The sequence below is a fragment of the Hoplias malabaricus genome, chromosome 2 (genome assembly GCF_029633855.1).
Source record: "Hoplias malabaricus isolate fHopMal1 chromosome 2, fHopMal1.hap1, whole genome shotgun sequence".
NCBI classification, from domain to species: domain Eukaryota; kingdom Metazoa; phylum Chordata; class Actinopteri; order Characiformes; family Erythrinidae; genus Hoplias; species Hoplias malabaricus.
The window spans coordinates 42,177,069-42,321,247 of record NC_089801.1 but is presented as its reverse complement, the minus strand read 5'-3'; the positions used below and the strand labels follow the sequence as shown (position 1 = coordinate 42,321,247).

Here is a 144,179-nt window from a genome sequence, read left to right as displayed (position 1 = left end):
ATAACAACTGGTTCAACTGTTTTATTTATTTATTTTTAAATCTGGCTTGAAACTCACTCATTCATTGACATTCAAATGTATTCACTCGCATTTATACTCACTCATTCATTCATATTCTCACACATACTTACTCAGTCAGACATAAATACCGATCTGATACTTGAATCGGGTATTGGAAAAATGATGCAAATCCATGGAACCAAGCAGTGTACACAACAAAGGGCTTTTAATTTGAAACGATAGGCACAGGAAATAGAGACGTGATGACACCAAACTAAGGTGGCCCTCTGAGTCACATGTACATTTCTAGTTGTAAAGCTGACCAAATGCATTGTAGCTACATCACACTTCATTGTATGTAGGCTGTTGTAATACAGTGTTAGACAGTTTTTGGCTATTTTTCAGGATTTTTATGTTAACAAGGCTGAATACAGGTGGAGAGGAGCACTGCCTTTATTGATAGACACATTTATAAAAAGCAAATATCCAAATCTCAAAATTTAAAAAAACAAATATCTAAACAACAAATGAGTAGCCGAATTTTCGGAACCAGCCCTAATTTTCAGAATAAATAGTGATTTTTTCCCTCACAGGTTTGATCAAATTGCTCACACAAGAGAAACTATGGGCAGTGATGGCATCAACTCACTGAGCTACAGAGTGGTAAAGATCGAGAAGGACAAGCTCTTCACCAGAATCATTGTGGACATTGGCAAGCCTTGAATTTCTGACACATTGCTTTAAAAACACTCCTCAGTTTAGGAACCTGCTCCTGAAGATGTGATTTTTTTTTTTAAAGAAATTTACACTGGAACGCTGATCATTATAAAGTCGCTCCCTGGGCAAACCCTTTCTAAAGAGAACAAAATTGAATCTCACAAGACACTCGCTTTCCAAAGACAAAAATCCAGTTGCCGAACACCTGAGCACTGCACAAAAAATTTCATTCATATTTGAATGAGCTAAATATAGAACAGCTTTAACATATTAGCTCATAAGATTAGTGTTATCTATCTATCTATCTTAGCTATGGAACTGTGTATGACTGTAATTTACCTGTAGTTTACTTGAATATTGCAATAAATTCATATTTGGCTAGTCAAAAACCTGCATACATGGATATATACATGACAGCATTAGACACAGCATTTCAGAAACATCAAAAGCATGGATTAAAATGCAGAACTAGCTGCTGTTTTGGCACTTTGACAGGTTCTGTGTTGTTTCATAACTTTTTATTTGAGGTACAACATTTTTGCTTGCTAACGTAACACAGCATAATGTAGCTAGTTGTCCTCGAAGGTTTCTGGTGCTGTTGACCTGACGTCTTGACAAACAGATTCAGACTGAACTGACCAAAGAAAAAAACATTTTAGGAAAGACTGAATAAGTACATTAAAAAAGAAGTAAAAATGTGCTGCCACGTTCAGGCTAATCAAGTTCCTATTACTTGCCTGAGAAGGTGGAGGGAGTACTGCCAATCCTTCAAATTTAAGTACTCTACTATTTTTGTTTGTCTTCTACGATTTTTTTTTGTATCAGGATATCAGAGAACACTTTATAGTGCAATGACCTTCTGAAATTCTCAGGAATCAACAACTCAGACTTGAGCGTTTTTAGTTAAATGAAGTGACCATGGAGAAGAAGACCAGTCTTCCTGACAAAGCAAAAAGGAAAAATCTGGCTAAGGGCTAAAAGTCAATCAAAAATTGGAACATAAATGTGTATCTGAAACAGTAAGGACAGGAAGAACTTGTGGTCAGGGATGAAATACATCTTTAAAACAAACTGGAACTGAACTAACCATTGTTTCAGGGTCAGAAATAGATTTCTGCTCATATTCATGCAACAAAAGATATGTATTTGGCTTTTCCCCCCAAAGAAATCAAAACATAGATATGCATAAATTATGTACAATAATGAGAAATGACAGGAAAAAAAACTATTGAACACATGAAGAAAGAGAGGTACAGTAAGCCATGGAAAGTCAATACACCAACTGAAATCTATCAGTAATTAGCATTCCTGCCACTTAATGCAAGTTAATATCAGCAGGTTCATCTGTTGGTCTATTAAAAAGTGTTTCATTACCAAGTTGCCATACAAGGAACATCTCATGACTGGTAAAACCAGTGAGCTCTCTCAGGACATTTTGCAACCTTATTGTTGCAAAACAAACTGATGGCTTTGGTTACTGAAGAATTTCTAAACTACTAAAGGTTCCAGTGAGCACTGGTGGGGCCATAATCCAGAAGTGGAAATAACATCATTTCACCATAAACCAGCCACAACCAGGAGCACAAGCAGGTGCAAGATTTCAGAAAAATTGTCTAAGAGTCAAGCACCACTTGCGGAGAGTTAGAGAAAGACCTGGAATCATCAAATACAGTTGTTTCAAAGAAAACAATAAGTAATGCACTCAACCGCCATGACCAGTATGCACGAGGGTAGACATTTCAGCAGGACAATGATCGTAAACACATAGCCAAGAAAATTTTCAGTTGGTTTCAGAGAAACAAAATAAAGCTGCTAGAATGGCCCAGCCTGACCTGAATCCAATTGAAAATCTATGGAAGGACCTAAAGCTCAGAGTTCATAGAAAGAGCCCACAGAACCTTAAGTATTTAAAGACTGTGTGTGGAAGAATGGGCCAAAATCACACCTGAGTAATGCATGTGACTAGTTTCTCCATATAGGAGGCGTCTTGAAGCTGTCATCACCAACAAAGACTTAAAGTCCTCCTCCATTGTGTACTTCTCCTTAGCTCTCACTTCATGCTCCTCCTCCATCTTCACCTCCTTCACTTCCACCTCCTCCATCCTCTTGTCCCTCTCCTCTACATTTCTCCACCACCACCTCTTCTTATTCTTCCTCTTCTCCTTCTTAGAGCTCTTCGTTTTAAGGTGGGGCTCGTGGTTGGACTCGTCCTCGATTTCTGTTCGAAAACAGCAGAGCAACATTTTTGCAGCTGGTCACTGTAAGTGGTAAGCAGCGAATGGCCAAATCTTCGGAATTTTGTCGATGTCATAGCATGTTGTTTACGTGTTGCCGTGACGATTGGCTTTTCTGGCACGTGGTTATTGTTGCAGTGTTCTAACAGTTGACTGTCTGTGAGGAGTTTGGTGTGTTCTCCCCGAGTCTGTGTGGGTTTCCTCCCACAGTCCAAAAACACACGCTCACTGTAAACCCGAATAAGTTAGCAGAACTTAAAAAAATTAAGGCAATCTGTCAGAAGTCAGAAGTATGCTTAATTTTGTTGTTTGAGTCACGTACACACATTAAATTTAAGTCACTGCTACTTCAATTAAAGCATGAAACAACTCAAAAATATTCATTTCTATTACGTAAAAGAATTAACTACTAATAATTAATTTATTTGAAGTATTTTAATTATATTTTGAATGTTGACTTAAATTATTGTATACAATTTCAACTAACTTTAAATGAATGGTTATGTAATTAAATATTTAAAATACTCACAACACAAAGAAAAACACTTACAATAAGCAAAATTACACCCGTGACTACTTAAAAAATTTGTGGCAACAGATTGCCTTAAATTAACTAAGTTCTACTAACTCAAAATATTGACATATGTCACGCCCTCGTCCTGTCTGGTCTGTTTTCCCCGCCATGTGCTCTCTAAGCACATGGCTCTGTTTGGTATTGTCCTTGTCTCCGCCTTTGTTCCGCCTCCTTGTCCGTCATCCTCGTTATCTGTTTCAGGTGTGTCTCGTCTGTTCGTGTATTTAAGTTCCCTGGTGTCACTTGCTTGTATCGGTCATTCCTAGCTCTATTCATGTTGTTTCATGTTCTCGTTCCTAGTCATGTTCTTTCCTCGCTTCGTGTTTGCCCTCAAGTTCGTTTGTGTTTGTTTTGTTATTTTCTTGTAAATAAAAGTCTGCGTTATTAGCGTGTGCGTCCGCCTCCGTCAGTCTGACTCAGCATCTCTGACAACATACACAAAACATAGGTTCAAACGGAAATTTATTTATGAACTAAAGAGCAGGTATTCTGAGCCACATAGATAGTTTTCCAAAGATAAATTGCACCATTAGATAATTGCATGAGCTTACTAGAGCAAACAACTCAAAATCAATGCAATAACAAACCACAAAATTGTATTCAAATAATCATGATAATAATAAAACAAAGAAAATCAACCAACTGATTAAAAACTCAAAACATTCAATAGTGTCCTTTGTGGCCTATGTAAATTTGTGGCTAAACATCAATAACAAACTGCAAGTCCCTCAACAGGACTAACTGGGGGGAAATAAGAAATAACTATTGCTGATACAATAAAGAGAGGAAAAAGTTGTTCTTCTACATTTACAACTTCTAAGTGCATAGACCATCAGATCATTCTTTATGGTCTTTAACCTAGGTGACAGTTTCCCATCCTCCAGTCCAAGTAAAAATTTTTGGCAAATTCAAAGGTGCTGGTCAGTCCCTTGGGATAACTGAGATGAAGAGCATAAATTAGGCCAAACAATACCAGAAAAGCATCTGCAAGCCTGCAGAAGTGGGTTACCACATCACTCTCCAGGACAATGGAAATTTTCACAGAGTGGTAGTGAACAGGATCATTGACATTTTCACTAACAGTGATAAGTAGAGCAACTGCAACATCTCCAAGGTCTACCTCATTGGGATCATCCTGATGGAAATGAGAAAGAGAGAGAAAGACAAAGGAACATATAATACCACTTTAAAAGTCATTTTAAAAGTTATTTCTGACACACACTTCCAGAGAGCAGGGGTTCCTCATATAGCCACGGAATGCAACATATTGGTAGCTCCCCTGCTGACTCTCTTCAAGATCAACTCATACAATGACAAGAGGTTAGACTTACCAATAGCAGTAAATCGCTGTCTGTCATTTTGTGTTTGATTTTGATTCAAGTGTTATTGCAAAGAGAAACGATTTAACATTCTTCCCATCATGCGTCATATAACAAGTGCTCTGTGTTGTAATGTTTTTTGCTTGCAGGCACCTGTCATGTTTTGATAAAATGATAATACAATGCAGTTTTACAGTTCATCATCATCATCATTTTCTTCTCCGCTTCTCCATTTCAGGGTCGCGGTGGCAACAGGGCGAGCAAAGAAGCCCAGACGTCTCTGTCCCTTGCAACATCCACCAATTCCTCCTGGGGGATCCCAAGGCGTTCCCAGGACAGCCGGGAGATATAATCCCTCCAGCGTGTCCTGGGTTTACCCCGGGGCCTCCTTCCAGTTGGACGTGCCTGGTATACCTCCAGTGGGAGGCGTCCAGGAGGCATCCTGATCAAATGCCCAAACCACCTCAACTGACTTCTCTCAATGCGAAGGAGCAGCGACTCTACTCCGAGCTCCTCCCTAGTCACTGAGCTCCTCACCCGATCACGGAGAGTACGCCCAGCGACCCGTCGGAGAAAGCTCATTTCGGCCGCTTGTATCCGCGATCTTGTTCTTTCGGTCATTACCCAGAGCTCATGACCATAGGTGAGAGTGGGAACGTAGACTGACCGGTAAATTGAGAGCTTTGCTTTATGGCTCAGCTCTCTCTTCACCACAACGGTGCGGTACAGTGACCGCATAACTGCAGACGCTGCACCTATCCTACGGTCAATCTCACCATCCCTCTTCCCATCACTCGTGAACAAGAACCCGAGATACTTGAACTCCTTCACTTGGGGCAGGTTCTCACCCCTTACCTGAAGGGAGGATGCCATCTGTTTCCGGGAGATAACCATGGCCTCAGATTTGGAGGTGCTGATCCGCATACCGACCGCTTCACACTCGGCTGCAAACTGCTCAAGTGAACGCTGGAGGCCTCCGTGCGAAGAAGCCAGAAGAACAACATCATCCGCAAAAAGCAGAGATGCCACCTCCTGAGCTCCTCAACGGAAGCCCTCCTGTCCCAGGCTACGCCGCGCCACCCTGTCCATGAATATCAGGAACAGGAGTGGAGATAAGGCACAGCCCTGACGGAGTCCAATGCCCACACTGAACAAGCCTGACTTACTACCAAGGATGCGAACACAACTCAAACTCTGAGAGTACAAGGACCGTACGGCTCGCCGGAGCGACCCTGGCACCCCATACTCCTGGAGCACCTCCCACAGAATCTCTCGGGGAACACGGTCATATGCCTTCTCCAAATCCACAAAGCATGTGTAGAGTGGAGTAGCAAATTCCCACGCCCCCTCAATCATCTGTGCAAAAGTAAAGAGTTGGTCCATAGTTCCACGGCCAGGACGAAATCCGCATTGTTCCTCCAAAATCCTAGGTTCGACTATCGGACGGATTCTCCTTTCCAGCACCTTGGCATAGACTTTCCCCGGGAGGCTGAGAAGTGTAATGCCACGATAATTGGCACACTTTCTCCGGTCCCCTTTTTTGAAAATAGGAACCACCACCCCGGTTTGCCAATCCAAAGGCACTGTTCCCGAGGTCCATGCGATATTGTATAGACGTGTCATCCAAGACAGCCCCACAGTATCGAGTGCCTTCAGTAACTCTGGGCGAATCTCATCCACTCCTGGAGCTTTGCCACTGCGAAGCTTTTTCACCACCTCAGTGACTTCAGCCAAGGAAATGGAATCTGACCCCCCAGACACTTCTGGCCCTACCTCCTGTACAGGAGGCATGTCTCTCGGGTTAAGGAGTTCCTCAAAGTGCTCCTTCCAACGCCCAACAATACGCTCAGTCTAGTTCAGAGTTTCACCATCCTTGCTGAGCACAGCTTGGACAGTGTCCCCCCTCCCCCTCCTGAGCTGTCGGAGTGTTTTCCAGAACCTCTTGAGGCCGCCCGGAAGTCATTCTCCATGGCCTCTCCAAACTCCTCCCATGCTCTGGATTTTGCTTCAGCAACTGCCACAGCTGCAGCCTTTTTCGCCTGCCGATACCCATCCGCAGAATCGGAAGTTCCCCGAGCTAGCCAATCTCGAAAAGCCTCCTTCTTCCGCTTGACAGCTTCCCTCACCCCCGGTGTCCACCAACGGGTTCTTGGGTTGCCGCCATAACAGGCACCGACAAGCTTTTGACCACAGCTACATGCAGCCGCTTCCACGATGGAGGTCCGGAACAGTGTCCATTCAGACTCCATTCCCCCTACCTCCTCCGGAACATGTGAGAAGTTCTCTCGGAGGTGAGAGTTGAAATCCATCCGGACAGAGTCATCTGCCAGCTTTTCCCAGCACACCCTCACTATACGTTTGGGTTTACCAGGTCTGTCCGGCAGCTTTCCCCGCCATCGGATCCAACTCACCACCAGATGGTGATCGGTTGACAGCTCAGCCCCTCTCTTTACCCGAGTGTCCAAAACATACGGCCTCAGGTCAGAAGACACAACCACAAAGTCGATCATTGACCTTTGGCCCAGAGTGCTCTTGTACCAAGTACACTTATGAGCAATCTTATGTTCGAACATGGTGTTCGTTATGGACAAACCATGGCTAGCACAGAAGTCCAACAACATCACACCACTCGGGTTTAGATCAGGCAGTCCGTTCCTCCCAATCACTCCTCTCCAGGTTTCCCAGTCATTGCCAACGTGAGCATTGAAGTCCCCCAGCAAAACAACAGAGTCAGTGCATGGAATCCCCTCTAGAACTCCAGTCACTGCCTCCAAGAAGGCCGAATACTCTGAGCTGCTGTTCGGTGCATACGCACACACAACAGTCAAAGTTTTCCTCTCTGCAAGCCGGAGCCGCATTGAGGCGACCCTCTCGTTTACTGGGACAAACTCCAGCTGTACAGGCGCCAGCCGGGGACTTGTGAGTATCCCCACACCCGCCCGGCGCCTCTCACCCTGTGCAACTCCTGAGTAAGAGAGAGACCAACCCCTATTGAGGAGTTTGGTTCCAGAGCCTACACTGTGTGTAGAGGTGAGCCCAACTATATCTAGCTGGTATCTCTCAACCTCACGCACCAGCTCTGGCTCTTTCCCCCCCAGTGAGGTTATGTTCCACGTACCAAGAACCAGTTTCCGCTGACAAGTTCCACGACGCCAGGGGCCCCCTTGCCCCCGCTCTGTGCCCGATGGGCATTGCACCGCACCCCTACTCTGGATCTTGCGGGTGGTGAGCCTACATGATCCTCCCACGTTGCCATTTCGGGCTGAGCCCGGCCGGGTTACGTGGGCTGCCCAGCCACCAGACGCTCGCCGTCGGACACTACCCCCAGGCCTGGCTCCAGGGGTAGGTCCCGGTAACCCTTTCCCGGGCAGGGTACACTGAATTTTAATGTGTGTACTCATAGGAATGCTTTTGGATCATGTTTGTCTGGATCTTCACTCCAGACCTGTTCGCCATGGGAGACCCTACTGGGAGCTAACAGCTCCCGACGACATAGCCCTGGAGGTCATGAGACCAGACAAGCCCTTCCGCCACGACAAGGCCCTGATCCAGGAAGGGAGTTTTACAGTTTACCTTCTAAATTGCACTTAATGCTAGGAAATATGGCAAATAAATACATTTCATGGAGTACAGATTTTTCATATGTTGTCACTTTTTTTCTGACATCTTGTAAATTGTAACAGAAACAATGTGTATGAAATTATGTTTAAATAATACATTTAATAATAACCACGTTTTATTACAGAGAGCATAACTAGTCCTGTTTAATTATATGTGGTGAAGCATTTGAAACACAGAATAAAAAACATTGTTTTGACAGTTTGATTGCACCATTTTCTAAATGTAAATATTGGGACTATTTAAGGAGAAATGGAAACAGTCTAACAAGAAGCTGATGAATAAGAAGTTCACTTTTTATGCTGTATTTAGTTAAACATAGCACAGTTCATCTGGACTGAATGTGACAGTACAAGACTTACCGTGGATGTCTTGTAAAAACCTAAGACGTCCTCACGCAGCAAGACCAGCAGAGCACGAAGAACTGTAGTTCGCCTTGTGTGGACATGTAATTCCTAACCAATAATGAAAAACCATGATACAGTTATCAGGTCAGTTAATCACACTTGTTAAACAGTGTATATCACACAAAATTCCCCCATAAACAAAAAACTCCTAACCTGTTCATCAAGCACCTTCAAAATGTCACCAAGAGCATCTGAAACTCGCCCTGTCTTGGAAGCCTTTTGCCAGAACATGGTCATCAAACGAGATGTGTGGTGATCCAGTTGTGCATAGAATTTGTTGGGCAAGTTTTGGTTTGTGATCCTCTGAAACTCTGCATACACCTTTAGTTGACAAAAACATTCCAATGATATATAAATATATATATATAAACATATATTTTACAGTGTATATATCACTGGACAAAATAAATACCTCAGCCTCCATCCGCAGGGCAGGCCAGGAAGGAATTGTTTAACTTATGGGCTGGTGGTGACAATGATCTGAGGGTTTCAAGGGTTACTTGGTTGTGTCCCTGCAGAACGTTTGGTAAGAAGTTGACTTCTGCACGCTTTGGTCTCTTTATGTTTGAGTGTGATGGTTCATTTTCAGGATTCGTCCGACTTCTTTTACCAGCATTAATATAATTTATATTACAATATTTTTTATCATTTATTAATTCATAATTTGATTCAGTACACAATATACTTTGATTCGGTCCTTATATTGGACTGAGGTCTGATCAAATATGTTAAATGCGACCTGAACTGAAAGTGTTCTTGATTTTGTAAGAACAACAGTTGAACACATCTCTACTTTTTTATCTTAGATTATTCATACCTTTTTAATACTACATTTCAAGACACAAAACTACTATGATTTAAAATCCACTAAGTCTGTCCTAATGGAATGTGTGTACAATACAGGTAATAATTAAGAATAATGTCATAATACTTTATTTAATAACGTCAGTATTCTTTTAATTATGAGGCTACATTATCTTGAACATAACTGTGAAAAGAACTTCCAAAGATCTTAATTCATGAAAAAAATCATGCTTGGAAACAATCAAAAGTAGAGGACAATAGGAATCATGGACAAAATGTACAAGTCATAACAAGGCTGTATTTGAAAAGTTGAACAAACCAAACTTTTATCTTTGATTTTGCCTTCCCTCCTCTCTCTCTCTCTCTCTCTCTCTCTCTCTCTCTCTCTCTCTCTCTCTCTCCCTCACTCTCGGTCACTCTCACTTCCTCACACGCTCTCTCCCACCCTCTCCTTTTCTATCTCCCTACCCCTCAGCTGGTCTCTCTCTCCCTCCCTTGCTGCTCACTCTCTCACCCCCTCCATCGAAACACAACTCTGTCTCAATTGCAGCGGTCGTAGCTATCTTTTTTTTAAATATATAAACATATCACGCATGCCTAGAGAGGAAGGCTGTCTATTCAACCAGTCTGAACCAAGTATACATTGCAAACAAATAACATAAAAATATTGCTGTGCCTTACCTTTTTTGGGTGCAGCGTTGCTCCGAAGAAATTGTGGTTTAAAGTTAACAGTCCTGTTTTGTTTGGTGCTCTCCCAACGGTCCGACTCAGCACAGAAAAGTCCCGATGTAAGCTTAATGACTTAACATTTCAACATTAGAATGTTAGATATGCAACTCATGCTGTCTATTCCAATTAAAATATGAACTTTAAACAATTCCCTTCAAAAACTGTAGTATTTTTGTAATAGTTTCAAATACCTTTGTGACACATTTGGCTCAACTTTGTTTAACGGAGCTACAAAACACGTTATTTTGTTAACTGTATAACGGAACACTATTCTTCCAAATTCCACACTTTAGCAAAGACTGACGCAAAGAAATTCACTGAAATCCATTAACCCAGACCATCCACCATCTTGATTGAAAATTACACGCAGTGATTCTACGCCTATGACGTCAGACGTCACGGTGCATAAACCTTTAACATTTATATTCAGGTAAATCCATCATATAAAGTTAATTTTACTTAAAACCACAAACAGAACTCTGCTAAATGAAAACATCACAGTTTCACAACCTCAAAAAGAAGAAATCGTTTAATATAATTGATTTGTTGAAGTGAATAAAACCTTTTGAAATATCTAAGTTAGAATCACTCAATCCAGTTAATGAATTTGAACGTTAGGGTTTACAGTGCTGGTAGGTGGTTTGGAGACTCAAAAGTGTCTGTAGGTGTGAATGTGTGAGTGAATGTGTGAGTGCGTGCCTCCAGGGCGCCACCTTGCACCCAGTGATCCCAGGTAGACTCCGGACCCACCGCGACCCTAAAATGGATTAGCGGTTTCAGACAATAAATGAATTAATGTATTTCCATCCTGACCATCACCATTCATTTAGAAGTCATCATTGTGGATAAAGTGACTCTGAGTTTGAGGTTAAATAAAACACAGAATAGATTTTTAGAGATCTAAATATTTTAGCGTGTCATTTACAACGTCTACTTTAAAAAATTATGGCAGAAATCAAGAGTCATGAAGAATGACTTGAAGAGAAGAGGCAGATCAATGGAAGAAGAAAAGTAGTGAAAGTTCTGAGCACTGCTTCATTACAAATAAAACATGAAAACCACGAGGTTTTAGTGGATTACAGCATTTATTAATAACACAATAATCAATAACAACAATACGATAATTAACATCAATGAAACTAATATTTACAGATTACAGAATTTAATCGATTACATCAATAACATCAATAAAATCAATATTTACAGCTTCAGAAATTCAGAAATAATTTAAAAAAGAAAGGGTAAAGTCAGGGATAGTTTTTTTTTTTCTAAACTTAGTAACACAATAAATAAATACAATAAAATTAAAGAAATCAATATTTACAGATTTCAAATTAAGAAAAAATCTAAAAAGGAAGGGGAAAGAGTCAGGGATTTTTTTTTTTTTTGTAGGACTAGCAACACAATCAATGGCTACAATAAAGGCAATTAAGTCAATATTTACTGATTGAAAAAGCAGGGAATGAAGAGTAAAGGGTCAGGGAAATGTTATTTTTTTGGTTCTTTTTTTGCTGTAATTTTTCCTTCAGTAGAAAGTGGAGGTCATCATGGAGGAGGAGGCTGTGAGTGTCAGAGCCTGGATCACAACTAAACAATAAAATAGCAGCAGAGTAAAAATGACACACTGACCACAAACACAAGCAGCGGTCAGTTCACTTTGATCACATGACATTTTTATAAGAATGAAGAAACATCCCTGTGTGGTCATGACATACCGTTCCTATCGGTGAGCCTCCTGGCCTGCCTTCGTTCTCAATCGAGAGTCAAGCGCTACTTAACCCTGACCATAAGGTCACCAGAAGGTCTAGGAGAAGAAAACCCCACATGAACACACTCTTCATGTCCGACACCACTGTGTCCAATTTGTGAATTCTGCATCCTCGGTTTAGTAGCTGTGTTAAAGCCTGGGTCTCAAGACGCTGAAGGACTCACCACTTGGTTAGCTTGGTAGACGGTCACCTGCTGGTCACTCTGGAGGTGTGAGGACAGAGGGTGGGACGGAGGCTGAGATGGAGCTACAACACAACAACAGCAGAGGGTTCAACAACCAGGAGCTTTTCATCTACTGTGAGTAATGAAATAGTAATTACAATGTAATAACATGATTAATAACATACCATTCTGTGAGTGTGACCTCCTCCATCACCTCCTTCACTTTCTCCTCCTCCACCTATTCCTCTATCACCTTGTCCTCCTCCTTCTCTCCACACTGTTAAACAAAGTTTGCAGTAGATGGTTGTGGAATGAGGGCAATGATATTAGCACATTTTAATTAAATTCAGCTAATGTAATTATAAAGAAAATCTCACCTCCTCCTCCTCCACCTTCAGCAACATCTGCTCCTCCTTCTCTTCTCTCATAACATCCACCACCTCCTCCTCCTCCACTTTAGACTCATCCTCCTTCTCTTCCTCTTTGAAGGCCTCCTGTTCCTCCTCCACCCTGTGTCATGGGTTGGATGGGTTGTTACCAATATCTGGTGAGAATTTCATGTCAATAGCACCTTTAGAAATGTATTTACTTAGAAAAATGGTGTCGTGTTCAATTCTTATTTCACACGCTATATTTGGAGCTGCGTTCGGCCGTCATTAAGCCTGTTTCCCCCACCGCTCCAAGGTACGCAGCCCATATGCTCCTGGCTTCTCCATCTCCTGCTGCGACTGGTGTCGACAGTGAGCCCCCACCCCCCTCATTTCACCCTTTTTTTTAGCACATTCCCGTCTTTCCTGGTGCAGATCCACGTGTTGCCTCTTCTCTCTCCTGCTTCTCCTCCTCCCACTGGAACTAGCCTCCTGACTGCTCTGCCTGCTACAAGCTTTGCAGCGCATCTGCTCCTGCACAGACATGTCTCCTGACATTAATGACTCCTTGAAATGAATGACTTTTATATTGAATGACAATATTTCTGCACATTACAAGGGCTCTATTTTGCCTACTCCTTGCACATTTTGTCTCTACTCATCATCCCAACCCCTCCCTTTATCATCCCACCCTCTTCCCTCATCCTACCCACTCCTCTGCAGCTGCCGCTCCTTGCCTCAAGCTTTCCATCTCTGATTTTTCAACACATCCTCTTTGCTACCGTGGACTTTTAGCCTAATTCCCTCACTTTGCAACTGTCCCGCACCCTGCCTCTTACTTTACAGCCCATCCTGTCTTGTGCTGCAGACTTTGTCCCTACCATTCGCTATGGGGCCTCTTTGCAGCTTGCCTTCTCTCCTCGGAAGCTGCGGTTGACCTTTGTCCTTCTGCCCTCCCCTTCACAATCACACAGCAGCCTGCGTCTACTCTACAGTTCATGCTCTCTCCTGGGGTTGCTGGGGATCTTTGTTCCTGCCTCACCGCTTTGCATCTACGCTGCTCCCAGCTAGAGTTGTGTAGTTTGCACCTTCTCCTACAACAGACGTTCACCCAACCTCTACTATTTCCTACGGAACTGCACCTTCTCAGAATACCTGCCAACTGAGGACATCTTAGTTTCATCAATGCTGCCCCCTTTTGTAGTATTCTCTGACGTTCATTGCATCTACTAATCCATTTCCCCTGGTCCAATGATCTTGGCCATCTTGAGATCAACTCTGATGACTGTTGTGTTTTGCAACTGCTACTCCTTTGTCACGCTGCACTTTGAGGACTCAAATTACAAGTCACTCCATCCTTATTCACTCTAATATTTCTGCCATCATCATAATCTATACACTGTGAAGGACTGGTGCCCCCTCCAAGGTGTGTTCCCGCGTTGCACCCAATGATTCAGGGTAAGCTCTGGAACCACCGTGACCCTGAACTGGATAAGCAATTACAGATAATGAATGAATGAATAAATGTTTAAAGTATGTTCAATTTACTCAACCTAAAGTTATTCTTCTACCATCTTGGCTCCAGCTGAAAACCAATGACAGGTTACTAATGTGTCCATTTTAGGTTTCTGTTAAAACTAACCGTTGACATTGTAGCAGCATTAGCTGAAGAGCATACTGAAAGGTACAATGGCCTCCTGAGTTACATCATAACAATATTTATAACGCTTACAAATATTTACAAAAAACTCAGAACACAACAGCATTAAGGAGAACTGTTAAGTAGTGAAAGAACCGTTCCCACGGGACTGAGTGGAAGGACAGGAAACTGGGTCCGCCAATCAAGGATCACTCCAAACTCCAAAATTATTTTCACCCCAAGCACTTAACTTTATTTGATGAGGCAGGCCTTCACCTCATCACACCCCCCCCCCCCCTTAACATGTCACTTCTCAGAGTGACGTGAGAGGAAGTCCGCAATTATATTCTGAGGACCTTTTCGGTACCGGATCTGAAATTTAAAAGGTTGTAATGACAAATACCAGCGAGTAATTCTAGCATTACTGTCCTTCATACGTTGCATCCATTGTAAAGCTCTATGATCCGTCTCTGAAATAAAGTCTGTGCCCAACAGATTGAACGAGTCCAATGCCCACTTCACAGCAAATGCTTCCTTCTCTATTGTAGAGTAATTAATCTCTCATGGAAATAACTTTCTGCTAATGTACAGAACCGGTTTCCAGTCCCCTTCATCTTCTTGGAGAAGCACTGCTCCTAATCCATGCCCGGATGCATCTGTCTGCACCACGAATGGCTTATCAAAGTCTGGGCTAGTAAGTATGGGTTCTGAACCTAAGCATGCCTTCAGATCGTTGAAGGCTGCATCGCACTCATCCGTCCATTTTACCCTTTGTGGTTTGTCTTTCTTCACCAAGTCTGTCAATATTGCTGCTCTATCTGCAAAGTTTGGGATGAAACGCCTATACCAGTCCACCATTCCCAAGAAGGATCTCACCCTCCTCTTTGTTGTTGGTGCTGGACATCTTTCGACTGCCTCCACTTTGTCCACCTGGGGGCGAATAACTCCTCCTCCCAGGACATAGCCTAGGTATGACACTGTGTTTCTTGCCAAATTCCATTTACCTGGGTTGATCGTCAGCCCAGCATCTGCAATTTTTCTCAAGACTGTGGTTACATGCTGTAGGTGTTCTTCCCAGGTTGTGCTATATATGATGACATCATCTATATAAGCAGCTGCAAATCCCTCTGTTCCCTTTAATACTCCATCCATCAACCTTTGAAAGGTCGCAGCTCCTCCATGGAGACCAAAGGGCATCATTTTAAAATGATATAATCCACTAGGCACCCTGAACGCTGTCAACTCTCTAGCTGAAGTACTTAATGGCACCTGCCAGTACCCTTTACATAGGTCTAGTGTTGTCAAAAACTTTGCTTTTCCCAATCTTTCAATCAACTCATCTGCTCTAGGCATTGGGTAAGGGTCAAAAGCCGATACTGAGTTTAATTTGGAGAAGTCAACACAAAATAGCAGACCCCCGTCCTTCTTCGGGACCAGAACAACTGGACTGCACCATTCACTCTTTGAGGGTTCAATTACCCCCAACTTTAACATCATCTCCACCTCTTTTTTTTAGTTCCGGAATCAGACGTGCTGGCACCCTGCAGTTTGTCTGTCGGATTGGATCCTGTTTCAGCAGCCGTATATTATGATATATGATGTTTGTTCTCCCTGGCTCTTCTCTAAACAGATTAGGTGGAAGGACGTTCTCCAGTTCTGTCTGCTGTTCTGGGCTAAGGTGTGATAAGTTGAGTGATGGACAGCCCTCTCTTCTTGTAGGGAAGTACTGCACTGTATTTTCTTCTTCTTCTCCCACTGCCCTTACCCATAACTGTTCTGTGCTGTTCTTGTTGTCATCTCTCCATGCCCTCAGCATATTAATATGAAAGACTTGTTTTGTTTTCTTTCTGTCTGGGAGAAGTAGTTTATATGATGTCTGCCCGATCCGTTCGAGTACTTCATATGGTCCATGCCACTTGGCTAGTATGCTGGTATCTGACATTGGCAGTAAAACAAGGGCTTTCTCCCCTGGTTTTAGCTCTCTGTCTCTTGTTGCTTTATAATACTGTCCCTCCCATGCTTCTTTCAATACATCTAATAGCCCTCTCACTTCTCTTCCGTACAGTAGCTGGAATGGTGAGAACCCTGTGGATGCTTTGCTAATCCTTTGCTAGATTACCATTTTTGCATTTTGTAAACAATGGTATAAGTGACTCATCCTGCCTTTGTAACTGCTCTATATTATCTGGGTAATATTTATCTTTGGTAAACATTTAACTGACATGAGAGTCTGACTTGCTCCTGTATCAATTAAAGCTTTAAACTCCTTATTATTAACTTTTACTAATATGACATTTTCTTCACTGTCATCCCACAATTCTAGACTATTCTCTTTTCTGGGTATATAACACATTTGACTCTTACTGTTATCAAATTTAGGACATGCACTAATTTTATGTCCAACTTGATTACAATTAAAGCATTTTAATACTTTCTCTTGTGGACGTTTAATACTGCTTTGAAAGGTTCCCTCCCTTGCATTGCTGTTACTCCAACGCCCTTGTGCAGCTATTTTACTATACTGTGTCATAGGACCATAACCCCTCCCACTCCCAAACTTACCGGGCTCATTGAGGTGACGCGGTTTGTTTAACTTTTCTAACCGGAACTCTTCCTCTGCTCTTCTAGCGGCAACAAATGCTTCTGATAATTCTACTGCCTTCTCCGCTGAGGGTAGGCTACGTTCAGTAATCCAACTTCTGAGCGCCGGGCTCACCATACTCAGGTATTGTTCCAGGATTATTGTGTCCCCGATTTGTTCCTTTGTTTTTTCTTTTGGTGTCATCCACCTTTCGTATAAACCCTTCAGCCTGGTGTAGAGTTCTCTCGGTGTCTCGTCCTCTTTTACCATTTTGCTTCTAAAGCCAGGTTTCTTTATTTATCTCATATTTCTTTAAAACGGCGTCTTTGATCTTCGGATAATTACCAATCTCCTCGATATCCATAGATACATACGCCGCTCTGGCTTTTCCTTCTAAAAGTGGAACCAGATGTAACGACCAGCTTTCTTCAGGCCATTTCGCTGCTTGAGCTATGCGTTCGAACATGGTTAAAAAGTGTTCGATGTCATCAGTTTCTTTTAATGTTGGCATTCTTGGTGTTGGCAAAGTATTGTAAACTGGACTTTGCGCTGTTTGTTGGAAATCTTCGTTCCGTCGTTGCTCTACATTTGGAAGCTGAGTATTTCTTATTATCTGCCTTTGTAGATGTTCGGTCCTTTCTTCCTCACCTTGTTTGCGTGTTCTATCCGCTTGGCTTTTTTGCATTTCTTCCTGCAATAGTCCGAATTGGTGCTGTAAAGAGCGCCATCTCTGCTCTTGCCTTGTGGCTTCTCTTTGTCGCAGATCATCTTTTCCCCGTTGTTCTGTAATGAAGTTCTGCAGCATACTGCACATTTGTTCCATGGTCGCTGCGGTGCTGCTAGACGCTGTGTCTGGGGGGGGGGGGACACGCCTCTCCTTCATCATCATTTTCAAATTCCTCTTCTCTATGCGTGCTCTGCCCTGCTGGTGTCTTTTTAGGAGACATGTAGTAGTCCTTTGGCTTGTCTTGTGATGAATCCTCGCTGTTTCTTTCAGCTTTGTCTTCTAGTCCTCAGCTTCGATTCCCATCAACAGGATGCACTGCCACCATATGTTAAGTAGTGAAAGAACCGTTCCCACGGGACTGAGTGGAAGAACAGGAAATTGGGTCCGCCAATCAAGGATCACTCCAAACTCCAAAATTATTTTCACCCCAAGCGCTTAACTTTATTTTATTTACTCCAAACACAAAAATAACAAAAGAAAAATAAGTAAAAAGGATCATACAAAAATGAAACAATAGGCCTATTTTCTTAGAGTACCACACACTGACTTCACAGCAATCAGTAAATTAAGGTTTGCCTAATCCTCTAGGATAGCTCTTTCCAGCTCTCCCTAATGACTCTCCTTCTCTCCCCTTTATAGGTTTCGGCCCCGCCCCCTAATTAACTTGAGCCAACCCATTCTCCACATTCAGGTAGTACCTCTTTAAAACTAATTTCCATTATCCTCATACCTAAGATCTAATCCCTAAAAATAAACATACGTATGACATATATTTCATCTTACCGGTAAGTATACTCAATCTCATTCACACTTTTCCCTTCTTTCCTCTACAGGTGCCATGTTAGATCACCTACCCCCCTTCACCTCATCACAAGAACACAAATACATTTAAAAAATGCTACATTAAAAGAATGCTGCATAAACTCAAAACACAACAGCATTCATTCATTCATTCATTCATTTATTCATTGTCTGTAACCCAGTTCAGGGTCGCGGTGAGTCCAGAGCTTACCCGGAATCATTGAGCGCAAGGCAAGAACACACCCCAGTCCTTCACAGGGCGACATATACACACACATTCACTCACACAATCACACCTTTGGACACTTTTTGAGTGACCAATCCACCTACAAACGTGCTTTGGGACCATGGGAGAAATCCGGAGAACCCTGAGGAAACCCATGGGGAGAACACATCAATCTCCTCACACACAGTCACCCAGAGTGGGACTTGAACCCACAGCCTCCAGGTCCCTGGAGCTGTGTGACAACAGCATTAAGGAGAACACAGATACCAGTGGTGGACAAAGTACACAAACCATGTACTTGAGTAAAAGTACAGATACTCAAGGTAAAATATTACTCCAGTAAAAGTAGAAGTCCTTGTTGTAGATCTTTACTTCAGTAATAGTACAAAAGTATTTAAGTACTTAAGTATCAAAAGTAATAGTACTATGGCTCTAATGTCCTATTATCTGATCTGGCAACCCGTTTGGCTGTTCCTGTACCCGTTTAGAAGAAGATGTTTTGATCGCTCGGGTTTTCCTGTTTACTCGTTTCTACTGTATTTCTGTATTTATATCTGTTTTTATAACCTACTAACCATCCATAGATCTATCTTTTCGATTGTCTCCGCAGGAATATTTATTAAAGAGGCACTAAAACTGCCACCGGACCCTGGAGTAACGTTCTTGGTGTAAGTTACTAAAATCAACTAAAAGCGGTAAGTACCTGCAATTCCTGCAAATACTACTGGCTGTTTTGCCTGCTCAGAGTGTGGCATGTTTAGTTTAACCCCCTTTTCCACCTCTAGCGACAAAGATAGTGGTTGTGTTTGTACTAAGTGTCAGCTAGTTAGCTCTCTGGTGGATAAAGTGGACCAGCTAGAAGTGCGCATCCAGAGCTTATTATTGTCAAGGGATAAACAGCGAGATTCAGTGTTAGCAACTCCGGGTGCCTTAGGGAGAGTTAGCACCCCCACGACTCCGGCATTAGAGCCCTCACAGCGGGGTGAATGGGTGACGTCTCGGCGTCATAGCTGGAAAGCTAAGGCTGATGCTAACGCTGAGGCCAAAGCTAGCCCACCGGGACACCACGCTCCTCCGATTTGCGTGTCAAACAGGTTTGCCCCGCTCAGCGAAGCACCCGCTGAGGAGCCTGTTAAGAGTGCTCTGGTTATAGGAGACTCTATTGTTCGACATGTGAAATTAGCTACTCCTTTAGGGGCACCGGCAGTAACAGTTAGCTGTTTATCGGGAGCCAGAGCACCGTATATTAGTGGCAACCTTAGACTGTTAGCTAATAGGAGATATTCGAGGGTAGTCATTCATGTAGGGGCCAATGATATTCGTCTGCGGCAGTCTGAGGTAACTAAGGGTAATATTACAGAGGTGATTAAACTGGCCCAGACGATGTCCGATGCCGTAATCTGCTCTGGTCCCATACCAATGCGGCGTGGCGACGAAGCTTACAGCAGACTTTTGGCGTTAAACTGCTGGATGTCCAAGTGGTGTTCCAAAAATCAAGTGGGCTTTATAGACAATTGGTTACGTTTCGAGGGCAAGCCTGGTCTTATAGGTAGGGATGGTATCCACCCCACGCGGGAGGGTGCTGCCTTACTTTCTTGCAGCATAGCACATAGTATTTTAGTTAGTCAGCAGAGTAGTGTAGACAGCTGCTGACAATCCAGAGCTGGGACCAGGCCGCAGACAGACAGGCTAAACCGACCGTCTGCGAACTGTCTTGAGGCGTCATCCAGGTTCAACTGTATTGAGACTGTGTCTTTCCCCTGAACTAAATGTAAAAGTAGAAAAACAAAATCAGCCTGTTTCAGCAACCTAATCAATATTAAATCATACACAACACCAAGCAGCAACACCTCAGAACTAAAATTTGGGTTACTCAACATAAGATCACTAAACTCAAAAGCACTCATCGTAAATGATATTATAAGTGATCATAAATTCAATGTTTTCTGTCTCACGGAAACGTGGGTTAGACCAAATGAATATCTTACCACAATCCTCAGCAATCTCCGACCATTACTTAATTTCATATGAGCTACGTCTTAGCCATAATATATGTAAGAACCCTCGTTATTCTACAAGGCGTATAATAAAACCATCTACTGCCCTACAATTTATAGAAAACCTCCCAGTTCCAACTCCATTAGACCCAATGGACCTAGATGTACGAACTGACTACTTAGAAAATACCTGTCGATCTACTTTAGAAAAGGTAGCACCACTTAAACATAAAAGTATAAGACAGAAAAAGCTCACACCATGGTATAATGATAAGACCCGTACTTTAAAACAAACATTACGAAAACTAGAGCGGAAATGGCGATCAACCAAGCTTGAAGTGTTCCATTCTGCCTGGAAGGACAGCCTTATAGAGTATAGAAATGCCCTCACTAAAGCTCGCTCAGCATATCTGGCCTCGCTGATCTCCAATAATAAAAATAATCCGAGAGCACTGTTTAGTGTGTTTTCTAGAATTACAAAAAATCAAGCAGGTTCCGAACAACTAATTCCAGCAACTCTTACCAGTAAAGATTTTATGGACTTTTTTAATAATAAAACTGAGAATATTAGACAACAAACTCAAGCCACAGGATTAAATCCATCCTGGCTGCCACCCGATGTAAATGATATAAAATATAATGTAACTGTAAAAGAAAGACTTGAAACCTTTTACCCACTCCCACAATTAGAACTAGAGAAGATTATCACTTCCGCAAACTGTACAACTTGCACACTTGATGCAATTCCCACAAAATTGCTCAAAGAAGTACTACCAGCTATTATCGATCCTTTTTTAACTATAGTAAACTCATCCCATAGCCTGGGCCATGTACCCAAAGCTTTTAAACTAGCAGTTATTAAACCTATGATCAAGAAACCAAATCTTGATGCTAGTACACTGTCTAATTACAGGCCTATTTCAAATTTGCCATTTCTGTCCAAGATCTTAGAAAAAGCCATGGCCCAACAACTTAGTTCATATCTACATAAGAATCATATATATATGAAAAATTCCAATCTGGATTCAGAAAATTTTTTCAGAATCTTGAAAATTCACGAGTTCAATTCAAGAGCAATTATATTCAGATGCAAAATTGCGAAGCGAACTATTCAGAGGTGGAAATCTGAAGCCTTAAATTCAAAAGCAACAAAATTCAGATGCATAATTTCAGTGCAAAAAAAAATCAGTGCTACAAATTCAAAGGTGGTAATATTTTAAAGTCTGATGAGACAGATTTGCTTCTATAGTGTTTCTCTGCCTAAAGCCAATAAAACCAAAGGCAGACTTTGTTTTAACCAACTGTTGTGTAAATTTGAGACTGTAAGTAATCACGTTCAGTTCTTAGAACTGTTAAAAAAAAAAAAAAAAAAAGATTTGTACAGTTTAGTGTTTGGCTGTTTTTGAGACATCAGTAATTACTATTCAATCATATACACAGTTTACAGATCTAGATTAGATGTCACAAATCACTCACCGAGAGCTAGTTGGAGATCTATTAAAAGCAAACGAGGTCAAAACCAGAAGAAATATTCCAAAAAACAACAATCAATACAGTACATGTTCAAAAGACAAAAACACCTGTAGAAATTAGTTCCTTGTCTTCTGAGTCAATTATCAGACAGTTTTGGAATAAAAGGCAAGTTTTATTCAGGAACCTAAAAGTGAAACAACAAGGCATGTTACTCGCAGGGTCCACTCACAGGGATAGACGTAACATAATTAAAACCTGAGCACACAGATGCCACTAAACACATGCAGGTACGGTGGCCCATAGTAAACAAACATGACGATTATTTAGTCAAGTGATCTACAATGGGTATCAGGCAAAAAGTCAGAAAATCAAAACTGTAGTCTGCTTAAGAAACAGTTGTGTCAGAATTGGAGAAATCATTCAAACTATACTCTGTCTGCAACTGTGCAGGCAAAACAGAGAGCTTAAAGGAACACTGTAATATTTTTTCCTTGAAATTACAGCTTCAAAATCATTGTGATGCTTCACTGACCTGTAATATGGAGAATATATCCTCTGTCGTTGCTATTCTCAGCTCAGCACTGCAGAAACTGCACTATGAAACTTTTGGAAGAGGGTAGGAAACCACCCCTTCCCTCCTCCCTACCAATTTTAGTACAGTGCTGTAAAAGTTAATTGCACTAGGGCAGTGGTTCTCAAACTTTTTCTCGGCCTAGTAATTAAACTGTGCTTCAGTTTCTCACTTTATAATCTGTGCAAAAATGAGAAAGGCAGGTGCAAGGGCGTAGGAGTGAGTTTGATATTGGGGGGACATATTTGCTGAGTCAAAGCCCACCCCATTCCCTAAATATTAGATCACTATAAGCTGATTCCTGTAGATAAGGCAGTAAAATACTGCATTTATAATGATGTGGAACAGCATTTGTTTAACATTCATGTTAGAGAGAGTGAGACTGTTTTCCACACAACACGCTATGGAACTTTACATACTACACCACAGAAACAATGATAATAGTGGTGTATACGATGTGGTGCAGCAGTGTGCAGACTGAGACACGGCCAGATGGCCATAATTAACCTTCATCGTTATCTGTTGTGCTGTTGTTTCTGATCTCAAACCCACAGCTGCTAAAACTAACTTTATGAACCAGACTCTGACAGTGAATAGGGGGCCAGTAAAACTGATGGTTGGAGCAGTATTATATTTGCCTTAACGAAGGATGAAAGAAGACCCACGGTGTCTGACTCGCTGCCAAATCGCGTTACTAGGGGAGCCCCATGAGCAGAAAAAAAACAACAACCAAATCTTACCTTGTGTTTGAGTAAAAAACTATGTTATGCAAATGTCCTAAGCTATTGTGAATGCTTATACTTGTGTGTTGGCATCTGCATCACTCTCCAATTACAGCTCCAAACCACTAGAGATGTATTTCAAACATCTTTTTTGTTAACATTTAAGAGTTAATATTTCGGGACTTTTGAACCATGTTCATCCGACTGCAGACCAATCACAGTCGTTGTGGTAGACGTTACAAGTTACATTTCTGGAGAAGTACACATCAGGCTGTGCTGCCTACCGCATAGGTTCTGCACAAGCAATTATGACATCAATAGGTTCTACACGAGCAAAGTGTTATAATTTAAAATGAGCAAGATTTATTGATCATTATAGAGGGATTGAATTTAGGGAAAAAAATATGGGCAACGGATTTGGAATGGGGAAGTGTTAATTTATTTGAATAAACCTTGGCTGAGTCAGTACATTAATAAGGAACATAAAATATTTTTACAAGGGCGTATAATGGGAGTATATCTCAGACAAATAACAAAATAATGAAAAGTGATTTATTAATAGAGACAAAAGGAATACATACACATATTTGGTTAGAAAGATCCTATTTAAATAGGGTAGGAATTGAGAAATGACAATCGGCAGAATTAATTAATTATAAATTGTAGTTACTAACAGTAGTTACTTACATAATTTACGGGATGCTGAAATTATTTTTCCCCATTTGAAAATAAAAGATGGAATAAAACGAATTTGGAAAAAAATAATTATTGGGACCTGTACTGGACTTATTATTAAATAGTCAAGAGTTAATAAAAGCAGAGCTTGGCATGGAACAACTTCCCATGGGGGGGATAGCCTTATTGAATTGTATGCCACTTGATTGTGGTTTGATTTCTTTAATTATTTAGATAGTTTGCTGTAAATAAGCTATTAATGCTATATAAGCTTTTAGTGCTATACTAATGCCACCCAGTAAAAATGTATACGCTGAAAATCATCTTTGAATAATGAACAAATGATGTGTGCGGAGCACGAATGATGAAAAACACAAAAATGCAAATATGAATATTAGAAATAAAATGAAATTAATTGGAAAATAGTAAAAATTAACAAAGTACATTTATATTAATAATATCTCTAATAATATCTAATAATATAATAATATTTTGCCCAAGGAGAGAAGTGAGCAGAAAGAGAGGTGACTCCTGAAGAAAACTGACAGAAAACTGGGACATGAGCCAGAAATTACACACACACACACACACACACACACACACACACACAGAACCCCTTTATAGTTGTGAGAATATATATATATATTAGTAAAGAATTATGGGGAATATGCTGCACAAACAAACAAACAGACACCTTTAGATTTAATGATAACAAAGTTAGTGAGAAAGAATGAGAAAACCATATTTAGTGCATTCTGTTGATAACTTTTTAAATATTTGCAAAGTTTGCATACAATATAACTTTAGAAAATCTATAACTACTCCATTAGGACACATTCCAACACCAGATGGACCATTTAGACACATAATTAATGATTACATGGATATGGGCAAACCAATTGGGAAACACAGATACGTGTTAGTTGCAACTGATGCTTTCAGCAGATGGGTGGAAGCGCATGCAACAACTAAAGAAGATGCAGAATCTGCAGCCAGATTCCTGCTAAGGGAAATTATTCCCAGATTTGGTATACAAAATGAACGTAGCTCTGACAATGATCCACATTTTGTAAACCAAGTTATTAATATTATTACACAAGCCTTATATTATGTGTAAAATGCATGCAAGGCTGTGTGTATCATCCCCAATCACAAGGCCTGGTAGAAAGACAAAATGGAACTTTAAAAGCTAAAACTGCTCAAATATGTGCAAACAGTGGGCAAAGAGTTAATTGGCTCAATGCTTTGCCTTTGGCATTGATGAGTATGAGGATGTCAACAAATCGTGACACATGAAATGGCGTCTGATAGACCAATGCCTTGGACATATCTTAAAGCCCCAAACAAAGGACCCAATTTGGCCTTGTTGAAAAAAGAAATGCATGCTTAACAGAAATCCATAGAAAACTGTTTACTCATGTGAAAGGTGCCACAGTGGAACGCAATGCCGAAACAACAGCTGAAGGCCTGAAAGACATCCTGCCCTGTGATTATAAGCCTGCCTGTCTACATAAGGGTCTTCAGAAGGTGTTGGCAAGAGCTAAGGTGGGAAGGACCATTTAAAGTGATCCTCACCACATCCACAGTAGTCAGAGTTGAAGGCAAGAGTGTGTGGATTCACCTAAACTACTACTCCAGAGTTCCACCTTTACTGGCACCACAGACACCACCACCAGAAGAACAACAAGTTCAAAATCAGCAAACACAGAGTCAAGCCCAACAAGACTCTGCAACAGACGCCAGATCAAGTGGCATTTCCAGGCCACAAACCAGAAGTGTCACAAGACACCTAGAGACTCAGACAGCGATTCAGCTCCTGCTGAGGATGATGATCAGCAGTTCAGTGAACACGACGAAAGACAGCCGAGTGAGGACGAGGACCATGGACCAGCTCAACAGCCTGGTTCAGATTAAGTGTCAATGAGAGTCAAAATGCTATGACTGGTGAACAGTCACCCTGACTCCAACTATTAAACTATCTCAGTTTGAGATGTGAGCCTAGCGCTGTCTCAACTGCAGTTATTCAAAAAGATCATGGAAGTCACACTGCGAGTAATTGAAGGTATAAACTGTGAAGAAGTATATCGCAGTCCCATAACATTTACACATTGGGCAGATGGTGTAAGAGCTTTCAGTGACATTTCTACTGACTTTGTTTTTATTCCAGACTTGACCATTATTACTGCAAATGATTGCTGAACGATATACCATCTTAGAGGAATCAGACATGATTTCTTCTTACAAGGTCCTTGTCACCTGTCGTGTTGGCCCATTACTCCAAGAAAAGGAACCAGATGGGTGTGTTCTCCCCGTGTCCGCGTGGGTTTCCTCCGGGTGCTCCGGTTTCCTCCCACAGTCCAAAAACACACGTTGGTAGGTGGATTGGCGACTCGAAAGTGTCCGTAGGTGTGAGTGTGTGAGTGAATGTGTGTGTGTCTGTGTTGCCCTGTGAAGGACTGGCGTCCCCTCCAGGGTGTATTCCCGCCTTGCGCCCGATGATTCCAGGTAGGCTCTGGACCCCCCGCGACCCTAAAATTGGATAAGCGGTTACAGATAATGGATGGATGGAAGGAACCAGATGAAGTGAAGTGCCCCTCTCCTTGATCTGCAACTTGCCTCTATATAATCCATGAGGCAGAGATGTATTTCACATATACATTTAATTACATATTACTTAGTTACATTAGTTACACATTATTTACCAGCATGTGTCAGTCTATGTCATTAGACGCTCAATAGTTAAATTTACAAATATGATTTCGTATGGTAGCTAAGGTATGCTCTCCTGTGATTATTTTTATATTGACATAGGGCCAACTGCACTCATAAGTTGAGGCTTGGCAAATTAGTTTTTTTGACTGAGATGAAGGTTACAAAAGCTTAATTATTTTTGTTGTTGTTTCTTTTGACCTAGTTGCTCTGGACAGTGCTGACTTCTTCATCAGCCTCAGCCTGTGAATGATGCCCATGTCTAGAAGTGTTAAGGCTGAGCAACCTTAAAAGGAATACAGTGTAAAAATTGCCTCCTGAGCACCCCCTACCTGCTGCTGAATGTAATTCACTTTTACAATACTGTTGTGAAATCAAGTCTCACACAAAAGGCCATTTTTTACCACTTTGTGGCATCCCCCCTTCTTCTTACAGCACTCAGCAGACGTGTGGGGACAGAGGAGACCAGTTTCTCAAGTTTAGAAATAGGAATGCTCTCCCATTCATGTCTAATACAGGCCTCTAACTGTTCAATCATCTTGGGCCTTCTTTGTCGCACCTTCCTCTTTATGATGCGCCAAATGTTCTCTATCGGTGAAAGACATGGACTGCAGGCTGGCCATTTCAGTACCCGGATCCTTCTCCTATGTAGCCATGATGTTGTGATTGCTGCAGAATGTGGTCTGGCATTATTTTGTTGAAAAATGCAGGGTCTTCCCTGAAAGAGATGACGTCTAGATGGGAGCATATGTTGTTCTAGAACCTGAACATAGTTCTCTGCATTAATGGTGCCTTTCCAGACATGCAAGCTGCCCACAAAACAGTTTTCCATTTTGCCACACTCCATTTTAAAAGACCCCTGGCCCAGTGCAAACGTCTGAGCTTGTGGAGCTTGCTTAGAAATGGCTTCCTCTTTGCACTGTAGAGTTTCAGCTGGCAACAGCGGATGGCACGGTGGATTGTGTTCACTGACAATGAAAAAGCAATTGTTCCAGATTCTCTGAATCTTTTGATGATGTTATGCACGGTTGATGATGATAACTTAAAACTCTTTGCTATTTTATGCTGGGTAACACCATTCTGGTATTGCTGCACTATCTTTCTGTGCAACAATGGTGGAATTGGTGATCCTTTTACCATCTTGGCTTCAGAGAGACACTGACACTCTGAGAAGCTCTTTTTATACCCAATCATGTTGTCAATTGACCTAATTAATGTTAATTGGTCTTCCAGCTGTTCGTTATATGCTCAATTTCCTTTTTCCAGCCACTTAATGCTACTTGTCCAAACTTTTTTGGGATTTGTTGACACTGTGAAATTATGAATCAACATATTTTTCCTTTAAAATGTTACATTTACTCACATTAAACTTTTGATCTGTCATCTATGTTCTATTACGAATTAAATATTGACATTTGCCATCTCCACATCATTGCATTCAGTTTTTATTCACAATTTGTTTAGTGTCCCAACTTTTTGGAATCCGGTTTGTATGTGTAATCGAATAGAATAATATTGACTACATGATAAAACCCATATATCGCTCATACTACACAATGGACCATGTTAATACAACCATAACGTTTAACTCGTTATACTCGTTTAACGTTTAATTTTGCAATTTCTGGGTCCAATCGTGCCTTTGGTCCCATCTTATACATTCATAAAGCATGTTTATGGTTTGAATAAAGCTGAAAATCTCAGTCAATTATGTAATCTTGGATCAGGGGTTCATTAAAAGGAATAAATTAAAAGTGAAAAGAAGCAAGTATGTATGTCTCATTTTATGCTTATGTGCAATAAAAAAATATTAATGAGTTGAGACAAAAAGGAGACAAGAGACACTACACGCCCCGCTGTGCTTTTCTCACACACATACACCCATACATTTTTACACACACTCCACCCCTCAAAACTACATCCCGTGCACGAAAGCCTGAAGGGCCTCTCGCGCTGTACTCGTGCAGTCGCGCGAGATGGAGCTCCACTTACTTCCACTCGCTACGCGCTTTCTGAACTCATACCCAGACTAACTTTCCGCGTGTTTTCCTTTTGTTTTTGTTTTCTCTGAGGTGACCTCGCGCACAGATGGATCCTCGCTCAAGCTGCTCCCTGCTCTATAGGACGTGCTCCCTCGTAGTGGTCCTGTGCGCGCTCCACATTTCCATTATGCTGGTGTTCTGCCTGAGGGACACGGGGACCGAGAGTGATCACGCGCACCGTCACAGGCACGTGCACAGGATACCGCAACCCCGGGGCGCAAGCGTTAGAATGAATACACGTATAGCTACTACTGTCGCTACTACTACTGATCAGCAGGAACTCGAGAGATGTCCAGAGGTGTCCCCACTTTTAGGTGAGTAAGTGCACTTCATTTCAAGTGGATTTCAGTGGTCCAATGGTGGATCAGCAGAGGCCTACACTCAGACAAAGACAAAGAAAGAGAGAGAGGAAGTATGCACTGCTGCAGATTTAATTTCAGACACACAAACTCAAACACTTCCTGTCATACTCCGGTAAAGTTGGTTTCATATTCGCATATTCAGATTTCTGTCTTCAATAGCTCTCAAACGGTGCATGCAAATGACTTAAAACTTGCAAAGTATTGTTTTTGGGATCCAAGACAAGCAACTACAACTCAGTTTATGTCAGAAATGTTTGCCATTTAAAAAACACGAAATATATTGTTTTCTATGGGCTGCCGCCATCTCCGCGAGAGCTAAGGGACCGTTTACAAACTACATTACACAGTAAAAACGAAGGTGACGAACCTCACACATGATGTATGCTACATCTCCTACCTTGATAAATTTAACCCTTACTGGCCTGTGGTGATACATTTTTCATTACAAATTTCAATAGATTTTGAACTTTTGATGATATTGTTTTTAAACAAATTGTATGTGATCAAGTGCCACCCACATGACATACTACACCTCTTATTTTGGCAAATTTAACCCTTACTGGCCCGTGGTGATAAATTTTTCATGATAAATTTCAATAGCTTTTGAGCCTTTGATGATATGGTTTTAAAACAAACTGTAATTGATCAAGTGCCACCCACATGACGTACTACACCTGTTATTTTGGTAAATTTAACCCTTACTGGCCCGTGGTGATACATTTTTCATTATAAATTTCAATAGCTTTTGAGCCTTTGATGATATGGTTTTAAAACAAACTGTATTTGATCAAGTGCCACCCACATGACGTACTACACCTGTTATTTTGGTAAATTTAACCCTTGCTGGCCTGTGGTGATACATTTTTCATTACAAATTTCAATAGCTTTTGAATCTTTGGTGATATTGTTTCAAAACATGTTGTATTTGATAAAGTGCAACCCACATGACATACTACACCTTTTATTTTGGTCAATTTAACCATTGCTGGGCAGTGGTGATGGGTTTTTGAAAATAAATTTCAATAGCTTTTTAACCTTTTATGATATTGTTTCTAAACAAGTTTTATTTGAACAAGTGCCACCCACATGACATACTACACCTCTTATTTTGGTCAATTTAACAATTAATGGCCCATGATGATGCATTTTTGAGAATACATTTCAATAGCTTTTGAATGTTTATTGAAATTGCTCAGAAAGAACATGTAGCTGTTTGAATGAAGTAATGGTGGGGTAGGCAATAATTTGAGCAGCTTTTTTAACAGGTTTTAAAATATTTTTATTGACCAACTGTCAATATTTTGCAGAATGTAAGTATATACACACAAAACAACAGCAATAGTTATAATCCAAAAAAATTACTTTCAATGTAAAAATTAAGTTGTCTGACTCATGAGAGACATAACTTTTGCCAGAGGTGTACATACAGTAGGTGTATGCAAAATGTTGGTGTATCCACAGGATACATTTAAAGAAAGCTGGAGCAGACATTCCCAGAAACAGAGACTGTTTGTCTGTAAAGGGCCATTGTGGATCTAGGACATTGTCCAAGACAAGTAGCAACACATCTCATGTTATGCATTACATAAGGTAGTCTCTGTTTCTGGGAATGTCTGCTCCAGCTTTCTTTAAATGAATCCTGTGGAAACACCAACATTTTGCATACACCTACTGTATGTACACCTCTGGCAAAAGTTATGTCTCTCATGAGTCAGACAACTTAATTTTTACATTGAAAGTAATTTTTTTGGATTATAACTATTGCTGTTGTTTTGTGTGTATATACTTACATTCTGCAAAATATTGACAGTTGGTCAATAAAAATATTTTAAAACCTGTTAAAAAAGCTGCTCAAATTATTGCCTACCCCACCATTACTTCATTCAAACAGCTACATGTTCTTTCTGAGCAATTTCAATAAACATTCAAAAGCTATTGAAATGTATTCTCAAAAATGCATCATCATGGGCCATTAATTGTTAAATTGACCAAAATAAGAGGTGTAGTATGTCATGTGGGTGGCACTTGTTCAAATAAAACTTGTTTAGAAACAATATCATAAAAGGTTAAAAAGCTATTGAAATTTATTTTCAAAAACCCATCACCACTGCCCAGCAATGGTTAAATTGACCAAAATAAAAGGTGTAGTATGTCATGTGGGTTGCACTTTATCAAATACAACTTGCTTTGAAACAATTTCATAAAAGGTTCAAAAGCTATTGAAATTTGTAATGATAAATGTATCACCACGGGCCAGAAATAGTTAAATTTGCCAAAATAAGACGTGTAGTATGTCATGTGGGTGGCACTTGATCAAATAAAATTTGTTTTGAAACCATATCATCAAAGGTTCAAAAGCTATTGAAATTTGTAATGAAAAATGTATCACCACGGGCCAGTAAGGGTTAAATTTACCAAAATAACAGGTGTAGTACGTCATGTGGGTGGCATTTTATCAAATACAACTTGTTTTGAAACAATATCATCAAAGGTTCAAAAGCTATTGAAATTTATAATGAAAAATTTATCACCACGGGCCAGTAAGGGTTAAATTTACCAAAATAACAGGTGTAGTATGTCATGTGGGTGGCATTTTATCAAATACAACTTGTTTTGAAACAATATCATCAAAGGTTCAAAAGCTATTGAAATGTATAATGAAAAATGTATCACCACGGGCCAGCAAGGGTTAAATTTGCCAAAATAAGAGGTGTAGTATGTCATGTGGTTGGCACTTGATCACATACAGTTTGTTTTAAAACCATATCATCAAAGGCTCAAAAGCTATTGAAATTTATAATGAAAAATGTATCACCACGGGCCAGTAAGGGTTAAATTTACCAAAATAACAGGTGTAGTATGTCATGTGGGTGGCATTTTATCAAATACAACTTGTTTTGAAACAATATCATCAAAGGTTCAAAAGCTATTGAAATGTATAATGAAAAATGTATCACCACGGGCCAGCAAGGGTTAAATTTACCAAAATAACAGGTGTAGTACGTCATGTGGGTGGCACTTGATCAAATACAGTTTGTTTTAAAACCATATCATCAAAGGCTCAAAAGCTATTGAAATTTATAATGAAAAATTTATCACCACGGGCCAGTAAGGGTTAAATTTACCAAAATAACAGGTGTAGTACGTCATGTGGGTGGCATTTTATCAAATACAACTTGTTTTGAAACAATATCATCAAAGGTTCAAAAGCTATTGAAATTTATAATGAAAAATGTATCACCACGGGCCAGCAAGGGTTAAATTTACCAAAATAACAGGTGTAGTACGTCATGTGGTTGGCACTTGATCAAATACAGTTTGTTTTAAAACCATATCATCAAAGGCTCAAAAGCTATTGAAATTTATAATGAAAAATTTATCACCACGGGCCAGTAAGGGTTAAATTTACCAAAATAACAGGTGTAGTACGTCATGTGGGTGGCATTTTATCAAATACAACTTGTTTTGAAACAATATCATCAAAGGTTCAAAAGCTATTGAAATTTATAATGAAAAATGTATCACCACGGGCCAGCAATGGTTAAATTTACCAAAATAAGAGGTGTAGTACGTCATGTGGGTGGCACTTGATCACATACAATTTGTTTAAAAACAATATCATCAAAGGTTCAAAATCTATTGAAATTTGTAATGAAAAATGTATCACCACGGGCCAGTAAGGGTTAAATTTATCAAGGTAGGAGATGTAGCATACATCATGTGTGAGGTTCGTCACCTTCGTTTTTACTGTGTAGTGTAGTTTGTAAACGGTCCCTTAGCTCTCGCGGAGATGGCGGCAGCCCATAGAAAACAATATATTTCGTATGACACTCCGGTAAAGTTGGTTTCATATTCGCATATTCAGATTTCTGTCTTCAATAGCTCTCAAACGGTGCATGAAAATGACTTAATACTTGCAAAGTATTGTTTTTGGTATCCAAGACAAGCAACTACAACTCAGTTTATGTCAGAAATGTTTGCCATTTAAAAAACACGAAATTTTTTGTTTTCTAAGGGCTGCCGCCATCTCCGCGAGAGCTAAGGGACCGTTTACAAACTACACTACACAGTAAAAACGAAGCTGACGAACCACGCACATGACATACACTACATCTCTTACGTTATTAAATTTAACCATTACTGGCCCGTAGAGATGTGTTTTTGTGAATAAATTTCAATAGTATTTGAACCTTTCATAATTTTGTTTCTAAAAAGGTGTATTTGATCAAGTGCAACCCACATGACATACTACACCTCTTATTTTGGTCAATTTAACCATTACTGGCTCATGGTGATAGATTTTTCATTAAAAAGTTCAATAGCTTTTCAACCTTTTATGATATTGTTTCAAAACAAGAAAGCTGTAGCAGACATTCCCAGAAACAGAGACTGTTTGTCTGTAAAGGGCCATTGTGAATCTAGGACATTGTCCAAGACAGGTAGCAACACATCTCATCTTAGGCATTACATAAGGTAGTCTCTGTTTCTGGGAATGTCTGCCCCAGCTTTCTTTAAATGTATCCTGTGGATACACCAACCTTTTGCATACAAAAAGGGTTATGGCCCTTTGCATCCAAACAAGAATACATCTACATCTAATAGCTGAAGTCTCAGTAGTTAGCTGTAAATTTCCAAAAACATTCCACCTTAATGGTGAAACAGGTACAACCTAGCTTCTGAAACTGCTGCATATTTAATGTGGAACTGGAAGTTTCAAACTAAATCTGCAGAATAAGAACATCAATTTAGCTGAATATCAGCTTTCTGTCTGTTTACAGCTTTCTTCCTATCTCTTTTAACCCAAACTCAGCACTAAACTTACAACTGTGGTGGGCTACTGGGCTTGTGTTTTTCTCCACCTGTTTTCAGCCTGCAGTCTCCCTGTGGCTCTCTTAAATGAACATGAACATTTTAGCCAACTTTTAAATACACAGAACAGAAATTCGATATCACACAGACGTCATAAATACAGCCCTCATTTTAAGATATCATCCACATTTTTAAATACCACGGTATATGTTATTATCGTTATACCGCCCAACCCTACTTTCACTGAAATTTAATTTTGGAGGTAAACATTTTTCTTTGGACAGCAATGTCATATATTATTGTGTGTTTTCTGCCTTTAGTGGGTGCAGTAAGAGTGGACTTTTCCCAGAAGGTGAATCTGACCGAGGTAAAGCATAACCCACAGCTCTCAGATGGCGGGCGATACAAACCTCGTGAATGTGTGTCCCTCCACAAGGTGGCGATCATCATCCCCTTCAGAAACAGAGAGCAGCTTCTGGAATATTGGCTCTATAACCTTCACCCTGTACTGCAGAGACAGCAGCTGGAATACACAGTGTATGTCATCCAGCAGGTAACACACACACACACAGAACCAACTGTTAGTGTTCTCAGAGGAGCGTGTTGAGCTGATGAAGAGCAGTTAGTGTTGTCTGTTGTGTGTGTTTGTTAGGTTGAGTTGGAGGGAGTTAAACTCTCAGACATTCCAATGCTACACTCTTATGATAGCAAAAGCAATGTTTACACGACCGGCACAGATCCTCCCTCTTCTTTCTTTATCACTCTTTCCCTTCCTTGCTTTCACACTCTTACTCCCTCATTTATAATCTGCCCTGGTTCCATCTTTTTCCTGTGAATGCACAAATTCATTCAGCAGACAGTAAGTGTGGAAACAATGAGGCAGTAGTTATGATATTTGTAAAGTATTTAGAAAGATGATTATGAGATAATTTATCATAACATCTGAACATCTGTGTTTGAAAGACAGGTGTTTGTTTCGTGTGGTTCTGTGTGCATGTGTGAGAGAGATGTTTTTCTTGTTCAAGTGTGTCCTTAAGGAAAATGAGCATGCAAATGCATCAATTTCACTGCTAAACACACCAACCTGGAGGGTTTTTATATTCCTCTAGCTGTCACATTGGAATTGCAAGCTATGCTTACACTCATGGGCAGCTGCTCTGTTGATGTTTTTCTATAGAGATAACACATCTGTGCATCTTTAAATAGTTGGTATCACTAATTAAAGGGGTGTCTACAGAGTACTGCTGTTGTGTGGAAGAGAGGCCCTAAGTTCATGGAGCTTATATCATTATAACCACTCATGGTTATGCAATACTGAGCTAGACTCCAGGTGTTTCTTAGAGGAACTACACCACAGACGTCGATTTACGCTTGAATAACTGTAACTGACAAAACCTGTTAAGAATCATATTGTGTTTATGCATGATATACTCAGTGAAGAGTTTCTATATGAAGAGTGGGGTAAACCAATCTTAAAAACACAGTAATTGGGTTCTTAATGCATGGGATCAAAATGATAATTCACTTATTCATGTTTAAAAGAACCTGCATAAAGAAATGTGCTTTAAATCAGTAAACAACTCCATGCAATTTGAGAATATTGTGTATGTAATAAGCACCATCTTGTTTATTACTTTTTATTGCTTGTTAGTGACATTAGCCTCAGTCCAAAATCGAAATTGTTTTGCATTGAAATGTTCTTTTATGTAAAACACAAACACACAGCAACAAGGTTTTTTCCTTGCATGCTGGTGGGGCCATTACAAAGACTTTTCATTTTGTGGACAATTACCTTATCCATACGCACTACTGACCTAAACCTCTTACTCTTATCCTAAACCAGAACCCTGGCTTGTTCACAGAGATAGGGAGAGATCACAATGAAGCCTCTTGATCGTCTGCACTCTTGTTGATTAGATTATCTCCAGCTGTGAGGAGGGCCATGTGTTGTGTTTTGTGTCATTTTGTTGGGTGATTGGGTCATCCCCTAATCTACCTTGATCCTTAGGGAAAGCAGAAGGGTGGTCTATTCTGTGGCCTCGAATAAACAAGAGATTTTAACTTGGGGCATCTAATTAACTAGAGAGTGATTTAATTTGAATTTCTGAGTTCAAACCAACAGTATAACTGTATATTTTTAAAAAGTACTTCCAACATTGAGTGTGTTTATGTGTGTTTGTGTGTGTGTGTGTGTGTGTGTAGGATGGTGAGGACACCTTTAATCGAGCAAAGCTGCTGAATGTGGGCTACATTGAGGCTCTGAAAAATTATGATTATGAGTGCTTTGTGTTCAGTGACGTGTACCTCATTCCTCTGGATGACAGAAACCTTTATCACTGCTTCAAGCAGCCGCGCCACCTTGCCGTGTCTATGGACAAGTTTGGCTACCGGTAAGACACACACAAAAAAGACACTATTGGATTAACTCTTCACAGTGTGAGTGTGTGAGTGAAAGGGTGAGTGTGGTAACTTTCCACAGGTGTGTGTGAGTGACTGGGTGGGTGTATGAAATTGTCCACAGGTCTGAGTGTGTGAGTGAGTGTGTGAAACTGTGCAGATGTTTGAATGTTTGAGTGACTGGGTTAGTGTGTGCTGCTCTATCCAGTGTGTGTTCCTGCTGTGTACCCAATGATTCCAGGTAGGCTCCAGACTAACTGTAGCCTTGATCTCTATGAAATACATATAAAAGAAGAATGAATGATAAAATGAATGCATAAATGTTGTTTTGAGGTGATATTTGTTCTGTATTGTTTTTGTGAACACAGACTGCCCTATAACCAGTATTTTGGTGATGCGTGTGCAATGAGTAAAGAGCAGTTTCTGAAAATCAATGGTTTTCCCAACAACTACTGGGGCTGGGGTGGCGAAGACGATGACATCTACAACAGGCAAGAAAACAGCAGATTAATATAATATCCATGAGAAATAATCTGATTTATATAGATGTCGTTCTTTAACACAGATGTAGTGAGTCAGGTCAGTCATGTTTTGAAGTTGTGCAACATTTTCTTTCTTAGTTTTACACTGTGGCTGTCAAAAACATCCTGAATGTTTCTCCTCATTTAGTCCTTGGCAGCTCAGCAACGCATCACACAGAGACACACAGGTGTCCTGCATAGTCTCAGAAATGTTAAAGGGAATTAAATTTTATTTTAATGAGGTGTATTAAATGATGAAATGTTTACTTACATTTGTTTGTCTTATGAAGGCTGTCATTTCGAGGAATGAGTATTTCTCGTCCTGATGCTGTAATTGGACGCTGTAAAGTGATTCGACATGAAAGAGACAGACTGAATGAACCAAACCCCAGGAGGTAAACCTCACAAATACACACTTCCAACATTTTATCAGTTGCTGCTTTGAACCACCTAAAATTAACTTAACCTAATTGTATACAAATTATATTTACATTAGATTTATATTCTATAACAACTGGTTCAACTGTTCACACTTCATTGTATGTAGGCTGTTTTTGGCTATTTTTCTGGATTTTTATGTTAACAAGGCTGAATACAGGTGGAGAGGGGCACTGCCTTTATCGATAAACACATTTATAAAAAAAAGCAAATATCCAAATCTCAAAATTTAAAAAACAAATACCTAAACAACAAATGAGTAGCCGAATATTTGGGACCAGCCCTAGTTCTCAGAATAAATAGTGATTTTTTCCCTCACAGGTTTGATCAAATTGCTCACACAAGAGAAACTATGGACAGTGATGGCATCAACTCACTGAGCTACAGAGTGGTAAAGATCGAGAAGGACAAGCTCTTCACCAGAATCATTGTGGACATTGGCAAGCCTTGAATTTCTGACACACTCCTCAGTTTAGGAACCTGCTCCTGAAGATGTGATTTTTTTTTATTTTTTAATGCAATTTACACTGGGACACTGATCATTATAAAGTCGCTCCCTCTGGACCTAAAAGTTCATTAAATTGTGCAAACCCTTTCATTCCTAAAGAGAACAAAACTGAATCTCACAAGACACTCGCTTTCCAAAGACAAAAATCCAGTTGCGGAACACCTGAGCACTGCACAAAAAATTTAATTCATACTTGAATGAGCTAAATATAGAACATATTAGCTCATAAGATTAGTGTTATCTATCTAGATATCTTAGCTATGGAGCTGTGTATGACTGTAATTTACCTATAGTGTAGTGGAGGATGGATCCAGATCAAGAAATGAAAAATCAAGACTCTGACTCTCCATTCTCTTTTATATAAAATGAGAAAACAGGACCTGCATTCCACAGAGTGTGCGTGCTGAAAGACTACGCACCCCCACCCACACACACACACACACACACAAACTCACGCACAGACCTATACCTGATAGCGAAGGCTAAGCAGAACACTTTTCAGTGACCCCCAGGATGACACTGAGTGGTCCTCTTCAAACTTTATGATGACCAGATGACTAAAACCCACTTCTTCTTCTGAACACTAAGTGGTACCCCCAATATTATGACTCCATTAAGCCTAAAAGTTCAATCATAGCCTTGGAGACCTGGAATAAAAAACCCCAGCGTTTATTACCTCCAGCGTTGACTGTCGACCTTATCTTATCCACCAGATGGCCCCAGGACTGCCTATTGGTGACCTCGCAATGCCAGTTCAAACCAGACAAACAGTGTTGACCAACAGTGCCCCCAAGTGGACATTTGCGAAATCATTTTTCGCCCTCTCTCCCTCTAACAAAGAATCATCTCGGATGCATATGTTTCTGCTGAAACTAAGCATGTATTATGCAATGTGCTATTAACGTTGTCCTCTGTTACTCTCGGGTGACTGTCTACTAACTAACCGAGTGATGTGAATTACTGTTTTAATCACGAGGAAAAATTCCTGTCTCAATTTAGAAAAAATTATTTAATCTCTAACATCTAGAATAGTTGATAATATACTCGATATATATATTTGATAAAAATACTCCAGTATACTCATTATGCAATATTCAAGTATGTATGAAATATTTTTATTAATTGAGGTTATATACTCGCCCAGAAGAAGTGATCTTTTTCTTTCTCTGGAACTTGAGACGGTCACGTGGACTCCCCAAACCCAGGAACCAATCAGAGGACGGAGACCTCCCAAGTGGGCGTGACCGCGCCACCTATGAAAAAGGGAGTCACTCTCCCTTGCTCCCTCTCTCCTTTACTTCTTTTTATGCTCCCTTGCTCTCTGCTTACGCCCTTGTTTTTCTTGACACTCTCATCTTTTGTTTTTCTGTTTTCTCTCTATGCTGACGAAGCAGACTTTTCAAAAGACTCTTAAAAGAAGACAGACCTTCATTGCGAACTAGCAAGGGACGCCTTGTCAGTTAGCATTGCAATACAGAAACTAAAAGAGTAAACAGGTTAATTGTTCATTGTTTATAGCCCAATCCAAGATTAATTTTACGACTGATCAAAGCAGGTAAAACTTATTTTGGCCAGAATAAGAGCCACAGCTGAAATTAAGTGAAATTAGTATTAGTATTTACGTAAATTTACGTAAATTAGTATTTACGCCAGGCCAGCATTTCTCTGTGAAGGGAATCCCCGACTGACGTCACGTCGTCTAAGGACGCCGAAAGTGGCTGACTCATCCTGGAGGGAATCTACTCACTAACCAGCCTACCTTCAGCCGTGACAAATCAAGCACTGGAAGAACGGAGATTGAAAATCTGCTGGACCCATCAGCTTGGTGATAATAACGACAAAGAGTAAGAAAGCAAGTAAATTCCTCATTTTCAGAAGCTGATGCCGAATTAAGTCTCTTGATAAATTTATACACTAATTAGATAATTTAGCAACACATCATTCACAAGTCATATAGCCTAGCTAATTATTAAATTCGAACTGGTTTCACCTGCGTTGATTCCGTGAGATTTTGATGATTGTGCTATGTTTATCAACTTATTATCATTCCTCTTAATAAAGTATTTCCATTATTTGAAAAAATACAGTGTGTGGAGTTTGTTCCTTAAGAGTCTGAAAATCCTGAGAACTCATCTCTAGGGTTGAGAGTATTTCAATCTCTGATAAATTATTAATATCTTTGTCATCTCAATTCAGTAATAATAATAATTATTATTATTATAAGTGATAATCACCATTAAACATAACCAACCCAAATACTGTTACTACGCTACAATAGTTTACTTGAATATTGCAATAAATTAATATTTGGCTAGTTAAAAAACCTGCATACATGGATATATACATGACAGCATTAGACACAGCATTTCAGAAACATCAAAAGCATGGATTAAAATGCAGAACTAGCTGCTGTTTTGGCACTTTGGCAGGTTCTGTGTTGTTTGATAACTTTTTATTTGAGGTACAACATTTTTGCTTGCTAACGTAACACAGCATAATAGAAAATGTAGCTAGTTGTTCTCGAAGGTTTCTGGTGCTGTTGACCTGATGTCTTGACAAACAGATTCAGACTGAACTGACCAAAGACAAAAACATTTTAGGAAAGACTGAATAAGTACATTAAAAAAGAAGTAAAAATGTGGTGCCACGTTCAGGCTAATCAAGTTCCTATTACTTGCTGGAGAAGGTGGAGGGAGTACTGCCAATCCTTCAAATTTAAGTACTCTACTATTTTTGTTTGTCTTCTACGATTTTTTTGTATCAGGATATCAGAGAATACTTTATAGTGCAATGACCTTCTGAAATTCTCAGGAATCAACAACTCAGACTTGAGCGTTTTTAGTTAAATGAAGTGACCATGGAGAAGAAGACCAGTCTTCCTGACAAAGAAAAGAGGAAAAATCTGGTTAAGGGCTAAAAGTCAATCAAAAATTGGAACATAAATGTGTATCTGAAACAGTAAGAACAGGAAGAACTTGTGGTCAGTGATGAAATACATCTTTTAAACAAACTGGAACTGAACTAACCATTGTTTCAGGGTCAGAAAAAGATTTCTGCTCATATTCATGCAACAAAAGATATGTATCTGGCTTTTTTCCCCCAAAGAAATCAAAACATAAATATGCATAAATTATGTACAATAATGAGAAATGACAGGAAAAAAAACTATTGAACACATGAAGAAAGAAGTACAGTAAGCCATGAAAGTCAATACACCAACTGAAATCTATCAGTAATTAGCATTCCTGCCACTTAATGCAAGTTAATATCAGCGGGTTCATCTGTTGGTCTATTAAAAAGTGTTTCATTACCAAGTTGCCACACAAGGAACATCTCATGACTGGTAAAACCAGTGAGCACTCTCAGGACATTTTGCAACCTTATTGTTGCAAAACATACTGATGGCTTTGGTTACTGAAGAAGGAGCACAAGCAGGTGCAAGATTTCAGAAAAATTGTCTAAGAGTCAAGGACCACTTGTGGAGAGTTAGAGAAAGACCTGGAATCATCAAATACAGTTGTTTCAAAGAAAACAATAAGTAATGCTCTCAACCACCATGACCTGTATGCATGCTCACCACACAAGACTCCACATTAGACTAAACACAAGTGTCAGGACAGAACAGAAAGCTGACAATCGCGGAACACAGTAAACAGTTTTTTAATGACATTATCCAAAAGAGTAATCACAAGGCAAGCAAGGTTCAAAACAGGGAGCAAACAGTACCTCAGAGGATAAGCGAAAACCGTAGTCGAAAATCAGGCAGAGTTAAAAAAACGAAGAATACAGACAGTACCAAAAGGGACAAGGCAGGAGACGTAAACCGGGAAAACAGGCAGGAAGTAGGCAACAAGAAATCGTCAGACTGATAACAAGAGAATGCGTTGTAAGCTGGGATAAACCACTGCAATACTCGGCAGAGAACAGTTCAGTGATAGGAGTATAAATAGGGAAACAAACAGGTGTGTGTAATTAGAATTCAGGCGAGGGAGACCGGTGGGTAGTCATGTGACTGACGGGTGCATTCTGGGAATTGGAGTCCTGGGATGTAGGCGTGACAGTACCCCCCCCGAAGGCACCGGAGGAGGCCTGGAACGAGGACGGCCACGACGACGACCACCCAGCGGAACAGAGTTACCGGAGCTAGGGACGACTGCACATGCGGAGGGCTGAGATTGACGTGGGTTTCTGGATGGAGACGTAGAAAGGGACGGAGCGGGATTGGAGACTGATCCTCTAGGGCGACCTCTGGGACGGGGAGCCGGCTTCTCAGGATAGCGAGAGTGAAACGCCAACACGAGACCCGGGTCGTAGACGTCCTTTGCAGGTACCCACGAACGCCCCTCTGGACCGTACCCTTCCCAATCAATAAGATACTGAAGAATTCCTCCACGTCTACGTGAATCCAGCACCTCGCGCACGGCATATGTAGAAGAGTCCCCAAAGTCCACAGCCGTGGGCGGAACGTCGTCGGGCAGCAACTCATTCAAAGGACCTGGAACCACAGGTTTGAGGAGAGACACATGAAAGGAATTAGAAATACGATATTGTGCAGGTAACTCCAACTTATAGGTAACTTCATTAATTTTACCAGAAACACGAAAAGGACCAATGTACTTGGGCAGGAGCTTCCTGCACCTCCCCTCAAACCTGATATCCTTAGTAGCCAACCACACCCTTTCCCCAATCTGGAATGAAAGAAAAATTCGATCTGTTCTTATCAGCCTGTTCCTTATATCGGGAAAGGGCCTCTGAGATGTGTTGATTAGTTTCTTCCCACACCTCCTCACTGCGTCTCATCCACGAGTCAACTGATGGAATTCCTGATGTTGCTGCAGTCCAGGGTGCCAACGGGGGTTGATGACCTAAAATACACTGAAAGGGGGTGAGGCCTGTAGTAGAGTTCACCAAGGAGTTTTGTGCTATTTCAGCCCACACCAAGTACTGGGACCAGTCTTGTGGATTCTCATGGCAATACATACGTAAGAATTTACCCAGTTCTTGATTGACCCGCTCACACTGACCATTGCTCTGGGTATAATATCCAGAGGTGAGATTAACATTTACTCCTAAATGTTCAAAGAAGGCTTTCCAAACATGTGAAGTAAACTGAGGACCTCGATCATATAAAATATCTTCGGGAATTCCATATTGACGAAAAATATGTGTATAAATAGCCTTAGCTGTATCCAGGGCCGTGGGTAATGATGGAAACGGTATGAACTTAACCCCCCTAGAGAACCGATCAATTACCTTGAGTACTGTAGTACTTCCTTCAGATAGAGGTAAGTCCGTGACAAAATCAAGTGCTAAGTGCGACCAGGGACGTTCTGGAATCGGTAGAGGCATTAATTTACCTGCCGGAAGGGTTTTGGGTGTCTTAGACTGGGCACAAACTGAACAAGATGCAACAAACTCATGCACATCAGCTCTTAATGTCCCCCACCAATAACGTGCTAGAATAAGCTGTGTAGTGCGTCTCTCTCCGGGGTGACCAGATGACAGGAACGAATGGGCCCAGGTAATCAACCTATTTCTAAATTCAGGTGGTACATACGTTTTACCTTCAGGACAAACTTCAGGCACCCCTTTAGACCTATTTTCTTGTGCAATAAGTTCATCTAATTCCCATCTGATGGCAGACACTGAAACGGAAGGAGGTAGTATAAAATCAGTGGATTTTTCACCGTTCTCCCTTAATTCATTCTGATTTATACGAGAGAGCGCATCAGCCTTAAGGTTACGACTACCTGGACGAAACGTGATGGAGAACCGAAACCGAGAGAAAAACAGTGACCACCTGGCTTGTCGAGAATTCATTCGTTTTGCAGTACGGAGATATTCTAGATTTTTGTGGTCTGTTAGAACTGTGAAAGGATGTAGAGAACCCTCTAGCCAGTGCCTCCATTCCTCCAGAGCTAATTTTACCGCTAGAAGTTCTCTATCTCCGATGCCATAGTTTCGTTCTGCAGGTGATAATTTGTGTGAAAAAAAAGCAATAGGGTGTAACTTAGGAAGTTCTCCACTACGTTGAGATAGTACCGCCCCTACACCCGTCTCCGATACGTCGACCTCAACAACGAAGGGAAGTTCGGGATCTGTATGTTTCAATATGGGAGCAGTAGTGAAAGCAGTCTTGAGACGGTCAAAAGCACCTTGTGCCTGAGAAGACCAACACAACCGATGGGGACTACCCTTCAGTAAAGCAGTAAGTGGGGCTGCAATAGAACTAAAGTTCCTAATAAATCGTCTGTAAAAATTTGCAAATCCTAAAAAGCGTTGAAGATCTTTAACATTATTCGGGACTGGCCAGTTCACAACCGCCTCAACTTTCCGGTCTTCCATGACTATACCAGACACACTGATGACATATCCCAAAAACGAAATGGTTTGCTGGTGGAATTCACATTTTTCTCCCTTAACATAAAGGTTATTCTCCTTTAAACGCTGAAGCACCTGACTGACTTGTATTATGTGTGTTTTGACATCTGGGGAGTAAATCAAGATGTCATCAATATATGCGATTACAAATTTTCCCAACATATCTCTGAAAATATCATTAATAAACTCCTGGAACACTGATGGAGCGTTTGCCAGCCCATAGCTCATCACTAAATACTCATAGTGACCTTTGGTAGTACTAAAAGCAGTTTTCCATTCGTCACCTTCCTTAATTCGAACGAGGTTGTAAGCACTACGAAGGTCTAACTGGGAGAAAATTGTAGCACCTCTAAGTTGCTCTAATGCGACCGGAATAAGGGGTAGGGGGTATGCAAATTTTTTAGTTATATCGTTCAGGGCACGATAGTCTATACAAGGCCTTAATCCACCATCTTTTTTCTTGACAAAGAAGAACCCTGATGCTATCGGAGACTTTGATGGTCGTATAAACCCTTGTGTTAGAGCTTCTTCAACATACTCCTCCATGACTCTCTCCTCTTCCAAATTCAAAGGATAAATACGTGATTTTGGTAAGGTAGCACCTTCTACGAGTTCTATAGCACAGTCATATGGCCTATGTGGAGGTAATTTTGTAGCTTTGGTTTTACTGAACACTTCTGAGTATTGGGAATATACGGGAGGAATTTGTACTGATATAGTTTAATCTGGGCTCTCCACAGAAGTGGAATGGATAGAAATGTGATTAAGGGCTAAACAATTTGTTTGACAGAAGGTGGACCAGGACGTGATTTCGCGTTGACTCCAAGAGATAACTGGGTTATGAGTTTCTAACCATGGTAATCCTAAAATAATCTGAAAATCCGCCTTGGGTAATACCAGAAACGAAAGCCACTCATGATGCAGGAAACTTGTTTGGAACCAAACAGGAACTGTCTCTTGTGAGATAGAATCTCCTCCAATGGGAAGGCCATCAAAAGCTCGGACTTGGATTTGTTTGCACAACAGTTTCGTCTTGATTTTCAGCCGGGTAATGAGGGATTGTTGAATGAAGTTTCCTTCGGCTCCAGAATCAATTAGTGCTGGAACAACAAGAGAAGTTTCTTGGCAGTACACTTTAACAGGTATGAGAAAGGATTTTGAAATTAACCCTTTTGTGGGGACACTCACCAACTTAGCATGTGAAGTCCTCTCCGGATTTTGAGTCGGGACTCGCTGAGGACGTCGTGTACAATCACGTCGAATATGATCAGATCCTCCGCAGTATAAACATAATCCACCGTGGAGACGACGAAGGCGTTCCTCTTGAGAAAGCCGCATAGTGTCGCACTACATAGGATCCGAAGGGAGACTAGGACAGGGAGCTTGACTGGAACTTTGTACCGGGCGGAAAGAAAAGCCAGGAACAGATTGACGCTTGACAACGTTTTGTCTTTGACACGGCATCTGGAGCCGTTTCTGCAGGAGCTGGTCTAGGCGGATGGATAAAGAGATTGACTGATCCAAGGATAATCCGTCATCTCGACAAGCCAGTTCTGTAAGTATCTCTGGATTGAGACCATTTCGAAAAACATTAATTAGTGCAGGTTAATTCCAACCACTTCTAGCCGCAATAGTCCGAAACTCTAACGCATAAGCGGCTGCTGTTCGAGCTCCTTGCTTAAGTGTGAGAAGAATCTCACCACAAGAACGTCCCTCAGTAGCATGATCAAATACCTCACGGAATGTAGTGACAAATTCGGGGTATGTGTTATTGACAATATTGTTCCAAATAGCGGTGGCCCACTCAAGTGCTTTACCAGACAGACGGGAGACCAGAAAAGCGATTTTTGCCTGATCGTTACTAGGAGGTGAATTCTCAATAAATATGGAACATTGTAATAAAAATCCGCTACATTTAGCCGGATCACCCTCAAAAATCTCCGGTTTACTGACAGGATAACGTGAAGTCGAACTAACAGACACTGTAGGAGGACTGGGGTTAGGGCTAGGAGCAGGAATACGGGCTATAAGGGCGTTCACACTCTCCAACACTTGTTTCAGTTGGAGCTGTTGACTCTGTTGTTGTTGAGCAAGAGAGTCGACAGATTGGGTCACACTAGCTAACATTTGCTGGTGTTGACCAAGCATATGGCCCTGACTAGTAATAGCCGTTCTAACGGCATCTGTGTCCGCTGTCTGCATGGTGGCCGAGTATTCTGTCAGGACAGAACAGAAAGCTGACAATCGCGGAACACAGTAAACAGTTTTTTAATGACGTTATCCAAAAGAGTAATCACAAGGCAAGCAAGGTTCAAAACAGGGAGCAAACAGTACCTCATAGGATAAGCGAAAACCGTAGTCGAAAATCAGGCAGAGTTAAAAAACCGAAGAATACAGACAGTACCAAAAGGGACAAGGCAGGAGACGTAAACCGGGAAAACAGGCAGGAAGTAGGCAACAAGAAATCGTCAGACTGATAACAAGAGAATGCGTTGTAAGCTGGGATAAACCACTGCAATACTCGGCAGAGAACAGTTCAGTGATAGGAGTATAAATAGGGAAACAAACAGGTGTGTGTAATTAGAATTCAGGCGAGGGAGACCGGTGGGTAGTCATGTGACTGACGGGTGCATTCTGGGAATTGGAGTCCTGGGATGTAGGTGTGACAACAAGACTACACTTAGACAAGCCTGTGAAATGCTCAGAGAATATAGTCTGGACAGATGGGATCAAAATTTTACTCTTTGGATGCCATAAAACACACTATGTTTGGAGGTCAAAAGGCACTGCATATCACCCCAAAAAAAAAAAACAAATACCAACAGTGAAATTTGGAGGTGGGAACATCATGGTGTGGGGCTATTTTTCAGCATACAACACTGGCACGCTTCATATAAGTGAAGGAAGGATGAATGGACAAATGTACAGAGACGTTCTTGATTAAAATCTGCTGCCATCTAAAAGGATGATGAAGATGAAATGAGGGTGGACATTTCAGCAGGACAATGATCATAAACACATAGCCAAGGAAACTTTCAGTTGGTTTCAGAGAAACAAAATAAAGCTGCTAGAATGGCCCAGCCTGACCTGAATCCAATTGAAAATCTGTGGAAGGACCTAAAGCTCAGAGTTCATAGAAAGAGCCCACAGAACCTTCAGTATTTAAAGACTGTGTGGAAGAATGGGCCAAAATCACACCTGAGTAATGCATGTGACTAGTTTCTCCATATAGGAGGGGTCTTGAAGCTGTCATCACCCACAAAGGCTTAAAGTACCCACAAGTATTAAAAAAATGTCAGTAAACATGTTCGATACTTTTTCACGTGTCATGGGTTGGATGGGTTGTTACCAACATCTGGTGAGAATTTCATGTCAATAGTACCTTTAGAAATGTATTTACTTAGAAAATTGGTGTCGTGTTCAATTCTTATTTCACACGCTATATTTGGAGCTGCGTTCTGCCGTCATTAAGCCTGTTTCCCCCACTGCTCCAAGGTACGCAGCCCATATGCTCCTGTGCAGTCTTGGCTTCTCCATCTCCATCTGCGACTGGTGTTGACAGTGAGCTCCCACCCCCCTGCTTGCTACAAGCTTTGCAGCGCACCTGCTCCTGCACAGACATGTCTCCTGACATTAATGACTCCTTGAAATGAATTACTTATATATTGAATGACAATATTTCTGCACATTACAAGGGCTCTATTTTGCCTACTTTTTGCACATTTTGTCTCTAATCATCATCCTACCCTCTTCCCTCATCCTACCCACTCCCCTGCAGCTGCCACTCCTTGCCTCAAGCTTTCCATCTCTGATTTTCCAACTCATTCTCTTTGCTATCGTGGACTTTTAGCCTAATTCCCTCACTTTGCAACTGTCCTGCACCCTGCCTCTTACTTTACAGCCCATTCTGTCTTGTACTGCAGACTTTGTCCCTACCATTCGCTATGTGGCTTCTTTGCAGCTTGCCCTCTCTTCTCAGAAGCTGCGGTGGACCTTTGTCCTTCTGCCCTCCCCTTCACAATCACACAGCAGCCTGCGTCTACTCTACAGTTCATGCTCTCTCCTGGGGATGCTGGGGATCTTTGTTCCTGCCTCACCGCTTCCTGACGTTCACCCAACCTCTACTCTTTGCTACGGAACTGCACCTTCTCAGAATACCTGCCAACTGAGGACATCTCAGTTTCATCAATGCTGCCCCCTTTTGTAGTATTCTATGACTTTCATTGCATCAACTAATCCATTTCCCCTGGCCCAATGATCTTGGCCATCTTGAGATCAACTCTGATGACTGTTGTGTTTTGCAACTGCTACCCCTTTGTCACGCTGCACCTTGAGGACTCAAATTACAAGTCACTCCATCCTTATTCACTCTAATATTTCTACCATCATCATAATCTATACACTGTGAAGGACTGGAGCCCCCTCCTAGGTGTGTTCCCGCCTTGCACCCAATGATTCAGGGTAAGCTCTGGAACCACCGTGACCCTGAACTGGATAAGCAGTTACAGATAATGAATGAATGAATAAATGAATCATAATGTATAAAGTATGTTCAATTTACTCAATCTGAAGTTATTCTTCTACCATCTTACACGGCACTCAGTCACGCACGAGTTTATTAAAAGCAGTTCATTCATGAACACACTAACCCCCTTTTCACTCACCTACTCATGATCCAGGACACCAACCAAACCCTCGAACAAAGTACCTCTCAACCTGACTGTTGTTTAGCACTTAATGCCTTGCATTCCTGTAATTTTTGACTTCATACACATTTCAAATCCACCCTGAACGCCTCCCCAAAAACAATCAGGGAGTTCACCTCCCCATTTCAGCTTTTACTGGCATGGTCCATACTAGCAAATGAACCCTTAATGGTGGTAGTTATTACAGTCCATAATATATAACAGTTCATTTTAGAAGCTCTGGGACTTTATTATATTTTAAACTTGGTAATATGTGTACTGTAGTGTTGTCACAAAACGAAAATTATGAATTTTGATACAGTACCTGCTTAAATATCTCAATACCGATACTGAAAAGATTGGCCATGGCCAACACCTAAAGCATCCGGAAAAGAAATGTATTTCCTCTACAAACTGAGGGCGGTAAGCAAAATCAATGGCATATGATAGTTAAGTGTGACACCACATGTGATGTTTCACCATTTCTGGGACCAGTCATGCCTTCAGCCTGTGTCATAAATTCATAAGACCTTATTTTACTGTTTGAATAAAGCTGAATGCCTCAATCAATTATGTAATATTAGTTCAGGAATTCAGAAAAAGGCAGCACATTTCTTTGGCAGTACTTTTTTACACTTTGAAGCTCATTCGGATCCATGTGAGCTGGCGTGCGGACTGACTGTGCTACTCTGGAGTACTCTGGAGCAGAGGAGCCACTTGAGGAGCCACTTGAGGAAGCTATGTCTCCTGCAGCTCCACCTCTGGGAACAGAATAACCACAGAGAGAGCTGTGTCTCCTGCTCACAGTCAGTCCCAGTGTTCTGCTGGCACTTCTCTTCTTTAAAGAGTAGCTAGGATTTGTACAAATAGTCACTGGTGCTAGTCATGATTTTTATTTTTTAAATAGCTAGCTGGAAGGTCTGAAAACTAGTGGCAAAATCATTTTTGAAGGGAAAGGATGGAAATCCCCCCTGTGGCGCACATTGGAAATACAGTTCTTATTTTAAAATACACTCATGAAGTACCCGTACAAATTATATGGGGTATTGTATTTTTTTAAAGACAAAGTATTGAAATATTTTTCTAATATTGATATATCATGCAACATATACATCCTGTTTATCCATAACAGTAGTATAATGTATATTTATATGATATAATATGTAATATGCATATAAATCTACTGTAAATGTAAATCATTACAGATTTAATTATGCAATAATTATATATGTTTACATGAAGACGGGTTATATTCTAAGATAAAGAAATAATGTTCAAACTGTTGAATGCTGTTTGCTGATGTCATAAATAATCACTTTCAAATATGAGGAACATTAATTTAATGGTAAAATTAAATATCCTAGATCTTTTGGCACTTTAACAAGTATATATATTTTTAAAAGAATATTTAAAATATTAAGGCATTTAGGATGGCTTCTTTTGAGATATAAAGTCATTATGTATAATATATCTAATATGAAAATTGTTTTTCTGAGAAAGCTGAAGAGAAATGTTTTGTAAATGTTGATGTGGATGCATAATTAAATATATCCTTTGGATGGAAACCTAGCTGTGTAGTGTTTGTCTTGTTTGAGTGGATTATCATGTGACAGCAGTTTGAACCTAAAGAAAGACAGGTATTGTATTCTGGAGAATATTTACCCAGCATTCAGTGGAAGAGGTGTAGGTTAGACTCCCTAGACCTCTCTAAAAAACAGAACCTCCCTGGTATGTGTCGTTTTTCAGCGTCCTTTTCCTGTTTGATTACAGTCTGTTCTTTTCACTTCTGGACTCTGGAGGAAAAAACCCTCACATCCGACCCTGTGTTCTGTTGTTGTTACTCACTGCGACTTCAGGAAATCACTCCTGGGTTTTTTCTCACAGTGCCTGCACAGGGCAAAATAATGAGCAGGGGCTTCATAAAGGAGGAGGATATAGGTTAGAATTGTGTTCTCCAGAGAAGTGTTCAAGAGCAGTGAACTTGCATGAGCAGATTTGTGATGCAGATGCATCCTCGTTATTTTAGGGGGAATGAGAAAAATTTTTCGGGTACCTTAATCATTCTTGGTGTTTGTGTTCTTGAGTATTGGAAGATAACTTTGGCAACAGAAGACGACGACAGTCAGAACACAAGAATGTAAGGACACACACTGAGAAATGGCCATGGTCTCTGTTTACAGAGTACAGATCCTGATAAGGAGAGAGAATTGAAAAGCCTGCCCTCATCTTCCATCACTAGATATTAACAGTACTAAGCTCTAGTTTTTTTTTTTAAATTTGATTAAAAAAAAAGTTTTTTGAAACTTTCCTGTGGCCTTTCATTTAAAATATTCATTCAGAAGATAGGGGGCGGCACGGTGGCGCAGCAGGTAGTGTCGCAGTCACACAGCTCCAGGGGCCTGGAGGTTGTGGGTTCGATTCCCGCTCCGGGTGACTGTCTGTGAGGAGTTGGTGTGTTCTCCCCGTGTCCGCGTGGGTTTCCTCCGGGTGCTCCGGTTTCCTCCCACAGTCCAAAAACACACGTTGCAGGTGGATTGGTGACTCGAAAGTGTCCGTAGGTGTGAGTGAATGTGTGTGTGTCTGTGTTGCCCTGTGAAGGACTGGCGTCCCCTCCAGGGTGTATTCCCGCCTTGCGCCCAATGATTCCAGGTAGGCTCTGGACCCCCCGCAACCCTAAATTGGATAAGCGGTTACAGATAATGGATGGATGGATGGATGGATTCAGAAGATAGGAGTCTGGTCTTAAAGCAACACAAGATTTGGTATTTTTTGCTACTGGGCTTCCCCTGCAGTTGCAAAAGTTACATAGTGCAGTTTCTGCACTGCTGAGCCTAGATTAGAAACTGCAGAAGATCTTTCTTCCCATTACGGCACAATAGAGCATCAAAATGATTTTGAAGCTTAAATTTTAAGGTACAAATGCTACCTAGCATTTCTTAAAGCTGCAACATAAGCATTGACCTCTACGCTTATGGTGTAAGAATGAGAGATGTGGAAAAAGTGAATGAACTGTTGAGAATGTGTTGTAATTTAAATGCTTTTGTTTTATTTAATCTTTATTGTACTCAGGAAGCACAGGAAGAGAATCAGCAGCTGCTGTCCTTCATGACTAGTATTTCCATTTTGATTTTCCTACAAAAGAGCAGAGAAAAAGAGTCCTATTAAGAGGCCTTTGCTGTTTTATTCTGAGAAAAAATAATAGCATTTTCCTAATTACCACTATTACAGGCAAATGCAAATATAGATTTTATTTCAAGTAACACATAGTTTTTTCCACAGGCTGCAACTGTGAATGGCTTTGGAAGTATATTTTCTCTTAGAAAAGTTTGATAAGACTAGGATTTCCTTATATGGGCACTAGCATAACTGCAGCTTGAGGCTAATGTCAGTGACGCTATAAATAATCTGGCTCCTTCACATTATGAAACAGCCATTATGTTGTCTCCTAATGGTCTGGATGTATCAGAGATTCTGTCCCAAACATGTTCTAAACATGGCCACCCTATTGTGGGGGACCCTGCTATGGAGTACAAAGTGATACACTCAGGGATAACAAAGCAATTTAACTCACAGGCTTTGCACACACAATGCACATTCATTAGCATATGTGTTTCCGTCTGAACCACACACAGGAGCCATGTTCAGGGGACATGCCAAAATCTCAGCCATGCCACTACATGAGGCCTGTACAACACACAAACAGAGAGAGAGAGAGATCTGAAATATTTCATTCTAGAGAAGCTGACAAGTCAATCCGTGTTGTTGACAGTGGAGGTGAGTGGAACCTGACGTCCTCCTGTAAAAGCCCCTCACTGAAATTGGGGACAATAAATGGTGGGGGGCAGCGGACAGTGGAGGTGAATGGAACCAGATGTCCTCCTCTAAAAGCCCCTTACAGAAAGAGGACAAAACGGTGGGGGACAGTGGACAGTGTTGAATGGAACGAAACGTCCTCCTTCTGCTTTTTAGGTTTTTTAGAGTAATGTTCCAATCAATCATTTTCTCCACTGATTTTTTTTCACGATGCATACTAGTCATTATACTGACACCTATAGTCCTGGATGTGTTAGGGATTCTGCTCTAAACAAACTTTTAAAATGGCTGTCACATGGTGGGTGACACACTTTATTTGTTGTTGTTGTTTTTTTTAAGTAAGATGAAGCAGTTTGTTAAAAAAGTGTAACAAATGCTGAATGAAATAAAAATACATTTTCACTTTCATAAATATTGTTTGTAATATTGAGTTTCTGTGATCAAAATGACTGATTGCAACTTTAATGCTTGTTATATCATTTGAATACAGTCAAGCTTGTTGTTAATATCCAAGCAAAACCTTGTATCTCCGTTTTGGTTGTTTTCCATTTGAAAAATGAAGTGTAAAAATTCACAATGAACTGACCAATAGAAATGTTCCAAAGTGGCTAGAAAAAAAATGACGTTTTCCATTAAGTTCTGCTATATTCAAGATGGTATTTGCCTCCTGTTACATTACAGATTTGAAGCTATTTAACACTGCACATGAAACAAAAAACAGCCTCAGATACTCACCTTCCTCCCAGAAAGTCCCGACCCCTCAGACCCTGAAGACAGGTTGAGTGTATTATTATATAATTTAAGCTTTTTGCAATAGTTTTAATATAAACTTAATTAAAATTTGTGAAACAATAACAATTACCTGCAACGAGGAGGATCAACACACACAACACAATCCTGGACATTCTGACATAGTGACGCAGCTGATACAGTAGGATTTATAGCAGGTGGGTGGGAACTCACACACCTGAGTACACGTACACACACACAAACATAAAACAGCAACATACTCTTTAACCTTCATTGATAAGAACGTTTATTACCAGCACTTGACTCTAAATACACAGGGTTATTCACCATAGCAATTCACTGTATTAAAGTATTTAAATGTAATTTAACAGCAACTGCAAATTATATTATTTATTATAATAATAATTACAATACAATAATATTGTAATAATTCAATAGCTGTACAAAGGAATAACTTTATTGCTTCAGTTTACAGGAAAAAACCTACAAATACTGCCACCTCGTGGAGGCTCAATAACACAAGTCACTCGCTCCGCAGCAATCACTCTAGAGTCTTCCCCTCTCTCTCTCTTTCAATTTCTCTCATTTTCTCTCTTTCTTTCTGTCTCATATTCATCAGACACAGAACAAAGGAAAACTCCAGGTGAAGTGACAGACTCCTAGAAACTGTGGGGATGTAAGGGATTGTGTTGTGATAATGGTGACCTTTGATTTGCTGGTGTCAACAGTTTAAGTCCTTAAACTCAGGGGCTGTACGTCACTTCCTGTGTATTCCACTAAAACAATATAACATTTATTGTAGTTACCAAAACTAGGAATGTTTTTGAATAAATCTGAATAATTATTGAATTATTTTTGGAATCAGTTTCATTCAATCAAACAACCTAAAACATATTTATCACAACTTTCAGAACTTATGACCCCGCCCACATATATTCCATATAAATACAGAAAGATTGTTTGCTCCACACATTCAAGTAGTGTTTAAAAAAAAAAACTCCTTTCTGAAAACAGAGCTCTAAGTAAGCATGTTGCTATATGAGTTTGGAAAATTATTTACCATTACTTCTGTGGACTGGAAACTTTATTAAACATTTACTCCTTTTTCATTTATTACTGTGTATGGACTAGATTTACATTCATAAGGTAAGGACTTCTGTAAAATTTCACCCAAGACTGTATATCTGCTCTCACTGTGGATTTGGTCAGTAATCTCATTTCCTCTGAAGAACTGTATTCAAATGTAGAGAGTAGTGAAATAATTAATAGCTTTAGCAGATTTCTCCTTTTGTCATAGGAATAGTGGTTATGATCAGTGAAATAAAATTTGTGCATTTTCTATATTGTTTACTGCTGAGTTAGAGGGCTTGGTCTGAACCAAAACAGCAGGTGTGGAACGTGCCACAGACAAAGGAGGTGGTCTTGGTCGGGATCAAAATGTATTTACTACAACTTGCCACAATAAATCTCTACAAAACCCAGACATGTATACCATGTAAACGGTTTGTCTGAGACCTGTCCTTATATCAATATGGTTTGCAGTGCTGCGTGGGGATGCTATAATCACTTGAAGAAAGGAGATTGTATGTACAGTTTCCCCACCAACGAGGAGGAATAATTGTTGGTTGAATTTAGTAGATGCAACCTACTTAATAATACAAAAACAAATATGTGAAGTAATCGTGTTAAACACTATATTTGAATGTTTCACACAAACAGCAAACCACTGGAAGGCTTGGTTTGCTGGAAAACACTTTAAATTAGAGCCCACTAATTACTGGGTATGTATGGAGTACGTAAGCCATAAGATAAAATAAGTACTGAGTAAAGTGTATGATACTAGAAATATGTGGTTATTACTAGGTAACTTACAAACATTTTACACATAAGGCACGTAACTATGCTCCGAATCCATTGTACGTCTCAGCATAATTATAGATTACAAAATTGAATTAAAAGTATGACAGTTTATGCAAGTTACTATTACTGTCATTCTTTATAAATAAGGAATGCAGCTTCTATTTTGAATTGACTGTAGTTGTGAATGTACTTATAGATCCTTTAAAATTATTTACAGTGCACCTACAGAGAAGGACATGGTCAGCTACTTTTATTACTGGCACTAACAGAGTTTCATGGTGCTTTGTACTCATTAGGTTCAGGACATGTGATTTACCACAATAATCATCAACACATACTTCTGAGATATTTTACCCTGTTTAGCCTATATGTATTGGGGTATTATATGTACATAGCTGAAACTCTGCTAGTGCCTGTAATGAAAGTAACTGTCCATGCCCTTCTCTGTATGTGCACTGCAAATAATTTTAAAGGATCTATAATTACATTCAGAAACACAGTGAATTCAGAATAGTAGCCAAAAAAAAAAATACTTTTAATTCATTTTTGTAATCTTTAATTATGCTTAGAAGTACAATGGATAGTTATGTACCTTATTTGTAAAATGTTTGTACGTTACCCAGTAATGACCACATATTTTTAGTATCATGCACATTAATTACTCAGTACTTCCTGTACTTACCCAGTAATTAGCGGGCTGTAATTTAAAGTGTTACCCTGTTTAATAATCTCAGATACACACTACTTCCTATTCTACATGATCACAAAAACAGTTATGTTCCTTATGATTGTGGACATTTAGCCTAGTTTGTATTAGAATATAAATCCTCATTTCACCTTCTCCACTCACAAAATTGAACAAAAACTCATTGACACGACTTTCTTCTGTACATGGCTCTGGTCCAGACTTTCATGTGTGAAAATGTAACTTTAGTTAGCATCCTTAAAAATGAACAAAATAATTTAGATTCAGGTTTTAAAATGGCCACAACAATTTTAACGGTGTTCATGTTAGAATCTTAAAACCTCCATGAACATGTGTAACACTGTCCTGAAAACCTGTATGAATCTTTTTGTGTTACAAGATGCATATAAACCTGATCAGTGTGTTTTGGCTTATGAATTAGACTTAAGTGACTCATGGATTCCCACGTCTCTGAGTGATGTAACTCTATCCTTTTCACTTGCACAGGAATCAGTTCATTGATTAATTGTGCGAGAGCATTATGGGATTAAAGGTCAACAGGACCCAACCTGATGACATTATAATGGTCATAAAATATTCAGGTGCCAACCTGGCACCTTCAGACAATGATTCATGGGTAAACTGTACTTAGGGGGACAAACACTTCTGCTAAATGTCTTTCTTTTCCTGCTGCTGTGTACAGAGATTCATTCATAAAACAACGAAATATATAGTCTTTGCCTCTGTATCTGTATTATTTATACTAAGGATGCACATTACTTCATTTATTCATTCATTCATTGTCTGTAACCATAACCGCCTATCCAGTTCAGAGTTGCAGTGGGTCTACCAGGAATCGCTGGGTACAAGGCAGGAATGCAAACTGGAGGGGGCTAGGGACGTAAAATTATATCAGAATTACATCTGTAACCATGTATAAATTTCAAACCTGATTTTTATAACAGTATTATAACACGTTATTTATGGTTTATTTTTTCCAGATGCTAATCTACTAACAATTCCGAGAAAGTTTAGAAATGGTTACCTTTGGAACAATAGCTCATATCTCTGTGATGTAGTTATCTCAGTACTGGATGGAAGTTAACGGAACAAGTCTTTTTTCAGCTGGTCTTTTTGCATTCTGGAGCTGTTTTCCTGGTAGCTCTCTGTCATCAATGGATTTTTAGATAACTTTAGATAATAAATCATACTAATAGCTATTCTCATGTAAATAATTTTACAAAGCCATATTCCAAGGCAGATGTCTATTTCCATTTTCCAACACTTTATACAGTTCACATCAGTCCACTCTAAAGGACTGTTAATGTTTTAAACTTATAATCACATCAGAATTCTCCAAAAATTGATGGTAGTCTTCTTCAAGGCCTGCAGTGTCAAGGCCAATCTGTACGATGTTGTTTGTTTATTTTCAATTTGAAAAGGATTTGGGAAGTGCTAACAGCTATAGCTAAGACCTCTTTAATCAGAGACTCGGGGAAGAGGGATTTGATCAAATGCTGATTGATGGGCCTTATGAAGGCTGTATAAATGCTTTATATCATGGCCATGGTGAAGACCAGCACATCCAAATGCTCCCTTTGGGTTTTTAGTTAATGATTACTGTAGCACGTACTTAGAACTGGAGCGTGGAGTTTGGAGTCTGCCCTCGGTTTAGATAAACATCAAGCTACAAACGCCTGCCCCCTGCTCTGTTTCTCCCCCTCTCTCTCTCCTTCTATCTTTCTTTTTCTCTCTGTTCCCGGCGTTAGCCTCTCTTCTGACTCTGAAAGCGCACAATGCAGAGGCTGCTGGCCTTCTTCCTCTGTTCCGCTGCATTTTTAAATGTCTCCTCTGAAGGTATGTGACTGATTTCTGGTTATGTTTTAGTTTTTCTAAAAATGCTTTTGTTAAATTAAATACAACCGAAATTAGCTGTAGATGTAAATGCAAAACTTTTTTAAGGAAAATTTTTATGATGTTATTATTGTTTCTATTGTTAGTGCTAGCTGACCATGCTCGATTCATTCAGAGCAGTGATTTCATTCATTCTCCCTCATTCATTCATTTTAATTGATTCCCATTTAAAGTCTGTAAATAGTAAGTGCCCAGCAAATTAAATTAAAGAGCACCTATGGCTTATTTGGCTGACAACTTAAAAATAAAATCAAGTATCTCAATTTTTCATAAAATTTTTCATTTTATGACATAGTTTGGAAGTGTCATCCAATCTTTACACTGTATCCGAAATGGACCAATAAAAATGCTCCAAAGTGGCTTGGACCTATGACTTGTTCCAATGATTTCCACTCTGTTATTTACAGTTAAAGTTTTGGAAATACTATTACCCATGATAATTATATATTATAATATAGAAAAAGTAATCTTTACATTATATAAATAAAGGCAGAAATGTGATATGAATTGAAAAATAGTGATTTGTGGATGTGATGAAATTGTAGAATGCCACGTCAGTATTGACAAGGTTGGACTGTACTGATAGTAATAGAGAGATACACACACAGAGAGAGAGAGAGAGAGAGAGAGAGAGAGAGAGAGAGAGAGAGAGAGAGAGAAAGAGAGAGAGAGAGAGAGAGAGAGAGAGAGACAGAGAGAGAGAGACAAAGAGAGAGAGAGAGAGAGAGAGAGAGAGAGAGAGAGAAAGAGAGAATAAAAATATCCATAGCTAAATATATTTACAGATTATTTCAGTAATAAAAAATGGAGTGGGATTATCTTTAAAATGGCTAAAATGACTTTATGGATGTGTTTATCGTGTCCTTCAATAATCACAGTCAAACCTGCTTAAAATCATAGCACTGACCTGTGCAGAGGCAGTATACCACACACTAATTATAATAAAAAATAAAGAAGAAAAATGTAGGTTTTCCACAACATGGGCCCTTTAGAACTCAAAGATGAAAACAGCAATCAGTGTTTAAGTGCATCAAGGGCCCATTATCTAGTACCCACCCACTGCTGCAGATATGAGCACATTACATTGCTGATTAGCATGCTTAAATGCTTAATCACTAAAACAACAGCTATTTACCCAAGCTAGCCTCAAACTCTTCACAGAGTCTGTGAGTAATTGTTACTGATTTATTGCAAATGAGTCAGAAATAGACATTAAAAAAGTTTGCTCTAATTTTTACATTTCAGAATAATACGGTTTATTTTCATGGTAAAAAATTACATTAGCTCAAAGTTGATATTATTACCCGGAAGCAAAGAAGTGTTCCAATATTACATTAAATAAAACAGGTTCTTTTTAAAAAAGGGTTTGAATGCTCTCTCTCTCTCTCTCTCTCTCTGTCTCTCTCTTTCTCTCTCTTTCTCTCTCCCTCTCTCCTGCTATTGCCTCATTTCTTTCCCTCCCTCCCTAAACCTAAACCATCTTGAGTAAACATCACCCAGCATCTCCTACTGAGTGTATAGCGTGTGCAGCCTCAGCATGGGGTGTGTGTGCATGTGTGTGTGGGTGTGTGTGTTGTTACAGGTGTGAGTCTAGGGCCGAGACTGGATGATGGACGAATGTACAGGTTCCACTATGAAGCAGAGGTTGGGCTTAACCGACTCAAAGGAGCATCCAGAGGAACTGTAGGGTTTCGTTTCACCAGCCAAGTGGACATCAGTCTGATCTGGAGGAATCCGGAGAACCAGGATGACCAGCTGCTCCAAGTCCAGGTCAGGACATACACATCACAAAACAACCACATCTATGTCTAAGGTCACTACCATGTTGAACGCCAACAATCGGCTAAAGGGGTGTCAAAACCCACTGTACATTTGGCTACAAGGCAAGCCTGAGCAAAAATATAATGCACACAAGCCTACACTAAAAAAAATTACTCTGTGAAATAACTTATTTAGTTTCATCAATGGGCTTAATTAAATGGACCAATTAAAGAAACATTAGGTAAGATTTGAGGTAAGATTTACCCCTGACAGCAACGACAGAGGCTTTATTCTCTCTATAACAGCTCAGTGGAGCATCACAATGACTTTGAAGCTGTTACTTTAATGTAAGAATATCATGTAATGTTCCTTTAAATCATCTACATCCAGAGATAAAATTTGAGAAGGGGTACATGTTACACAAATCATATCTGGATGAAGATTATTTAATTTCATTCAGCCATTTGATGTAAAATTAAGTAAATTCAAAAACTGTATCTATTGCTGTCTATCTCTCTCTCTTTCACCCTGTCTCTGTCAGATCTCCAATGTCCAGATCCAAAATGTGGCCCAGCGTTCACAGAAGAACAACATCTTCCATGGCTCAACGGCAGAGAGCATTCTGGGTAGAGTGAAGTTTGATGCTCTGCAGAGGCCCTTTGTGCTGCTCTGGAGAATGGGCAAGGTAAACACAAAGAGACAAACAAACATATCACATATCTATAAACATCAGTCTTCCAGTATCTATTGATGAGACACTGTTGCTAACTGTGTAGTGTGGGGTCATCATGGCGACCTGTTCCCATCTCCCAGGTGAGGAGCCTCTATACCCACAAGGCAGAGCCTATGACCATCAAGAATCTGAAGAGGGGCATGGCCAGTATGTTAATGATGCAGCTTAAATCTGGAAAGATTTTGGAGGTGACTGATAGCTGTTACTAAATCATTTTAATAATTGGATAATTTTCATAACTTTAATAATTCTTAGGTAATTCATTATCTGTGAATTAAAAGTTCAAACGTACTTATTATTATCATATTTTGAATGATTTATGTTTAGTATGGAATTCTATGTTGTAGATACTGATACTGTTAACTGAATAATATAAAACTGTTCGTAGTAGATAACAAGTCTACACTAAATAATTTTAATTAAAAGCAATTACTGAATGTTTTAAAGTGGTTACTGAATAATGCTGAATAAATACTGAATAATTAGCAATGGCTCCTGAATAATTAATAATAAAATCATATCTAAATGGAAAATAAGCCTTTTTTTGGACCACAATTAAGCAGATATTTATGTTGCTTTGTAAATTGGTATTTGCTATAAATACTGACTGAAATTAATTTATACAATAATAAATATAATAATACTTATATCATTGATAATGAATGCTGTATTTATTATATATTATAGGCCGATGCCTCAGGGAAGTGTTTGGTTGAGTATAAAGTCACTAAGGACATGGTGATTCGCACCAAACACGTGGACAGCTGCAAATCCCAGGAGCCAGGCTTCACCACCCACAGCCAGGTGTGGTTCAGTCACACCACGTGAAAGTATGTTGTAAATAAATATGATGGTTTTTGGCTTATTCTAATCATTATTATTTTCACAATTATTATTGTAAGGTCTTGGGAGTGAGTGGGAAATCCTCCTCTGTGACGGTCATCACTCTTCAAGATGGCTTCATCAAATCCGCTGTTGCAGAGGAATCACACACACTGTCAATGAACGCTAGGCACACCACTGCTGTGAACATACAGTCCAGGTGAGATAGATAGATAGATAGATAGATAGATAGATAGATAGATAGATAGATAGATAGATAGATAGATAGATAGATCATATTACCATATGAAAATCGACGTAGCTTAACTTGCTGAATGTTGCTGAAGTGTAGTGTGAACAAAGAAAATGGTTTAATGTAACAGACAAAGTGGGTGTGTTGTACCCTTTGAAATAAGCCTAGCATTGCTAAGGACATTACCTGGGATGTTACCATGGAAACAAGTGGAGTGTAAACATGGAAATGGCTGGGTTTTGTACTTTTATGGTACAGTTATTTCCATGATAGACTCAAGCACAGTTGCTCTGGCCACAAGTTGACGGAAAGTCTAATAATTTAAGCATGTTAATTTGTCAGAATTCTGCCAGTTGCATTCTAATTGGTATCTGCCTCCTCCTACATGTCATGCCAAAATAGAAGGTTTGTGCAGTTCTGGTGAAAGGTACCAAATTTGCCCCAGATGCTCACAGCCATTTCCACAGTTACATCACCGTCATGGAAAGGCTGGGTTGTAACCATGGATAGAGTAGTATTCCTCTGAAACATATTTCTGTAACACAGTACTCCTTAAGACAGATTTAACACTGTCCATATTACAGCTGTGCCTAATCAGAATTAGACAATACAATCCTCAACTGTTTCCAGATTTAAAATTTGATTTAAATATGGGAGAGATACAGAGGCTAATGTTAATATTAAAACGTCAACCTGTATCCTTCTGTCTCTCAGACAGTCTCTGTCTCTGCTGAAGCTGGACTCGGGTCCATCTGAAATCGCAGGTAAAGATGTTGGAAACGTGGTTAAGAGCCTGGACCCCAAACTTCTCTCAGTCGGTGTCATCATAGAGAAGAGCAAGAGCCACTGTAAAGCATGTCCTAGTGTAAGTCTTAAGTTACAGTCAATAATAATACATGTTATTTAAATATATAAAAATGTTATTCATGTTGCTTTACAAAAAGAATATTATTCAATTAAAGGCTAAATTGAAGGTGTATTTTTAGACAATGTGTATACTGAGTAGCTGCATGGCCTTGGCAGTTAGTTTGTGTTTAAAATGGTTTTGGCATATCTAATTTACCTACATTTTCTTTAGGGATGCACCAATTTTTTTTATTTTTTGGGCTGATACGATACCAGTCCATGCTATGTTCTGGCCAAATTTCAGCCAATTTCAGCCAAGATGGTAGCTACTACTGCTTTTAGTTCAGAAGAGATTTGTAGTTAGCATGTTATGCTTATTGGCCATTATTTGATCCTAAGATGTAGCTACATTAGCTGTGTAGTTTCATTAATTAAACAGAAAACTAGGCAAATTTAAATTAATAGATTTCTTTAATTCTGGATGTGTGTTTACAGCTGATGGACACATGGAAATCTGTCCGTGGTCAGTTGGAGCCAAACTCTTTGTCCAAAGCCACCGCTCCTCGCAGTTTTCTGACACTAATCCAGAGCCTACGCTTGGCCAACAAGGCAGAGATCCTGAAAACACTAAAAAACTGCAGCAAAACAGCTCTGTAAGAGTCTTTAACTCATACTTTCATTATCATTATTATTCCATTTTACCTTTCCATGTTCCAATAATTTTACTGTTTATTCTCTACTGTCCTCATAAACCATGTTATTTTTCTATTTTCTTCCATATTATATTTATTATATTTACTTCATGGCCTTAAAAAGTGATAAATTGACCCAAGCCCAGCCCACAACTGTGCTCTTTCATAGCTATTGTTGTTAGGTCAGAAACACTTTAGAGAAAAGTCTCTTTCATCGTATTGACAAACTACAGAACTCAGTATATACCATGAGGTGTTGTTTAAAATAGGTTTAGTGCAGACACTCTGAGTATATCCAGGTCTCCAGGTGTCAGTACAATCACAAATACATAATAGAGAAAATTACTTATTTTGTGGGTTGTTTTTTTTTGTGTGTATAGCCCTCAGCTGGTGGATGCAGTGACCTCCGCTCAGACGTCCTCATCCCTCTCAGCCATCTTGGAGTTCCTGGACTTCAGTAAGGCTGAGGGAATGACGCTCCAGGAGCGATTCCTCTATGCCTGTGGCTTTGCTTCCCACCCAACAGAGTCAATGCTCCAGGCCCTGCTGGTAAACAAAAACAAAAATATAAACACAATCACAAAACCCAACAAAGAGCTCCAGATCTTACTGGTTAATACATACATATAAGTATGAGGAGCAGCTGCCCATGAGCCGAAGGTTGCCATGCCCAATGCCAAATGTGGGCTAGAGGGGATATAAAGCCCTGCGGTACTGGGCTGTGGAGTATTCCATCTATGTTCTCTGGAATGATGGAGCTCCATCCCATTTGGGAACTCTTTCAAGATCAACCTCTGAACTCACTCATGTTTATGTTTCTGAATGCCTTAAAATCCTAACAAGATTTTGTTACTGCAACAACATGATTAAAACTCTTAATTTCAGAAGAAACATTGATTATTAATTAACATTATTAATCACAAGTGTTAAGTGTTTCATGTAGCATAGGATTCTGAAATTTAAATGATGTGTTTATTTTTGTAGGACATCTCTAAGGGCGAGATTGGCAGCATGGAAATTAAAGAGTCAGTTGTGATCATCATGGGAGCTTTGGTGCAAAAGCTCTGTCAGAAGGGAGGATGTGATCTACTAGTGAGTCTCTCTCTCTCTCTCTCTCTCTCTCTCTCTCTCTCTCTCTCTCTCTCTCTCTCTCTCTCTCCCTAACACACACACAAACGCACACACACAAACTCTCATTCTGATGAGATTCAGATTCATATGATTCAGAGATGTCTTCCTACAGTTTGCAATTAACTGATTCCTTCACATTAATGGGTCAGGATTATAGTCAAAATTGAAATTAATATGAGTTCAATCAGAATTAAATTGTATGCCCAGAACAACTAACCCAAATGTGAACAGATTCAGAACGTATTGATTCAGTCTGAAACAAATCCAATCTTTAGTGAATCAGGCTGAAATTAATCTGATTAATTAGTTCGAATAAACCTGAAACAAAATAAACCAAATCTCTAAATATAATATAATATAATATAATATAATATAATATAGTCCCCTCCAGGGTGTATTCCTGCCTTGCGCCCGATGATTCCAGGTAGGCTCTGGACCCCCCGCGACCCTAAATTGGATAAGCGGTTACAGATAATGGATGGATGGACGGATAATATAATATAATATAATATAATATAATATAACATAATATAATATAATATATTTTAAGTGAATATTTAAATTAAATGTGTTGCAGACTGCAATTAACCCGACACAAAGGAATCATATGAATCATGATAACAAACTAAATCAGGCAAGAATAAATTCAATCAAATGAGACATACCTCAATAAACTGGATGTAATATAAACAAAGGCCAATGTTCTGACTGTGTGTGTGTGTGTGTGTGTGTGTGTGTGTGTGCAGACAGTAAAGAAGGTGAAGCAGCAGCTCTTGTCGGGTCCGAACAGCACTAAGGATGAGGCTGAGGTTCAGATGTATCTTCTGGCCCTAAAGAACTCCCTCCTTCCTGAAGCGATTCCTTTACTGACGCGATACACTGAGTCAGAAACAGGAGCCTTCAGCACCATTGCCATTACAGCTCTGCAGAGATATGAGCCTCATCTCATCACTCATGAGGTTCGAATAAATATACAGCTCTCACAACATAAAAACATTCACATATCTCATTAAACCACACAAATACATTCACTTCTTTCATTAAACATCACAATCGTAACTCTCACTAAACAGCACACACTCACAACTCTCACTAAAAAACACAAAAACATCCATATTCTTCAGTCTTATTAAACATCACAAACACACTCACAACTCATTAAACAACACATAAATACAACTAATGAACTGAGCTAAAGAGTAGTATGTTTTGTTTCGTAGTTCCTGAATTAACCAATTTAAGCTCCATCGGATGGGTCCCCCTAGCATGGATGGCCATTTTTAAAATATACATTCTGAAATCAGCCATATTTTATTTAAATGGTACAATGTTAATTATAGTTTTCTTTCCATATTAGCAACATTAGCCTTGTAACTCCTCTAATCAGCCACATTTGGACTGTATATCTGACTTAATCTTGCCTAAGGCTGATTAGTTCTGGTAAACGGAGACCTGCACTGGAATGCAAAGCCAGGGGGACACAGTCTTAAATTATCCAGCTAACTAAGTAATCCCCCTTCCAGAAATATGCCCTGGATCAGAGAGATGGAAGCACCATCTCACTGTCTTTCATCCTTATTTCTGCTTTTGTGTTTAGCACAAACATCCTGGTACTTCACATACAGAACCAAATTAAGGACACAAGCTAATAACTCAGTATACATAGATCTCACTACCTGATAATTCAAATGTAGTCCATAAGCAAAGAAATATGCTTTTTTCATTTTAGCACTTAGGCTAATAATTTAGCCAGAGTGACTTACAGGATCATGTTACAGATTTAGGCCCATATGGTTAGGAGTGTTCCCCAAGGACTTGTTGTGAGGTTACCTGGGCTTGGAGTTAGGGTGACCAGATGTGAGATAGTAAAAAAGAGGACTAGTGTCCTGGAGGGGCGGGCTCTTGCCCCTCGCTGTTGTATGTTTAGTTGAACCTATGTGTGCTTTTAGGTCCTTTACACCTTTATTTGCTACACATGGGAAAACATGGGAATTTCTTTTTTAATTCATCCTTACATTTACGTTTCGGCATAGCTGCTCGAGATGAGGGTAGGTACATGAGCTTTGTCTGACGTACACAAAGACTACTGACGTGCAGACTGACCAATTAAATGTTTACAGAGAAGGTTATTGACCAATAGCTCGGTAGCTCTACAGTCAGGCCGTCCAATCCGAGGATTTTAGGCTACTTCATCACGCCCCCTTCTCACTCAAGCAAAACCAATCGGAGTAGGGGAGGACGGGACTAGTTTGTGAACGAAACGCTTCTCGAAATTCTATGTAAGCTCTAGAAAAACAAAATCCTGGACGTTTGTGAAATTCCACCCTGACGGTTTTTTAAGTCTAAAAAAGATGGGAGAACCCTAGTCTTCTGCATACATGGAAGCATTAGTGCCAAACTAATAGTGTCATACAAAACAAGCAAACATCAGACTTCTTCAGACAGCGCAGACTTCTTGGCTGATCACCTTTGACACAGAATATGCATTTTAATAAACACAATTTCTCCATCTCTTTCTTGTGCAGGTGAAGCAGGCGCTTAACCGAGTTTATCATCAGAACCGTCGCGTTTATGAGAAAAATGTTCGTGCAGCAGCGGCCGATGTGATCCTGAGCAGTGAGCCATCGTACATAGAGGTAAAAAACCTGCTGCTCTCAATCGGACACCTGCCCCACGAGATGAACAAGTACATGCTCTCTAAAATACAGGACATCCTGCAGTTCAACATGCCTGCGAGGTGAGTCTACTGATAGTGAGTACACTATACAGACTCAGGCTCTACATGCAGTACACTATATTAAATCAATCTGACTTAGTACAGGTGAGTCTGCACAGGTACCTTACTTACTCAGGACAGGTGAGTCTTACATGAACAGGTGTGCTATATACAGAGAGTTCCCTCATTAGTGGTGAGTCTTTAGGGCTGTTATTGACATAATATTGACATAATAAGAAGCTGTATGAGGTGAGATTGACTAGGCCTTTTTCCTTCTCTCTGTGTCTTGTAGTAAACTGGTACAAGAAGCCATGAATGACATAATCACTCACAACTATGACCGCTTCGCCAAGATGGGCTCGTCCTCTGCCTTCTCCGGCTTCATGGCCCGTAAGTTACCCCTGCACTCAGGACACTTAAGTGCTTTACATTACCTTGCACTTTTGTTAATACACACATTGTCCTGCAGGTGGCACAGATATGACTTCCACATACAGCTTGGACATTCTCTATTCTGGCTCCGGGATCATGAGGAGAAGCAATATGAACATTTACGGCCAGAGCAATGGCGCCCTCCTGCATTCACTACAGGTACTACTCCATCACTCAACTCACTGAGCACCGGCTCTCCAAGTCCTTATTGGACAGTCAGTCTACTTTTGGCTCCACCCCTGGGCAGTTACATCCAGAGATTTATAGCTTTGTATGGAGAGATATCTAAGAAGAATCTCGACCCTCTAACTAAACGAGTCCATATTTAGTCACATATCCTTTAATTGTCCACACTGTGACCTGTCTCCTCCTCATTTGTGAGATCTCTGGCCACTAAGCTCCAATCAGAGCCAAAGAAACTCAATCACAGTGTCAAAGGAACACTCTACACCTCGCTGCTGATTCCATCAGATATAAAATCCAACCCATCAGCTCCTCAGGGTCTAATAAGAATTCACATTACAGTTTTTTTAAGACCCCAGCTGCTGTGATATAAGATTAGACCCGGGGGATGTGTTTATGAGGCTAATAAATACGCTATTAGGATAAATGCCAGCTCTGATCTGCGTTCTACTCTTGCTGTCTGTAAATTCAAACAGGACATGTACTCACTGCTGTAATGTGGAGGTCAAATTGCATACTGTCTGCTCTAATATAACTTTTAATCTCAAGAAAAGTAAATAATTATCACAGATGCTTGAAGCATTCAAAGTGTCCAGTGAGCCTTTAAAATTCTTAAATGTGTTTATCTAAAAAAAGTCAAAATGCCATAGACATTCATTCATTGTCTGTAACCAATTTTCTAGTGGAGCTCACCCAGAATCATTGGGTGCAAGGCAGAAACATACCCTGGAGGGGGCGCCAGTCCTTCACAGGGCGACACACACACACCCTGAGCGGTACCCTGGAGCCTACTGTGCCACCGTGCCTCCCTTAGAAGATACCATTTTGTTTTTATTTTATTTTTGCACATTGCATTTTGAAGTTTTTGTGTGCAAGTTAGCTTAAGGTTTTAATGGCAGCATGAACTAAGCTGAACCAAAGACACTATATATTGTTCCGATGGGAGCTTTTATTCCCCTACATTCACCTCTTGCTATTAGCCAGTGGAAAGGGTACTGTAGGGATAGGGAAGTATAAATTTAACAAAAATTGTTTGGGTAACAAGTTTGCACAATGAATGAAGTTTCATGCCAATCATTATGAAGTGCAGTTATTAGAAATATTGGTGCTATTGCGAAAGTGGTCTTAATTTTTTCTCTAAAGGGGTATGAAAAAGGTCTTCAAAATTTTTACGTATTTTACAAATACCTGCACATACCCTGAACATTTGATACATACTGTACTTGTCTCCCCAGGTTGCCATCGAGGCCCAGGGTTTAGAGTCTCTAATAGCTGCCACGCCTGACGAAGGTGAAGAGGACCTGGAGTCCTTCGCAGGGATGTCAGCTCTCCTCTTAGATGTGCAGCTTCGCCCTGTGACTTTCTTCAAGGGTTACAGTGACCTCATGTCCAAAATGTTCTCCATGTCTGGAGACCCCATTAATGTGGTGAAGGGGCTCATCCTGCTTACTGACCATTCGCAGGTAAGAAACATAAGTGTCTGTGTGAGGATTTAAGCATTAGCTACATTAGCCTTAAGAACCACTAGGTAAGATTTGGTATTTTTGCTCCTGCGCTCCCTCTACAGTTGCAGAGTGTAATTCACATGTCAAACATGTCAATGTCGGTCTAACTTATCTTAGCCAAGTGACTACATCTGAGGTATGGGTGAAAGTTTTTATTGTCATGCCCATAGTGACTTATGATTAATGTTAATAAAATGTGTTTTTCTTTTCCTCCAAATTTAATGGGAATTCTAAGATAAATGCTAATGCTAAAATGAAATAATAAATATAGATTATTAGCTTGAATAGAGTAGAAGATATATGTATAGATATCAGTATGTGTGTGTGTCTGTGTGCATGTGTCAATTTATTATTTTGTTGTTAAACATTGTTTGTCCTTAATACTCTGTTATCAACATTTTTGACATTTTTGGCTTGTTTGTCATCACATTTGTCTGTCTTGTGTACTGACTCTTTATCCTGCTTGATTTGCTTTTCAGTCATTCATTCATTGTCTGAAACCGCTTATCCATTTTAGGGTCTTGGTGGGTCCAGAGCAATCAAGAATCACTGGCCTTAAGGCTTTTAAAATAAATACATTTTACAAAAAATGAAAAGAGATAAGGAATAGTTTGGATACATGTTTCTTATGTTGCGAAATCATTGCTAGTATTTTTTTGTATTAGCATAATGTAGATAGACACAGGTATTGCTACATTGCAGAGCTTTGCTAAGTGAAAATCTCTTTCAGGTGATCCCCCTTCAGTCTGGTCTTCGGGCTGCTGTTGAATTCCAAGGTGGCTTGGGCATCGATATCTCCGGAGGAATGGAGTTTAGCCTTTGGTACCGAGAGTCTAAGACTAGCGTCAACAACAGGTACAAAGCTAAGCCCCAAGTATTTGGAGCTCCTTTAATTTTGGGACCAGTCCAAACATTGACAGGCTTCTATCCTCACCTCCCTTTTGATGGCAGCTGTTGATATAAGTCTGTGGAGCTTATCATTTAGTCATAAATTCTCTGGAGGGGCTAGTAGTGCTCCTATGATCTTGTTAGCAGCCTCTGCGTTACTCCTTTAGCTTCTGGCCACTAGCCTGGGAATATTAGCTAGCTAAGCTGGCTAAGGGTTCGCCAGGAAACAAATGCACTGGCCAGCAGGTGAGAGAGCTGTTTTTTTCTGGATAAATATAGGTTGCCCTTCAGTAATGGAGGACAGGAGATTTAGGTTTTTGATAGAAAATATCATGAGGTTTGCTTGTTTCTCTTTGTTGGACGCAAGCACTTGGAATTGTATAATGTGGTTTGATGTAGATGGAACTACGGGCTGGATTTACAGTGAATAAGAGGTGAGGGGTTAATCCTTTGTTATGTGGATGGTATTTCTAAGGGCCGTCTGTTGTTTTTTTCCTGCTACTGCCAGTGCCCTGGATCGGCAGGAACAGGTGTACGATGCAGGGAAATGAGTGCTACCTCATTCACTAAGGCACTTGCTCTCGGACAGACAGACAGACAGGCAGAGGGAAGTGCTATGTATAGATCGAAATAAACTGCAACTCTCTAAGGTCCACAAGCTCAGCATGCCACCAACAAACCAACTTATTGCTTTGGACATTAACAGTGAAGCAATGAAAACAGACAAGTAAGAGATTAGCCAGAATTCTACATAAGACCTCTAAATATAATACAATACAGACATATAGATAGGTACTTCATTAAATGCATAGTTCACGAATTAAATCATAAAACACTTTTTATAAAATTCAGAAGATGTTTTCTCGCAATTTGCTAGCTCTCCAGTCTCTTTGTGTACTTGAAACCGGTCTAATGTGTTTACAAAGCCCCAGTGTCTGTAAATTAATGAAAAAAGAAGTGGTCTCTGTCCGGTATACTCTCTCTCTGCGCTCATGGCAGAGGCATCTGGAGTTTTTAAGACAAAGGACAAAACTCCAAACATTTAAAACCATGAACCAAAATGAAGCTCTATTCCTGCTCCATAAGTGGGTAATATTGACTTTTCTTTGCATTTTCGGATAACTTAACGTGGACATGTCTCCAAACTCGGGAGATGGCTAACTGCATTATTGAAAGTGCTACAAATCTAAATCTAAACAAATCTAAAGCTGGAGTTACAAATGAGTTTCTGTGGTAAATCAAACAGTGAATTAAAACTTACCTTCTTCAGGTTTAACAGACAAGTCAGCCATGTACAAACAACAGTCGTTATTTTCCCTCAAACATACTTTTCCACCTTAGAAGATGCAGAATTTAGAGCTGTATTTCCTGACATTCATAGACTTTCCCTTTATGGCCAATTTAGGTTTCTACGTTAAATCTATGCTGCAAGCAAAGTGTAGGTCCCACGTAGACGGAAACCTACAGTGTAACCTGACGTCACCCCTGCAGAAATGTAACTGTGTGTTGCGTAAACACAGACCTCAACAATTGTGATTGGTCGGATGAAAATGGGTCAAGTTGAACCAAGGAGTCTCCAAACAGAGACACAGACCGCAGCACTTTCACTGCCAGAGATTTGCTCAGATGTTAGTTTGGACGCCACAGGGCGAATACAAAGGTTAAACACAGAAAGAATTTGAATGTCTACTTTGTATTTGTTTCTTTCCTGGTACCACATGTAAACTACGCTCTATTACAATTAGCGCTCTACTCCCTAAAAAGTACACTTCAAAGATTTTTAAACAAATTCTACTACACCTCTACATCGTGTACTACATAGGCTGGAGATTCAACCCTAGTGTTGTGATAGAGTAATTGCAGAGACAACAACAGACAAGTACAAACACTCACAAAAGCACTTGCGCAGAGTACAGTGTTACAATTATACAATTATACATTGATAATGATGTTTGCCTAAAAACAAAACACTCTGCAATACCCTGTAATGCTTATAGACTCCACAGAGTCATTCTGACAAACTGTAATACACTAAAGGGGGGTGATGGCTTTCATTATTTCTATGCATTATTAAATATACAGGCCCTAAGACAGGCTCATTTTTCAGCACCCCATCATTTGTCTAGTCTACTCTCTATAAAAACCTCCTTACTTTCTGAAGAAATGCCCAATCAGTTTTAGGCATGTTGAGTAATCACAATGTGGAACTCTAAGGGTTCTATAGATTGTATTGGTTGTGTACTGTGGTGTATTACATGTCTGATATGTCTGATCCTAGGGGAGCCCTGGTGGTTGTGGGTAATGTGACAGTGGATGCTGACTTCCTGAGTGTTGGAATGGAGGTGAGCTTTGATATGGAGGCAGTGCTAGACTTCATCACCACCGTCCAGTTCTCCAAGTATCCCTTTCTCGTGTGTATGCAGATGGACAAAACCACATTCCCTTTCAGGTACTCACCACAAACATACACTATATACCACACACACTGTGACACACACACTCAAACCTATACTGTATTACATACAATGAAATACACATTGCACCATACACTCAAACATATACTGTCACGCACTGAAATATACACTACAGCACACACATTCATTTACACAGTTAAATACACAATGTACAACACACTAAAACATACTGGAACACAGTGTACCATACTCATTCAAACATACATTATGAAACCTATACATTCCATACAATAAATATTTGCATTAAGTGCTATCATGGACCTGGAAATGGTGTAGGCTTAGTCTTGGACTGAGATTGCATTCTGCTGTGGTGTGCTAAACGACTAGTGCCTGTAAGCTGCCCAACTATGCGCCTAAACAGTGTATTCTTATTTGGCTTATTTTTTCAAACGTTTCTGTTCCACCAAAACCAGTGACTGAAATTTGCTCTCTCAAAAACCAGTTTTTCTCTTCAACACGTGTGCACTGTTGGGCTGTGCTGAACTAAACTGTAATACTGTATAGGTGTTAATATTTTCAAATGGTTTTACAGTATGAAAAATATGGATACTGCCCATCCCTAGTCTCAGTGGTGAACTGCTATTGGAAATTCAGATTTACTCTATGTTAGCCTTAATCTGGGTCTGGGAGACTAGACTTGAGAGCAAATTAAACTTAAAAATCACCAGTGACACTGTATCACTCAGTGCATGGCATTTGAGACAAGGCTTAACCCAACCCTGAAAGTCAGTACTTGGTCCCCACTTCAATTTACTTGCTACTAATGACTTGCTTATAGGCTATTGTAGATAACAAGTTAAAAAAAAGCTTACTCAATTATAGTCCTAGCACCATTTTGCCCAAGAGGAAAATTATGCATATTTTTGTTATCCTAAGTACAAGTTTCTCTTTATTTGCAGAGAGTCTGTGTCCAGAGTGGAGAAGCTAGCATCTGGAACCCCCTTCTCCTGGCGAAGGAGCAGAGAGAAGCTGATTCCAGGTTCAGAGTTCCCACTGCATCAGGAAAATTCCAACATGTGCAAGCAAGTGTTTGAGAACAGCTGGTAGACACTAAATTAACTAGTTTGATGTTCTAAAGGATTGGATTAAACTGGATAAATTCCTTTAGTGTGTGAGAAAATGTTTGTTTGTTTTTTTTTTTTTTTGCACAAGCATTAACTGTACTTTAATATTTTACAGAAAACTAACATTTGTTTTTTTTATGCTAAGACTCAAAGTAGACTCCTAAGCCCTTTTTAAGCCAAATGTCCCAATGTATTATATTACAATTTCCTAATAACTCTAAGCAATAATAATGCTAAGAATGATAAGGGTGAGTAAAAAGTGCTGTGCCAGGAAAGGTAGGAGTTAGCAGCAGAGAGAGTTAGCAGTAATGCTAACACCATCTTCTAGCATTTGTTACAGTTAGCCATGTTAACAAAAGCGCTATGATAGCTGTGTACTAGCTTATAATTTTAGTCACATAAGCAGAAACCTATCGAAGCAAATATGTCTCATCCGACTTATTACATCAGAAATATTACCATCTTTGAATTTGTAGCACTGAATTTTTTTGCACTGAAATTATGCATCTGAATTTTGTTGCTTTTGAATTTAAGTCTTCAGATTTACACCTCTGAATATTTTGCTTCGCAATATATTATGTGGATATATAATATGTGGAAACATGAATTTTGGGATATATGTCCTATGGCATTTTTATTTTTTAGTTGTCAGATTCTCAAGAATCTGAAATTGATATTACAGAAGGTGTAGTACAAATATAATATCCCAAAGTGTAGAGTTTAATTCATAAAGTTGTGTTTGTTTAAACACTGAATGTCTTTGTGTATATTCACAATGTCTGGTTATTTCTAATATTATAATTATTTATATAGAAATTTGTGATTGGTAGATTATTTATTTGTTGTAACAATGCTTTTTGGCAATAAATCTTATACCATTGAAAAGCCTGTTAATTTCCCTTTTCAATGGTGCCACATTTGTAAGGAACATGCATTTGTGGGATGAGCAGTAGAGCTGAGTATTTGGGTTGCACCCATGAAAAATTTGTCAAATCCTCTCTGCCAATGCCAATTACATCATACAACCTTTGTTTATAAGTAATTTCTTCAGTTTTATTTGTATAAGCTCCATCTCTCAGTGCTGTTCAAATGAAAGTCAAATGTCCATATGTTTAAATATGTTCAAAAAGAGAAAGGCTTTCATGGGGCGTTCTAACTTTTTCACATGACTGTATCCCCACAGTTCATGTTTCCACATTCTGTCATATCACATTTTATGTCCACAGGGCCATTACAAAAAAAATTTCCACAGTAAAATTTTTTCATCTTCAGGATATCAATAGTCTGTTATATTGTGTCTTTAGTGAGCCTTTCAGATTTTTGAGACAATTTGAAAATAAAGAGATAATGCCCAATGAATTAACCAAATGCATAATTTCCTCACACATTCTATCATGTCCAATGCTATTTTTATAGGGCAATTATATAAAAATTCATTTGTCGAATTTGAGCAACTTCGAAATATATTGTTTGATTTTTTTAAGCTTGAATTTTTTAATCTGAATTTATTAACCTTGAATGATAACTGTGAAAATGTGTTCTTGAAAATTCACGAGTTCAATTCAAGAGCAATTATATTCAGATGCAAATTTGCGAAGCGAAATATTCAGAGGTGGACATCTGAAGACTTAAATTCAAAAGCAACACAATTCAGATGCATAACTTCAGTACAAAAAAATGTAGTGCTACACATTCAAAGGTGGTAATATTTCAAAGACTGATGAGACAGATTTGCTTCCATAGAAACCCTCTGCTGGCTGGATGCTAGCATTTTTACATTTGTATCATGCTAATGAAACACTCTTAGCCAGTTTAGCCAATATTTGTGCTGAAGAATAACCATTAAAACATTCATATGCAGGCATTATTTATGAATAAATATATTTTACCAGGGAAAATTTTTTTTGTATATTTTAAGCTTCCCATAACCCAAAAAGTTGTAACTGCTGTTATTTGTTTATGATGTTATATCAGGTTTTACAGATGCTCCTAAGTTATTTATTTGGTCTGAGCCAGTTCTAACACAGATCAAACAAGAAAAAAAAACTCACTGTATGTTTACAAGCGCTGTATGATTAAGCACAATCTTAGTTTTTGAAAAATGGGGGAAATAATTTGAATTTTATCAGACAGCGGTGCCTTAAATTATGTTTTTTTTTTAATGTGTGTATTGGTGTAAATATTCTTGAGGGGCAAATTTTTAAGCATGTTAACATGAAATAAATAAATATTTAAAGACATTTTACATGTTTGGACACATTGTCTGATTCCTATGTCTTATTCCATAGTTTTTAAAAGGTTTCCTTCTCATATACCTTGATGATAACAGTAGAAAAAAATATATAATTTTCACTTAGGATAAATGTCAAAAGATTACAGGATTTTTTTTTCCTTAAAATTATTTTGAACAATTTCTTTTGGGCCATTAATCATAAAAAAGTAATAATAACAAAAAATGGAGATTTAATGTTTTGTTCCATCAACAACAATATTTTTAATGTAAATCTATAGCATGTTTTTTAAAGCAGGTGTTAAGTTGAAAAGTTGCAAAAAAATTGGTGTTGCATGGTGCCGCTAACACACACAGCCAAAAAAATATATATAAAACTGTCCTGTTTACAGTTTTACGTTAATGTTTGTTATAAATAAAATGTATTATTATCAAATGTATTAACAGCTTTACACAGTTTGAGGCATGCAGATAACACCTTGCTAATTTTGTGCACAAGCAGATTTCCTATTCTTGTTAGCAACATTAGCCATGTAGCTTAAAGCAACAGTGCCAAGCACCAAAAAAGCTATATGTCTGTTAGTTTCTTAATACACTGCTCTATACAGTTAATAAACAAATGATCTATGCATACATGATGCTAGTAGCCCTGTAAATACATGTCTTGACTGATTCTATATTCAAAATAAACAATGTTTTTAGACTGTAATAACACTCTTAAAGAGATACAGAACCTATATGTCACATTTGACCCATAGAGGGGGGTATTTGCCTTAGTACTAGGCTTAAACAGACACTTTTGCATTGATTTAAAAATATATTAAGCTATGAACATATATCAGTAAAAACCCTTGAGAACTGGACATATATATATATATATATACACAGTACTGTGCAAAAGTTTTAGGCAACAGAGATTATGAGATTTAAAAAGCTATTTATCTGAGCAGTAAGTGTTTATTTGCTAAAAACAAACAAACAAATAACAAATAACGCCCAACATTAGAATAAAAACAAAGAACAGTAAGTCCAGTAAGTGTGATATTATATATATATATATATATATATATATATATATATATATATATATATATATATATACACCTTTTCCTACTCGTGGTCTGAATATTTTGTTCACAACCTCAGAGATATATATTTTTTATTAAAATATAAATAAACACATGTGACCAACTATCCCTTGGTTTTGGGAAAAGTTCTTGAAAATATATTTTTGGCCAAAATAAAAAATACACAAAGTACAACAGTGAAATACATTTTAATCTATGACTTTGCCCTTAAATAAACGGTCAAGGTGTTTTGGAAATAAATAACATTTGTATAAACTTCTTTCACATGATTTTAAATATTCACACCTCACTGTATATTTAGAAAATGTATTCAAACATCATAATGTAAAATATTATATTTATTATTTTCACATTCATTCGCAATATTTACTGTCTTTTTATGGCTGTATAAAATGCTTTCTCGTGATCTCTTTTCTCGTCCTCTCCCATCACCCCATGCTGAGAGTGCGCGCTCCACATTCCGGTCGAACAGCTGAGCGCGCGTAAACGTCTGTCACTCGCGCCGTTGCAATAGCGACCGCATCAACAAACGGTAGGGGGCTCAGGTTACGGCACACGGACTCACTGGGCATCTTCCTCCAAGCCCAGGATTTATGGCCTTTAATGGCTTCACATACAATGATCAGTCCCAAACACATATTACACATTATACATTCAAATTATATTACTCCGAAAACTGTTTCCTAGACAAATATTGAAATTAGCTATTTACCTCTGTGGGGAAATAACGAACTCTTTTCTTGGACTGATCCACAGAGCTCCTTACAATGAGATTGGTAACATTTTTACCTTATTCGTGGATGAGTACCATCAAATCCTAACAGTCATATTTCCCAGCATTTTAAAACCTTACCAGAAAATTATAACAAGATTATCCTCTGGTTTAATCAACACAGTCATAATGTTCAAGATAATATGCAGTGGACAATGAGTCAGTTTTAGCATGTCGGTTTAATCCAAAATTTTCTCCCGATTCCACTGTAATTTTCCTACAAAATTCCATCAATCCAGTCTTCTGTCTTCTCTCTACCAACTAACCAATACATTCCTAGGGACTTCCACTACCTATTAAGTTGTCCATTTTGGGTTTCATCATCAAACCAGGAAGGTAAACTTTCAAAATAGCCTCCATCATCTTCCAGAACTGTGCACTGACCTTCTTCACATTTCTGTGACAAGCGAACATTAGCAAGCTAATCATCTCCTGATTGCTACAGCCAACATTCATTCAAATTAATGTTGTTACAGTGGCAAAGTAGACCTTCCAAATCTTATATTTACTAGCAACAAGGCTAATTAATTTATTCAAGAATAAACACATTTGCAGCTCAGGGGCACCAACTCTCAATCAACAATAAAGTTAGCATTATGCTAACTGATTTCTACTAGCTTTAAGTCATTATTTGGTTTACCAATGACAGAATATAGTTCAATTTAGGATTGCTTTCCATCATGCTATATCTGGACCATGGCTGATAGCTTTGTTCTCTATTTACAAAAGCTTTTTATGAAGCTTGCTTATGAACATGGAAATTTCTCTTTAAAGTGCACTGTTATTGTTGTTCTGCAGCCTGGTATTTTAACTACATGGTTTGAGAATAATTTCTGGGAAAACTGTAGCATGCTAATGCTGCTCAAGGAATCAAAGCATAAGGCCATTTAGTGTTATGCTGACTGCCCAATATTTAGCATTATCCTGCCTGCTTTGATTCAGTGCTAGCTGAATTAGCATTTTCAGTTCATGCATTTATAAACATTTGGATAATTTAGTGGTGGCACAGTTTAACATGAATTATAGAATAAACTACATAACAATAAATTAAATCTATGACAATACAGATGAAAATAATACAAAAGATAAAATAATATATTTGCAGATAAAATCTAAGCTACATTTAGAGGGAGTTAAATTTGTGGAATCTTTAAATGCCAGTTCTTGCAGCAACGATTTTTAGTGTTGTGTTATTCGAATAATTCTTACATTAATATAAGCTGCCTTTATTGATCAAACTGATTTGCAGTTTTGAAAAAATATATGCTTTTAAAATGAATTATATTACTATTATACTGTCAATTTCCCTAAAAAGTGAACCTTCAATAAATGATTAAATTGCTGAATCCAATATGCCTTGGTAAAAAATGTATAATTCTTCATAAACTCTACACAAGTGCTTTTTAACAAATTGAATGCTCTCAGAAGGCAAAATGTTGATTATGTACAAGTAAATATAATGTTCAAACTAATTTAACAGACACTTTAAATGTTTGTTTTACTCAAATAATTTCCTAAAGATTTCAAATGATTTCTCAAGCTAGTTAAGCCATTCATGTAAATGTAGTATACATCAGACATGTACAGATCAGATTATTTAACGTATAATAAAGCAGACACAGATTTTATGAATGATTTAAAGCTTAGATCACATAAATTTGTTCACTCTCTGCTGAAGATTCCTTTCTGGTTAATGATCACTCAGAAATGCAGACTGATGAATGTCTGTAGTTGATGATGGATGACTGAATTAGACATGTGGTGGGGTAATGTTTAATTACCTCCCTCTAAATGACATGGAAAATAACAGTGAAATATAATGTGTAAAAGAAAAAAAAAATAGTTGCATTCAACTTAAGCTTGTAAATCAGACTTTATGAACTTCGACTAAGAAAACAAATAAAAAAATAAGGGAATTTATTATTGGAAAGTTGCTCTACACAGGTTAGCATAAGATGCCATGTTGCCACAGATAACAGTAATACATTTTTTCTTCTCAACATTTAAATAAAATTAAAAAAAAAATTGTTTAGCTAATTTAAGTTTGAAAGAAATATCATATTTCCCTAAATATTGCTGTTTTGAATACTTTCACTAATGTTATGTTTAGCTGGCTAATATTGTTATTTGAGGGCATGTTGTTTTCCACCTTGTAGCTTGAAAAATGATGTAGATCAGTGTTAAGTTGAATGCAACAACATGACAAACAAACATTTTTTAGGTTTTGGAACAAAAAGCACATTTCAAACTGAGTTAGTTTGTGTTGGTAACATTTACATTACTATGAATTTTTTTTGTCACAAAATTTTAAATATTCTTTACAGACTGGCCTGCAGATCCATATATTTTAATGTATGTTCACATAATAAATGAAACAAAATGAAGAGCCAAATACAGAAGAAAACAAAAGCAACGGTAAGGATGCTAGGATGCTTAACATGGCTTTTCAGAGCTAGCAGTGGAAATGACAGAAAAAAAGACTTTAAAATAAGAGCAGTGGTTTACCATACAGTGTAAGATTTTAACAGTGTTTGACAGTTTTTTTAAAATAATCTGTGGTTAAAGAACTGTGGTAAAAACGCAGCAGTTGTTTCTTTATGAAAAACAAATGTCATGGTAAATCATTGAATCAGGTCCAAACTCAGGTACAATCCTCTTGTAAATATTGTTCCAGAGTAGCACCAAGTTGAAAAACTCATTCAACACCAGACCTAATACCTAAGATAGAGTTTTAGGGTCCTAGCATTGGAAAAACAAACAAACAAAAAGAATAATCTCAGAATAATTCTGAGGAAAATCTTGGAATAATTCTAAGAAAAATCTCAAAAATTCTGGGAAAAAAAGGTCAGTATTATTCAGATAATAAAATCTGAATATTGATAAAAACTGTGTTTTGGGTTATTATTTATTATAATATGTAGACAGCCATATAGTGAGTTATTAAAGAAGCAGTCAGTGAAGTGAACAGAATTATTTATTAAATGCATCCACACGAAATGACGACTAAACCCATCAGTGCAGCCCCTGACTACGACTCAAACAGCTTTAGTTTATTGCACAAGTCCATGAGCCATAATCAATCGTTTTTTGTGATCATTAATCCTCCATTAATCATTCATCCTGTGAAACTATATGCCCTCTTCTGAATAAACAGGTTCTTGTACCGATTCAGGGTTCAAAATCTGGTCCTGGTGTGGCAGGGGATGTGGGATGTGGACTGAGTATTTATTTATACCATAGTTTGACTTCAGCAACACACTGCATTCTTCAATTACACTGTGGCTGTATCTGCCCCATTATAGTGCAGTGAATTATTCTGAGATTATTCTCAGAATTTTTCTGATATTTTTCTCAGAATTCTTATTTTATCCTCTGAATCTTTTTTTTTTCAGTGCGGTGGCCCTAAAACTCTGTCATAAATACCTGATGAGCCCAGTCTCTCCTTACATCAAGAGAAAAATTTGGCTAGATCAAAATGGCCAAATATTGTAGAAGCTCATTTCTGCCAGGTAAAAACGTTCAAAAGACTTCAAATTTAATAAATAATTTACATATAAACAAAAGAAAAAAGTTTTAAAATATTTACCCAACCCAGGATCCTGACAGTAGTGTTTCTCCTAAAATGAATGTTAATTGTGTTAATTTAATATTTAATTATGTTAAAATAAAGAGAAATATTTGACATACTAAATATATTGTGAGAAAATAGGTTTTAAAAATAATATTTGGCAAAAAAAAAATTAAAATATTATGATTTTACTTGAAAAAAATCAAATTAGAGAAATAATATTTTGAGATTTTATAAAAAACATCAATACTTTGAGAAGTGATCTTTATCTTAATACTTTATCTTAATATCTTAATACTTTGAGAAGAAAAGTGATCAGACTGACAGAATGTCACAATTGTAAGCATTGTAACAAAAGATTAACATTTTGAGGGAATTAGTGAAGATTTGAACACTTTAAGTACATTTGTATCACATGATTGTTTCAAGACAATTCAGAATTTAGGAGAAAATAAGTCCCTACTTTGAACATGTGATAACTAAAGCAAAATCTGAGGAAGTTCAGCTATAATTTGAGCAGAGTTCATGATCTAAATGATTCCTTTCTCCACCTGGTGGCTATGGGCTTCCAATGAGAGCAAAAAGTGATTTGGGTAAAAAAAATAAAAATAAAAATAAAAAAGAAAGGAAATGTTTCTCAATTATTTTCCACATTTGCTAACACACATACACACACACACACACACACAAAATGAGCAAAAAAAAAACAGAGCAAACAGGAAGCTAGAGCACAGGAAATGATGTCAATGATTTCCGGTGTGGGAGTATGTTCACACGACGCAGTGGAAACAGGTTTCTGGAATCACACACACAAAATCAATCTCTCTCTCTCTCTCTCTCTCTCTCTCTCACACACACACACACACATACACACACACACCCCTGAGAAAGAGAGAGACAGAAACAAAAAATTAATTAAAAATATCTGTTAGCTGTTATGTAACTGTATATTAGGTTTACACTAATATGTTATGAATAAATTACTGAAGTAAATATATTATTAAAATTGTTATTGTTAATTTTAATTCAATAAAAAGATCAGGAAACTATCTCATAATGTGGTTTTGTGCACTATTACAGATAGTAATTAATACGTTGTTGCATAAGGACTGAACTGATAACTTGCAATCTCTCCAGATGTGGTCGCAAAGCTGACAGTGTGGTGGATAATACATTAAACACAAAGGCAGAGTCAACTCTCCAAGGACAGACAGAGCTGTGACTGCTAGATGAGGAATGCAAATCAGTGGAACTGGGTTTCCTGGAGTAGCATAACTCCATTCAGTACTTTTGGGGTTAGTTTTAGTGCCACAACTAATCACCCAAAAGCAGTACCTGACGTCAGTCAGGTTTACAAAGCTGAATGCAATCAAATCCATGATTTTTCCATCAATGCAGTGCTGGAAAGCGGGCATGGTGAGGGTTAGAATGAACTTCCTCGAAAACTTGAGGAGCTCTACTTTTTGCTCAGTTCAGTTCTGTCCTCTAATTTAATTAGCTATTGGCCCATTGATGAATCATAAATTCAGAAATAAATGGCAAACCATTTTTAACAAACTGAAGTATAACTGAAACTTGTATAGTGTAACAGCATATGAACAGAACTCAGATATAACAAACAGATACACACAACTCCCACATAAACCTGATTCAAAGAGAGAGAGAGAGAGAGAGAGAGAGAGAGAGAGCATTCAAACCCTTTTTTAAAAAATGTGTGCGAGAATGTGTGCGAGAGACAATACCATTGACTATCTGAAGTACAGAGAAGCAAGAGCAAGTTAAACCAGTTTCTCTCTCTCCCCCGACCCGCCTTCACACACATTTCTCCTTGCTCTCTCTCTCTCTCTCTCTCTCTCACTCTGTATCTCTATAAAAAGGTCTGACCCTGCTGATGATGGTTCTCGGCAGCTGTCATTCTCCTGCCTCAGCACAACAATCTACTGACCTTTATGCACGCACACACACACACACACACACACACACATGCTATGCTGTCTTTATCCTTCTCACACACCGACACGTGTCCCATTCAAACACATAAACACTCACATGCATGCACACTAGTGCAGAGTCTTACAAATCCAGATCCTGATTCAGATTCTGGTCATGGGTTTTGTGGTCAATACAGAATGTGGTCACCATGCCCAATGCCATGTCTGGACTAGAGGGGTATAAATCCAAACGAGCCCAACACTGGGCCGTGGAACAGTGGAACTGTGTTCTCCTGAGCCCAATATGTTTGACACGAGGTGGAGCTGTGTTTGTAATCTGCCGTAACTGATTTGTTGCTATCAAATCCACAAAGAAGTGTTCAAAATGTAGTGGGAAGCCTTCCTGGAGAAAACTTACGTACCACTTACTGTAAAAATCTAGGCTTGGAAACTGTATCAAAATTTCAGATATATAGAAAAATTAACACATCACCAATGCTTTGACTTCACTCATATGTCTGTACTCTACTCCAGTGATCACCAACTACTAGCTACATCAGATATTTACAGTTTATCCTTAAAACTGTCTGGCAAATTATTGATGTAAACTCTATAATATCAGTCAGAATAGTTCACAGTAGTAGTAATGGAATCAGACATCTTTAAGATCTTAACAGAGAGTTATTAATACGACTATTTGTTTTAAGCTTTAAACATAAAATAATAATTAAAATAAGGGAGTAATACATCCATCATTGTCATCATGCCGATGACAATAAAATAAATAAAATGCTGGATGTTATTTGTTTGTTTGTTTGACATCTATTGGAATCAGACATTTATTTTCATTCACCACCACTGGAAAGACAAGTTTCTGTATCATACATATAATAAAACCTTTTAATGATTTAATGATTTAAACACCAGAGATCGAGTACCCTGCTGTTTTTAGATGCAGGGATCCACTGCAAAAATCACTCCATCTTATTTTCCTACACTTTTTTCTTCAGCAAAACCATATAACCACAGCACTACAGAGAGGAACCTCTTTTGTGCTCTGCTTCTTTCTGTAGCACACACACACATAGACACACTTGCACAAAAGCTATTTTCTTGCTTTCTATCACCCCCACACAACATGCTCTCACTCACTTACTCAATCTTAGATCTACCTACATACTCTCTGGGTCTCTCTTATGGCCTCTTTCTCTCAGAATAACATTGTTGTACTTTAAGGGACCAATTTGTGCATCATAGAATCTCACTGTTTACTACTACATCAACAGGTCATTTAACTACAGTGAATACAAAACACAGGACCATAAAGTGGCATTAAGATCCAGATCTGTAGACTTTGTACTGGATATAGACAATAAAGTAATGCACCAAGATATTGTTTTATTGAAAGCAGGACCACATTTATTTTTGTTTTGTGCCAAAAAATAAAATGTTTTTAAATATTACGTTTAATAAGAATATTTTTCATTCCTAACCCAGTGGTTTTCAACTGTAAATCTGGAGAGCAGAGGAAGGGCTAGGGTACTCTGTGGGTATTTTATTTTTATAGCACTAGCTAGAATCTATTTTGAAAAACACTGATTATATTTTGATGGACAAAGTGTAACACTGCCCTTGAATTTCCACAAAAATATATTTTGGTACTTCAACCATACAATACATATTTTGTTTTTTTTCCTGCTCAAAAAGACTCACTTTCCTTCAGAAAATATTTGCTAATAGGCTGACTGGTTGGTTACTCTTTTTCTTTTAAAAGGTTTGAGTGGACAAGGGGTACTCCAAGGTTAGGCTCACTCACCCTCAGTTATCTGTGCTCTACCACAAAGCTCATGGTCGTTCCATCAAAAGAAGGTGGAGCGATGATTCGAGGCCCTTGCTGTGATGATATGCTAATGACCTGCTTAGCTCCAGACGTTGGTGCACCTGGTGGAGCAAGGTACAAGCTTCTTGCTCCAGATTCCAGAGCGTCACCCTCCAAGCAAGTAGATGACTGGGTGTGTGAATGTAGGGGCAGTAGAGGGGGTCGGTAGACGAAGTAAGTTGGAGGTGGGTAGGCTGGACTCAAGGTAAGGGGTGAGATGGGCACTGGTGTTACAGACATTGGTACATCCAGGTATCGTCCACTTTCTGGGTAAAAAATTCTCTGTGTTGCTGGCTGCAGGGGGACAGGGTTGTCTACCAGGTAGTACTGACCAGTGCTGGGATCCAACAGAAGCTTGCGCTGAGTGTTTGGAGCAGGTATGTCCAAAGGTGGGGTGATGCAGACAAGTTGTGGGTGAGCTGTGTGGTGATACATTATTGTTGCTGTTGGACTCTCAGGCGCCCAGGAGTCTGTGACGACTGGTGATCTCTGTAGGGTTTGGTGGGTTTGCTGGGGACAAGGCTGCAAAGCAATTTTGTGGTCAGTGGGGGAAGATTTAACAGGGATGGTTAGATAGTTTTGAGAATCAGGCATAGGTGGATGGAAATGCTGAGATTTACTGACAGTCTCTGAAGCAGGGGTGCCAACCCTCCCTCTGTCTTCCAGCCTAGCTTTAGATTGAGAAAACTTGAGACACAAAGGACCTTTACTGGACTTCTCACCTGTGGAAAATGGTCTGTTCTGATGTGCTCCAACACTAACAGAAGTTCTCTTTCCTAGACAACCTTCTGGACCCATCATACACCTACTGTCACACAAATCATGCTTAGTGGTTTTAGATATGCCTGTCTGTACAACGGGTTTCATGTGCATCCTTTCTGTGTGAGACTCAAGGTTTGACATTTTTACCTGTTTGTCTTCAGAATTCGTTTTACCTGCCACTCTGTGTTCCTCACTGGTGATAAGCGAGAGAATATGACTGTCTGTTACCACCCTGGGTGCCTCTGCTTTGCGCTTCCACTCATTCCTGTCAAAGACGTAGAGTTGCTCCATCGTTTTAACTGCTGCCTTCAACTTTTCAAGAGCTGCCTGGTTTGTGAGCTTGCATTCCATTTTCTGTCTGACCAGTTTTGGATCCATCTGTTTGGTACATGTCACCCTGCGCATTCTCTCATTTCTGGAGCATGGTGAGACTTCTCTTGCAGTTTCTGTTTCTTGTGAGCTCTTGCTGCTCACTTTTGCGCTTTGTTGTGTGCTGCTTGTGTTCACAGATTGGAATTTGATCACCATGGGGCTTGGAAAGTGGGATTTGTCTGGTTCTTTTTTCACATCCTGGATTTCCTCATATGACACAGAAGGTCCAGATTTATGTGCTGGCTTCTCCAGTGACACAAATCTGTAAGAGCTTTTCACCAGTTTGCGCACATCTCGCACCTGATGGATTGGGGTGTGCAGCTTCCATTTGTTGTCCCGGAAATCCCTCACCATGAAGTGTGGTGCTTTGTCGCTAACCGAGAGTATGTGACTTTTAACCGGGTTGTGTCCAATGCTGGGCGTCAGGAGGCTGGCAATACTGACCTGGTTGCTGTTGTTTTCCTTCATGTTCTGCAGGCAGATTGTGATCTCTTTTGCTTTACCTTGACTGCAGTCAGAACCAGCACTTGTTTCTCCTTGCCCTCCTTCCCCTGCACTTTTTACCAGATCTCGCTCTTTGGGCAAGGGATGTGAGCTGGGCACATACAAGTGAGACACCTTGGTCTTCCTCTCATTACCACGTTCAGTGGATACTGTTACATCTGTAGGTTTGGTGTCACTTCCAGGGATCATATGCTCACTATCTTTCCAGGTTTTGAAGGCACTGCTTTGAAGGCATGGCAGTTTACCCTTACAGCTTTCACATGGCTCTGCTTTGGAAGTGGATGCTGATGGGCCAGGTGACTCCAAACAAGCTTCCCCTGTGGCTCCATGTGAATTTGCCTCCTCTTCAGAAAGGTGAGAAACACTGTGCATTATGTCCCCAAGCTCTTCCAGGGAGATTGTAGATTCCCCAGACCCTGTTTCTGATGCCTGCCTCTGGACATTCTTGGTATCTGTGTTGTCATTTTGAGAGTTTGTATACTGGGGGCAGGGTGAAAATTGCTGCACCTGAAACCTCTCCATACACACTTGCTCAAATTGCATTTTCTTGGAGATGACATTTTGCAAGAGACTTGAAGCAACAACTGCTTTCTGGTATGTGTCTTTGGAACCATCAGTCACCTCAGATGGCTGGTTACCTGTTTCATACCCTGACCTTGCTGGCTTGGTAATTTCAACATTGGCGGTGGAACATGAGCCAGAAATACTGTGTGTGCTTTTTGAGGCCAATGCTGTTTCCATGTTGCAACTGATGCTCAACATCTCAGTCAAGTTGACTGCCTTGGCCTCGTCCCTCTCAGACTGAAACTTGCTTGTCACTTCCAATTTTTTAGCTGATTCGGAAGATCTGTTCTTAGATGTGATTATGTTACCATTTTTATTCTCTGTGTGCTTGGTGGTCTCTAGTGTGCCATGTTCATGATCGATGCTGCCATAATTCCAGTCAACAACTGCAGACCACCTGTTGAAACTCAGACCATGTTCAGATACAGAAGACTCGCTGGAGGTCCTTAGGTCAATGGCATCAAAGTAAGGGCATGCAAGGCTGCGGAATGACTTGGCTGTTAAGTTGCGTACCTCTTTATCTGCATCGTCTAACTCACTGACAGAACTGGATGCCCCACTTGAATACTCGTTGATGTCTTTCCCTCTCAACTTGCTGGCTAGGTGCTGTCGTCCTGGGGCTGGGATGAAACAGTGAGCCTGCTCCTGAAGTGCCTCGTCCTTGCGGACAGAGTTTATAAAATGTCCAGTGGAGTTCTGTGCTGTCCGGAAATAGAAGTTTTCTTCTTCTGGACCACTTAGGGGCTGAGAAGTTTTAACAGCCATGTGAACTTGTCCACTGGAACAAAGTCTGTCATCAGGAACCTTATAGGGACTCTCATCTGAACTTGTACCTTCACATGGCTCACTTTCAGTGCTAACTGGTGCTTCAGTCGCTGCCAGTTTGGGTGGCCGTGGAGTCTGCCCATCTGATCGTTGGATGCTTTTGGCCCCTATTCCATCTTCGTTGACACTCTCAAAGGATGCATAATCCACAAACGAGTACACAAGGTTATCATCGTCATAACCCCAGCGTGATCCACGTCCAAAGTCGAAGTCAACGTCATGGTCAAGTTCTGTGAGCTGGATCTCATGGGTTGTGATGTAGTGAGATTCTGCATCCACTGTCGGCGTGGCACTGTCATCCTCTGAGTGAAGACTGTTTCCCAAACGCATTTCTGTATAGCTCAGCTCCTCTTGCTCCTCCTCGCCCTCTGTAAATTCGGATTTGACAGAGGAGGAAGAGTCTTTGGCATCTCCGGGGTCCTTCCATCGGAACACGGCCAACTGGTTTCCCTCCCCTGTGAACGTGACCTTCACAGTTTTGGTGCCGTTTGTCTTCGTGCCAGAGGAGAGGCTCGTGTTGGTTTCCCTGAGATCTGCGTAGTTTGACTCTGGTTCTTCTTCTGAGACTTTAAGCTGCTGTTGCTGCTTCTGCTTCAAATGAGCCGCAAGCTCACCAAGAGTTAGAGCTGCATGAAGAGTCTCCATGGGTGAGAGGGAGAGCACAGGGAGTTATTAGGGAAGAGAGGAGGGAGGAGGGGTAAAGGGAGAGAAAGAGAGAGAGGGTGAATCAGAGAAAAGGGAATGAGTAAGAAACAGAAAGAGGCATGAGAGGGAAGGAAAGGGACGGTAAGTAAAGCAGGACAGAGAGGAGAGAAGTGAGGGAAAGAGAAAGAAAGTAAAAGAATGAAAGAAAGAAAAAGAGAGGGAAAGAGAGATAGGGAAGAACTGATCTGGTCTCACAGCTTGCTCAGAGTTCTGCTCTTGGACTGTTTACGCATGAGTCCCCCCTCCCACCTTCTGGAGCTCAAATAACTAAACTCCCACAGACAGCGAGGACACGAACTCCACGCTCACCAACAGAGGACACTCAGTACTGCAAAGTTATTTGATAAATAATTTTTTAGCAAAATACAAATAGATTAATGAAAAAACAGTGTCTAAGCAACTAAGTACAATATCAAAAAATCTTTCAGTATTGTCTCTGCCTCCAACATATCTGCAACAACTCTTCCAACATTAGTATCTGAACTAACTAACTGGTTATGCATTGTTTTTAAATTTCTTCTTTTGTTTCTATTTCCTTTTCTCAGTCAGGATGAAATGAAGCGAGACAGTGCAGCTTGGTTTTCTCCTCTTTTTCAAAGATGAGCACAGATATGTCAGTGCATACATACACACGCACACACACATATACATACATTATATATATATATATATATATACTCCCAATTAACATTATTCTATCAAACATAAAGCAACTTGACCTTTATATAATAGAAGTAATGGAAACTTTATATTATTAGATGGGCGACAACGTCAGCTCAGCACACTTCAACTCACACAACGTCAGTTACGTGGGGAATGACTTTTATTGTTATTATTATTGGGGCTTACATCATTCACCAGCACTAATAGCAAAATACAGAGAATCGCATTACGGCTAGAGACGTTAGCATTCAGACATTTGCTGTCGAGTGTTAGCGCGACAGCTGCCCTCCACTATTAGAGCCACCAGTCAAAGTAGTGGGCCAGTTGGCCCCAGACGAGACAAATTTCCACACAAAGAAACGCTGGAGGGAACAACACACACGCACACACACACACACACACACACACACACACACAGGCATATCTGTAGAGGTGTGACAGATATTGAGCCACTGAGCATGTTGCCACTGTCCAGTCCAAGTCCCAGCTGTGTCTGCAACAACACAAATGTCCTTTACATCCTCATAGACAAATTCCAGATAAATTCTATGTGGACAGAGTTGACAACATGTAATTTTTGTACAGAATGGAGTGTATAGTGCAGGGGTGGGCAATCTTATCCACAAAGGGCCGGTGTGGCTGCTGGTTTTTGTTCCAACCAACAAGGAGATCACATGATCAGTTGTTTTACTGAGACCAACTAATTAAAGGAGTGAAATCGGGTTTGATTTGGCGTGAATGGACTAAAATCCAACAGCGACACTGGCCCTTTGCAGATGAGATTATCCACCCCTGATACAGTGTTTACCCACTCACAGAATCCAACCTCAGAAATCTTATCTACTGCACTATACAAATCACATCACATTTTTTTGATCACCTCCCAGTCAGCAAGCATGTGGCTTAAAATATCTGTATTGTTTGTATTGATTGATTGTAGACCACTGCTAGTCCACCACTAGATCACTTGGATTACTGTCCTATGGACAACATCTAAGTAGTTTAAATTCACAGAGACTTTTATTCTGGAAAATAAACTAATACAATTACCCAGAAGAAAATTTTGTTGCTTATAGGGTGCTCAGTACTGGCTCAGGAGACTTAATGTAGATTCTCCTAAAATGTCTTATTTTACATAAGCGAGCTATAAAAAAATAATAATAATAAAGCAGGGATAATGCAGAGAGTAGGGCTTAGTTTATTTGGCAAATCTGAGCAGAATTTGTGATTTTACTGAGATCTCCACTAAAATTCCAGAGGATAAATGTGTGAGATTACTGAGGTCTTAATCTCAGGAGACACATTTGAGCAGCAAGTGATTTTTTGTGTAAATCTCCACCAGTGTTTTGCCAAGAAAGCACTGAGCAAATCCCCAATGAACTTCCTGCTTCGCCCTCAGTGGATCTGCTGTCTTCTTGCTAACTGGGCTGCCAGAGGAACTGTGTCCCAACCTGGTCACCACAGTGAACATTTAGCTCTTAATTCATATTTTTATTAATAATGTCTGTGAGATGTGTAAATGAAAGTAGCTTTATTAGCAGTGGACTTAGCATCTAAGGTATACTTCCAATGAAAGTAGTCTGAAGTATTGGCAGCTATGGAATTAGCATGTTAAGCAAAAAGTCCTAGCTGTGAAACAACTTAAAGTATACATTATATAAAATTAACCTAGCTAACCTGCTTCTTTAGAAATTAATCTGTGATATATTTTGTAGCTTTTGGAGATTTTAGCAATGAACTGAATTTTAATTCTAATATTAGCCTAGTCTGGGTTTTTGTTTTAATCCATAAACAGAAACATTTCTAATTATGACACGGGTCTTTTTATTCCAGAACTGAATCAGAGTCACTTCAGTCAGTAGTTTTGTGATTTCTCTCAGTAATAGAAAAGTAGCCATAAAATAAGAAATTAACCACAGAAGAAAGGGCCCTGTGGGCCCTGTTCAGTGGGCCCTGTTCATTGCCCCCTGCAGACAGAACGGCGCTCCCTCCCTCTGATACTGTTAATTCCAGAAAATCAAATAGTTTTATGTTGTGAATGGTCTGAACTAAGGCTAAGACTAAGTTCCTGGACTGGACCTTCACAAAGGGGTTAAATTTAGGATACTCACGCATGCAAGAGCCCAGATATCAGTTTCAAGCTGCAGTGTCCTATAAAACAGCAGGTGGGAAATCAGAAGAACCATTAATCACACTCCTCCAGGGCCAGATCACAGAGCAGAATGCATTACCACATGTTTTCTTGCAGAGAAAACTTAGATTATTGCCAAATATCGTGGAAACATAAATCAAACACAATTTATCATTAAAGGATCAAATAATTTTTGACAATAATATAAATATATATGTCATGAAGTCTAATTCACACTGGATGAAGAAACACACTGCTTTGTTTTTTCTGAATGAATCAGTTTTATGCTCCATAGAGTGTGTCCCCCAAATGGGGGCAGCAATGTTTAAAATAGGTTTACTACAGAACCTCCTACACATCGAGGCCACAAGGTGTCAGTGTAATGAATGTTTAAACACATGAAGAATCACCAGAGAAAAAAAGGCTTGTTCGACTTCACCTGATGCTGTGGAGCTCGCTGTTGTTTTCGGTATGGTACATGCCTACTTGGGTCTGCGCCTGTTATACGTCATAATGACACATGGTATTATAATCTCACAAGTGCGAGTAGGATGTGGGCTCCAGAGCCAGCTACTGCAGCTGCTTCCCAGGAGTGGCGTGGGACGAGAGACAGCCAGATGACAACAGAGCTTAATCCTTATTGGCTGGAAGCTCCGCTGAAAGCAGAGCCATATAGAGATAGACCAGAGAAGGACAAGCAATGGTGGATAATGGCATTAATACTGTTCAGAGTTCAGCTCTGACTTATCCACTGGAGCTCTCTTAAACTCTCACTCTATTTCTCACAAGGCATCACTTATAAATCACTTAATCATTAAGAAGAGCCTGGTCATGCTCCTTCTCACTGAAACATGGCAACAAGCTGGGGATTCCCTGAACATTAATTTATTAGCGTCTCCAAGCTTTACTTATACAGTATAACCAAACCTCGTCTCGTGGTGGTTGCTTGGCTGCTGTATTCCACTCGGACATGAATGTTTAACAGTTGGACTTCCATGATGTCACTACCTTTGAATACTTAGCTCTTAAAGATTTCTCATTTATTTCACTGCTCTCTGCTTTCTCTGATTTGAGCAAACCACTCACTTTATCTATGTCGTCTGTTATTTTGTTGGGTGATTTCAATATTCATGTTGATTCTACACTGAACGTTACAATATTTTTGAATGTTTTGGATTGACTCAGCATGTTGATTCCTACACATGCTCTTGAACATACACTTGACTAGCTTTGAACTCATGGTCTAAATAATGTTTCAGTGTCTGGTTCTGTTGTCGGTTTTTCCGACCATAAACTCATTGAGTGTGGTCTAGGTTTAACCTTTCCTAAAACCTATGTAAAATCTCTGTTTTCCTTTCGAAATCTTTCCTCTGTTTCCACCCAAACTTTTCTAATCTTCTCCAGACTTCTGCTTTGTTTGATCCTTCTAATTTGTCCTCTCCTGAAGACTTGGTCATACAGTACAATAGCACTGTTTCTGAAACACTTAACACTCTTGCCCCTCTCAGGACTAGATGTGTCCCTGCCATTCATACTTCACCATGGTTCATGACTCACCTTCTTTACCTACCCCGAGCTCCTCTGCCCAATGTCAAGTATTTATGGATTACTTTCAGGACAAAATCGATAAAATCTATCTACACTTCCCTGTAGCATCTTGTTTTTCCTTTCCTGAGGCCACCTCGCTCTCATCAGACAAACTTCACTCTGTTTTTTTCCCCTCCACTGTTACTGAGGTCATCTTTAAATCAACTTCCCGCACCTCACATTTAGACCCAACCCCTACAGCTATTCTAAAATCTTCTGCCTCTGATATCTCTCAATTTATAACTTATTTGATAAATCTGTGCTTTATATGTTCCTCCTTCACTTAAAACAGCTGCTATCACCCCTATAGTGAAGAAACCTGGGTTAGACCATCTGTGTTTAACTATTTCTAATCTCCTCTTTCTGTCCAAAGTCATGGAAAGAATTGTAGCCACTAAGCTGCATGATTTTCTATCCTCAAATAACCTATATAAACCCTTTCACTCTGGTTTTTGCACATTACACAGTACAGAGTCTGCTCTGGTTAAAGTTTGAATAGCTTACTGCTGTCTCTAGATGCCGGATTCCTTAATATCCTGATTCTCTTGGATTTAAAATCAGCTTTTAATACGGTCAATCACAACCTACTTATATCAATACTATTATCTATTGGTATTTCTGGCCTTGTTCTTCAGTGGTTTCATTCATACCTTGCTGAGAAACATCAGTATGTTACTATTGGTTCTAATAAATCCTATTTGGCCCCGGTAGATTGTGGTGTTCCTCTGGGATCTGTCCTTGGTCCTTTGATTTTATTATTTATATTTATCCTCTTGGTCAGATCATCCACAAGCATGGTTTAAAATTCCACTCCTATGCTGACGATATCCAGATCTACATCCATACTTCTTCCCTCGCTGCCTCTGACCAGGCTTTGAGTACATGCTTTATGGAGTTAAACATCTGGTTACAGAACAACTTCCTCAAACTAAATGCAGACAAGACCGAAGTTTTATTAGTTGGAATGAAGACATTACTTTCTCATGTATCAAATTTCTCAGTTCATATTGATGGTGCTGATATTAAGCCAGCCCATTCATTTAAGAACTTTGGCTGCCTCCTAGATTCGAGTCTCTCTCTTGACTCTCATGTTAATCTAGTCACTAAAACTGCGTTTTATCACTTGTGGAATATTGCAGGCTTGCGCCCCATGCTTAGTGACAATGATGCTAAAATGTTGGTGAACGCTTTGATTTTTTTCTAGTATCGATTATTGCAATTCACCGTTCTACGTATTTCCAGTCAAACTTTTAAATTGTCTTCAATACATCCAGAATTCTGAAGCTAGGGCCTTTACCTCCACTAAGCATATTACACCTGTTCTCCAGCAGCTGCATTGGCTTCCTGTTGAGCATAGAATTAAATTCAAAATGATTCTTCTCAACTTCAAGGCTCTACATGGTCTTGTCTCTGGTCTTGGCTCTGTCTGGACTAATTTCTTTGTATTGTCCTTCCCGCTGTCTCCGCTCCTCAACCTCTTGTATCCTTACTATCCCCTCAACCAAACCTTCTACCCTGGGTGGCAGATATTTTAGTGCTGCTACCCCTAAACTTGGGAACCCTCTTCCTCTTCTTCTTCGCAACTGTCCAGTCTTTAATGGTAGCACAGGCATCACGCAAAACCCACTTTGTGCCATTCAAGATAATAACGTGAGTGTTCAGAGATAGTTCATTGTCAACACTGAGGAAGCTACTCCACCTTAAATTCGATGTTGTCAGTCGTTAGACCACGCCCCTCTCTGCTGATGTCCCGCCTCCCACGTGAGAAAAGTGTCATAGATCTTATTTACACTTTCAGATCCTTTCAGTTTCAGACTTAAGACCGAAAAAAAGATGTGAAACTAAAAAATTTGATTTGAATCTGAAAACATAAAATCTGCAATTGAAAAATATAAGAATTCAAACATCAAAATATATAGGTAAGTGAAAATTGAAAATGAATTATTTATTTAAAAAAATGAATCAAAATTCTATTTAAACAGAAAATAATCATCCTACACTTATTTTAATTTTGAATTTATTGTTGTATTTTTCAAAGTTCAATCTCAAGATTTGAACTTTCATGTTCAGCTTTTTTTTTTTAAATAAACAAAACGTTTGGCCCTAATATAGCTCCATACGAGTCCCGCTGATGTGTGAAGGGGAGAAAAGGGGTCAGTGTGTTCTGACTCTTTTCTATCATAACAGCACTAGCTCAGTGAGCCTTGAGCACTCGTGACCCTATTTAATTTTCATCTTTTGTGTCCATTTGGTTTCCTCTCCAGTGCCTCGTCCTTTCAGACCCATGGTGTTGATTTCTTCCGTCTCACAGTGGAAAGATGGACACAAACAGCTGTGGATGTGTTTAGATCTGAAGTTAAAGTGGAGCGTGATATTCTCTTCTCTCTCAAACTTGGCACTCACCAAATATATAAACACACATATACATACACACGCATGTAAATAGACTAATGTTAAAACCTGTTTAAAGCTACAAATAGCCTTCAGTCATTTCTTAACTTTATTATTGCATTTATTTTGACTCATTATTAAAATTGTATAATTTGTACATTTGTAAATTTTGCAATTTTCCACATATACAAAAAGGTGTAATAACACACAAACATCTCAAACAAGTGTATTTATCTCAAACTCTTAATGTCTGAGTTGATGTATGTTCCCTGTAAATAAACAATGTGGGGAGTTTGAACGCTACTTAGTAGCAGCACCAAGTGTCCAGAGAGAACTCTAATAATTCTGCCTCCAGCTTTATCCTCAAAAATCGTCATACAACCTGAGGAAAAACCGTCCTATTAAATGGTGAATCAAGTGTTTTGACACCGTCGCAGCATGAACAAATTTATTTTCATTTTATTTTTATTTTAATTGTTAATTAAAATGAGGTCTTCTTTGGACAGTGAGTGTGCAAGATAGGAATAGAAAACAAGTGAACAGAGAAAGAAAACAAGACCTGAACCTGCATTTCATGCAGTTTCCTGCCCTGTGACAGCTTCTGGGAGCGAAGGACAGCGAGGGGAAACAGAAGGGCCCAGAACATGAGGAACTTGTAAATGCGACAGTGAGTGAGAATGAGAAAGGGATAGAAAGAGTGAGAAAATTAATGGAACGAAGAGAAGAAAGCAATCTAAAGCAATATCTGTAATTTCTCAGCTGTGTGTTGTTCTATGGCACTGACTACTCAACACTGCCTTCTACTGGCAGCCTAACTCCATTGCTCCCTCAACACTTTCCCTCGCTAACTATTGAGTGAGCAAGGGAGCCATTTGTGATGTGGGCCTCTACATCTTCTCAAAGGTGAGCTGGTGTCCGCAGGTTTTACACACTTTCCTAAACAGTTCCTCGTCTGCGTCCAGCAGCTCTTCTGAACCGTAGTCATGCTGATGGGTGATCAAATCCTTCCTGAACACACTGCTTCTGACTGCTCGCCTCAGCTCTGAGAGAGAGAGAGAGAGAGGGGAAGGGGAGAGAGTGAGATATAGAGAGAAAGAATGTTTTGTGTGACAGTGTGTGTTTGTGTGATACAGAGTGTGTGTGTGTACCTTTGACCTTCTTGTTGAATCGTTTCTGTTTTTGGACCTCACGGTTCTCCTCTCTGTTTTCTCGCGCTTCCTCCAGAGCCTCCTCGCTTCCCCAGACTTCCAAAGACCGCTTCTCCACCTCCACACACACAAAAAAATTATAAGCCTCTAACGGACTCCTGGCATCGGAGATGGTGATTTTAATGAACCCATTCTAAAGTGTGTCCACATGCTCTAGTCTCACCTGTGTTTTCAGGTAGAGTTTCATGTCACCCCAGCGAGGATTGTGTGGGTTCTTCCTCAGAACAAAGCGTAGCGGCGGCGGCCTCAAGTCCAGATCACAGTCCTTCAACAAAAACTGCTGCTTTGCCTCTGTCCGAGAAATCAAGCGGTGTTTCTCCTCATTATCCCTTTATGACACAACACACAATAATTTTCCATTAAAGAGCAGCTTAAAGACCATTGTCAAGAATTCTGAAATATATGTTACCCTTTAATTCTGTGAAAGTGTGTTTTGTTTTACCATTTTGTTTCTGAAGAACATTCTTGAACACTTTTACAGGAACACACATACGCACGCACCTGCAAAGTGACTACAATTGCCCAACCACATCGGAAAAAAAAACAAGAAACCAAAAAACAGTCATATGTTGCAGTGAGAGAGAGAGAGAGAGAGAATTACCTGCATTTGTCGCAGACTGAAAGATCAAAGCTGTTGCTGAGATAGGAATCCATAAATGGCTTTGAACACTCCTCACACACCAGATAATCCGGCTCCATCACCGGGGCTCACACACAAAAAATATAATTTTATTTATTTAATTGTTCATCAGTCAATTAAACATTGAGTTTGATAGTTTTGCCAAGGTTTTGACACTGTCAATCCTTCCACCGTCTCTCTGATTATGTCTAGATCTTTGTCATGCTCATGCTAAACTCCCCTTCCTGGCCAAAGTGATGGAAGAGTTGTAGCTGCTCAGCAACATGACTTTCTAGCAAGAAACAATCTATATGAGCCATTTCAATCTGGTTTTCACACCATGCACTGAGACTGCCCTCATAAAGTCTGTAATGATCTGCTGCTACCAACAGATGCCAGATTTCTCAACTTCCTAATTCTTCTCGATCTATCATCAGCCCCCAGTGTTGTACCCCAGGGATCTCTCCTTGGGCCTACTTTATAATCTTAATTTTCACTGCTATGCTGATGAAATTCAGATCCATATCAGCACTGCTTCACCCGCTGCTTCTGCCCAAGTGGTGAGTTCCTGTATGGTTGATTTAAAACTCTGACTGCACACTAACTATCTAAGACCCAGTGCAGATAAAACAGAAGTTTTCCTAGTTGGAGCCAAATCACCACTTTCCCCAGGTTTCACATTTTTCTGTTGACATTGATGGTGCAGCTGTCAAGCCAGTCCAGATTGTTAAAACCTTGGCTGTTTTGTTGATTCCAAACTTACATTTGTCTATCACTAAAACTGCATTTTTCCATTTGCCGAACATTGCACGATTATGCCACATGCTTAATGACACTGACTCTAAAATGTTGTTCTATGCCTTTATTTTCTCGAGTCAATTACTGTAACTCCCTTTTCTTTGGCCTTCCAGTCAAATTAATTAACCGTCTCCAGTACATCCAAAACCCTGCAGCTAGAGTTCTTACATCTACCAAGTGCACTTCACATATTACATCTGTTCTCCAGCAACTGCATTGGCTCCCTATCATTTCTCAGATAAAATGTAAAATTCTTCTTTTAACCTTGAAAGCTTTAAATGGCTTGGCTCCTGCTCATCTTTCTAATCTGGTTCTCCCTTACCGTCTCTCTCACACATTTAGATCTACCAACACTGGACTTCTTACTGTCCCTTATACCAGACACTCAACCATGGGTGGCAGATCCTTTAGGGCAGCCGCTCCTAGTCTTTGTAACATTTTGTCTCAATCTCTCCATCTCTGCTCATCACTGTCTCCTTTGTATCTCAGCTTAAAACTTTCCTCTTCTCTTTTCTTTATCCTTGTTGATTTTTTTTTTATTTTACACTCTGTAAAATGTCCTTTGGTTTGTGGAAGGCGCTATATAAATTGAACTTATTATAAATGATTCTATTGCAGAAACCTCTGAAATGAAAAAGATCCACATATTGGGGACCCATTCTGTGGAGCATAAACTGATTCATTCAGGAATGACAAAACAGAATTGGATATTTTTTTTTTATCCAAAGTTAGGCCCACTATATAAATAATATATACATAATCATTCAACTCCATAATACTTGTTGATTAAATGGCTGATTTCAACTTTAATGGCTGTAGTTGGTAGTTACCAGGCTTTTGCACAATATTGGTCCTCTGTTCACTGTTATCCTCTTCTTCCTCAATGAAGAACCCTGCTCCTGAGTCGATGGTTTTCGACACTTTCGCTGTGACTGCACCTGTGGAACATGAACAAGTACCACAAATTTTACAGTCTGGCTTTGCACATTTTAATCTAATTTAAAATGTATTTGTAAATTGTAGAATCTGTATTTGCGGGTCAAGTCTCTCACGTGTTTTTTGTTAATTTCCTCTCGTGGGTTTTTACATTTTGAGACTTTCCTTTCGCATTTCACCCGATCCAAATACAAATGCATCCTGATCCACAAATGTGGCCAACAGGCGAACAAGCCTCCGCTAGGTGGCTCTGTTGTTTACCCCAGTGACTCAGGACTGACCTGTTGGTCTCAGCAAAACAGCCCCCTGTAGGCAGGACTGTAACTCCATTGGCTGCCGCAGTAAATGATAGACAGCTAACTCTGACTGCTGATTGGCTAAATAAAAGTGATGACCAATGAGAAGCACATATTCTGTTTTGGAGCCATGGGGTACTTGCCCCTCCCTCCGGCTGAGGGAGAGCATCTGTCTGAAACAAATCACCCGTTTTAACAATCCAATCTCAAAAATACATCCCATATCAGTCCAATAAGCAACACGGCTTTAGTCCAAATACGGGATGATTTTAACGTATTTTATTTGACAACCCTAGTCTGCAGCGAAATTAGGGAAGTTTTGCTGGATTTTAACGTTGTTAAATTTAGGGCACCTTCAAAAGTGTTACACAGTGATCACCGCACTCCCAACTGTCTGTGATATGAAGCTGAATTCAGCGGTGTGGGGGCTTTTTGTCCGAACTTCCACATTAATCCATCCATCCATCCATTATCTAACCGCTTATCCAGTTCAGGGGCGCGGTGGGTCCAGAGCCTTCCTGGAATCATTGGGTGCAAGGCGGGTAATACACCCTGGAGGGGGCACCAGTCCTTCACAGGGCACTTCCACATTAAATGTTGTGCAAATGCGTCTCCATTTAAGTTGGTCCCCATGTCCTAAAACAACTTGTTCGCCTGCTCTCCATATTTGTGGATCGGGCTGCATTTGTATTTGGATCGGGTGAAATGTGAAAAGAAAGTTTCAGAATCCAAAAACAGCAGCCTGTGAGTCACAGAGTGTGATGTATTCATTTGTGAACAGTGAAACATATTTGTGACTTTAATTTGTGGATGAACATTTACGCATTTGTAAAGTATTTTGAGGCTAATCTCTCTCTGCATAGCAAACAGAGGCAATATGGATGTAGCTTTTATATGTCCTGTTCCATTCATCAACACTGAACAAAGAATTTCACACAAAACTAAATACCACCCTCAAACAACCACTTTAAAGCAGCTTTATGCAAGATGTGTTGAAACTGAAAGAAGTGGCGTCACTGAACCCAGAGGAAAAACATCTGCTCAAATAAAATGTCCAGCTGCAGCGAGTCATATTGTAAATCCTGGAACAGTCACTCAGTCAGAGCCGCAGATATTGATGAAAATGGACTGATAAGAATACGCTGAAAGGAGCTTCTTAGGAGCATAGTGCAAAATAGTGCAACAACCCAGAGTGCAAAATGTGTTTCAAGCAGTTATAAATTTCTACCAGAGATGTCGGCAATTTCCATTTCTGCCAGATGAACATTTAATCAGGAGGAGGATGTAAGAAATAATTTAAATACATTGATTTGTTGCATCCTACTGATGTGCCATTGCTTACCGTCTCCAACGGATGGTGCTGTGTGAGCGAGTCGAGCTTGTCTCAGCAGCAGCGCCCTCTGGCGATTCCGCTCGATTCTGGCCAAAACAGCCGGAGGTAACTCTTCAAAACGGGGTTTAATCTGAGGATCAACTGGATCAGAACCAGAACTGTCGGTTCCGTTAGGCTCTGGGGGATCCATTCGACCTGGAGATCTCTGTAAACAACAGACTAGACTGTAAATGGTTTTAGCAAATGCTTTCGGTCATTGGTGACAACTAGCCATCCAATACAGGCTATATTCTGCAAGAAGGGTACACCAGGACTAGGGAATGGCGGTATACACATTTTTCATACCACCATACTGGCTCAAAATATTATCGCGGTATACGGTATGACCGTGGGGAGGGGATGCTCTGTCAGGCTGCGCTGAGCCTTATATCTGTAGCTAAACACAAAGTTGAGTAATTGTAGCTAAACACAGCCCGACAGTGCACACCGACACGTGTTGATGATAAAAGCCTGTTTCTGAGAGAGCAAACCTCAGCAACTTGTGCTGATGGAACAGAAAATTCGACAATAAGCAAATTAAGACGGTGTACAATGTTTAAAAGCACAACTGGCGCTAACAGGCACTTATGGTTTAGCACACCACAGCAGATTTTTCAGCCAACTGAGGCTTCAAATTTGACACATCACACACGTCATAAATACCACCCTCATTTTGAGATACCGTCCACATTTGTAAAAACCGCGGAATATGTTATCACTATATGGAAAGCTCTACTCTAGAAGGGGGATCACTTTGCTTTGAAGATTTGATGTCATTCATCCACATGAACATTTGTCAGGTCAGGTGCCGATGATGGAACCAAAACTAACTCCAGAACCTTTTGGATGGAGCCCCATCACTCCAGATATAACAGGTCCAGTGCACTGAGCAAGATGACCACCTTGGCTCATTTGCAGCTGCTCCAGTGCGTCCTTTCGGTTGCACTGCAGTCATCTGAAAAGGTTTAAGCTCTGTTTGCTACTTGATCTTTAAGAACATGTAAGGTGATAAGTGGCAAGGGTTTCTGAATATATAACCAGATTCCTGAGACACTCCTGGACTCCAGCAGATAAAGCGAACCTGGGTAAAATTGAAGGGAAATAAAAAGCACTCACCAAAAGGAGGCCAGAAATGATCAAGGTTTTGTTATTTTTAATTTTAAATAAAATACCACTCCATTCACACGGATACTTCTTTGTTTATGTCAGTCTTCTTCTACACTCACAGGTGAAAGCAGGATTTATAGGGCGCCCTCTGCCGGTCACTGGCGCTACCCACTAACAGCTCCACGTTGCAGCTCCAAGTTACAGACCCAGAAATCCAGTGGAGTCGGATCACATCCAGCTCCGCCAACATCCAACTCCTTCTTCACGGGAGGTTAGGGTTAGGTTTAATGTTAGGTTATATTGGAAGGGACTGGATGACATCCAAATCCTCCCTGCGTATTTCTGGTTCTACAGCACCGACCTACCGGAAAGGGACAAATTCACGGTCTTAATAAACCGAACGAAAAATTTATATATATATATATATATATATACACTGAAGCCCTGTATGATTCTAAATATACATACAGCGACATTAGATATTCGCTCTTATTCGGATATTCTAGAAAGGACTCACACGGCCGGTTAGCTCAGTTGGTTAGAGCGTGGTGCTAATAACGCCAAGGTCGCGGGTTCGATCCCCGTACGGGCCAACTTTAACCTTTAATTAATCTACACCAGTCACGAACATTTTAAAACATATATTACACACTCGGCGTACGATACTACAATATAATATTGCATTCTCAGCAGTGTTGAAGTCACTGGTGTTACATCTGAAATCTGAAAACTATTAATTTCAGTTTTGCTGCAGTGACAGCTTCTACAATTTCTGGGAGACACATTAATGCGAGGATTTGATAGTATTCTTTCACATAAGGTATTTATGCAGCCACAAAAATTATGAAAGCTAGAAATTATTCCCATAAAGGTTTTCTTTCATACAAGTTTTTTTTTTCTAAAAATATAATGTGTTTTTGTTTAAATGTGTTTTATTAAATTTATATAAAAAATTCAAATGGATATTATTGAAAATATAAGCAACGAAATTACGAGAGTAACTCAGTAACTATTCTCTCAGCTCCTCTGGCCACACACAAGCACTTTGTACTTTTATAATTACAGACTTTAGGCCATTTGTTGCTCTGTATACTTATCCCCATTTCACCCTGTTCATCAGTGGTCTGTACCCCCAGAGTGAAGTTATGTTTTGGGTGGTGGATCATTCTCAGTGCTGCAGTGACATGGTGATGATGTGGTAATGTGTTTTGCTGATTCGAGTAGATCAGACACAGCATTGCTGCACGACTTTCTTAACGCTTTGTCCACTCTGCTAGACACTCCTAACTTGTTGATCCACCTTGTAGATGTAAAGTCAGAGACAGTAGCTCATCTGTTGCTGCACAGTTTGTGTTTGTTGTCCTCTATCAGAGGACACAGGATGCTATCGACTGAATGTTTGGGTTGGTGGACTACATGTACTCCAGTCTATAATGGCAGATCTACAAAGTGCTCCTATGTGGCCAGTGGAGCTGGCAGAATGGACAATGTGTGTAGAAACAAGGTAATAATGTTATGGTTGATTAGTGCATGCTTTTTTAAAACAAACCCAGGTTAAGGAGAAAGTAAAACCAATAAAATATTTATTTTAAAGACTTAGTGTCATATAATTACGTTTGTTGATGGTAAAGTGTAAGTTAGGACTGCAAACCTGTCTTGGAGGGGGGTGGGTCTAAGACACCAGATTTCACTGTTGAGCCTTCTGGAGGTGTTGTGGGCTTAATTCTGCGAAACACCTACAAGACTAAGTGCCAAACTGATGACCCCTGTGAAGCAGTGGCAAATGCTGGTCTTTCAAGGAGGGGAAGCTCAATTTCGGCCTACATCATAAAATGTGTCGGTTTATTTATACGTAAATTCTACCCTCCATTCCTTTTCAAGAAAATGATCTGTGACCCTGTCGTAACAACAAGGCGTCTTTTCCAGGGACTTGACTAGTGTCCTCTCAATGGCCAGCAGAGCTAGGCTGCTTAAACGGCCTTGGCCCATGTGAAGTGTGTCCCCCTGTGCTCCCACGGATCTTTATACCAAAGTATCGCTGATTCGCTCATTTCGCTGTCAATCGAAAAAGGATTCAGCCTCAGACAGATCATCCAATCATCATGCAGAAGCTGAGCGTCCGGGCCAGCCGAGGCCAGCCCACTGCCCCATAGACCCCCAGAGACTCTGAGCATCCGATGGGCGGGACAAAGCCCAGCATTTATCCAATGACTCGTCTCGTTTCGCTGCACTTCACTATTGAACTCTGTGGACGCTGTTTAAAGCGCTGTGAAGCTGCAGGAATGATTGAGAGGAAAGCCGTGTCTTTACCAGTGATACGAAGCTGATTCTGAGTGCGTTGTAGTGGATATTTATTCACTGACATGTACACACAACAGTATATATTTGATCACTTATTTTTTTACATTTTAGGGGAAGCTGAGCTTCCCTTGCAGTCTTAGAGAAATCGCCGCTGCTGTGAAGAGCTAGTGATACAGTGGGTGGTTTGGGTGCTCATGGGCTGGGCTCATTGAGTAACCGTAGTTGTTAAGGATAGCTGGTTGCTGATCGGATCCTAAACGGCCACAGCAACCTTAGTGTTGAGGTGTTGGATTCCACATTAATTTTGTGGCTACAGTTAGGAAGAGTGTTGGGCCATGTGTGAAGCTCTAATGGATCGGCATATGATATTTTACGTCTTATCCCATGGATGATCATAATTAAAATCATATTTAAAATAAATATAAAGGAAAATACGAGAAATTATGACATTTTTACTGCACATGCCGTTCAAACAGATCACTGAGATTTACATTTTAGAACTAAAAGAAACAAACGTCATAGGTTTCAGACAGAGCCGTACACTCCAAATGCTTGGTGGTCAAGTGACTGATGCAGGCTCCACATAGCATCAGGAAGCTCCAGGCGGCCACTTAAATGCATTGTCAGGGAGAAACTGCACATTTTTTTTTCATTATTCTTCAATAAATGCATTGATTGACAGTATTTCTACAGCACATTGACCTGTGTATGTGCTTACATATATGCTAAAAAGAAAAAAAGAAATAAAATCGCCACTGTTTCAGGATTAGTGTGAAAATCTGGCGTTACTTGGCTCGTAGGTATATTTTAGTCTATCTCAGTTATGGACATATTCCTTTTGTCGATTGGGCTAAGAAAAATTAATCATAATTACTGCTTTTTAAACTTGTACAGTAGTCTGTATGAAATATACCCTATGGTTTCTTTCAAGTTACAGGGAGGTGAAGTTCATAAATCAGTTAAGATTATGTTTACAACACATCATTCATTCATTCATTATCTGTAAGCGCTTATCCAGTTGGTCCAGAGCCTACCTGGAATCATTGGGTGCAAGGCGGGAATACACCCTGGAGGGGGCGCCAGTCCTTCACAGGGCACACAGACACATTCACTCGCACCTACGGACACTTTCGAGTCGCCAATCCACCTACCAACGTGTGTTTTTGGACTGTGGGAGGAAAACGGAGCACCCGGAGGAAACCCACGTGGACACGGGGAGAACACACCAACTCCTCACAGACAGTTATCCGGAGCGGGAATCGAACCCACAACACATCATGGTGGTTTTAATAATCTTATATGGACCCAATCTATATCAGATTTGACAGAAGGTGCCTTCATGTAGAAATCTGCTATTAAAAAAGGTCTATTAAAATATTACATCCAGCCAGGACATTAAATCACATTTGCACAAATAAAACATTTAAAAACATTTTACCATGCACTTATTACCACAATGAATAAATCTCTAAAGAAGAAAACAAAACTAAAAAACACTAACAATTTTTTTAATATAATGGCTGTTTCATTTCAGGAGGATGAAGCACCATTACATTACTAAATATTCCAACAACAAATATGTGAAACAAATCTTTAAACACCTGCATATTTCATGCAAAGAACACACTATTGGGAAGCAGATTTGCTTTATTAAAAAGGAAGGAAGGTGTGACTCAAGGTGTTCTTTCTTTACTGTTAAAAAGTCTCAGATGTGCAATACATTCTAGTCTACATAATCACAAATACAAGTCTGTTCCTTATTGTGTAACTTTAGCTTAGATTCTATTGCAAAATAAATAATTTCACCTTCTCCACTCAAGTCTACAATCACTCGCCCAGTTACATTTAACAAATATGCACCCAGAAAAACATCACTCTATTCCCAGTGGAATAAATAATGTTATGAGAAGGTATTTCCAGGCTGTTGGTTGTTATGCTTATACTTTACTCAAAGTGCTATAGACTAATTTACTGTTAAAATTCCCCAAATCTAATTATTGGGGAAATCCGCTAACATACTTTATCACACGTGTTAACTGGATAAAGATGTGCTGATAATATAAAATGTCATTCTTTAAATGTCTTAGCCCTTAAATGCACGTCTGTTATGCTGTAAATCTACAGTGCTGCTGGTGTCTACCGCTAATGTCCGGGAACTATTGAAAGGCTCCATGATCCGCCATTGCTATAAAAAATAAAAAATAAAAAAATGGTACATTGGAGTCAATGGAGTTGGCAACTCTCTCTCTCTCTCTCTCTCTCATATATATAGCGCTCTGTTCCACATTTTTAGCATTATCATGTGTAAAATATTTTTCCAGCCAGCCAATCAGAGTACACAATGTTATTAATCTCCACCCACACATCTTTAGATGTCAAATAAAGAGCTTCATGTTTTTTATTAGAAATATCCACGTCATTCAGATACAGAAGTGTTCACAATAAAGTGGGAATCTGAAAAAAAAAATAATAATAATAAAAATACACCTGCCCTAGTTTTTACAAAAAATATATAATCTAGAATAAAGCACATATCAAATACAGTACAAAGTTGTCTAACCTGTCTGAAAAGGCCTCATCACAAATATAATAAAAATCCATAATAAAATATCAAATATTCTTTCCTGACAAACACCCATAATGTATATTAAATGAAAAAAGACAAAGTTTTAGAAGCTAGTTTCACAGATTGTGAGCTAACTGCCTTAGTTGTTCCAGCAAATTCAAGGAACGACTGTGGCTAACAATGCGCAAGTAACTTTGCCTATGGGTAACTGACTTCATTCTCAGACCATCCCTGAAATTACTACTGAACACATTAGCACTTGGTAGATGAACTATTACTATTACATTCATTATCACTATTGGCTATTATTGACTCTAGCCATATTATTTTGTTGGTGTAATGCTCAGTAGGATTACTTTCAGAAAATTTAACCTAGAAACAGACTAAATTATAACTTTGATCACAAATTGGTTTTAAGAAAGCAAACATCAGTTAGCACTAATATTACTCTAATGGTATTTGCTTTCATAAATGAAAAAAAACAAGGGATGCAAATATAAGCCTCAATTTCCAATACAAATGTATTACATATATTAGCATTGTTAGCCAACCAAGTTAGCAGAGAATGTTCTCACAACTTTGGCTAACGTTACCCAAAAGTTCTAATAATGTTTTAAAGCAATCATTTTATTTAAAAATGACAAACATCATTAAAATGTTAATTGAACCTTAGACCAAAACCTTTTCTTTAAACCTTAGTTATATTATTTGTATTATTATTATCATTAATAATACTTATATTAGAATTTCGGGTAGTTTGCCAAAGCTCTGGGATCCTTCTCTGCTCGCTGGGATGCCAGCCATACCAAGTTATGCTCTATTATTCCTGGACAGTTGAAGTTAGCTCTCACTAATCCTTGAAATCAATCAACTTGTAAAATCCACCTGCATTTTCCTTCACATTTCCACTGCAGACATTTTGGTTTTAGGACATTAGCGGCAAGATTGTGTTCAGAGGTATTTATCTCCTCTTTGTGCCGCCAAACCCTGAAGAAGAAAAATAAACAGATTTCTTTAAATTAAAAATCAAATTAAGCACCTACATTTATTTCACATTTATATACCTGTTTCCATAGCCTCATAGCCTTATAATCTGTGGTGTGGAAAATTAGAATAAGGTATGAACAAATACAAAGCTAATAGGAATAATACTGGTAAAACTCTGGTTTTAGGTTAAACGTAGGCTGCAAAATATAAAAAAAAAAAAAAAAAAAAAAATAGGCCAAGTTCCCAAAGTCTCAGTGTTAAAATTATCTTGAATGGCACAAAGTGGGTTTTGCGTGATGCCAGTGCTACCATTAAAGATTCCTATCTTTCTATTTGCTCAGATGGCTTTGGAAAATAAAATTACTTATCTGTTGTGGTTTTTGTTTACCTGAGGCGGTGCGAGTTCCTGAGTTGGTTTTTGGGGCCGAAGGAGGGGTGAAGTAAGAATGGCTGTTGGGGCCCATAGGAGGCTGACGTCTACAAACAAAGCAAAAGTATAAACAGAAAGAAAGGATAGATTTCACTGACCATTCAGTGCAACGGAAAAGTACAGTTCTCTCCTTACCTCTGATTGCCGAACAGATATCCCAGCAACCCTCCTGTGCCCATCCCAGACCAGAACCCCCCTCCTCCTACACCGGCACGAGTAAACCCTGTGGAGTTGGGTCTGGTGTACGAGTCTGCGAAGCCATAACTTGGTCCAGAGGAGGAATGTGAGGAATGAGCTAAAAACAAAGAAAAATACTTTTTAAAGTGTTATAAAAAATTTTTACATTCTCAAAAAAAAACTGTCACTGTGGTTGTACCCTCAAGGGTACATATTCAGTATCTTTACGTAGAGAACACAATTGTACAATAATCTAATATAATGGTAGACTTTAACATTTTAAAGTTTTGATTTCAAACGCCCCATTACATCTCCAGGAGTTACACTGTGTTCTTTTATTTTACACAGTACTATATAAGATGAAGAATATTCAACTCTCCTTCTGGAGAAGGGAATGTGATGTATCTTTAAGGAACACAACTGAACTTTAACTCCACTGCTGTCCTTTGAAGGTACATTTACACTGTACATTTAGTGACAATGCTATACCTCTACCATACATTTTTCTGAAAGTGATAAGAGTTAGAGAAATACATATATAAAGCCTGTGATATAGAAAAGCTGGATTTAAACCTAACGCACTAAACTACCTGTGTAATCAGGTTTAAACCCGGGAGGAGGCGGCCCCATGTTGCCGTAATCTCCGTTGTAAGCTTGTGGCCCGTCTTCATGGACCCCCTGGCGGCCATGGGTGGGATTACACAGGAACATTTTATAGACACCGTAGGCCAGCACCAAGAAGAACACGATGATGATTAACCCTCCAGCGCCCTCTCCTGGAGAGCTGCCACCTTGTTGATAAAACCCTCTGCCACTTTGGCCTTTATCCTGGAAGAAACTGGAAGCAAAACTGCTGAATCCAGAGGAACCGCGAGAGCCATAAGAACCGTGAGAACCATGGTTCTGCTGACCCTCTGCTGTGAGCTCCAGGGTGTACTCCACACCACAGGAGCCCTGCAGAATGTAGGGGTCATCAGGACTATTAAAACCTTCACACGAGACCTCCACACGACCAAAACGGTACAAGTTGTCCATGTCAGCCTTGCACTCCCACTGAAAAAAGAGAGAAAAACAGAGAAAAGAAGGGAGAGAGAGAGAGAGAGAGAGAGAGAGAGAGAGAGAGAGAGAGAGAGAGATTGTTTGCTTATATTATTATTACTATTATACTTTTATTTATATTGGGTTTAAATTGCTAAAAGTGTGTGTGTGTGTGCTGTTAAAATCTTTGCTAAACCTAACACTCTTTACCATAATTCAATATCAATATATATCACAATGTTTCAATGAAATGTTTCAATAACAACAATATGATTTTTAAATGTGTTCAAAATGCATTATTTACAGCGTCTGTTACTGACTGATGTTCATTTCAGGGCTCTCCATTTTAAATTTAGTTCAAAAATATTATCATTGACAACCAAGAGGTTTATGTGTGATGGTGATGTCATGGTTTTGGATCGTTCTTGTCAGTTTTTCTGTGGCATTTATGTTGTTCATATCGATATCAGAATTATATTGTAGCAACCGAAATTATGACATGTATCATGACAAATTTCTGCCTTATCATCCAGCCCAAGCTATACCTACTTTAAACATGGCCATCCCCTTGGTTCATAAACTGATAAAAAAAACTGAATAATTAAAAAAGAAATAAAATTGCATAATTACGGTCAGTTTATTTCTAGTGGTAAAAATTACAGACTGCGCCTTTTAATTTCTCAACGCACCTGTATGTCCACTCCATCCCATCCTTTATTCTGACACTGGATGACCTCCGGGACGAAGGAGCCACAGCCAGCTGATCCTCCCACACACTGCAACTGAGGAATGGGGCTGGAGCGGCGAGCCGCGGTGTAGCGCCCTTTATACAGCGTCAAAACCTGCACATCACGCAGCAATACTGCACCTGAAATAACCACAAAAAAATATATATGCAAAGTGTATTCAAAGCCCCGTCTCAAGGATTGGGAGGTTGGGCTGAACATTATTCATGGCAACATGGTTTTACAGTCACAGATTGTAGACCACCTGTTGCTTTGCATAACTACTTTTTCCCCACTTTGGTCCTTCATCAGTGGACACACGACAAGATGCAGTAATAACATGAAATAGCATCTGCATTTTAAATTTGGGTTACAGTGGCATATACCAGTAGCACTGAAATCTTGCGTACGGGTGCCAGTGGCATATGCCAATGGGATTCACTTTTTTTTTTATTATTATTATTTTTTTTGTGTGAAAGTGGCATATGTTGATTTGAGTGACATTTGTTTTTGTGACATTGACATATATTCCATTGTGGAACATTTGCCATTAGCCTACGTTTAATTAGCACTTGGATGTTTAGGCACCTATCTAAATGTAGTGTTCCTAAACATCCATGTTCTAGCTAAATGCAGGTGCTTTACATGCTAGTAAACAGACCTTAAAACCAAACAAGTGGCATGTTACAAACATAGCATCCCATATTAGCACAGAGCCCAATGTAACTGTCTTCACGGACCACTGAACTACAATCTGTTCCTATGCTAATATGACGATAAATGTCAGCACAAAAAGTCAAGAAATGAAAGTCATATAGGTGCCAGTACCTACTGGCAATGTGGTGGTACATCGCATTGGCACAATTTACAACTCTGCATGTCAGGTACTTGTCAGCTGACATTTCAAAAATAATTATGACTTTCTGAATTAGGCTGACAAAATGTCATGCAATTTGTCCATCTTATGCAAAGTTTGGACACCCCTGAATAAGTTGTCTTATTGATTTTCTAAGTGACAGTAAATTAATTGCCTCTAGAGGGAACAAACCTCTGCTCATTTTACTTAATTTAACTTGCAGAAAAAAAGTGAAATGTGCCCTGGCACATAAAATATTTTTAATTCTCAAAATTCTCAACTTCTATCTGTTGGTTGTATGAAATATTTATACATATAAGAAATTACCAATTTATAAACCGCTTAAATGTGGTTACTTTCCCTTTATAAGGGCTTAATGTCAGGTCTTCACGGGCATTAACTATTACCGCTCTGTCACTAGAACACGCGCACTGAATCTGACGTGCTGTTAGTTTAACCGTGTTTTCTCAAACGGCTTAAACGCAGCATTTAAACAACTGTATCTACGTATAAAAGTACACTATGGTACAGCACATTTCGACAGCACAACTCGCCAGAACACCGCAACTGTTCTGAATTTGCCATTTCTGTTCCAACTGCTCCGTGCCCCATTAACGTCGACGGTTACAGCGTTCAACGTCTGAACACCGCATCGAGAGCGCAATATCTTAATTGACAAATTCGAATAAGAAGCCAAATCTATATTAGTATTTAGACAATTTAATACCCACAAACCGAGAGATATTACTGTTCGTATGAATGTTTACGCTGAAACATTTAAATGATTAATAAACATATACTTTACCATTATTCCAGCAGTAGATGGAGGACAGACTGAGGAGACTCAGCACAAACAGTTCAGCAATCATCTCTAAACTCGCTCAAACTCTTTTCGCTGTAAAAGTGTCTGAGTGATTACATGAATCTTAAAAACACGTAGTCGATGTAAATATTAATGTAATCTGATGCAAATAACAGGAAACCACGTCTCCTCTTCTCTTCCTTGTGTGTGTGTGGAGCTCAGCGGTGGCGCCTATTGGACCGGAGGATATTTTCAATTTGTTTTCGTGTTTAAAATATAAGACAAAAATTAAATACATCGTTTCTACACTCACTGTCTATTTAACTGCGGTTAAGTTGGCTTCATATTCGACATTCGTTTCGGAATGTGAGATTCGGAATTCCGTATTTTATCGCCAGTTACCAAACGTGTACAGTTGCAGATTCAAAAAATGACATCCATGGCCTTTATTTACTAAAATGTACTTGCTGAGATTAAGCCAGAAACGCAGCCGATTATCACTGATTTTGTCCCTACAGCGTTAGGGACCGTCGCACAATTACTAGAATTAACGTTTAGCGTTTAATGTTAATATCCAAATATCTCTTTCCTTATTGTACCTAGTGATGTCACATCAACTTACAAATATACAGATATTTATTCTTCACACATTACAAGGCTAATTTTGGTGAAAAATTCAGTCATTCATTTTATAATGATTAAAAATAACAAAATAAATCTATTAATCTCTCACCATTGGACCTAATGATGTTTAGGCAACTTAAAAAAAACTACAGATATTAATTCTTCACACATTACACAAAAGCTTACACAGAAGATATTGTACAGTGATGAGGCAAACATTTATGTGAATGGTGAAGTTAACAAACAAAACCTCCGCTATTCGTCTGACACTAACCCACATTGGATAGATCCTTCCACTGTTGGAACAAAAAAAATGATGGTATGGTGTGGTATATGGGGTACAAAGATAATGGGGCCGTTCTTCATCAATGGAAACCTCAAGGCCACTGGATATGTGAAATTGCTACATGATGATGTGTTTCCCTGTTTATGCACTGAAGCTGGCACGTTCCCTGAGTTTTTCCAGCAAGATGGTGCACCACCACATTATGGGTGTCAGGTCCGAGCATTTCTAGATGAACAGTTTCCTGGAAAGTGGATTGGTCGTCTTGGGCCAGTTGAATGGCCCCCAAGGTCTCCCGATCTGACCCCCTTAGGCTTTTATCTTTGGGGTCATCTGAAGGCAATTGTCTATGCTGTGAAGATACGAGATGTGCAGAACGTGAAACTACGGATACTGGAAGCCTGTGCTAGCATTTCTCCTGTGGTGTTGCTATCAGTGTGTGAAGAGTGGGAGAAGAGGGTTGCATTGACTATCCAACACAATGGGCAGCACTTTGAACACATTTTATAAGTGTTCAGAAACTTGTAAATAACTCATGAAAGAACACACCATTGTTTTTCTTGTGAAATTCCCAATAACTTTGATGTGTCACATGACCCTCTTCCCATTAAAAAAACCAAAAGTTGAATCCAAAATGGCCGACTTTAAAATGGCCACCACGGTCACCACTCATCTATATATATACTGTTAGTGTTTTTTTTTTCTGGCTGGATGTGATATTTTGTTTTTAGATTTCTACACGAAGTTTCCACCTTCTTTTCAATCTGATATAGTAGTTTTTACATTAGTGTTTAAGGTTAGGTCCATGTAGGATTACTGAAACCACCATGGATGTCGTTAGATCTGTTTTAGGGGGCTGTAGCACCCCCTAAATGTTCTTTAGCGCCCCCACATCCTTTCATTTTCAACAATAGTTCTGTCTCCATATTTAAAATGTTATAAAACTTGGGCGCACATGCCCATTGGCTATCGATGTGATATTTGACAGAATACACACACATAGTGTTGCCCACCATCTCATAAATTACAGAATCGTCCCGTATTTTGAGACTAAAATATATCTTGTGTTTGAATCGTATTTTTGATGTCACATTGTTATGGCGATGGTTTGAGACAGAAACACACAGCTCTTTCTCAAGCTAGGGTTATACTTGATGCATTGAACATAGCACGAGTGAGCGCGTGCCAAAAGTGACGCAATCGCAGCGACCCCGCCCCTGTGTGTTGGCTGATCACCATCTGGTGGTGAGTTGGATCTGATGGTGGGAAAATCTGCCGGACAGATCTGGTAGGCCCAAATGTATAGTGAGGGTGTGCTGGGAAAAGCTGGCAGAGGACTCTGAACAAATGGATTTCAACTCTCTCCTCTGAGAGAACATGTTCCGGAGGAAGTAAGGGGAATGAAATCTGAATGAACTCTGTTTCTGAATGAACTCTGTTTCCAGAGCATGGGAGGAGTTTGGAGAGGCCATGGAGAATGACTTCCTGGAGAGGATGAGATTCGCCCAGAGTTACTGAAGGCACTCGATACTGTGGGGCTGTCTTGGATGACACGACTCTACAATGCTGCCTGTACTTTGGGAACAATGCCTTTTGATTGGCAAATGGGGGTGGTGGTTCCCATTCCTTATTACAGACAATGAATGAATAATTACATTAGAGAGCTTTCTAATTAAATTCTTACTAGTAAAAATATATTTTTTACTAGTAAAAATACAATATTTACTAGTAAGAACTGACATATAGATATCTATAATTCTCATTTTTACTAGTCAGAATTTCATTTTTACTATTGACAATTATATTTTACTAGTAAAAACTGAATTGGGACTTGTATTGCTGGTGTCATTTTAGGCTAAAATGGCTTGCAATATACTGCTAGCAAAAGATAAACAAGTTTGTTAGAGCTAGAGTATTCTCAAGACACAACTTTCAAAGGGAAAACAAGAAAATATGGTGAGGCATATCTCAAAGCAAGTTCATACTTCTCACTGAAGAGATGAGAGGATAAAATGTGTCATTTTTGCAGAGCAAATGTGCAGGTTCTACTCTTTTTCTTTCAGGAAGCTGTTTTATAATTAAATTTTTGTGCAGGGAATCATTTAGGAGCAAATATGTTTAACAATGACTTTTAAGCACAATCACTTTATTTATATTTTTTTTCTAGAAATAGTTGCAATTTTGTATGAATGTGTGAAAATATTTTCATCTACACAAGGCAGAAAACATTTGGGAACCACTGTGTTAGTGTGGTACGTGTGGATCAGTCACAGCACTGCTGCAGAAGTTTTGCTCTAGTCCTCTCTATTAGACACTAACTTGCTCCACCTTGTAGATGAAATGTCAGAGACAGTAGCTCATCTGCTGCTGCACAGACTGTGTTGATCTTCCTCTAGTCCTTCACAGGTCACACAGTGGACACAGGACGCTGTTGGCTGGATGTTAGGTTGGTTGACTATTCTCTGTCCAGCAGTGACACTGAGGGGTTTAAACTTAAGCAGCACTGGTGTGTCTGATCCACTCGTACCAGCAAAAAACATATTAAAACATCACCAACACATCAGTGTCATTGCAGCGCAGAGAACGTTCCACCACTCTAATCATACTCTGTGGGGATCATGACTAATGCAGAACAAGGGGCTACCAGTGTATGCAGAGCAACAGTATAAATACAAAATGCTCCTGTGTGGTCAATGGAGCTGACCAAGTGGACAGTGTGTGTAGAAACAATTCAATATTTTGAATCAAATGAAATATTTTAAAAATAACCTAATAAAATAAATGCTTTTAGTTATGCTTTTGAAACGATTAAAGTACAGGAGATTTATAATATAAGTCTGTGTTTTTCTGCTCTAACAAAAAATTAATATCAAATTATAATGTAAATATTTTGCCATATTCCAGACACACCGCGAACCTGAATTGGATAAGTGGTTACAGACAATGAATGAATGAATGAACGAATTCATTTATTAATATTTTTTTCAGCCTCAGGAGATAAATATATATACTTATATAAAATTTACAAAACACTAGATTAATCTTCCATCTAACCAGAAACTATCCTTAAATTGCCAAATTACTCCTTTAAAATGAAAAGCATTTTTATTTCCAAATTGGGCGGCATGGTGGCTCAGCAGGTAGTGTCGCAGTCACACAGCTCCAGGGACCTGGAGGTTGTGGGTTTCGATTCCTGCTCCGGGTGACTGTCTGTGATGAGTTGGTGTGTTCTCCCCGTGTCTGCGTGGGTTTCCTCCGGCTGCTCAGGTTGCCTCCCAGAGTCCAAAAACACACGTTGGTATGTGGATTGGCGACTCAAAAGTGTCCATAGGTGTGAGTGAATGTGTGTGTGTGTGTGTGTGTGTGTCTGTGTTGCCCTGTGCCCTGGTGTATTCCCCCCTTGTGCCCAATGATTCCAGGTAGGCTCTGGACCCACCGCGACCCTGAACTGGATAAGTGGTTACAGACAATGAATTAATTTCCAAATCTAATATAATAAAAGTCCCACCGGAGCATAATCATACAAATAAGTGATTTTTCCTGAATGTAACACCCCAGAGTCAAGTTTTCAAGTCACCTTTATTTCTGTCAGTGTTCATATACAACACTCTGAGATGGATAGATACAGGAGCTCTTCTTCATCTAAGAATAATGTTGAACTGCTGAGGAGATGTAATACTAACAGCACCATCAGAAAACTGTCTGCGACTCATCTGCACGAGTGAAATAACAGAGAAGTGGTTTAAGCATAAACCAAGGATTCAGTTCAGTGCAGCAGTCCAAGCAACACAACAGTAAATAACTGATGTTTAATGTTGTTTGAATACCCTATACACAGTATATCATGATGAACCTGCAGCTATTGTATATAGAAAAAATCTCTTATTGGTGTTACTGCGTCCAGTGTCCGAAAGAAAGAAAGAAATTGCAAAGGAGAAGCTCACTAAGGCTGTGTTTAGTGTTAGTAAGTTTACAATTAGAGTGTAATTAGTTTTAACAGCACTGAACTGAAATTTAATTGTGTAATAAGTGAACAGCGGCTGATGTCCCTCAGCGGCTTGTCTAGTTGTGTTGAGCGCATGGCAACTGGGCAAACTGCAAAGAAACACTAGGGACAAGGAAAAAAACAAACAAAAACAAAAAAAGTGTGTGAGTGTGTTAGCATGTAAAAGGGCTATAATTTTTGCCTATAATTAGCCCTTGCTAACATCTGTGTACAGTTGTATAACAAAAATGACAACATGGCTTAAGTCCATGGTTCTTTGTTGCTACAAGGTTTTGTGTGTCCTACAGCATCAGAAACCACAATTAATTGTATAAAAATAATAATTATCTGTTTGAGCTTTCTTCACAACTCCATCTTGGTAGGCTGCTGTTACATAATGCTAACTGGCTTCTGCGACTTATTAGCAGCATTAAGCATGTAGCTCAAGCACTAAACATGTCATGGCTGGGGATAATGGTGTAAATTTAATTTCTCACTGAACTATGGCTTTATTATGAAGGAGGAGAACAGAAAAATGGCAACCACTTTGAAAGTCATTTCAAAGAAGACAACATACAAAATGTTGTAGTTCCAAAGAATAAATGTAGTTCAGTTTGATTATATTCAGAAAAACTCTCAGCAATAAATCTGCAAATCAGTATTGAACACTGCCAATCTAGAAGCCTGAATGCTAGCGCTAAAGTCTGCCATGATAAAGTGGTACAGTCTCTGAACCCATTTAGCAGACCAACGTCTCCCAACATCAGCATCAGTTTTTATACTTCCAACACAAGGCTTTTATTTTGAAAAATCTATTAATAATATAGTGTGAAGGTCAAGTCCCGAACTTTTTTTCCAGTCTCTCCTTTTTTCCCTGAGTCTTTGGAGATGGAGATAAATTATGTCCAGCTCTTCTCCCCGTTTTCAGTTTCCAGTACATGTCCATCTTTGTAATTGTTACAGTTTAAATGCTACTGATATGTGCCGACTACTCCCCATAGCCTGACACTGTCCCATGGCTTTCTTGTCCCATGAAAAATTGAACAAATATAATTATTAAAATTAATGAAAATATCAGTAGAAATTAAACAAACACAGTTCCTTCGTGGGAAAAGTTTTTCTAATGCCATTTTAAGCATTTTTACCCCATGTTCTCGCTTCCTCCCGACGATTCTGTGAGAGTTTTTGAGGTCAGGTAATGTGCGCTGCAGCAAGGATCCATCAGGGGGCGCCAGACGTGCCTCTCAGATGGAGACGGGGCAGGTGATGACTTTGTCTTCCAGCATGACGCTCACCACCAAGAAGACGAAGTAGAGCATGAACATGAAGAAGCCCAGCAGTTTGCTCATCCTCCACTTGCAGACGGCGATGGAGACAATGACAAAGAGGAGCATGAGGAACAGCAGCACGATGGCGCAGAAAAGGCCGTTGCTGCTTACCGTCATCGCCTTCAGGTTGTGTGTCGCAGAGTACAGCAGCCATGGGAACGGCAAACTGAGAACAAATAAATGTATTTTTATGTATGAGATGCTCGCCTAACTTTATATTAGTCAAAATTTTATATAACGAGTGTAACTAAAAATATAATGTTAGATTTAAGATAAATGAACTATATATTTTTTGTGGTGAATGAATCATAACAATATTTGTTATTAAACTGGACATTGATTCCACACATTATAACGATGATGACAGTTTCAGGGTATGGTGAAGAGTGTCCTCATACCCCACAGTGATGTCAAATATGTTAGATCCCACTGAGCTGGACACAGCCATGTCCCCCAGGCCTTTTCTAGCCACGATGACGGAGGTGATGAGGTCGGGGATTGAGGTCCCAGCTGCGAGGATGGTCAGCCCCATGATCTCCTCTGTGATTCCTATAGTTTCTCCAACCTGCAGGTAAAGCACAGCATTCACACAATTATTTACAAGACTTGAAGGATTCTCACAGGTTACATAAAAATAATCTTGCATTCTGATAAAGAGAACATTGGCAGCAACACAGATTTTCATAGCAATCCAGACTGTCTACTTTTCCTGCAATCTAGAACCAAGTTACAATTTGGTCGATTCTGACATGTGAATTCACATGCACAACCAGTAGCGCTGCTGCTATGGCCATGTAACCTGAAGGGACAGGGCTTTTTACAGCAGTACAGTAGATCTAATGCTGTAGAACGAAATGCTAAGAGCAGACGTGTGAACACAAAACCCTATATAACTCACAACAAACTATAAAATACTGTCTTTTAATCTATCGGGAGGGTGGACTACAGGGTGTTTATTGTGGCAGTGTCTGTCTTTTTACTCTTTATGGTTGGTGAATTAGCTGGTTCATTAATCTATTGAATTAAAATGATTGAATGTTTCAGTAGGCACCGCCTGTGTCGCAGATTGATGTTTTGCAGCTGTGATTTCAATATCAACACCATTCTTCTTCCAGGAACAAACAGTGAAATTTCTAATTGTCTGAAGTAAGAGGGGGTGTTTGTATGGATGTTTGTTGGGCAGTCCATCACCAAATGTGCAGATGTTAATAAGTGGCTCCATCTATAGGAGTGAATGTACTTAATTGCAATGTTTCTCATAAAAATTGTTAGTAGAGATGAAATCCACTTGTTAAGTGTGACGCAATGCTTGACATTTGCCATTTCTGGATCCAATCATGCCTTTGGTCCCTTGTCATACATTCATAAGACTGCTGAAAGCTGAATGTTTCAATCAATTTTGTAATCTCAGTTCAGGACTTCAGAAAAGAAAATGAATTAAATATTAAAAGAAGCAAACGTGTCTTTGGCAGAACAATTTGAAAATTCGCAGCTCATTCTGATCTTTGTGATCTGCTGTGGGGACTGACGGGCCTGCTACGTCTCTGAGAGCACAGGAGCCACAGAGAGAGAGCTGCTTCTGCTCTGTCTCTGGGAGCAGAGGTCCTACATAGAAACAGCTGTGCCTCCCGCAGCTCCATCTATACACTCTAAAAAATGCTGGGTTTGTCCCTATTGGACCCAGTGTTGGGTTGCCAAATTGACCCAACTTGGATTATTTAAACCCAACCATTTTTTAGAGTGTAAGAGCAGAGGACTGTGGAGAGAGAGCTCTGTCTCCCATAGATCTGTCTCTGGAAAACAAGAAACCACGTAGGGAGAGCTGTGTCTCCTGCTCACGGTCAATCCCAGTGTTGTAATGAATTGTGCTACCGGTATCTTTGATACTTATATAAGAAGTATCAAAGATTTGTACAGAAAGTTAGTAGATTTGGTGCTAGTCTTCTTTTAATATAACTCACCAGAAGGTCTGAAAAGTCGATAAATTTTGCAGCAAATCCACTAAGTTTTGCCGTTCTGAGCAGTAGTTTGGACCCGGACGTGACTTTTCACAAGGTTGATACATCAGCACTTAACAAGCTGATGGGATTCTTTTCATTAATTAATTTTTAAGTTTCATGTTCTCCAGTACCTCTTTTTTTTCATAATAGAATTAAAGCAACACCAGGTATTTTGCTCGGTAATTTTTCTCCTGGGCTTCCAGCAGTGCTGAGACCAGAGTAGCAATGAGACATGCCCTTTTATCCCTGTTACATCCCATTGTAATTATAAAGTAAAAAATATTACCTAGTGTTAGTTTAAACACTGCATGTAGTGCTTAGGATATTACTGGTAGGTTAAGTTTCCCATCTTCAAAAAATTCAAAACATGATAAAATAATGTAGGCAATAATAGAAAGCGCAGCTCAAATTGTGATTTAATATAAAATAGTTTATTATTTCAGCCCTAGGGTCTCTGAGGCTCTTCAGCCCATCCGTGTTGTCTGAAGATGCTCTGAAGTTTTAAAAGTAACCTATGTGTCAGTGCCTTAAAGAGAATTTGGAGGAACATAAATGGCCAGCTAATTGGCTTTTGGGATTTTGCTGCTTTTATCTTTCTGGCCAGAGCTTCACCACAGCCCAGAGAGATACCTTCACCTTCAGCTACCTTTACCAGCTTAACACATTTTCTCTCTCTCTCTCTCTCTCTCTCTCTCTCTCTCTCTCTCTCTCTCTCTCTCTCTCTCTCTCTCTCATATCGTCATGTGAAATTGCTGAAATAATGAGAATAGGTCTACACAACTAATGTCAATTAACATCAGTCTCTCCTGGACATCAGTTGTAAAAAGCACTATACAAATAAATTTGATTTTATCTCCAGAGAACACAGTTACACTGTAACATTTTAAAAAGCCTCACCTGGTGAGCCCACCACACCATCAGATAGGAGAAGGCAGCAATCCAGGAGATGGCCCCCAGGAATGTGATGGGGAAGAACTTCTTGGAAGTCTGAGTGAAATAAATGGCAAAGAAGGGTTATACCAAGACTTAGCCAGTGCACTGACACCTAGTGTCCTGGATGTATCAGAGATCCTGTATTGAACCTTCTACAACATGGTGGACCAGAGGGAGGGACCCGCTCTAGTTAATCAACTCAGGTTAATTCAAGGAGCACAAAGTGGTTAGATTCAGCAGGTACCTCTCTGCGGACGTCTGGCAGACTTAACCACAGTGGGAACACAATGGGCATGATGAAGAGGTATGTGGCTTGTTTCCGGGGCGTATCTGGCCATGCTAGGCTGAGAGGCTGATCTTCTCCCTCCTCCTCCTCTCCCTGAGAAGTAAATCACACACAAACCCAAAGACATAAATCATACTCTTACAGCCAATAATAATCAAACCATGCTGTCAGCCTGTAATTGCGACTCATTGTAATTGGGGCTCTTCATTTACTCATTGTCAAAACACTCTGGAAATGAATGATCCTAAACATGCCCAACTGACCCTGAAATTCCTACAGGGTATCCGCAGGTATTGGAAAATAAAATTCAAGACTTTTAAGACCTTTTATATACCACTTAGAAACCAAATTTATACCATTTTGCAATAGCAAAATGGCATAAAATAGAGCATACAACACCAATGCTCTGTTTAACAACTTTACTGTAACTATGTGATTCCTGTATTACTGTACCTCTTTGCAAAAAAAAAAAACAATACACAAGGATTTTGTTTAGTTATTTTTGAAGTACCTCATGATGTAAAGGAATACAGTTGTGTACTGATAATATTTCAAGGTGATTGTATTCTATTTGGACACTGATTCAGCGTGTAATTTTTAAAATGCAAATCCTATTTTTCAGTAAAGAGGTAAAGCAACGTTAAAAAAAAAGTAACAGCGGTTTTGCTTTTAATTTTGGCACATATTCTACATGTAAGTTTGGAAAAGCAATGAGGTGTGTGTATCGAATTTCATGTTGTGCTATTGCAGTGATTGCTCTTCAATTTGACATTAATTAAAAAATTAAGGTTTTCAATCTGTTTTCATTGAATGTACACTTCCCCATGCCTACAGTACCATTTTCGCTGGCTAAAATCAACAGGTGAAGGTAGCTGAAACGAGAGCCCATCAGAGCTATAAATAATGCCATTGCTTCTGCTTAGTTTAGTCTGCTATTAAAACAGCATGCAATGTGTGAAAATCAGATTAAAAACATAAGTGTATTATCTGTCCATTAAATTTTAAGACCTTTGGGAGATGGATTTATATTTTAAGACAAGTTATGGTCATTTTTTATTTAGATAAACAAATTTAATACTTGGACTCAAACCCACAACCTCAAGGACTTTGAAGCTGTGTGACTACAACACTAACTGATGTGCCACCATGCCACCCCTGGTATAGATTCATAATCACTAAAAAGCTGTATTTGAACAACAGAGATACAATCATAGATTCAATTTAAAAATAACTTATTGTGACTGGTCTTTAGCCTGGAGTTTCACAGATGGGTCTAAGGAATTAAGAATATAACTTAATTTAAAGTAGTAAAATAAAAATATCCTACATGCCATCACTGTCCAAAGAAAAACAAGCATCTCCAAAATAGTAACTTTACAGGTAAAGGAAGAAACTGTCAATGGAAGAAATTTGTTCCATGTAGTTATGGAGCATTTCTATTGGTCCATTCACCATAAAATTTCCACACTGTTAAAGCCAACTGCTAGTAAACTTAAAAAAAACAAAACACAGAAACGGAGATACATGTTTTTCTTTGGCCAGCGACTATTACGCTAATCCATTAGATCCTCACATAGGTACTAGGCAACTCTCTTCCTTCCAGAAACCACAACTCCAGCTCTTTTCAGGGGTAATCAGGTAGGCACACACCTATCATGCTCATATCATATCATGTTATTGACACATTACTAGCTTTAATAAATATGTTTATTAATATAAGACAACTATACATGCATAAATATTTATAAATAATAAATAACCCTACATTTCTAGAGGTTACCAGATTATGTTTGTGACTGCTGTATGTTCAGTAGTTTTACAGTGTTACTTTGTTTCCTATGTTTCCAAGATCATGAACAGACCTCTTGTCCCACACTGCCATTCATGGGAGGAGTCACTTCCACTTCCACACTGCTGCTGTTGCGCAGGTTTTTATCAACTGAAGGAAAGAGAGAAAGAAAGGAAAGGAAAACACTAGAAGGTCAGCAATTTCTGAAATACATAAAAGACACAGCCATGGCCTGATTATAGAAAAGTGGGACTAGAACCAGAAGGTCTCTGGTTTGATGCACTCAGATGGTAAGAAAATTGGGTCGTGTCGAGTGAAGAAACAGCATAGTCTCCTCCCTCAACATCCACAGCTGAGGGGTCTTTAAACAAGGCACCTAAACCCCAAATGCTCTGTGACTCAGGCTGTGTGTGACCGGATATGAATGAGCATGAATACTGGTGTTGATAAAAAATAAGCTGGTAAGTACAAAGCTGGAAATGGTAAACAAAGCAATACAGCACTTCTTGATGACACCATACATAATCGCCGGTTAATAATATCCTGAACAGGACTCACCCACGCCATTTGCTTCTTCGCCCTTTTTTCGTGCAATCTTGTGCAGAATAGAAGCCTTCTCCTTGAATTTTCCTGGAAGACACATGTATAATTACACACTGTAATTGCCTGTATGATTTGGTGCAGTGTTTCCCTCAGTGTAGACCTTCACCTGGCAGTAGGGTGTGGTATTCATATATAAACATATGAACAGACATAATCATCTCAGTATTGTTTGTACTTAATGTGTTGTTCAGATCAGACATGTGTTTTTATAATAAATAATAAGACAGTACACAGTATATATTTTTGGAACAACTATTCTCGAAGCAAACACACATAGCATGGCGGGCATCCCTCCCCAGCACTCAGGGAGCTGTTGGGGGTTAATTGCCTTGCTCAAGAACACTTCAGCTGTGGATACTGAGAGAGGAGACAGTGCTGTTCCTTCAATCCTGGTGACCTTCCAGTGCCAAACACAGTTCTCTAACGATTAGGCCACTACTGCCCCTATACTATATATATATACTGTTTTAAATTAGCGTGTGTGTGTTTTACCTTCTCCAAGTGGGTCCAATGTGTGGATCATCAGAAAGAAGATGCTGTTTCTCATCAGTGAATTGTGCAAAGAGGCAGAGCTTCCTCCTCTCTGTAGACGGGGCTTAGCCTAAATGACAGACAAAGAGCATGACAGTTTAGCAGCCCTGCCATGCCACTCTACCAGAATCATCAAAAAAGGATATCCAGTCTGAACATATTTATTTATATATTTAATGTGACATAAATATAAATGTGTACCGAGAGTTTGTTTTCATCATCTGCATTGTTGGCCTAAAAGAAAGAGACATGAGTGAGATTATAACTCAAATTACAGTTCATATGTTATCATCAATTAAATTAACATTATTTCATAAATAGTGTATCAATCAATCAATCACATTTATTTACAACTGATGTTGTCACAAAGCAGCTTCACAGAATTACAGTAAACACAAAGTTTTGACATGAAATGTAAAAATGTAAAGAATGTAAAATTCCCCCTAGTAATCAAGCCAAGAGCGACGGTGGCAAGGAAAACTCCCTCAGAGCTCAGAGGAAGAAACCTTGGGAGGAACCAAGGCTCACAAGGCGGGGACCCATCCGCCTCTGGTCAATCTACTGGTGATAATAGTTAAGAGTCCATGAAAACTTCAGTGGGCAGCTCGATGGCAATTAGTGGTGGCTGGAGTGTGGGCAGCTGACTGAAGCGTGTATTGATGCACATGACCTACTTTATTCTGATAAAATGGCATTTATATTTGTGACTTATGTTCATCAAAACTCAAACCGAACTCATGTTGCAGCATTCTACAGTGTCAGTTACACTTACTTAGGAGCATTAATTCAAGTTCACATTCAATTTAAATTTATGCTATTAAAATTATAAATTTACCCAGTGAACTTGTAATCACCAATAATAAAATAAGTTATTAAAATTACATCATTTATAAATTTCAGTTTACAACAAAATTCCACTTCTTTTCCAACATTTTCTGCATAATTAAATCAATAATGTTTGGACTGATGTGAAATGCTCCATTCTAGAGAAAATTACCCAGTCAGAATTTTGGAGTGTGGAAATGAATGGAAGCAGAAGTCCTCCCCTAAAAGTTTCTCAAAAAGTGGAGACACTAAACAATCGTGGACACAGCAGATGTCTGACCATAGTTTGAGTTAGAGGTGGTGGTGTTTAAATACGTTTTTGGTGGACGTGCAGGACACTGCACAAGATGAAATATATTCTGGATGTGTGTTTTAGGTGGAAACACCTGGTTTCATTCGCCATCACTGGAAAGTGTTCCTAATGTTTCTCACAATCAAATTAATTATTTCACACCAAAATATTGAAGAACTGAATGGGGCTGGGTGCTAACGTGTTCATTCCTGTTTCCAAGGTCCCATGTTCCCTCTAACTGTAACGCAACTTAATGACAAAATGTCAAAAATGAAAAAGTGTTCCAAGGTTTTTTGTTTCCTGTTTCTACATTTGTGCTCTCCCAGGATCCTGGTCCTTAGCACTATGAAGCACATATTTAGGACATGAAAAATAAGATCCAGAGCTCTGTATTCGCTTAATATATGGCACAGTCTAATATGGGAAATATAGGCTAAGATCGCACTGCCCTATGGTTGTCAGTTTGACATAAACTTGAGGGACATTATCAAATGATATCATCAAACTCACATTAAAATTTGACCCACAGAGAACACTGGTGTTAAAACTATGGCAAGCAACAATAAGTATGGGTAGTTTTCCTAACAAATCCAAACCCCAGGAGAGTTTGGTATTTCTTCAGGGTTGGATTTGACCTGGAGCACCACTGATGTAGTAATTTAAATGTCTATTAAAATGGTAACTACAGGTTTTGTTGTGTGTATATACAGTAGCTTTTTCCCCCAAAAATGAAATGCCTATATTTTCTGAACTATTTGAATATTACTTGTTGTAACGTGACTTTAGTGTTGTATCTCCAGTGCTAAATTTAAGCAAACCTCTGACACCAAGCATGTCTTCACTGATTGAGTGCATATATTTTAAAGGCTCTATTAGGATCCCATAAAACACAGCTACATAAACAGCTAGTTTTCTCTCCCTGTGTTTTTATACAGGAAGGCATTAAGGATTTAGTAAAGGTTGAGTTTTGTGTACAAATATGAGAAGCAAAATTTTAAGAGGACACTCTTAAAAATAAAGGTACATTAAAAATTTCTTGACGTTTGCCATAGAGGAACCACCAATTTCTGCTAACAAAATTTTCATTGGTAAAGAACCTGTGCACCAAGAGAAGATTCTTTAAAACGTACACACAACTCAATTCACTATTTATGGAACCGCTTTGTGGCATTTTTTAAATAGTGCACATGCAAGACAGTCAAAATACAATGTAAATTTAGGTTAAATTTAACTCTACCACAAATTTCAAATGTGGTCATTTAAATTCTGTGTTTCGTTTTTTGTGTTTGTGAATTATCATTAAAAATAAATGACAACACAAACAATATTTTGGAATGACCTGTGACAACTAATGCAGAATTATGTACTGGAATAATTTCTTTTACTTTGTAAAACATCAGTTAATTAGTGTAGCACACTAGTACATTGTTAGTTTTCTGTATTTTGACAAAGGCTAAACTTCAATCACATCACTCTCGTGTGTTTTTCATGAAAATCTGAACCATAAATATATTTATTAAACATATAATGTCTTAAACATGATGAAGAATTCTTTTAGTTGAATTCAGCATGCTGTTCCTGTCCTGATGCCATTTTAATTGTATTGGTTGATTTCTAAATGGAGATGTGGATTATTCATTCATTCATTCATTCTTTCATTCATTCATTATATGTAACCGCTTATCCAATTCAGGGTCACGGTGGGTCCAGAGCCTTTCTGGAATCATTGGATGCAAGGCGGGAACACACCCTGGAGGGGGCGCCACTCCTTCACAGGGCAATACACTCACACATTCACTCACACACACACCTACAGACACTTTTGAGTTGCTAATCAGATGTGGATTAGTAAAAACAAATTAGTTCAATGCCCTCATTAAACATGGATCACAGGATAGTTACAGTCATTAAGCACAGGAAACATATTTAACTTAAAATTGCAGAGAAGCTTCAAACTAAATATGATGCCAAATTGTTCAGTATTTATTTGATCTACTATAAACTTCTGTGCCCTATCATGCCACATTAACACATACATTTTAACAGACCAGGGCGACACGGTGGCGCAGCAGGTAGTGTCGCAGTCACACAGCTCCAGGGGCCTGGAGGTTGTGGGTTCGATTCCCGCTCCGGGTGACTGTCTGTGAGGAGTTGGTGTGTTCTCCCCGTGTCCGCGTGGGTTTCCTCCCACAGTCCAAAAACACACGTTGCAGGTGGATTGGTGACTCGAAAGTGTCCGTAGGTGTGAGTGAATGTGTGTGTGTCTGTGTTGCCCTGTGAAGGACTGGCGCCCCCTCCAGGGTGTATTCCCGCCTTGCGCCCAATGATTCCAGGTAGGCTCTGGACCCCCCGCGACCCTAAATTGGATAAGCGGTTACAGATAATGGATGGATGGATTTTAACAGACCACAACCTAATATATTTTTTTACCTTGAAGTTACAGCTTACAGCTTCAAAATAAAAAAAATATATATATTACCTAGTGTTATTTTAAAACCGTAAATCTGTGTTCAATAAATTCTTCCTCTTCAATTAAAAAGTGTTTTTAAAACTTAAACCATGTTAAGAATGTGATCTAATGGCCACGGAACAGTTTGTGTCTTTTACCAAACTTAACGCTTCTTCAGATATGAACACATCCACAGCTGCCTGTGTTAATACTTTAAACAATTCAACACTATGGGTCTGAAAGAAAATTGAGCTGACGAGAAAAAGCCTAAACTGAGTCAATGAAATAGACACAATACACATTTATTAACACACAACAAGAAACACCAGTGCTAGCATGTTTAGCCATGTGCTAATTCATTGGTGGCAAAACTATTTCTGGAAGGCTCCCTTTTGTAGATGATAATATTTTCAAGATTGAAAATAGCACATAAATGGGCATTAACATTTGCAAAATAAGGTAAGTATTCAGACAGTTTTGTGACCTTTGTTGGCTGAACAAATGTAATTGTAGGTAAAATAATGATAAAGATTTTATGGGAAACATGTTGGACTGTGCACGTTGTCACCTTGTGTTTGTCACCAGTTAAAAAGGCATTGCCTGTAAGTGATAATGTTTTGTTATTATTAATATGTAATTTGGGTTGTATTTCTTTTGAATGGCAAGTTTGGATGGTGTATTTTGTCTGATTTTTCATAAACTAGTGGGTTGTGAGTATGGACATTGTGTGTATGCTATACTTGTAGTTGGGTTTGTTTGCAAGTGTAAGTGTTTGCACTGTCTCCTCTCTCAGTATCCACAGCTGAAGTGTTCTTGAGCAAGGCAATTAACCCCCAACAGCTCCCTGGGTGCTGGGGAGGGATGCCCGCCATGCTATGTGTGTTTGCTTCGAGAAAGTGTATTAATTTATATATGTTTGTATTTTCAGTTTTACATCGGTCATGCCATAAATGCTCTAAACATCACGTTGTGGTCTGGAGAGTTACTGTGTGAAGGTGGTTAGCTTGCTGGATAGCTGGATGTGGCATTCAGTGAGGCCAGTACCATAAGGATAATTAAGCAAAATGTGTTTACATGTGAAAAATGTGCAGGTGCACATATTCATTATATTAATTTTTATGCTAATTCTTGATATCTCTATTTTATGTTTGACTAGTAATAAAATGTTTTAATGGTATGTGCAGATTCATATCTTCAAAATATAGTTTTGGATATCTCCAATTCAGTTTTGTCTAGTAAAATTAATATTATTGATACCTAAAACTATGTAAATAAATATTGCAGATATTCATTCATTGTAACTAATTTTACAGTTCAGGTTCACTGTGGGTCCTAGGTAGGGAGCCTACCCTGCATCATTGAATGCAAGACGGGAACACACTCTTGAGTGGGTGCCAGTCACAAGATGACACACATATTCACACACTCACAACTATGAACATTTTAGAGTAGGCAATCTACCTACCAATGTGTGTGTGTTTTTTTTTTTTTTTGGTGGGGGACGGGATGCACTGTAGGAAGAAACCAGAGCACCCAGAGGGTGTATCTGAGTATAACTCTTCTGGCATTTAATTGGAAATGTTAAGCGCTAACACGTTGTGCTACAGATTAACGTTTCTCTGTCCACGATCCTGTTCCTGTCCCTGGCTTCGGGAGGCAGTGGGGGATTAGCTGTGACTGGCCTCCAGGATGAACAGAATTATCCTGGTGGCATCCGTGATGGGTTAAAAAAAAATTAGAGGTCAGCCAAGCCCTGTGTCACTTACTATAAATAAATGACAATAAGATCCTGCTAATTGTCATTAATTTATATTAATGTTATGAGATACGTATACAGATTTAAAGGCTTAAAAATGACTGTTAAATTACATGTCTTCACTGCAACCATTATGTTTTGGCAAGTAAAAGCATCTTTAATCTGGCCAGTACAGATAATATTTCTTATTAGGAGATCATTGTAAGAAGGATATAAGATTAAAACATTATATATTTTTCCTTTTTATGTGATCTAAATCTAAATAACCAATTAAGTAAAACTGTATAAAATTAATCTTAAATAAATAATATTGTATTATTACAACTACCTCATGAATAGAAATTATAATAATAATACATCATCAGGTTTAAACTAATTTCACTTTCCAAGACATTTTTTGCAGTGTTCAGGAATATGTTGACATACTCTACATGCCGATAACACATTCTGGTGTACCAATCACTTCCATGGCCACAGGTGTATAAAACTGAGCAACCAGGCATGCAGACAGCTTCTACAAACATTTGTAAAAGAATGGGTTGCCCTCAGGAGCTCAGTGAATTCTGTGTATGTCCCGTGATAGGATACCATCTGTGCAATGAGTCCAGTTGCAAAAGTTCCTTGCTACTCACTATATTCCAGAGGCAACTGTCAGTGGTATTATAACATAGAAGCATCTAGGAATGACAGAATCTCAGCCATGAAATTATAGGCCACAAAAAAATAGCAGAGCACAGTCAGCAGATGCTGAGGTACATAGTGCACAGAGGATGACAACTTTATGCAGAGTCAATTCTTACAGACCTCCAAACTTCTTGTGGCTTTTAGATTAGTTCAAGAACAGTGCGTACAGAGCTTCAGAGTTTCCAAGACTGAGCAGCTGCATCCAAATCTTAAAAAACCAAGTGTAATGCAAAGCGTCAGATGCAGTGGTGTAAAGCACACTGCCACTGGACTCTAGAGCAGTGGAGATGTGCTCTCTGGAGTGACAAATCACGCATCTGTCTGGCAGTCCACTGGATAAGTCTTGGTTTGGCAGTTGCCAGGGGAAACCATACTTGTCTGACTGCATTATCCCAAGTATAAAGTTTGGTGGATGGTGAATGCTGTGAGGTTGTTTTTTGGAATTTGGGCTCGGCCTCTTATTTCCAGTGAAAGCAACTCTTAAAGCTTCAAAATACCATGACATGATGGACAATTTCATGCTCCCAACTTTGTGGTAACACTTTGGGGATGGTCCCTTCCTGTTCCAACATGACTGCACACCAGTGCACAAATCAAGGTCCATAAAGACATGGATGAGCGAATTTGATGTGGCCTCAACCCAATAGAACACATTTTTGATTAATTAGAATGGAGACTGTGTGCTATACCATCTCATCCAGCATCAGTGTCTGACCTCACAAATGCGCTTCTGGAAGAATTGTCAAAAACTCCCATATACACACTCCTAAACCCTGTGGAAAGCCTTCCCAGAAGAGTTGAAGTTGTTATAGTTGCAAAAGGTTGGCCGACTTTATATTAAACCTTTTGGATTAAGAATGGGGTGTCACATAAATTCTTATGCAGGCGAAGGCAGACAAGCGAATACTTTTGGCAATACTGTGTATATTGTCACAGGAGAAGCAACAAATGGCAACAAGGTAAGAGGACACATTGGTACCATTATAAGAGCTTGTGCTGAAAATGATTAATATCCTGAGGTAAAATGATGCTTAACTTTTATTTTCACAAATATATTACTGAACATAACTGCAAAGGAATGTCTTATATGAGAATTAAAATCAAACTGTACAAGGATACGCTTTAAGGTTGCCTTAGTACACAGCCTAGGATTAGCCTTAGATTTAGCACACAGTAGGTGTTACAATTATGGATAAAATGTGGAAATCTGGTCCAATATCTATGTGCAAGTGTTGATTTATGGGGAAATAAACTGGTTTATTCAGGGAATACAAGCACATGAGACATATTGCACAGTATAAAAAAATATAAAAAATTACTACATTTATAAAAATGCTAAAATCTTTATAAATACTATTATATATATATATATATATATATATATATATATATATATATATATATCATATAAATATATATATATATAAATATATATATATCATATAAATAAATATATTCATATATATATATATATATATATGAATATATTTATTTATATGATGTACTATCTATATAAGAAAAAAGTGTAAGTTGTTATGCAAGTCACCTCAGTCAAGATCACTGGACAAAGTCCCTTGGAATTAGTTCAGGCTTCCAATGAGGGGCTAATTCACTTTGTAGAGTTACAGTTTGACTATTAGTGAGGGCTAAAACCAGGTGATGAAGCAGTTAGCTATCTTTAGCATGCTAAACTGAGACTAACATAGAATTGTTCCCACTTTATAACAACATTCTCATTTCAATTTTCACTAATTCTTAACCATTATAAGCATTAATTCTGTCCATGCTATCATCAGAAAGTGAATGAAATGCTAATATCAAGTGCACAAAACTCTAATCAACGAATTAGTTCACAGTACACAATGGTTTAACACTCTGTAATCCCAAACCCAGGGGATTATAACAGTTTGAAAAGGTCTGTAACATTGAACCACAGCTCAGAGTATTGCACTTACATAAGCAGTTAAGAAGGAACAGCAGTTCCTAGACTCAAGGCCAGATCCTTTTATGCACTGACTATAATCAAGGATGATTAAGCAGCTACTGGACAATCCAAGTGACTGAAAAAAAACGCTGTGTCATCCTCCCTCAGATGCCTTGCAGAAATTTTTTGACAAATGTCTCCAAATGTCCTACTCTAAAGCTGCCTCTGCACATTACCTAATAATAACCTAAAATATTAAAATTGACACACTGTCAATTTTTAAACCTCCCAGTGTCACTTCTAGACTGAGAATAATCACCCTACCAAAAACATCCAGCCAACCAGATTTGGGGACCAATGATTTGGGACAAAATGTGAAAAGAAAAATAGTATTAGAAAACACATGATGAGTTTTACTGTTTAAGGGGCATGTGTAATGACTAGCACCAGGCTAATTGGTGTATATTACATTAAATGCATTAGCCTGGTAGGTCCAGTGCAAACTAAAGTAATGCCAATTATGTCATGGTAGATAGACAGCATTAGATTCAATTTCATATATCAAATGGTCACAGAAGTACTAAGAACAGAGCAGAATATATGAATTATTGCAAAATTGCTGTGGGGATTTGGCACAAAACCTCAGTACCACTGTTCCCCAAACTAATGCTGGGGAGTTTTATATCCCTCTAGTCCATGCTTAGTATTGTAATTTGTATTTGTAAAGAAATTAAACCTGCTGTATATGTACAACTGAACATATTTTTCAGTAATAGGTGAACCTTAAATCCTGGATATCCCACATTAGGAGAGGTGTCTAAGAACATGTGGAGATGTAGTGTACAACAAACTCAAAATAAGTTAGGGCAAGCAAAATATACATGAAGATTGATTGATTGAATAATGAAGATGAATATAAAAGAATACAGACGATCCAACATTTTTAATCATTCCACTATAAGCAGGAGGGGACAAAATTCTAAAAGGCAATACACAACTGCTTAATCATTGTGAACTTCGATCCCTCAGATGGCACTACAATGAGGAACTGTTATGTTACTGCTTATATGTAGCCAAAACGCCCCTGGCGTAACATTAGTGAGGTCCGATACTAATTTTGGATGATCAGTTCTGGCACTAAACCCATCCCAAAGGCACTGAATGGAGAACACGGATGGGTTTATTCCTCTCCAGCCCGTGCTTGGCATTAGGTATGTTGACCTTAGGCTAATGGGCAGCTGCTCCAGGATGTCTTTGTACAATGTTAGCTCCATAAGCAGAAGCAGAGTAATTCTTCTGATTATTCTTCATTTTATGAAACAGCCATTATATTAACATTTAGTGGCCTGGACGTGAGAAAGATTTTGTACTGAAACCTATTGTAAACATGGCTGATCCCATGGTAGGATAATCATCTCTGTGAAGCATAAAGTGGTTCATTCAAGGACTACAAAAAATATATTCTTGTCTGGTGCTGTTGATTGATTAACACATTAATCTCACAATATTCTGAAATTAAATGTAATTAATCACATTTTCTGTTCTTAAGACTGAAGCTTTTAATAATGGATATTTAAATGTAAAATAACTCATCAACTATTAAACATGATATTAAATTAAAGTTAAAATGCTAGTACTTTCTTGTATTTTGTATGGTAGGGAGCTAAATGTGTGATATTCATGACCAACTGGTGAGGGGAAACAATTCTGTTTTATCTCAGTGTCATTTTCATGTTTTTTGAATTAGAATCTCTTAATCTGCTGAGTAAAAGTTTCAGGGAGAGCAGGACATTGAACCATTAATTGAAAATATTAATTCTACAATGCAGCTCATATTTCAAATACAGAACTTGTGTGTGTGTGTGTGTTTGTGTGTAAGTGTGTGTGTGCACGCACACATAAGAGATAGAGAGAGAAATAATTTTCTGCATGCATTAACGGGTGTAAATGCAATAATATTAACAGCATTAGTTTTTTCATCTCTGCCTTTCCGCCCAGTGTAGATCTCCTAGCAAATAAATTCCAACACATGCACATGCTAACAAGGATCATCATTGGGTTTTTGCTGGAGGGGTGGGGGCTTATTTATTTATTTTATTTTGTTTAACTTAATTTGAAAACAAGAATGTAGTTCTTCAGCATTTCCTCATAGGCAGGTCACTGCGCTAAGTGTTAAGAGTATTTTTGTTGTGGTTAAGTGGGAATACAAATATATCCTCTCGTTTTCCACTTACTCATATTGCATTGCTATTAGCTGTGCAACACTAAGAAAAACTAGATGAGTGAAAAACATTCCTGTGATGGAGTTCTGCATTTCTGAATGCAGGTGACACCTGGCTATACTTAGCCCCACTAACAGGATTAGTTTATGAGCTACTAATGAGATTTGCCCAGAGTGGTGGCTGACAGACAGTAAAAAGCACATGTGCTGCCTCCTTCCAGTCATCTCTCCATATCTTCATCTCTAATCTCTCCAACATTCCATGTCATCATCTCACCATCTCTCCAGTTATGCATCTCTCCATCTCCCCAGTTTCATCCCTCCATCTACATCTCTACACCCCACCTTTTCTCCTCCTGTACATTTCTACTTCTCATCTCCCCTTTTCCTTGTTCATCCACTTATACATCTCCCTATCTCCCCATTTCTCCATTTCCCTACTTTTCACCATGTCACCATTTCTTCATCCATCCATTTCATTATCCGTGTGAGTGTAAAAAGGTTTTCTTGATTTCTGAGAGAAAAATAAGTTCTGCTGAAACATGAAATATTTGGAGGAACCTGAGATATAAGAGAGATATAAACAAGATGTATCTGCAGATTAACTTCAGTTCATTGGAATTATTTTAACAATTATTATTCCAATCCAGGGCGGCACGTGGCGCAGCAGGTAGTGTTGCAGTCATACAGCCCCAGGGACCTGGAGGTTGTGAGTTCAAGTCCCGCTCCAGATGACTGTCTGTGAGGAGTTTGGTGTGTTCTCCCCGTGTCCGTGTGGGTTTCCTCTGGGTGCTCTGGTTTCCTCCCACAGTCCAAAAACACACGTTGGTAGGTGAATTGGCCACTCAAAAGTGTTCATAGGTGTGTGTGTGTGTGTGTGTGTTGCCTTGTGAAGGACAGGCACCCCCTCCAGGGTGTATAGCTGCCTTGCACCCAGTGATTCCAGGTAGGCTCTGGACCCAACGCGACCCTGAACCAAATAAGTGGTTACAGATAATGAATGAATTATTACAATCAGTTTTAGACCATTTCTAATGGGTTTGTTCATTGTGGGATGCTTGGTTCATGACAAATGGACCAGTAGGAATGATCCAAAATTTCCATCTCTCTCTCTATCTGACTTTAAAATTGCTCACACCACATTTCCACCTCTTTCCCCACACTTCTCCCTCTCCACACTCTGGTATTCTATCTTCTGTATGTACCAAGTAAATGTACCAGGAACATAAAATTGCTTGCCATTGACAAATTGCTAATCAGTAAGACTCAAGATCAAATATGAAACCCTACCCTTGAAAAATGAATAATTCACTAATAACCAGTGAATAATAATTCCACGAAATTCCATGAGGAATACTAAGATGTATCACAGTACTGTTTGTTGGAGTCATAATCCCAAACTTTAATCAAAGGTGGCTTTGTATGGCTTTTAACATATGAATACTGAGTACTGATTTGTGGGTGTTTGTTGAGCCATACACATATCTAAAAGTCTGCTAGACTACACACCACATAAGATCAAGCAACAAATATGACTCAAGCTGTGTGACAGCTAAAGCAGCAAGATCAAGACCCAATCTCTCAGCCTTCAAAAGTAAGGTCAGCAAGGCTGTTCAATCCTGACCCTGGAGATATACCCCCTAAAGATTTCAGATCCAACACATCCAGGTCTAATATTCAAGCTTCATTACCTGGATCAGGTTTACTAGCATTGCAGCAAAACTGTGCATGCTGGTACATCTCTAGAACCAGGAATTAAATAAGCAAAGAGAACATAATTTGACCAAAGTGTCTCATGCAGACTTTTGGGTACCTGCTAGACTACCTCCCTACAAGTCTTTCCATATCTTGAATAACTATAGTCTGTAATGGCAAGTGTTTTTTTCATTCTAATTGATCTCAGCACACCTTTGATAAATGAAATTATGAAATGTGGATTAATTTCTGAGAATGTCACTTTACAATTCACAACCTCCCATTCTGTCTTTGTGACTAGTCCACAGTTTACAATACAAACACTTAACAAAGTTGTTTCAGTAGGTTGGTCATGAGCCTTTGACAGATAAACAGCTCACACAGTCTGGTGCTAAAGCTAGCAGCATTTCAAGCCCAATGGTAGCTTGCACTTGATATAATTCAGCAATACTACATAGATCATCCATGCAAGGTAAATAGAACGCTTCAACCAAAAGTTGAAAGGGCAGAAGAAGGTTTCATATTTGAGTTATGTCACAAAGCTGAAACTGAGAAAACTTACACCTTGCTCAAGATATAAGATATGCTGTACATTCAAAATTTGGAAATGACCTGAACTGAGAGTCCACAAATCATTTATTCAATCATCAATAACATCTGTACCTGAAATGGCATAACCAACTATATCTTGATCAGTAATTTCAAATTCTCCTGAAATCACTGGAGTAATCCTGGAGTACTTGAATATTTTAAGGCTTTAACTCACCCACTTCACACTGTAAACATCACACATATTATCTTAACACTAAGAGGTTCTTGAGAAACAGGGCCCTGACTAGTTAGATCATGTTTGCAGGAAGCACACTAATATGTACAGGGCAGAGGGCCTTCCAAAAATATAAAAAGGCTTGTGTGGCTTGTGGACTTGGTCTAGTGTGTTGTGTTGGGAAAATGCATCAATACCCAAAACATAATGCCACTAGAACTGGGATTGGGTAGTTCTAGGGACACTATGTTCTGCATACTGGACTAAGTGCATTACTTCTGATTTCCCTGCTCTTGAATTAGGGCATGCGTGTATCATGAAGGATCCAAACGGGCAAGCAAGCATACCCCAAAATCTGAACCTTCCTTTCTATTATCTGGTTATCTCTTTCTCTCAGTGCCCAACGGGTGTTTAGTCCTCCCACAGCTGTTTACCCAGGTGACGCAAGTGCCAAAGCCTAATCCAGAGGATCTGGGTGATAAAACAGGTGACCACCTCTGATTTCCTTTGCCAAAGTACCTGACTGCTTGCCTAATAGTTCCCAAGCTTGATCCTGGAATACCCTTGCTTTGCACAGATCTCTGTCTTACCTGTTCCTAATAAGTATACTTCAGCAGTTTGTCAGTTACCTGATTAGTTGAATCAGGTTTACTCTCCAAAAAATGAATAGATGCACTAGAACATGATGCCAGTAAGAAAAATGGACAAAGGGACCCTATGTTACGGTAAATGTGTCCAACTTACCTTTGAAACCTCGATTTCTTCCACCTGGTTTCTGCTCATTATGCTCTTGACCAATGCTTCCACGTTGGCATTAAATTTCATGAAAAGTACATAGGAAAAGTACCCTGTCAGGAGGGCAATGCTCTCCAAATATGTGATGTAATTATCCAGGAAAAAGACGATGAGCATGATGAGGTCCATGATGTAGAAGGACACATCTCGGAAGAGTGGCCACCAGGTAAGGTTCAGGATCTCACGAGAGAACAAGGCGCACATCCCGATGACAAAAAGGATGTTGAAGACAGCAGAGCCCACGATAGTGCCAATGCCAACATTGCTGTGGGAGATGAACACACCAATCACAGAGGTGAAAAGCTCAGGGGCAGAGCCTCCAGCAGCCATGAATGTGGCACCTGCCACATCATCAGAAATCTGGAGCTTCTCAGTGATGACAGTGAGGGCTGGGACAAAGAACTCGTCACAGACAATTGCAAGAGCAATGAACATGTACAGCATGCCAAACATGTGCAGAACCACAGCTCCCTGACGCCTCTCTTCCAGACTGAACAGGTCCTCAGGGTATTCTCCTTGGCCTTCCATTCCAGATGCCATTGCGATAGGTATGTCCAATGAAATGTTACTTTGTCCATCTGTGGAACGCAGAGTTCGGTGGGACAGCGGATCTCCTGGTCCTCCAAGCATAACCTTGGCTGTTTCTTTGAAGGCACTCCATGCCAGGAGCAGAGAGAGGGCGCAGAGGCTGAGAACAAAACCCAAAATCCGTGAAGGGCGCATCTTCCTCCTGACATGCTGCCTATGTGGCCGCTTGCTACTCTGAAATGTGAAACCGAGCTCCGGCCCCAGCTCTACGCAGGAGAACTTGGGAACCATGGTTGATGAGCGGCGGTCCAGTACACTGTCTCTGAACTAAGGAGTGCCAAACATGGTGCTGCTCACAGTTAAACCTGATCGAAAGGGAGGACTCCCCAATTCCAAACAGGGTCAAGATCCTCTAAGGGTTTCCTCATAATAATACCTGAAAAAATGGAAAAAGCAGAAAGGGGATTAGATCAGGACCAAAATCTTCTTTAGTAACTTTGAAACCTTTGAGTCAACCTTGAGGATGTTACTTATTGCAAAGGTATCTCTCTTCATGCTTATTTCACTTGTTGTGAATTTGTGAAAATCAGGTGAGCTGACTCAAAGGCACAAATGAGAATTTCAGTCACCTAATTTTTACCTATTACCTTTGAGTGTCCATGTGATGGAGGGCCTTGTGGATGACCTTTGCCTAATTTCCAATTAATTTGGTTATCAATGTACTGACCTTTCAGACCTCAATTTTTCACACAAGTTTTCACAATTTTTCACATACTATGACCACATCACCTAAAGTACCAAATATGGGACTTAAGATTAATAATATATCCATGCCTACAACTCCTTCCTATGGTTATCCAGCAATTGTCCTGCAGGTTTCTTCAAACATCTGACTAAAACGATCCATTTGTAGTGGAAACTGTAAAACTGTGATTGTGACCACTGCTGTATGTGTATTTCTTGGACACAGAGAGAGATCAGCACTGTGCTGTTGAACAGTGGAACTGTGATCTTTAAATTGATGGAGCTCCATCAAATACATTTCGGATGAGCTTGATTTGTGTTTGTGATCCAGAACTAACCAATGTAATGCTCATAGGTAAATGCAAACAAATGCTCACAGAAACACCTAATACTCTGCTTTAACAGGTATCCACTGATCTTTAGCTATGCATTCTGTTAAAAATAAATAATGCAAATGAAAAAAATAATAAAAAGTGCAGAAAATGGATGCGAATACAGTGTAAATTGCAACAGGAGTAGAGCAAAGGGCAAATTCTGAGGACGGTGAGCAGAGCACAGCGTCCATCTGCTGAGATAATGATTTAATCCGATCAATAAGCTGCTGATATCCTGACTTTCTCTCTCCAGCTTCCTGAATCTAATTTACTACATTTTATTTCACTCTACTTTAGAAAGACTCTAGGAATATCTCTACCAAGTTCAATTTACATTACACTCTGCTTAATATACACCTCTGATATAATACCATCAAACAAACATGTATTGAACAATGCTTCAGAGTCCATTTAAAAACTGGGGGAAACAAAACAAAACAAACAATTGCAGATAAAACTGAAAAAATTTATCTGCACAAACACAAACATCACCTTTCTTTTTTAACAAATCCTGTTGAAGTTTCTGGACAACATCTAAGAGTGCAAGGTAGTACTTAATTATAATAAGCTTATTACCCCTTAGAAACCTCAATTAATTTCGTAATTTGCTCTATATTGTATATAGCTTGCAATATACTTTGCATGGTATCACTTAGTTTCATGGTTATTTACATTTATTTTGGCAGATTCAGAGCAGATTCAGTTTTAATTTTTTTTGAAATGGTTTCCTTTTTTTTGGAAATGTTTTTCACTTATAATAATAAAAAAATAACAATTAAAAAAGTATAAACATTGCTCTTCAATGCATTACACAATCCAATAACATCCAATGAAATAGTAATCTGATTATTATATATCCTCTTTTACATACAAACACAAAAGTTTGAACTTTTTTCCACCTTCCTTAACAGTTCTTCAGTATTCTACTTACCACAAAAGGTTTCATTATTAAAAGGTGTCTTAAATAATTCAACACTAAGTAAAGAGAGGTCTCTACACCATGGCTGACGTTGATTACATTCCAGAACCATTTTTTTTAAACATATTAACCAACAAACAAACCGAATAAAAAAAACTATATAGTTTTACCTCCATATCTGTGGTTAGTTTTTGCAGAGTGAGAGAGGGAGAGGCTTCAGAGGTAGGAAATCAGTACAAAGCTCAGAGAGCATGGATCAGCAGTGAGTCTCAGAACAGCATCTGATCACAATCACAGCTAAATCCCTCTCTCTTGCTCTCTTGCGCTCTCTCTCTCTCTCTCTCTCTCTCGTCCTTAACCAACCTGCTCTTTCCTGTCCTTCACCAGGCAAGGTGAGGTCAGAACAGGGCTCAGTTATAAAAAAGGACCAGAGAAATCACAAACATCTGATTTATGAGTTTATGATCAATTCTGTCAAATCTGGATGATATCTGGATACATTCTGTCAAATGTCTTTATGTCTTTAAAGTCTTGAGTTTTCCTCTTTTAGCAAAATACCTGAACATTTTTAAATATAAATGATTGGATAGATTGGTAGATGAATAGAGACGTGGTTTGTGAAATAATCAAATATTTAGATGAATATGGAATCTGGAATATATGGTTTGAAAGTATAGCTCCATGGATAAGAGAACTGAGTGATAAATGTTGAGAACCGTGGAAACATTTGCTTGTAATAATGTTTGAATGGATGAATTGATCATCTGAAAGGAGATATAGATGGCTGGTTGATGGATGGATGAATAAACATTTGGCTGATAAATATTGAGGGAAGGATGGTGGAAGATACCTGTTGTTGGATGTATAATCTGAAGGATATGTTGTTATTTGGTTGGATAGATGGATGTATAGATGCTAAATATTGAGGGAAGGACAGTGGAAGGTAGATGCTTGATTGATTGTTTAATGATAGAATGTATATGTAGTTGAGTCGATGAAAATATGTCTGAATGATGGATGGTGGGTGGGTGGATGAATAGACAGTTGGCTGCTGGAGGATGGAGATGGATGCCTGAATTGATGATTAGCCATTAACCAATAGGATAAAAGGTTGCTAGAATTGACAGATTGCTGGATGCAGGATGGTGTCATAGATGGATGACAGATAGACAAGAATGTTTATAGCTGAATAATAAAGCAGTATTTGCTGACTCTTATTACCTTGGTTTATATATGATATGGAATGATTCATTGACCGAATGGTATTATATTGTCTGTTGTAGTTTCTGAGGGTGGGGTACATTGCCCTTCACCCCTATTTTGGCCTCAGGAAGTGTCATTTCCATGGTTTTGTTGGAAATAAAGCTGTGAATGAATGGTGGCTGGGTCTGGTTGAGAGCTGGATCTAATCCTGTGCTCTGCAGCTATAGATTACTGCATCTTTGTGAGGAGGAGCAGATTAGGTCTGTAAGTGCCAAAGCTCCTGCCTGGGCTTTAAATAGAGCTACAGCACACATACACACACACACACACAAACACAGCTGAGGACATTTCAGCTTAGCCACATACTAATTCCAACATCAATCATCTTCCACTGTCTTGAAGCAGTGGAAGCAGGAGTTAGGAGTTTGGTCCATTGTTTCTGCACCTAGACAATGAACAACATGGAAACATAGTAATGTAGCACTTAGTACGGAAAATGCATATGTTGGTTTCTTTTAACATCAAACTTGTAAGGTGGATTTTGATTCTGACTACATCTAAAATGCATAAACAAATGCCTGAAACAAAGAAAGGAAATGGCATAAGTTCCTTATGATCCTTTGGACACTTGTTTTGAAATTTCTTGGAAATTTTCTTATACTGTCTGACAAACAAATTGTAGAAATCAAATGATACTTTTTATGTGTAAAGATAAATGTAAAATAGTACAATATTAGCTTGAAAGAATAAGTTTATTGGGGAAAACTGTACAAATCTGTAGCCTGGATACAAGATGAGATACTATTGGGCATGGAGGCAAACGTTCCATATGGCATGCTCCTGAATATTTGAGCAAAGATGTTTCAGCTGGGTCTGTATATCCTGCACATTCATAGGTTCCAGGAGCTGGCATTCCAGCTGATCCCATAAAAAACATTTTATTAGGGATAAATCTGGAGACTGAGGCCAAGAAAGTGTTGCAATCTGGGAGAAACATTCCTGGGAAACCTTGGCAGTGTGTGAGTGAGCATTATCCTGCTGAAAAATACCAGTTTGAAGGCCTGCCATGAGAGACAACTCAGGAGGATGTGCCTTAAATGTAATGAAAAACAAATTTCAAAGTTCTCCATTAAATAACCAGTTTCCTGAAGAACGTTTATGAAAATAGTGTTTTTTTGTAAATCATACAGTTTGTATTAGACATGTGGTTAAGGTGATTTAGAATCCATATGGATGACTGGAGAAGGAGTTCCCAACCTTTCATTCATTCATTCATTCATTCATTCATTCATTCATCTGTAACCGCTTATCCAGTTCAGGGTCACGGTGGGTCCAGAGCCAACCTGGAGGGGGCGCCAATCCTTCACAGGGCGACACACACTCACATAATCACTCACACCTATGGACACTTTTGAGTCACCAATCCACCTACCAACAGGTGTTTTTGGACTGTGGGAGGAAACCGGAGCACCCGGAGGAAACCCATGCGGACATGGGGAGAACACACCACACTCCTCACAGACAGCCAGTTCCCAACCTATATTGTCCAAAATCAAGGCAATGATCACAACACTTACAAGTGCCTAATGGTAATATACTAAAATACACAAAAATAATTATGTACAATAAGACTGACAAAATCCAATTTAAAACAAGAATCCAGTTTTCATCTAAAACACATCAATAGGTTTCCTCTCCTATTAGGAAATCTTCTCTCCAGCCTGTTTGTTGTTGTACTGTTGGATTTATAATAGCACAAACTGTGATTTTGGGGAAGAAAAAGAAAAAAAAAAAATATATATATATATAGTCTACAGTGATAGTTGCGATTGTCCAATATTTCACACAATACAGTCTAAATAAGACTTTTCTATCCCAAAGATCACTCTAAGTAGGCTACTATGTGGAGAGAAAAAGAACAAAAGAACAAAAATAATAAATAAATAAAAATAATAAAATATCCATCCATCCACCCCATTAATAACAGTTGACTAGTTGTGTAGGACATTGTGCAGCCATAGTTTGAATTAGTCTATTCACCGGTTCTTCCTAGCCTACTGAACATCTTATCTGCTTGGGTACCCTTAGAAAAAACTTATTTGAATATTTGAAGGCGAGGCTTCTAATAGAGGGACTGTAGATACCACGTTTTCACCGCTGCTCTTAGCACTAACTTCAGCATGCTCAGAGTCATCATGGTGTGACAAAGACTGAGGTTGATCCTGAGAGATCTTTGCAAACCAAGAAGCTTTTTCAGCTGAATCAACCCGGTGGTCAACTTGATCACTCTCTAGCTGTGTTCCTCCCCCTTCTCCAAAATCAAGGTTTCCCCTCTCTTTCTCCTTATACAAATTTCCCATGTCTCCAATTAGTCTCGCCTCTGGAATCTCCTGCAAATCAGTGACCCATTGACTTGTCCTGTGATCACACACATCAGTCTGATCATCATATATGGACAGGTTATGACTGACAGAATCAGTAACATAAGAGTCACTGGTAGGAAATTTACTGGCATTAGTAAATTTTGATGAACAGTTTTTATTTGTCCTGTGTTAAGCTTATAAATCCTATAAACATTCAGTGAGTTGTTCTTATTACTACTACATAAACCATACTCTCCCACCGATCAGCCAATGGTACGGTGTGGTGTGTGATTTGTTTACTCCTGCCAGCTGTAGTAACTACGCAATGAGAGAGCTTTCAAAATTTGCACCCCTGTCTGAATGTAAACGTGTTGGGAAAGCCTATATGCAAAAGAAATTATTCCACAACAGACAGGCAACTGTCTTTGCAGACTGGTTTGGGCAGGGTAATGCACACACAAGATTTGTGAAGTGATCAGTTATCACAAGTACATCAATAGACTTATTATTCATATCCTCTGCACACCAAAAGTCGACACACACCAACTCCAATGGAGCAGATGTTGTTACAGAAACAAGCGGTGCCCTAGCTTCTGGTTCT

The 144,179-nt window shown here is 39.3% G+C and overlaps 9 protein-coding genes and 1 long non-coding RNA gene across 12 annotated transcripts in view; 4 read left to right on the top strand and 6 right to left on the bottom strand.

Annotated features, from left to right (window-relative positions):
• The window catches only part of LOC136686304 (beta-1,4-galactosyltransferase 1-like), a 13,759-nt gene extending 12,638 nt beyond the window's left edge, over window positions 1-1,121 (top strand). For both annotated transcript variants that reach the window (XM_066659988.1, XM_066659987.1), the window contains exon 6: window positions 594-1,121. In XM_066659988.1, coding sequence (XP_066516085.1) covers window positions 594-723 — 130 coding nt within the window. In that variant the 3' untranslated portion in view covers window positions 724-1,121. The remainder of the gene's footprint in view (window positions 1-593) is intronic.
• A 10,738-nt stretch (window positions 1,122-11,859) lies between these two features.
• LOC136675109 (uncharacterized) lies at window positions 11,860-12,597 on the bottom strand. The gene is made up of 3 exons (XR_010796134.1): window positions 12,520-12,597; window positions 12,118-12,417; window positions 11,860-11,989 (listed from the first exon to the last, which is right to left on the bottom strand). It is a non-coding gene; the product is annotated as an uncharacterized lncRNA (long non-coding RNA).
• Window positions 12,598-18,968: 6,371 nt separating this feature from the next.
• Window positions 18,969-26,028, top strand: LOC136676693 (uncharacterized). The gene is made up of 3 exons (XM_066653876.1): window positions 18,969-18,999; window positions 19,677-20,281; window positions 25,753-26,028. Exons 1-3 carry the CDS (start codon window positions 18,969-18,971, stop codon window positions 26,026-26,028), a joined length of 912 nt encoding a protein of 303 aa, XP_066509973.1.
• Window positions 26,029-28,698: 2,670 nt separating this feature from the next.
• On the top strand, window positions 28,699-39,964 carry LOC136687205 (beta-1,4-galactosyltransferase 1-like). Its single transcript, XM_066661505.1, has 6 exons — window positions 28,699-29,179; window positions 34,357-34,589; window positions 36,239-36,426; window positions 36,802-36,924; window positions 37,245-37,349; window positions 37,714-39,964. Exons 1-6 carry the CDS (start codon window positions 28,912-28,914, stop codon window positions 37,841-37,843), a joined length of 1,047 nt encoding a protein of 348 aa, XP_066517602.1. The 5' UTR covers window positions 28,699-28,911; the 3' UTR covers window positions 37,844-39,964.
• Window positions 39,965-52,002: 12,038 nt separating this feature from the next.
• On the bottom strand, window positions 52,003-63,452 carry spink4 (serine peptidase inhibitor, Kazal type 4). The gene is made up of 5 exons (XM_066659704.1): window positions 63,442-63,452; window positions 53,642-53,746; window positions 53,515-53,546; window positions 52,538-52,650; window positions 52,003-52,098 (listed from the first exon to the last, which is right to left on the bottom strand). The coding sequence occupies exons 2-5, from the start codon at window positions 53,682-53,684 to the stop codon at window positions 52,053-52,055; spliced, it is 234 nt and encodes a 77-aa protein (XP_066515801.1). The 5' UTR covers window positions 53,685-53,746; window positions 63,442-63,452; the 3' UTR covers window positions 52,003-52,052.
• On the top strand, window positions 57,793-75,721 carry mttp (microsomal triglyceride transfer protein). Its single transcript, XM_066659703.1, has 18 exons — window positions 57,793-57,931; window positions 59,571-59,758; window positions 60,291-60,434; window positions 60,563-60,670; window positions 61,170-61,286; window positions 61,385-61,524; window positions 62,272-62,422; window positions 62,899-63,056; window positions 63,476-63,644; window positions 64,080-64,187; window positions 64,973-65,185; window positions 66,752-66,963; window positions 67,235-67,332; window positions 67,412-67,533; window positions 68,793-69,020; window positions 69,793-69,917; window positions 72,229-72,399; window positions 73,324-75,721. The coding sequence occupies exons 1-18, from the start codon at window positions 57,871-57,873 to the stop codon at window positions 73,469-73,471; spliced, it is 2,661 nt and encodes an 886-aa protein (XP_066515800.1). The 5' UTR covers window positions 57,793-57,870; the 3' UTR covers window positions 73,472-75,721.
• Window positions 75,722-81,899: 6,178 nt separating this feature from the next.
• Window positions 81,900-88,628, bottom strand: LOC136686483 (uncharacterized protein C4orf54-like). The gene is made up of 2 exons (XM_066660293.1): window positions 84,894-88,628; window positions 81,900-82,028 (listed from the first exon to the last, which is right to left on the bottom strand). The coding sequence occupies exon 1, from the start codon at window positions 88,626-88,628 to the stop codon at window positions 84,900-84,902; it is 3,729 nt and encodes a 1,242-aa protein (XP_066516390.1). The 3' UTR covers window positions 81,900-82,028; window positions 84,894-84,899.
• A 6,951-nt stretch (window positions 88,629-95,579) lies between these two features.
• xpa (xeroderma pigmentosum, complementation group A) lies at window positions 95,580-101,941 on the bottom strand. 2 transcript variants are annotated; one of them, XM_066660294.1, is made up of 7 exons: window positions 101,806-101,941; window positions 100,660-100,855; window positions 98,916-99,023; window positions 97,270-97,375; window positions 96,832-96,997; window positions 96,609-96,726; window positions 95,580-96,502 (listed from the first exon to the last, which is right to left on the bottom strand). In XM_066660294.1, exons 2-7 carry the CDS (start codon window positions 100,838-100,840, stop codon window positions 96,348-96,350), a joined length of 834 nt encoding a protein of 277 aa, XP_066516391.1. In that variant the 5' UTR covers window positions 100,841-100,855; window positions 101,806-101,941; the 3' UTR covers window positions 95,580-96,347. The 2 variants fall into 2 exon arrangements, with proteins under 2 accessions (XP_066516391.1, XP_066516392.1); XM_066660295.1 differs by having other exon boundaries at window positions 101,916-101,931.
• A 3,785-nt stretch (window positions 101,942-105,726) lies between these two features.
• Window positions 105,727-112,146, bottom strand: saraf (store-operated calcium entry-associated regulatory factor). Its single transcript, XM_066659998.1, has 6 exons — window positions 111,682-112,146; window positions 109,985-110,163; window positions 108,848-109,310; window positions 108,216-108,375; window positions 108,039-108,127; window positions 105,727-107,650 (listed from the first exon to the last, which is right to left on the bottom strand). The coding sequence occupies exons 1-6, from the start codon at window positions 111,743-111,745 to the stop codon at window positions 107,625-107,627; spliced, it is 981 nt and encodes a 326-aa protein (XP_066516095.1). The 5' UTR covers window positions 111,746-112,146; the 3' UTR covers window positions 105,727-107,624.
• Window positions 112,147-116,999: 4,853 nt separating this feature from the next.
• slc24a2 (solute carrier family 24 member 2) lies at window positions 117,000-138,266 on the bottom strand. The gene is made up of 10 exons (XM_066660300.1): window positions 137,397-138,266; window positions 124,242-124,274; window positions 124,002-124,110; window positions 123,465-123,536; window positions 122,976-123,056; window positions 122,725-122,729; window positions 121,076-121,210; window positions 120,796-120,885; window positions 118,297-118,463; window positions 117,000-118,064 (listed from the first exon to the last, which is right to left on the bottom strand). The coding sequence occupies exons 1-10, from the start codon at window positions 138,264-138,266 to the stop codon at window positions 117,815-117,817; spliced, it is 1,812 nt and encodes a 603-aa protein (XP_066516397.1). The 3' UTR covers window positions 117,000-117,814.
• Between the last annotated feature and the right edge of the window lie 5,913 nt (window positions 138,267-144,179).

What these genes read in the sequence shown, in the direction of transcription:
- LOC136687205 (XM_066661505.1), top strand. Translation starts at nt 28,912, where the DNA reads ATGGATCCTCGCTCAAGCTGCTCCCTGCTCTATAGGACGTGCTCCCTC. An exon ending in AGAGGTGTCCCCACTTTTAG is followed by an intron (nt 29,180 to 34,356) that starts GTGAGTAAGTGC and finishes TTCTGCCTTTAG; the next exon opens with TGGGTGCAGTAAGAGTGGAC. An exon ending in CAGTGTATGTCATCCAGCAG is followed by an intron (nt 34,590 to 36,238) that starts GTAACACACACA and finishes GTGTGTGTGTAG; the next exon opens with GATGGTGAGGACACCTTTAA.
- saraf (XM_066659998.1), bottom strand. Translation starts at nt 111,745, where the DNA reads ATGATTGCTGAACTGTTTGTGCTGAGTCTCCTCAGTCTGTCCTCCATC. An exon ending in GTTTAAACCTGATTACACAG is followed by an intron (nt 108,376 to 108,847) that starts GTAGTTTAGTGC and finishes CTTTGTTTTTAG; the next exon opens with CTCATTCCTCACATTCCTCC. An exon ending in TATCTGTTCGGCAATCAGAG is followed by an intron (nt 108,128 to 108,215) that starts GTAAGGAGAGAA and finishes CTTTGTTTGTAG; the next exon opens with ACGTCAGCCTCCTATGGGCC.
- spink4 (XM_066659704.1), bottom strand. Translation starts at nt 53,684, where the DNA reads ATGTCCAGGATTGTGTTGTGTGTGTTGATCCTCCTCGTTGCAG. An exon ending in CGGGACTTTCTGGGAGGAAG is followed by an intron (nt 52,651 to 53,514) that starts GTGAGTATCTGA and finishes TGTGTTGTACAG; the next exon opens with GCCTCATGTAGTGGCATGGC. An exon ending in GCATTGTGTGTGCAAAGCCT is followed by an intron (nt 52,099 to 52,537) that starts GTGAGTTAAATT and finishes GCTCTTTTGTAG; the next exon opens with GAAAATCAAAATGGAAATAC.
- LOC136676693 (XM_066653876.1), top strand. Translation starts at nt 18,969, where the DNA reads ATGTACTTGAGTAAAAGTACAGATACTCAAG. An exon ending in TAAAAGTACAGATACTCAAG is followed by an intron (nt 19,000 to 19,676) that starts GTAAAATATTAC and finishes GGGTGACGTCTC; the next exon opens with GGCGTCATAGCTGGAAAGCT. An exon ending in CCTTACTTTCTTGCAGCATA is followed by an intron (nt 20,282 to 25,752) that starts GCACATAGTATT and finishes CTACTACTCCAG; the next exon opens with AGTTCCACCTTTACTGGCAC.
- LOC136686483 (XM_066660293.1), bottom strand. Translation starts at nt 88,628, where the DNA reads ATGGAGACTCTTCATGCAGCTCTAACTCTTGGTGAGCTTGCGGCTCAT.
- mttp (XM_066659703.1), top strand. Translation starts at nt 57,871, where the DNA reads ATGCAGAGGCTGCTGGCCTTCTTCCTCTGTTCCGCTGCATTTTTAAAT. An exon ending in CAGTTCAACATGCCTGCGAG is followed by an intron (nt 66,964 to 67,234) that starts GTGAGTCTACTG and finishes TGTGTCTTGTAG; the next exon opens with TAAACTGGTACAAGAAGCCA. An exon ending in AAGACTAGCGTCAACAACAG is followed by an intron (nt 69,918 to 72,228) that starts GTACAAAGCTAA and finishes GTCTGATCCTAG; the next exon opens with GGGAGCCCTGGTGGTTGTGG.
- slc24a2 (XM_066660300.1), bottom strand. Translation starts at nt 138,266, where the DNA reads ATGGTTCCCAAGTTCTCCTGCGTAGAGCTGGGGCCGGAGCTCGGTTTC. An exon ending in AAGAAATCGAGGTTTCAAAG is followed by an intron (nt 124,275 to 137,396) that starts GTAAGTTGGACA and finishes TCTTTCTTTTAG; the next exon opens with GCCAACAATGCAGATGATGA. An exon ending in TGCCAGACGTCCGCAGAGAG is followed by an intron (nt 120,886 to 121,075) that starts GTACCTGCTGAA and finishes TATTTCACTCAG; the next exon opens with ACTTCCAAGAAGTTCTTCCC.
- xpa (XM_066660294.1), bottom strand. Translation starts at nt 100,840, where the DNA reads ATGGATCCCCCAGAGCCTAACGGAACCGACAGTTCTGGTTCTGATCCA. An exon ending in TCAGTCTGCGACAAATGCAG is followed by an intron (nt 96,998 to 97,269) that starts GTAATTCTCTCT and finishes TGTGTCATAAAG; the next exon opens with GGATAATGAGGAGAAACACC. An exon ending in AACTCTACCTGAAAACACAG is followed by an intron (nt 96,727 to 96,831) that starts GTGAGACTAGAG and finishes GTGTGTGTGGAG; the next exon opens with GTGGAGAAGCGGTCTTTGGA.